The sequence below is a fragment of the Natator depressus genome, chromosome 4 (genome assembly GCF_965152275.1).
Source record: "Natator depressus isolate rNatDep1 chromosome 4, rNatDep2.hap1, whole genome shotgun sequence".
NCBI classification, from domain to species: domain Eukaryota; kingdom Metazoa; phylum Chordata; order Testudines; family Cheloniidae; genus Natator; species Natator depressus.
Window position 1 is genome coordinate 50,391,726 of NC_134237.1, and position 144,179 is coordinate 50,535,904.

At 40.3% G+C, this 144,179-nt stretch overlaps 1 protein-coding gene across 1 annotated transcript; it reads right to left on the reverse strand.

The window, feature by feature from the left end:
• Positions 1–26,221: 26,221 nt before the first annotated feature.
• SLC7A11 (solute carrier family 7 member 11) lies at positions 26,222–97,773 on the reverse strand. Its single transcript, XM_074950028.1, has 12 exons — positions 97,497–97,773; positions 94,365–94,491; positions 89,595–89,710; positions 80,368–80,493; positions 72,359–72,458; positions 66,935–66,979; positions 38,510–38,633; positions 37,155–37,258; positions 36,303–36,399; positions 33,097–33,246; positions 31,095–31,272; positions 26,222–26,421 (listed from the first exon to the last, which is right to left on the reverse strand). The coding sequence occupies exons 1-12, from the start codon at positions 97,771–97,773 to the stop codon at positions 26,354–26,356; spliced, it is 1,512 nt and encodes a 503-aa protein (XP_074806129.1). The 3' UTR covers positions 26,222–26,353.
• Positions 97,774–144,179: the final 46,406 nt, after the last annotated feature.

Sequence of the window (144,179 nt, forward strand, 5' to 3'; positions counted from 1 at the left end):
ATAACTGACTCTTCTTAGAGAGATTAAGGCAGAAAGCAAATGATCTTGCTGTTCGCAACATCTTCCTTACACTTCCAAAGAACCCAGAGCACAAAACTTACAACAATACAGTACTTTTTCCAAGACTGAATACTAAGAAATAGAATGAATAAGAGTATGTGTAACAGTTCCATCTGTTTCAGAGTAGCAGCCGTGTTAGTCTGTATCCGCAAAAAGAAAAGGAGGACTTGTGGCACCTTAGAGACTAACCAATTTATTTGAGCATAAGCTTTCGATGAAGTGAGCTGTAGCTCATGAAAGCTTATGCTCAAATAAATTGGTTAGTCTCTGAGGTGCCACTAGTACTCCTTTTCTTTTTAGTTCCATCTGTGACTCCCACTATAACAACACTGCGGGTGCAACTTTAACTTTTAGGATGTTCTACCTTTTAGAGCGCTTGATTTTTCAATTTTAACACTGCATTAGAGCTTGTTGTTTGTTTGTTTCATTTCTCTTTCTTTTCTTGAATGAAAGGTGTGCTGAGCCTTCATATGGAGGGTACAAAGGCAATATGTATGACATGCTAGCCTTTTGCATTACAGGCTTTTGTGAAACTTCTAACTGCAGTATTTTAACCTGCTTGAGGAAGGCTTTCAAACCAAGATATTGGGTGCATTTCATAGTAGTCACACGTCCTCTCCATTGATAAAAACAAAATTTGTGATTACTGTTGCTACCATTTATACTTCCCACTTCAGTGGTTCTACAGTTACTGTGCCGTTTGTGTCTTGTGGCTATTATAGGAATAAAATAATTCTTATTACTTTAAAAAAGATTAATAATTAATATTGTCATATTTATTGATAGACATTATTAGATGTAATTGACAAGTTAAGCCCCCAATTCAGCAGTCCATCCCTATTCAGCAAAGCACTTAAGTAGGTGTTTAATAGTTAAGCATGTGCTTAAGATGACCTCCTGAGGTCCCTTCCAACCCTGATATTCTATAAAAAAAAGTCTTTGCTGACTAGGGATGATTTTAAGCACACACTTAAATGTTTTTCAGAATTGGAGCCTAACAGAAGAAAACATTCTTACATTCAAAATGATGGGCACAATATATCTGTCCCTCAGAGATTCAGGTGCAACCTTTCACACCTCCAGATCTGAGGGCAGAATTCTGGTTTTTGCTTGCGCAAGACATCATGTTGACACCAGCCAAAAGGATAATGCATCATACTATTGTGTTACAGTTACATTTAAATCTTGCAAACCTGGCATCTTACTTATCAAAAAGGTACAGATTAGAACAACATAACAGAGGAAAAAGCCATTATAAAGCTACACAGAGATAAGCCACACACAGCAGCTGTGGGAGAGGGGAACTCTTGCTGGATTGTCAAAGAAAAAAATCAATAGAAGGTCTAACAGCCACATATTCCCCATATAGGAGAAATTATAGATTGAATGCAAGGATCTCCTTCAGCCTTTACTCTGCAGGAAAGGTATAATTTTCAGCCTCAGTATCATTTAAATATCACTGATCTCTTTAGTCATCTTACTATTATAATTGATACTGCTATGCTATATGCCTGCATTCCAGCTTTTAACTTATCCCCTAGGGAACAGGGATTGGAATTAATGAACTCGTCTAGAGTTGGCTTTTGCTTTGTGAAATTTCATCAGAAATCTAAACACATTTTATGAATGCTGCAAAACATTTTTTCCCCTGGAAGACTTCTTTCAATGTCAGTGAATTTTGCAAAAGGGCCTGAGGACTGAGAGGTCATTTTGCAGGTTTCACAGTCATGTTCATAAAATAATTTGAAACTGCCCATTTTTAAGAAGTGAAAAAACTGAGTATTAGATTCCAAGTGCTTTAGTTTCCTCCCCCCATCTCCTTCCTCCATCTTCCCCCTGCATCTCACAACAAACCCAACAGCATACCTATTGTTTCAATGAAGTCAACCCTAGTTATAAGTCAAAGTATAATAAATAGAGAAAAATATCAAAAACATTTATTAGAAGGTACAAGAAAGATAAATGGAGTTGTTATCACTGTCATGGGAGCAACATTGTAACTAGGGTTGCAAAAAAGTTTCCATAATAATGGCCTATTTTAAATTGCTTATATTTGTCTGAAACTTTCACCTTTGAAGCTGAAATCTTAGGGGCTACAATTTGGAGGTGCTTTATGGCTTGATCCAAAACCCAATGAAGACCATAAGAGTCTTCCAGTTGAATCACTAGGCTTTGAATCAGGCCCCAAGACCAGAACTTCAGTCAAGCAGAAGTTAGCAGTTCTTCATGCCATCATAAATTATTCCCAGTTAAAAAGAAATAAGATGGAGTTAAGAGCTAGCATATGCACAATAAATTAGGGTGTTTATGTGAACATGTCTATGTACACATTATCTTATAATTTGGTGTGCTTTGATTTCCTACATGTTTCCATTTTCTCTCCCTCCCATTGCATTTTCTCCTGCATTACAAGACATTAAAGTTCTGTGTTTAGCTTTAACTTTGGTATTGCCTGACTCTAGGTGCTTATCTTTGCAATTTTAACATTGTTTTAAACCCAAGGGTTTTTATCATTTATTTCTGGGGAGGAGGTGAGAGTATTTGCATTTAATATTTAAATGTAATACATTATTGCAGCGTGAAAATCCCTCGCTAAGAATAACGCCTTTCAAAAGCACATGCTAGCGTTATTGCTAAAATGAAATTGAAATGGAATATTTGGATTTCAAAGATTAACAACAGGAACATAAAACTGAGTTGCAAATAAAATCAAGTCAACCCAATACTTCTTGGCTTGTTTAGAGCCATTCCAGAGATAAATATATTCAACAGTTTGTTTTTATTGAAAAATATGACTCAAGAACTATTAATACACTTAACTCCAACGATCATTAAAATAAGCAATCACAAAATCCTAACTAAAAATATATAAATCTCAACCTTCTGTGTGCTCATCAATAATGGAATGCATATAAATTTTACTGCCAGCTGTTTAAATTTATGGCAGTGAAATAAGGATCAGGTTGGGATATACTAAAATTAATCAGCCATGCGCTCAGTCCTTGTCCCTGAATGCTGTGCCTCAGACTGCAACAGATGACATCTGTGTTCTGTGGATTCCACAAGCTTTTGGTGGAGCCAGAATTATGGCAAAAAGGCTGGAATAGAGCCATGGCCTGGAGCAGAGCACTTCTGAAGATGCCATTTTGCAGGAACAGGGGAGTAGCAGCAAGAGGAGAAGCCAGTTGGTCAGGGAGCACTAAAGCGATAACTATCTAGCACAGTGGTTCTAATCCAGGGGCATGTGTATTCCAGGGGGTATGCAGAGGTCTTCCAGGGAGTACGTCAACCATCTAGATATTTGCCTAGTTTCACAACAAGCTACACAAAAAAACACTAGAGATGAGAATTCACATTCCGACTGCCTAGCCCCTAAAAGTAGGGCCAACTCCCCCAAAACCTCTACAGTAGTGGTGGATCCTCTGAGTAACTGTTTCCCCTTTTGGGGACTACATGACAATGAAAGTAAGGGACACAAAGATATGGCAAATGAATTTCTAAATGAGTCACACTTTACTCACAGACAAAGCACAAGAGATATACAGATCTATGGAAACATAACAAAAATTTGCACGTAAAACCCTCCTTCCAGTGACCCACCATTTAGGTTTTGGACCCTCCTGTCCTCCTGCATGGCCTTGCCTTCTGCTTCTGCTCTCTTCTCTCTCTGTCTCTCAAAAAAAACAGTGAGACAGCGTTCCTTTTAAAAGATTCCCATCCCCCATCTGATGACTCTCCTCAGTGTCTGCAAGTCTCTCACCAGGTGATCCATTGCTTGGTTACATTGGTTGGTCTACCCAGGAGACATACCTTTGGGCTGCAACTAGCATATTGTCCTAGGATGGTTCCTTTTGGTTAATGATTCCTGATTGCTCCTTTGTTAGCTCTCTGCCAACACTTCCAGGAATCCCAGTTCTATTTAGAGATTAAAAGGCAACAGTGAAGGTACAGTACAGTTTTACAATCAAAATAGAGTTCACAAAACAAAATGGAATTTGTAGTTTGATATAGATTATATATATTAATCCATCACATCTGTACCCCAATAGAAAAAAGAACAGAGCAGGGGGAACTTCCCATGTACCCCAGGTATGTTCTTCCCCGCCTTTTTGAGAAAGGTAAACAAAGATGTAGTCAGCAATTTAAACTTCATCCATTCATACAGTAAACATTCCCAATAATTACACCAAAACAGTTTTCATGACAACATAACAGCCCAGTGTCAAATTCATTTTACAAAGTGCCTTCCTGTGGATCCCATGGGAGAGGTACACTTGGGAATATATCTCCCCCCTCCCAAATGCTCTTTTCACCCCAATATTCCTGATTAGTTGGGTGACCAAAGGGTCTTGGCATTATGCAGATCAGCTTTAATCATGCAATGCCTTTGGTAGATGGGGAATACACGTATTTTTGTGGGGTTGAATCCTGGAACCTTCCCTTGAGACATATTTTGTTGGACACCCCACCCTTCCGTAGGCCATTTACATTTTCACTGACCATCATACAGTTATAGATTTGGGGAAGAATTTCCCATCTCTCCTAGCTGCTGCTCTCTCTGCAGTCTTCCAAGAAGTTGCTTTACACTTATCTCGGGCTTTCCCCCCTCCCGCTGGCAGGTATATTATGTTTGTTAATAGTGTTTACCAGCTTCAGGTTCCTTTCTATTGGTAGGGTTTCAATTTACAGCACCGTTCAGTTGTACCTCAGTTTCCCCTCTTCCAGATGGAGTTTTGGTCACAACCACACTCAGCACTGTCTCAGTTTGCCATTGACTCCATTGTTCTGTAAATGTCTTACAATTCAGCTACTGTACACAGACTCATTCGCAATGAACTGAAAAAAAAATCAAGAGTTCAAAATCAAATCACCATCTGGGTTGCTCTGGCCTACATATAATACTCTCTCTCTCACAAACACACAATGCTAAATCACATTTTTCTCATAACTTCAGATTCCAGACAAATGAAATCCCCCAACAAAATAATCAAACCAAGCCAAATTGATCTCTTAAGTGGATCAATAGAAGCTTAACTGAAATGAATTGGGGAGCTTATCAGACTTGATGTAGTAAAACACTGATAAGATGACTTCCAATTCACACGTATAGAACTAAATTTTCAGCACAAATTGATCTGATTACCAAGGATGAATGGTCACCTTTAATAATGGATTAAGGCTGTAAAGCATCCCCTTTCTGTACAAAGAGTATGTTTTCCTCTTTTATTCCTATAGATTGTATGCTTCTTCATGTTATATTCCTTCTGCTACTTTAAATAATGGCATTGTAGAAATGTTTCAGAATGCTGTGATTCTGTAATTTGGTTAGTGAGGGATTTGTATATAAAAATATTCCATGGCATGATTCCCACCCCAATACATTTACTTCAGTAGGTTCAGAAGACAAACTAAGTGCCAGGTTCTGCCCTGCTTTACGATGAGTAGTACCTGACACTGGATGACTGGCACAGCATGGCACTACTTAATGAGCCAGCTCCCCAGCTGCTGTAAATCAGCAGAGCTCCACTGACTTCATGACATAATGAACACAACAAAATAATAATAAATCTTTAAATCCGTAATTTCACCCATTTGCACAGAGGTATAGTTTGGTAAATCGTATATAAAGTGACTGAGATGCCCTTTAAGGAGTTCTAACATTTGCAAGCAGTTGATTGGCATACAAACCTACAGAGGCAAGTCAGTGCAAGACTACACCTGATATTTCCATTTGACAAATAGAGTTCCAGGGATGAAGGTAATATTGTGTACTCTGGGGCTTGTGTACGCTGTAACGCATTGGATCTAAATCCTGTGACTTAGCATTTATGGATTCTGTTATACCTTGACATTTCTCCAGAAAGATTTATTCTCCAGAGGTTTCCTAATGAGATTCCCTAATGCGGGAAGAGGTTCTACCCCACCTCCATTCCCCTGGGATGGAGACAAGAAGCTCCTTAGGCCCTCTTAGGGTTGGACTATATTTTCCATTGTGTGCTGTGGTCATGTGGGTCCACAGTGGTTCAACCAGAGGCAAAACAATTGTGCAAAATGGGAAATGTAATCCGGACAAGGAGCTAAGCGTACAGAGGACAATTGGGACATGACGCATCCATGGGGCATTATGGAAGCTCAAGCAGCCACAGATTTATAAAGAACTGACCTAAAACAAAACATTTCAATTTGGTTCAATAAATCAAAATGTTTTGATTCAAGTCAACCTGACTCAACACAAAATATTTTATTTAGATTTTCACAATGGGAAATTTAACATTTTTACCAAAATAGACATTTTCATGCAGAAAATATTGATTTTGTGGAAGCTGCATTTTTCCTCAAAAAACAATTTGATGGAAAATCCCCAACCATTTCTTCTCAAAAATCAATTCTCCTCTCTATAGCTCACTTCTGAATCTGTAGCATTTTGTGATGACGCTATCAATTTTCCTATATTCCATTCCAGCACAGTGTGGAGAGGGCTAATATTTCTCATACCAAAAAGTTCCTCTTTGTACATTAGAAAGAATAACAAAAGGCAGAAACAGAAATTTTCTTTAGAGGTTACCTTTCAACTGCCCAGCTGATTATATGAATTCCGGTATAATGTTTTAGTTGTATAAAATATTTAGATGGTATAAAAGCTATACAAAATTAGAGGATTGCCAAGCATGACTTGTAGTAGCCAGGTGAGCAAGAATTAAAGCTTGTAAATGGAGAAGAAAATGTCACAAACATTTTTGTGAAAAGTGTGTCCCCTTTTTTTCCCCTAAAAATTTCAAATGTTGATGAAAATTTTCATTCAGCCCCAGTGAATATGTACCAGGAAAAAGATGTATGGTATTAAACTCATAACTGAACATTTCCTGACTTTCTATTATTTAGAACACCTTAAACAAAAACATTTTAATAATATCCTTTTAAATTGTAGTCCATTGTTCAATCTTAACTCTGTCTGCATATATTTTTAATGTGTGATTATAATATTGCCTGTTCCAGACACATTCTACTTTGTGTGCCTAAATTGAAGAGGTCAGAATATCATCTCCCTCCCGCCGTCAATCTGAGGGAGAGACTCTGGGGCAGAAAAGGCTGCAGGAAACATGACCAAAGCTGGTAGATCTATGGGAGGCCAGAATATTGTATATGGAGAGACCCTGTGACTCTACACCAGCTCTGTCCTGTTGGGGCTTCTCCGTTTCTCTGACAGTACAACTCCATCCCATTTCTCCTGGTTGCAGCTATCCCCAGGGCCCTAGCAGTCTGGCTCAAAAGAAAAGATAATATAGCCCAGAGTTGGCAAGAAAGAAAGAAAGAAAGAAAGAAAGAAAGAAAGAAAGAAAGAAAGAAAGAAAGAAAGAAAGAAAGAAAGAAAGAAAGAAAGAAAGAAAAGGGGATTTGCAAAAGCTTTTGCTGTTTTTTCAAGGTTGGGCCTCTTGCCCCTAACAAATTTGAAATATTTCAACCTACTTGTCTGAAACTACGGTATCTTATCCAGGGAGTTGCAGTAATATATGCAGCTCCCTTGGCTCTGCCCCAGCCCATTCACACCACCCTCAGCCAAGAGAAATCCCCACTTCACACCTCCCTCAGCCAAGAGAAATCCCCACTTCTCCACCTCCTCCTCCCCTGTAGATCTCCCCAATCAGGGCCTAAGTGTGAAAAATTGCCTCAAACCAAATATTGGAGTTTTAATCAGGTATGTTATTGCAAGTCCATTTTAAAAGTTTTCTGTAACTAAGTCAGTTGGAAGACAAATGCAAGGTGTAGAGACCAGCATTGGGCTTCCTTTAGTTAAATATACCCAGTGAAGAGATGTTTAAAACTAGATACTCTTTTAAGGAAGCACAGAGCACTGCTACACCTACGGCAGACTCTGTAGTCATGATACACAGCGTATAAAAATATAGCAAGCTTTGAGCAAACAGCTTCCACTCCAAATGAAATCAGGAACCACCCACCCAGATGGCCTCTTTATGCTTAGACATCCATCGAAAGAGTTGTATTTTGCCATACTGAGATGCAAATCTTAGTAAATAGCAAGTTCATGCCAGATCATTAACATGCTATCAATTTTTGTAGTAGTTGACAATGTGTTTCCAAGGTAGTGTACATTGTACTTTGGCTTGTCTCTGACATGTCCCACATTTCCTCGTCACAACAACTTTCATGAAGCTGGTGCACATAGCTGGTGTGTTACTTCTTGGTTTACAGAGACCTATAGTGGCATCCAAAGAAGAGAAAAAATATCTTTATTTTCTTTGCTTTCTTTTTTAAACCTATCCGGGTGGGGGGGACCTAAGTATGTTAACAGATCTGGCATAGCTTCACCTGTTCTCTGTTCCAACTGGCAGTCATACAACGTTGAGAGAAAATGCTAAAGTGATAACTATTAGAATCTTTCAGTCATAAGAAAACATGATACAATACACCATAAAATGGTTTATACCTAGAAATGAAAAAAAAAAAACTATTTAAACTCATCAATATTATGGGATTTTTCTTTATACTGACAAATTCGAATTCATTGCATATAACTTCTCTAGATTTCCTGAACAGGACAGGCTTTCTGTTATAAGCTGTTATGGCACAATGTCAATTAGAATCCACAAATAATTTTGACACCAGTACATTCTGCAGTGAATTGCTATGCTTTTTGCCATAGAAGCCAAAGGATTATATTGTATAGAGACATTCAGATCCAAAGAGATCTATGTATATAAAAATAACAGGGTGGGAAACTTTTAATATTAATGTTAGAGGGCTTTCCCCTCACCCTCTGCCCTGGTTCTTGTCACGCAAACAGAAAGCAGAAGACCAGAAGTCTGAGGTGCTGGCAATGCGATGTTTATTGGGGTTAGTTTCCAGGAAGCATGTCCATAACTCTGACGCTGCAGAGCCTTGTTTCCCAGTGTCCCATTTTCCCCCACTCCTTAGCAGGCATAATTATACCTGAAATGCATGCCCTCAGTCCCATCCCTTACAATGTATGGTCATGTTCCATTTTGAGGGGTTGTGAGTCTGAGGTCTTTGTCCCTCCTCTTTTGTATTCCATGGGAGGGGTAAGGTTGTGCAACGGTCAGGGTCAGGCATTTCTTTGGCCTTTTAGTGTTTTATACCTTCCCCCCCAAAACCCCACTTGCCCCTCCCAACTGGTTGCTTGACCTTGCCATGAGATAGGAGTTGAGGCAGTCTTAAAGTGTGCGCTCATAAATTATCCTCCTACTATGCTCAGTAGAACTTGAACTGTTCTTTTCTGTTCCCATTATACTAACAAAACACATCTGGCTAGGCAGAAGCAACATACACAGTGTCTTTGTCCTTTGTTTACACATATTAGTTAGGATCCCTTTGTCCACACATATCAGTAAGAATATAAGTGTATCAAGAATCAAACAGGCAAACAAGACCTAAATTTCTATCTCAGGTGAAACTACAGGGCTGAATCCTACATTGTCACTAGCACGTCTAACAACTAACATACAATACATTCAACAATATTAAAAGTTCAGATTTTAACAAAGCATGATATCAAGCCCTTTCAAATTGTTAATATAAAATATTATTTTAAGAATAATAATTTGTTAAGTTAAATTTGTGTCAGGGTTAAAAACCAAGCTAGAAGACACAGAAGTTGGATTTCTCAATGAATTTTTTTCCAAAGAAGGAGTTCTTCCACTATATAGCAATACCTAAGAAAAACATGTAGACAATAGGAAAGGAGGATACTTACTAAGCAACTTGGAATGATACTGAGAATATCTGACAGAAAGACAACTGGAAACCACACGCAGGATTTTAAACATTACCAATTGATAAACACGGAGATAATGAAGGCCAGACAAAATTGAAGAGAGATAAAATTTCCTGGACCATCTCAGCTGAATGGGAATTGTTGCTTGGAAAACCCATTAGATGTGGCACAATATAATATATGGCAAAACCAGCTAAAACAGAGTGTGACAAAGTTCCTCCTCTACATTGGTGGGTCTTGTGCACAGTGGCAGATTTGCTCACCTCAGAGATTCAAGACAGCCCTCAGTTTGGCCGTTTTCGTGAACCCGCAGTCCAGGTCAACTTCTCCTGTGTCTGACCAGGAGTTGGGAGGTTTTGGGGGAACCTGGGCCCGCCCTCTACTCCAGGTTGCAGCCCAGGGCCCTGTGGACTGCAGCTGTCTAGAGTGCCTCCTAGAACAGCTGTGCGACAGCTACAACTCCCTGGGCTACTTCCCCATGGCCTCCTCCCAACACCTTCTTTATCCTCACCATAGGACCTTTCTCCTGGTGTCTGATAATGCTTGTACTCCTCAGTCCTCCAACAGTATGCATTCTCACTCTCAGCTTCTAGTGCCTCTTGCTCCCAGCTCCTCACACGCGCACCACAAACTGAAGTGAGCTCCTTTTTAAACCCAGGTGCCCTGATTAGCCTGCCTTAATTGATTCTAGCAGCTTCTTGATTGGCTGCAGGTGTTCTAATCAGCCTGTCTGTCTTAATTGTCTCCAGAAGGTTCCTGATTGTTTTGGAACCTTCCCTGTTACCTTACCCAGGGAAAAGGGACCTACTTAACCTGGGGCTAATATATCTGCCTTCTATTACTCTCCTGTAGCCAACCAGCCTGACCCTGTCACAAGAGTTACAGTAATCAATTCCTGAAACAACAGAAACAAACATTAAAAAAGCAGGAGTATTACGGTAGCAATCAGACCTAAGTTTTATTAATTAAGAGAAAGGAGTTTCTAGTTAATGTAAAATCCATACTTATTGCTATACCTCAGACAACTGTCTCTGTAATTATAACCTTTGGTCTACTGAACATTACCAAGGCATAAATGGTACCCAGTACACTAGTTAGTAAAAGACTAGTCTCATTTTTTTCAGTATCAAACAGAAATACTTTCCACAGATTAAACTTAGAATGACAGAATGCATCGTCAAAACTTTAAAAAGTGCTGTCAGCAGACTCAGCTTTTGAGTGTGCACTTTGAGACCTTAAGCTTCATTTTGAAAAATGAGAATCTAATGCTCCACTTAAAGGTGCTGGTCCTTAGCACCGCTTATAATCAGGGCCAAAATATCTGAAGCTGAACACCGAAAAACAGAAGCAACCAAATTCAATGGCCATTTTTGAAAATGTAGCTTTGTTACTTCATAGTAAAATTTTAAAACTGAGATGTCATGACAAGAGCTGGATGACTCATGCAAAAACTTTGTGAATTCACTTTCTATGACCATTTGAGCAAATGTTTACAAAAAGTGGCTTACACTCATCAACTCATGGAATAGAAACTATATCATGTGACTTATTTGACCAATCACCACTGTTCATATTTAGAATGTTTGCCATCAAATTAAAAAATTCAAAAAGATATTAAATAAATTTGAACAACAGGTAAATTCCAGGCAGCAAAAATATGTTCACAGATATTTTATGAGCAGAAAAAAAGAGATAATTCTATCAAATAATTTATTCTGAGTTATTTGCTTCCATAGTTATGATGAAACATGGCAAGGAATAAATTGGTACCATATACACTAGTACTAGACAGTGTTGCCCAAGGGTCCTTCAAAGAGTGTAGTTTCATCTGCATTCACACTGAACATTTCATATCCTTCAAATGGAAGATCATCAGCTATAATTTGTACTTTGTTAGAGATCCTTGATGACTGGAACCAAGATTACCTCCTCATGACAACTGAGGTAGCCATGAATCTAGGAGCTGTGTCAGCAGCATCAAGGGCTGGAGAGATGTGTGGACTACAATTTAACCTTCAGCAATCAAGGATTTAGACTCTTCTCTGTTATCTTGAAGAGTCCTGCCTGCAAACTTGGATATGGAGTCCCAATTCAGATCATCACAATTTTGCCAACAGGGCCTAGTAATTGGTGATTCTTATTTGAGAACTTGATGTAGAATCATTTTTCCTTCCAAATAAATCTGGTTTCTGGGGTTCCTTGTCTCAAGGTGTTGCTTTCTGTTGGCTTTGCCTAGCTTTAGCTTTAGCCACTGAGACAACCATTGATCCAGGCATGGGATGAATGTAAAATTGCTTGAAGCCCTGGGATATCATTTGGTAGTAACAGTCCTCCCTTATTTTTATGTTGGTGCCAAAGAAGCAGGTGTCTGCCAAAGCAATTTACCTAGATCTTCATGGGCATTGCAAGATGTTCAGGAACAGATGTGTGAAAGATGTTCAGGAGCTTGTGTGATTTTTTTCCTGGACCACCTCCATTTGGATCTCCAGTGTGTCAGCCATTCTTCATAGTAGTGCTGGGACATTTTGTAGTCATCAGGGGTTGAGGTAGATGCTGCAGGTCTCATAACTTCATCAAGAGATGATAAGATGGGTGCTGGGATTCAGTCTTCTTCTGCCTGTGATTCTCATCAGAACCACTGTCTGGTCAGCTGGTAGTGGAGCCAACTGGGCCAGCTGTAATATCCTTTTGTAAGGTTGAAGAGAAGAGGGGGTGGATACCAACGAGTAGTATCCCTTTTCAGGCTCCTGTGTCTAGGGTAATAGGGATAAGCCCTCAACTGCTTCTCTAGGGTGCACTGGTCTGAATATCTAGACCCCAGAAAACAAACTGGTGATACCTTCCCTATTTCACTATTATTGTCATCTGTGTTTGCTAGATTACAGGCAGAGTGTGCCTACCTTTGCTACAATCACACCTTCTCCTGCAGTGTAGACAGACTGTGAGAGACAGTTGTGGTCACCCTGACTTTGTGCCCTCAGCTGGAAGCATGAAGGACTCTCAGGGCCCCCAACAGAATCCGAAAGAATCCAAACTTTAGTGCACTGGGTGCATATGCATCGAGAATGGGATTTTCAAAAGTGTTCAACATTGGCCTACCTTGGCTTTTCTTTGAATCCAACAGTAAGGCTCCCACTGAGAGTTGAGGTAAGCCAACACTGTGCACTTTAGAAATTGCCATCATCTAATGAAAGTAAAGATCTGATCCTGTACTTTCTGAAGTCAATGGATTGATTTCAGTGGGTACAGGACTGCTGTTACTTTACATATATCACGTCCAGTTGCACCCCGTTTGTCAGGATTGAACAATCTACTCTGATTTCACTGCTGTATTAACAGCCTGCTGCTGCCCCTGCACAGATACTCAAGAAGCAGCCCAGCAGTGAAGATGTTAATATCAGAGCCTTCACTCCAAAGTTATGGCAACATAGTTCTCTAGCTGCATTTCATTCACTATTTCCCTGTAGACAGTAGCCTACAGTTCACAATTAGTGTACCGAATGCTGATACTTGTACGTTTCCTCCACCTGTAACTCTCTCCTGTCCCTCCACACACACATCCAATTTTGCTGGAGAACAAGGTTTTATATCAGCCTGGAGAACTGAGTTTTATTTTTAACTGTTTAAAACAGAACTTCAGAAACATGCATGTGATCTGGAAAAAAGAATTGAATACAAAACCCATATTTCAGCTGCCTTCCTAACACTGCTGCTTACCCTACAGAAATTGATTCTGAATATTTGTAAATGAAATAAGTATTCATGAAAGAGCTCAGACTGATAGCCTTAGAGACTGATGGCTTGATTTAGGCCCAGAACACAGTTAGCACAAGCTATGGCAAGGTAAACTCTGCAGTGCTGCCCTGCCAATGTTCCACAAAGCTTTTGTGGAAAGATTGGCTTCAGTTGTAATTTGGTAGGGATTCTGGCTCCGATCTAGCAAAACATTTACTCATGCTTAAAGTTAAGCATGTGAGAATTCCCACTGACTTCAATAAGATTACTCACATGCTTAAGGCTAAGCATATGCTGGATTGGGTCATGTATAGCCAGCCAGTCTCTGTTGCAACTATCATATGGATGCCACTTAGTGCCAATTGTGAAGGTAGTGTAATGACTTTCAGTTGCTGCCAACATAGTCTGGCTTCAAATCAATGATCTAGAGTAAAAAAGCTTCCTCATTATATTATCTGAACAGTTCAGTCCTTGATTTCATCCATTTTAATTTCAACTGTGAAATGAAATAAAGAAATGAGGTGTTAGCAGATGGTTGTCACACAGTATTTGCTAATGTTGAAAAATATGATAAATATTGTACACATACAGCATACAAAACTTATTGCATTGTACTACACTAGAAAAAATGTAGACGAATATGTATATTACTAGGGCCCTCCCAAATTCACAGCCATGAAAATCACGTCACGACAGTAAAATCTGGTCTTTTGTGTGCTTTTTACCTTACACTATACAGATTTCACGGGGGGTGGGAGGGAGACCAGCATTTCTCAAATTGGGGGTCCTAACCCAAAATGGAGTTGCGGGGGGGGGGCGTCAGAAAGTTATTTTGGGGGGGCTGCGGTATTGCCACCCGTACGTCTGTGCTGCCCTCAGACCTGAGCGTCAGCTCTTGGCCAGCTTAGAAGTAAGAGCGCAGAAGCAGCACAGAAGTAAGAGCAGCAATACCACACCACGCCACCCTTACTTCTGCGCTGCTGACTTCAGAGCTGGGCGGCCAGAGAGTGGCCGTTGCTGACTGAGGGCCCAACTCTTCAGGCAGCAGCGCCGAAGTAAGGGTGGCCATACCGTACCATGCCCTCCTTCCTTCTGTGCTGCTGCTAGCAGTGGTGCTGCCTTCAGAGCTGGGCTCCCAGCCAGCAGCCACCGCCCTCCAGCTGCCCAGCTCTAAAGGCAGCGCCGCCGCCAGCAGCAGCGCAGAAGGAAGGAGGGCATGGTATGGCATTGCCACTCTTACTTCGGCTCTGCTGAAGTAAAGGTGGCAATACTGCAACCCCCGCCTCCAATAACCTTGCAACACCCCGACCCCCACACCCCAGCTCCTTTTTGAGTCAGGGTCCCTACAATTACAGATTTAAATAGCAGAAATCATGAAATTTATGATTTTAAAATCCTATGACCATGAAAATGACCAAAAGTGGACCGTGACTTTGGTAGGTCCCTAAGGGCCAAATTTTCAAATGGGCCTCAGAATCTGTGAACATGCATCCACAGCTATATATATATATATATATATATATATATGAAGTAGAGTCAGGATTTCTGCATCCAGTAGTTAGGCTCACAATTACCTGATATGCAAATTAACTTTTTGTGAGTGCCTCCATTTGTATGAATAAAACGCATGTGCACATTTGTGTGGTTTGAAAATTTGGCCCTAGCCATTCACACAAAAACCCACGCAACCTTTACTCCTTTTTTTCTGTAACCTTTTCAATTCTCTCTGCCATCTTGAGTCAGGTTGCACCAAGTTCAGAATCCCAGGCCTACATTTTGTGCATGATTTAGTATATTTGGTAAGTTCACCAGAAGCTGGTACAGTTCATTATCAGTAGAGATAAACAGGTGCAAACAATACCCATCACCAACTGGTGTTTGTAGTATCACGAAAACTATCCACAGCCAGTGTGAACCTTCCTATGCTGTATTGTCATTGCTGGATGCTTCACTTAAAGTTAAACAAAATCATTTAGTGGAACTAAGCATAAAGTTGTTTAATCAGTTTTATTAAATATTACTGAAGAGGTAAAAGGTAGGTTTACCTGCAGGCCTTTGAACATGTACTCACCGTTGTTTTGGCTCTTTACTAGTATTTCCCTTTTATTAAAATTATCAGTACAAAGGTTGATGGGCCATTATTGCTTGCTAATTTAAGATTATAACAAGCATCCTTATGTCTAGCCATGGCCATTTTTTCCTGCAAAAACAATGGCATATTCAGTGTGGCAAAACTGGTTTAACATGGATATTTCAGTGAAAATGATCCAGTCAACCACCAACTGGATTACAAAGTCAAACCGCACAGCTGGATGGAAGATGTTAGCAAATCAATTCATTCTGCAGTGCAATATTGTGTACCTTGAATTCCTCTTCTAATGGACGAAAGTATCACAAGCCACTGATGGCCAAGAAGTACCCTTTTCTAGGGGCATCTCATTATTAACACTATTATTATTATTAACACAGAAAAAGGAAAGGCATTTATTTTTATGATCCTTCTAGTCATGTATGAGAAAATTAGGGCCCATCTTATTTTGCCCATTTACTTTGGGGAATAGGGGATATTTAAAAAGGTATTGAGAGAAAGATTGAAGGGGGCTATCAGTGCTTTATTGTGCTCTGTTTTATAATGTCATTGTTAAAAGCATTTAAGTGTTTGTCTGGATTATAAATCAGTTGCAATATGCCACTGCCAACTAGGTTTATGTCTGCTTTGTGTTGCTGGAGTGGGGCACAGAGCTTTCCAGTGATTCGGGCCTAATGCCTTTTCCCCATTTTTTTTTTTTTAAGTGGCTGGTGGTTATATGCTTTCTGCTTGTCTTTTCCTGCATATCAGGGATGGAAACTTGGATAGCGCATCAACAATGCCCCCATTCAAGCTTTGCCTTAGAAATATTATTAAAATAATGAAACCAATGCATTAAAGGATACTTTACTGATTTTTTATTAAACTTCCAACACAGAAATGCATTTCTACATAACTAGCTTTAAACAAATTATAATTTATATATATATATATATACACACATACATACATATACATACACACACACATAAAACCACATATACAGTGTAAGAGGAAGCCAACTAAAAGCATTACAGATTGAGTATACATACATTTCAAATTCTATTACATAGCAAAACATGTGAGAGAGATCATATTGCACCAATCTATCATCTATATGTTGGCACGTACATAACAGTTTCCAATATGAGCACATCTTCCAAATGAGCAACAGTATTACAGTTACACAAGTCACCCATACATAAACACAGGCACGAAGCCTGACACCATAGTTCCTGTTCCACCTTCTGTTGAGGGCAGTTGCTTAGCTGCAGAACCTACTATTTCAAGTACTGAAGTTTGGTGCAGACATCATTGTCAGGAGCCCACCAGCAACACAGCAAAACCTAATAATTGGGACAGCGTTGTCTAAGATATTTACTCACCGAGAAAAGTATCTCTAAATAACAGGTAGAAGGAGTGCTGGGCTTCCACCTCACTATGTAGCCAGTGGGTAATGCCATTCCATTTCTAAAAGTAGTGACATAGGTGAACATGGGTAATGGGCATTTTATCACCCACATGTCCACGTTAGATAAAGCTTTATATTTCCCACCTACTGGATTGCTCTAAAAATTATTTTAGATTTTGGAAAAAAACTTGAAAACTGTTTTTTGTTTAAAATATGGGTTAAGGAATTAAAATGGGTTCAGGCAGATTCATTGTAATATGTAATAGTTATCATGAGATACAACCTGAAGCACTTCCGAGTTCACATATCGCCACATAAATATGGCACCAGTACAGTACTGCAAGCTACCCTGCTTTTCACCATCCAGAGTGCCTTTGCGTGATGTGAAGCAGAAGCCAAGCTGTATGAGGTTTTCAGTCAAATCCAGCCTTGTCAGAAAGGTAAGATAAATCATCTCTGCCAAGCTGACAGTACAGGAACTGATTTATCCTGCCTTTTTCTAATTCATATTTATTATAAAATCCCAGGTAGCTAGACTTTAGCATCAATAAAAACTGCTGCAGTTTTGTTCATTGGTGTGCTGTTGTATGTAGAACAAACATCAAATCTCATGGCATTTAATGATTTATTTTTATATATCTTGCACATAAATTAGCAAACAGAGCTATGAAATATGAACAGCAACCAAGGTAATTTATGAATATTGAGTTTCACTGTGCAGTATGTCACCTAAAAATATAGTGAGAACTCCCTAGAAACGTCTTTCCCTGCCCCAAGCAGCCAATAGTCAGAATACCTGAAAGATTCAAAAATACTGAATGCAATGCCCCAAGTCTCAAAAAATTCTAAACCTTTTTCCTTAAAAATGAAGGGAAAATGTCTCCAATGCAGCCCATGATATTTGAAAACATGCCTGAGTCAATGCACCAAACCCTACATTTTCACATGCAAATGGTTAGCTCGGTCTAAAAGCAAGGCTGAGCCAGCTAATTGGATGTTATGCACACAGCTGCCCATTTTGCATGGGCAAATGTAATGGTATCCATGCCCAGATTAGGAAGCTAATTTTAAAAATGTGACCATAACTATAGTTTTAGCATTTACTAATTTCCTAATGCACTTTTAAAAATGAGTGTGTGTAAGTGGCAAAAACTAGGCTGGGGTCTATCCTTGTCCTTATATCTTTCATAAGTGAAATGGGCTAGCGTTGGTCATGAATTAGAAGTGTAGCAACACATGCAAGATACTCTTCAGAGGCTTGGAAGCCTCTGTTTGCAGTATCTGGGGAAGAGTTGTTATGGAAGTGCTTGAAATCATGTCGTTATGTGAAAGTCAGGAATATTTTAGTTTGGGAAGAAACACTATTTCAGCTGGTATCCGTTATCTGCCGCAAAATGTTTAAAACCTATAGGACGTGGGTGCACAGGTTTAAACTAAAGGCAGATCTCATAAAATGTTCATTTGCAGTAGAGCCACTAAAAGGAGATGCTTTCCCTGGATAGATACTTGTAATCTCCAAGTGAAGTCAGGGTGCATCTTGAGAATGTAGGAGAAAGAAACAGACCACCACAGGATGTAAACAATGTAGCCTGATGCAAAGGCTCGATTTGAAAAAAATCACATAGTTTTCCAATAAAACAGCTGCTGAGATTCTTACAGCAAGCCTGTAAATGAGTAAATAATGCCCATGACAGTCAACAAAATTCATTGCTTCTACCTGGCTTTGCTCTAAATATTGAAGTGTTTCCCCCAATAAAATGATTCCATATTTACAGGAGTGGGAAAATTCTGAGTAAAATGTTTGCTGCATATTCAATGGATATCACACCCATAAAAACTTTACATATTTTTTCTTACAACAGCTGTCTCAGGTATAAAATAAGAAACACATACAAAAATCCACAGTCTAAAGAACCTCACTTTGTCTATACATAGAGCACAGTTTCCAGTGCTATGTCAATCTGGCACCTTTTATAAACACTGTGCTCACTTTAAATCCAAGATCTTTTTTTGATACTTTTATAACCATTAAATGTGCTGAGATTGAGAAAGAGAAAGTTCACTTCAAGACTTATTCACTCATCCATACAGTTCTCCGTCCACTGTGCTATGCATATGCATTGATTAGTATCCCTAGAAGTCAGCTGGATACCACAATTAGGCAAGCAAATCTTGCTACTAGTAAATTATACAATGTACTTTAGATCCAATTACACAGTAATGACTGAGTAGCAGATAGTTACTGGCAGCTAAAACTGCCTCAAATGGCTTTCCCTGAGGCAAAGCCAATGGCATCAGAAAAAAATAAAAATTGTCCCAGAACATTTAAACCCATACTTCCCATCCCTGAGGGCGTAATACTCAAATCAATAATTTGATGGAAAAAAGTTCATCACACAAATCTGTACAGAACTTTTAAAATGCAATTATAACTGTTAGTTTTAAAAACCAATTGCATCTTAGAACTCAGGAATCTAATCCATTTTAATAGAGTTCACCGTGGGCTCAGAGATGTGTTATGGGTATTGTTACTTCAGGTTCATTTACTCTACATACACCTCCAGATGTATTCATTCTAAATGATGAGACAGGGTTCTGGAACTAAGGGTGCTGGGAGAGCGATAGCTCCCCCTGGCTTGAAGTGGTTTCCATCATATATAGGGTTTATAGTTTTGTCTCAGCACCCACACTCTAAAAAGTGTTCCAACGCCACTGTGGTGAGATCCTGGCTACATTAAGCAATGGGGTTGGGCGGAAAGGGTTTTTTCCTACTTCAAAGATCTAGCTGAATTCTTGGGAGTGGAAAAAGCTCTGAAGAAATGCCTGCCAGCTGGAAAATTTTGTAGCTCTCCATGTGAGAGAGAGAATACACAAGAAGAATGTGTTATAGGCACAGAGCACTGGCTAGTTACAGATGTTTTTGTAGCAACTTTAGATCCTCAGACTGAAAATATTAAAGACCAGTTTTTGAACATAATATTGTCAGCATTCATAAAGTGTTTAAAGTGAATTGAAACTCCCTACTCTTTTGCAATACAAGCCTTTATTGAGAACTATATTTCAGCTCTTTGGGACATTTAAAAGAACCAAAAGAACCCCCACCCCATTGTGCTTGAAGGAAAAAATAACTTAAAATATTTTAGGTTAAATTCCTTTCAATAAAAAACAAGACCAAAAAATGTAAACAGGAATTGGCAAGTCAACTGTAGTTATACTTTCCTGGAGTTCCTTGCCAAAAAAGAAACATACAAGCAAAATCCAGTCTTGGACTAGCAAAGTTTGGTAACAAGAGTGTCCATTGATCAATGCAAAAATTTATAATCAAAGTCAGCATGCTACTAAATTGCACTTTAACAAAAACTAGGTGAACAGAAAATACATTCAATTATGACCCAATGTCTGCAGAGGGCTGAACCCTAACTCCGAACCACAAAACAAAGTCAAATGACATTATCATTCATGTTTTTCAGCTTCATGACACAATTGTCATGCCAGATATGACAGCTAAGATATCCTGTGCCAAAAGATATCCCAACATTTGAAAGAAAAAAAAAATCACAGTCCTGAACGTAAGTCAGAAATACCAATGTCAGTTCATTAAGTCCTATCTTAACATCAGTAACAAGGTATTTAAGGCAAGGCCAGCCATTACAAAGACACCGTCACTACAAAAAGCTGAGAGAGAGAACACAGGGAAGTCTTCCAATAAACATAAAAAGCAGAAGTGACCTTTCATTGCCCAGTGCCCAGCTCTAGCTCTCAGTTAGCTGTCCTACCCACTTCTAATCACAAGAACTGAACAAGATCAAATGTCTTCTACCTACCTCTTAAGTCCATTCCTACCCTATGTAATACTCAAATCAGTAAGTAAAGATCATTGAATACAATGTTTGACATGGACTTTTCACAAACCATGACATATTTTAGTTGGAATGTCTGCTTCGTAAATACATACCACCTTATTGACCAAAGCTAGACTATATCCTAATAAAATGGCTGTGTTTGCATTGGAAATTATGAAGCCATAAGATAATATGCAAAGTCCCTTTCATCTCACTGCATGTTATGAAAATTAACTACCCATCATACTAACACAAATAACTTAAAATCTTTTCCCTTAAAAAATAATACTAGAAACTTCATGGTTAAAATTAGGGATGATTTGCATTTGGAAATAAAAACAAACAAGCACATACAACCACCCAGAAGAGCTATATTTCTTTGCCTCTTTCTGAAGTTAAAAGAAATCAGAAGCTTTTTAAAAGGTGTGGCGTTTGAGGGGGAGGGAATCACTGTTTAAAACATATTTTTCCTTTTCTAAATTCAAAACTCCAATTTTTTTCAAAATGCAAAATTTCAACATTTTTAAAATGTGAACTTGCTCCATAGTTGGTGACCAAAAAAAAAAAAAAAAAAAAACAGGAGAAAGTTTTCAGGAAAAGTTCATTTAAGTTTGTATTCATTTAAAAAAAAAAAAAAAGAAAGAAGAAAAAAAAAGAAATTTCATTGAAGTTACAGGTTTCAGAGTAGCAGCCGTGTTAGTCTATATTCGCAAAAAGAAAAGGAGGACTTGTGGCACCTTAAATTGGTTAGTCTCTAAGGTGCCACTAGTACTCCTTTTTTTTTTATTGAAGTCACAAAATTCAAAAAATTTAACTGGTTCCAGTTAAAATAAACTTATGCCACATTTTGTATACAAAAATATCTACAGACTAATTACAGCCCTCAAGATTAAATATATCATGTGACGTGTAAGGCCAAAATGGAGTTTATAATGGAAATGCTTTCAAATCCTTTATTATACTGTCTGTAATTATATAGTGCCTTGTTTTGAAGTTATTTCTCAGGCACAACTCCTGCTAATATCAGCTGGACCCTTAATTGATTATGTCAAATCAGATATGTATTTATATCAGATCATTGTAAATGGGTTTTGTGACTATGTATTAGTAAAAGATATTACTTGATCTGCACAAATCAAAGTAAAATATTTGGAAATCTCTGTCTATAAAGTAAATTATCTCTACGTATTTACAAAAATATAGCACAGACATTTTCATTTGTCTAGTAGCACCATTGTTAGTATTTAAAAGTTTGTTCATTGAATACATGAATTATGGAAATATACAGACATATACAGTTTATACTATATGCTTTTGGAACTGAACATATCCATAAGCTGTGTTGCGGTCAAGATTTTGGTTGCATAAGAAGTGTTAGGTATTTGGAAAATATATAGAAATACGTTTTTACATTTATTTCAGAAAAATGCTACAATGTTGCATGTTTATATAGATAAAAATTTATCTTAACATCTTGTCAACATTTATAAACATTCACAGTCCTGTAGTAACAATATTTAGATGTGAATGAGGGATTCCATATACACATGCAAACTGATTATAAAAATATGGAAAGAATCTGTTTTTTCATTTCAAATATGGACTTACTATTTTCTGTAAAACTAGCTAATAAAAAACAATCTTTCCTGAGCCTATTCTCTCTATTCTGTATTAGAAGTTATAACTACTCATAGATGGTGGCAGTAGCTACATAATCTCTTTAGGAATTTATTTGGCCCTTATCTTAGAATTGTAGCACCAGTCACATACATCTCTGTACTCAAACTGTAAGTTGTTTGGGGTAGGCACCATCTTATAGTTGTGTGTTTGAACAATGCTTAGTACAATGAGACCCTGATCCTTGACTGGGGACTTTCGGCACCTCATTATCCGGAAACAATGCCGTAACAAATAACATGCAGATATTTATAATTGACATTAACCTTCACATACTTCCTCTTCTGGTTAGTGCATCCTAAGTGATCATAAAAATGTAGGGTTGAAAGCGACCTCAGGAGGTCACCTAATCCAGCCCCCTGCACTGAGGTAGTATCAAAGAGCAGATTAAGATTTTGCAGCTGCTAATCACAGCTTGCAATATAAGGTGATTCTTCATTGCCTGTATCCATGTAATCATTTACATCTGTGCAAAGCACTGCTGTTCTGATCTGGTAGTGATTTATACAGACTTTGCATCGGTGTAAACAAAAACACATGGTGCTCAGGCCCTAATGTTCTATTCTTGAAGGGTGAGATTGTCACAACCAGTCCAGCTCCTGCATGCTGGGTGAAGGAACAGCATAAAAGGGGCTCTACAAGCCCTGGATCTGAACAGGAGAGAATATCTCCAGTGCATGAATGTAGTAAGACAGTCTCAGGCTGTTATATGAGAGCCCCTTCACAGGGTCAGGTACAGACGGTGGGAGGCTAGGGATGGGACAGACATGTCAGAGGTGGACCTGCAGCATGGAGCACTGCAGAAATTCTGGATGACACTGGTGCCCATAGGCAGCTCTGGGCAGGCTGCTGTATCTTAAACATGCCTCCAGGGCCATTTCTGCCCCCAGAAAAATCTGGAATAGAGTGGGTGCAAAGGTGGCTTACCATCACCATGGTCCCCCCTCTCCCTAGGCTGTGAGCTATATGCTGTGCCTCTATATCTCCCATGAAGTCCTCTATGCTGAAAAAACTTTCATTCTCATTGACTTCAGTGGGAGGTCTGCCTGCATAGGGAATACCAGACAGAGCCTGAAAAGACCAACACTAGAAAGAAAAAACACATCCCATATTCCCAGCAAGAGGTGTTTTGACAGTAGCTGGTTGGTAAAGAGGTTTGAGAGTAAAAAAAGGAGGATAAAAGTTGAAGGTCCTGATTCTTATCCACACTAGTAATAGTAGGATGCAAATCCTTACCATAATACTAGTTCCATTGTTTTGAATGGGTGCATAATTGGGCCCTAAATGAGAAAAGTCACAATGTAAGTTTAGCATGCTATTTTAGGGGATCTTGCTTGAAGGACTTGAAGATGACATCTTACAAAGGTCAAAAGCAGCATTCCAAGGATTTCTTTATATTGTCTACTTCCTTTGCTTTGTGCAGTTATACCCATTGCTTCAGGACCCAATACCTGTCCTTCGTTCTGACTTTTTGTAACTCAATGGACATCTGATTAAAATATTTTTGCATTAACATTGTATATATTCATGGAATTGAATCATTAATTAGAATCATAAGCACCTGTGTGCCATTTTAAAAATCATTATGTTATTTCACAAGTTATTTTTCTTTTAAATATACAATTGCAGTAAATTCAACGATTTCTCTTAAGACAAAGTAACTGCTTGTGTGAAACTAATGCTACTGAAAAGTGATGGCTGAAACAGGCTCTCTTAACACTTCTAAATTTCAGTCTCTGTAAGAAGAAAACAAAAATAATACTATAGTAAACTTAAAGGAACCCAGTCAACTTAAAAATCCGTCTGAAAATATTTGTCTATTGTAGTTGCAAACAATACTTAAGGTTACTATAACTGAAAGAGATCAGCGGAAAAATATTGTCCTCTCTATTTACTTTGTTCATTTGACTGCACTTAGAGGAAACAGTAATACTAACTGCACACAATCTAGTCAATTAGTGCATCTTCCCTATTTATGTGGGTCTTTCACACAAACACAGGAGAAAAAAACTGCACAAAAAAACCCAGGAAAATGTGATTGTAAGACCACAAAAACTGGCAGGAGACCTCAGAAGCATGTGCAGTGAACAGACTTTAAACCTCTTCTTTTTAAAAATTGATTACTTCAAGTTGACAGCATCCCTTTAACTGTAGACGTTTAGATAGTTCTAGTGTTTCCCTCAATATATATAAATTAAAAGATTTCTGTCTGTTTCATGAAGGTTTTGAAGAAACAATTTATCTTCTAATAGGCAACAGTTTTAAAAGTAGATATTTAAATATTTAATTACGGGGGTTTTTTCTAACATATTAGCAGTAACAACTTATCCTAAGGCTGGAGTAGTCTTTGAAATATAGAACCACTTTCTTGAGCATTTAAAATATTTCAGTGTTCACCTACTGTGCAAAGTATTATTAATAGGAAAGGGCAAGCTAAGTCACAACTGAGCCAAACCTTAACCCAAACCACAAACTGGAAAAAAAAAAAAACCCACCAAACTGTTTTGATTCTGAACCAAGTTTTGCCTTCAATTTTTGCAACCCAATTTCCTCCCTAATTTCTAGTTTCAGTTGAAACTGGGAACCAGGAAGTAGGTTTTGTAGGAGAACATCATTTGCTGAGATTACAAGGCTGAAGAACTCGGTATGTGTTTCAGAAAACATCCCGCGGTTTGTGTACATATCCAATTCAACATTCCAAACCTTCTCTAATTCACCTTTCACTTAGTATGCTTATTCCAAAACGGCTGTCCTTTCTTGGACAAAATTCCCATTGATTCCATAACTGGTGGTACTTCCAATCACATCTGTTAACCAACTGTTATTGTATTTAATGGGAGCTTTGCCTAAATGAGGACTGCAGATCCACATTTTCCTAGACTACAAATATCCATGTATGTTCAGTGGTTGAATTTCAAATGTCTCAACTGATTTGAAAGTATTTACTGGACTGAGAGATATTTCTCACATATATACCGTGGAATACCGGCAGAACCAATGATAACTTTCAGGCTTGTAGAAACTTTTCAAATGCATCAAATTATTGCCTCAAACCTAAAATTTGCCTTCCCTTTAGCAGAAAATCAATATTAAATATCAGAATCTATTTTCAATTACTCTATTGAAAAAAACTCAGGTAATTTAGCAATCCTACTAGGCCACCACAAAGGTGGGTGAAGCCACCCTGTTTGTATGTGGGGAACTGAGGTGCTGCTTCAGTTGAGACAAGAGAAGTAAGATATGAGTGAAGAATGGAGGGAGAGAAAGAACAATGTTGACCCGAACTTTTAGCTAAGGAGCTTTACCTTGCCCTTCTTTCCGGCGAAGGCTAGGTTCTTCATGAGCAGGGTGCAGGATACACTGTTCACAGTATATCTGATTACAAAAACATTTCCAGAACAAATGTTCATTGACAATGTAGTAAAATCCCCAATTTGAAGAACCTAAGGTTTGCTAAAATATAATATTATAAAAGGGAAATATTAATGAGATTTTTCATTTTTTTCTACTTGTCCCCACTCTCCCAGAGAGACAAGATGGGATTGATGTCCACCTGAGTGCTGTGGCTTCTGTAATTTTACAGCACAGAGCAGATGTACTTTCTACATATCAACTCCTTGTACAAAAGTTTGAGAATGTAAAAAAAAATTACAGCTCTAGTAACCGATTCTTTTCCAGGCTTAATTTTAACTGTGACTTGCTCTTGTAATTCACTGAACTTCCAGGGAGGGGGAAAAACCTCCCTACCCCAATGCCCCAAGCTGAAATGGGGCACTCAGGCAACACCTGCTTCTTCATGATGTAAGTAATCACGATTTCAAGCCATCTTCTGTTGGGACAACCTCCAGGATGATTTGCAATGTTTCAGTTACCCTGTCTGCAAAGATAAAAGTAAAGAAACTGGAGATATGTGGGAAGCAATCAAGGAAGATTTTCCTAGAAGAGCTGTTCAACTCACCAATTATATGTGTTCATAAGTATTTAGATGTACCAGTCATAGCATCATAAAATGTCTCATTTAAAGAGCCCTACCACTGTGTTCCCTTTCTAACCACATTTTGCTCAGCTCTGTGCCAAAAAGGGACAATTACTAGGTATAGAAGGGTTCTTATTTGTTGGAGAGACTTCTATTTAGACATTATCTCTAGAGAGTTGATTCTCTACAGTTGTTCAGCTCAAACCAAACAATGTTAATGTTGCAATAAAGGTCCAAATATGCTGAATGATGCACCCATATTCTGTGTCAGAATCTGCTTGACCAAAATAAAATACTAAATATGTGCATGTAACGCCTCTGCACTGGTTTAAACATGTTACAAGTTAGATACAATTTTATATTTTTCTTTGTGACCTTTGCTATTATTAAAGATAAGAGTCATGGATTAGTGGGATTTGTCCTTTGAGTGGTTTGCCTGTTTACACTGTAGATGTGGGCACCAATCATAAATATTGAATACCAAGGAAAGATTCACTTCTTCTTCAAAGTTCATCTTAAACTAAAAGGCATCCTTGCCACTCAAGGGCCTGATTCTCCACTGCCCAGCACCTTGTGTAGTCATTTACACCAGTGCAAAATGAGGGCACTGGGGGGGTAACACACTACCATTCTGCTTTGTTATTGTTTTACACTCACTCTGCACTGGTAAATGACACAAGGTGCAAGACAATGGAGAATCTCTCTCTGTACAGCTCTTCTTCTCTGCCCTTTTTATTTGGGGCGGGGGGGGCAGAGGTTTAATACAATATTTAAGGTGAGGAGTTTTTTCAGAAGAAATACTTTGCATTGTAGCCTGGATTATGGAAATGAGAAGCTGCAAGCACTGAAACACCCATGGTACTTTTGTGCTTTAAGCAGTGGCTAGAGATATTGGGCCTGATTCTCATTTATACTAAGGCCCTTTATACCACTCTGGCACCACAAGTTATATTTGTATCCATTGTAAAGCCTTTGTGCGCTTCCAGGGCAGTTTAAAGGACCCTGAGCATAAACGAAAGTCAGGCTCATCTGGACCGCCTTCATAGGGGAGCTCGGAGTCGTTATCTATAACCACAGAATAAAGGCTGGGAATGGGAAAGAAACCTCACAGTAACAGCAGTGATTCACTGGACATGTAGATGACAGGACAAGGGGCCTGCTGCTGCTCTCTAGCATAAAGCGGAGATGAATTCCTGTGGAGCCCAACCTCATTAACTCAACAAGGAGAGCAGCACTGAACATATCATGCTACACCTTGAATGGGCACGTGGCACCCTCTAATGTCTGGAAATAGCAGGTAAAGAAAGGGATGGATTTTACAAGTATAGCATATCTCTACCCTGATATGGGCTCAGCCCTCAACATTCAGAGCAATTGCTGAATTTTAAATTCCTCAAAGGTTGGGGGATGCTCAGCCCATTATAAAGAGACATTGATCCAGATTTAGGGCTGTGTAACAAACACCCCCAAATTCATGTGTTTTGGCTCAGGTCCACCTCTGATCTCTGCTACATTCTTTTCATTACTGATCTACTTTTGTAAGGTGCCCCTTTTCTTGGATCTTTGGTTTCAGGTTAATTCTGTCAAAGGTAAGAAAACAGCCAGGTGCAGATATGATTTGTCCAAGCACATTGGGTAAAACTATGTCTCACAGGTGTCTGATACTAGTGAAATATTAACTGCCTGGTGCAAGATTAAAAGCCATTTGGGAGTGAGAGAGAGAGAAAGTGAACTCAAACATCTCTCTAGCTACCTGCATTGGCCAGGCATATTAACTTCACAGTAAGTGAAGTTATTTTTACGAAATACGGTAACTTGATAAGTAAGATGAATGCTCATGTTGCAGTCTCTGTGGGAGATCAGCTAAATGCATTATTCAGATCTCAGAGAAGCATCCTAAATAGACTTATTCTGAAACAGTACATGTGAAAAATGCTCTTTGGTCTCGACAGTGCAGCAGTATCAACTCCTGCAAAGTAATATCATTTTTAAAAAATGACTCCAGGGATATTTCTCACTGCCTACTCTGAAACAAAGCTGTTTATTTAATGAGTGGGTTATCACCTCCTCCCCACCTCAAAACTCTCAGCATCAGTTTTCTCTAACTACTATTGTTACTATAGGAATAACACAGGGAAGCTGAACAAGCTGTTTCACCCATATTGACAGGTGTCTGCTGCTTTCCCCTCTGAGCCAGTACTGTGCGTCTGTATGTGTTACACAGGCATCTGGCTTGATTTCCTGCATGAGGATCCGGTGTTCTCCAAAGGGCTAGAAGAATCAGCCACACTGTCACAGCTGGTAGAAAAAACGTAATGTATATCCAATCTCCCTTAAAGAGAATATTTTCCTTTCACCCGAGTACTGTAGTTCAACACTGGCATCCTGTGGCCACAGAGTTTCAAGTAACTATGTTGCAAAACCTCAGAGCTTCTCACCAGAAAATGCAAACAAATATTGATGGTTAAGAAAATATTTTCTAGTTCCTAAACGTCAAGCCAAAGAAATCATAAACTGATGTGGACATCTCCGACTCAGAATAGGGCTGGTTAATTGCTGCTGGGAGGCACAATCTGGCCTATCACTGGCAGAAGTACATGTTGCATGCACACAAGGCACTTGTGCTACTTTATTAGGACAAGCTCATTTTAAAGGTCCAGTAAAGCCCAGTGGTGTGGAGTTGGGGAGAGCCCTTGATTTTTTATTTTAATAAACTGTAGTGGGGAAACCAACTTCTATTCAAATCTCTAGCTTTCACCAAGTGTCTGCAGCATAAGGCAAGCTTTTCACCCAGTTTTGTTTAACAAATTGCCCACCATTTCTCAAATCTCTTAGGAGATCTTGCCTATATTTCTGTTTGTACTGAAACTGTCTCATGATAAAACCTCACAAAATAGGGATGAGTAACAAAAATTAAAAAGGGAGTGGGACAGCATTTTTTAAAATTAACTGTACTGTTTTTTCGTCTCTAATCAAAAGAGCTTCAGACAGCTCTTCCCCAACACATCAAAAGTTTCACAGGTTTTTGAAAAAATTCCAAAAATAGCATATAAACAATTTTCCTCAATTAGATTCAGATGTAAAAAAAATACAGCTAAGTTACTTCAGGAAAATATGTTGGAAGTCATTCACAGAAAAGATGTAAACAACCATCATGACAATATGTCAAACATAAAGCATTTTATCCCATAACTTTGCTTTTTAATAACCATTAAGAATCAAAAAGAAAAGGAGTACTTGTGGCACCTTAGAGACTAACCAATTTATCTGAGCATAAGCTTTCGTGAGCTACAGCTCACGTCATCGGATGCATACTGTATGCAAAATAACTCACTAAATGCTGTAGCTCACGAAAGCTCATGCTCAAATAAATTGGTTAGTCTCTAAGGTGCCACAAGTACTCCTTTTCTTTTTGTGAATACAGACTAACACGGTGTTACTCTGAAACCTGTCATTAAGAATCACATCACCATCTAGGATCCGTTTTAATGAAGGATTAATTAAAGGATCCAGCACAGTTTACTTGAAACAAAGTCCTACTGCGGCCCATAGGTGTTTGGTTTGAGTAGTGAGTGCAGAATCAGACCTACATTTAGGACAATGCTTTAGTTGTCAGAAGCTGTTGTCCTCTCAAGGAAACATTTAATCTATTAGAACAGACAAATGACTGTAGGAGGAAGGTCAGTAACTTAACTGGGATCAGATACCTGTGTGGTAGGTGCACAGGGGTTCAGTAATCTGAAATGTCTTGTTTAAAAAATGCTTGTCTGTCTGATTGGTTTAAAGAATAAGCATGCTGCAGACGTGGCCGTTTAATTAGCCGGAGTTTAGTTTAATGGTTACAGCATTTGAGTGAAAAGCAAGTGGCTCTGCTGTCCCTGGAACAGAGTGGTGACAAGAATCGAAAGGCCTTTCCAGTTTGGGGCTTATCGCAGTGTGGCTGACCCTTTAAGGGGAGTTGGGTCTCAGCCCCATCTGTGACATACTTAACTTGCCACCCCAGGGGAAAATGGGTCATATGACTCAATCAGGCCTCTGGAATAGATAAGGGAGAAGCCTGGATACTCAGATGCCAGAGGGGAGATGGAAAGAGAAGGGAGGCCTCCAGGAAAGAAGCAAGTCTTGGGAGTTGCTGCTCATTAGAGAGCCATCCCATAGGAGTTCAGGAGGGACTAAGAGGGAGAAACTGGAAACAGCCTGGGAACGGCTGAAAGCTGAGGTGTGTCAAGTTGTATGAGTTATTGAAATTGGACCAGACGCTAAGAAAGAAGGGGCTGGGCACCGTTTGATATTGGCAAGATGACTCTGGCTTTGTGTTTATGTTTGTACTGGTATAGCCTGGAAGGGGTGGTGTTTTTGTTAATTACTTAGCTGGAGGGCCAAATCACTGCAGCAGCCAAACTGGGCTATGGAGTTTTTGAGCAGTATTAACAAGGGGGGTGGGAGGAGTGAGGCCCAGTGATAAGGGCCACCCCATGCTATGAGAGAGTGTTTTGGGGGTGGCAGCCCCATTACAGGGATCGACTGAAAAGTTCTGAGAGAGAAGGAAGAGTCCCACTTTAATGTGGACTTACCTAAGAGCCTTCTGAACCACCTTGGCTTCTTGTCCCATATGATAAAGAGGTAGTAGGCGGGGACACCAGTCAGGGTTATTGCAAAGCCTATTCCTGTATTGACAGGATCAGAGTAAAGTGACAGTGCAACCATGAAGAGGCAGGTGAAGGAAAACAAAGCTGGAATAAATAGCGGCACCTGAAACACAGGCCAAAAAAACCCCACAAAAAACGTTATTACTTTCCACTGACCTTGGTTATTGAATGACACTGGGATTTAATGTTCCATGAAATGTAAATTGGATAAAACACAGCAGCACACTATGGTTCTGCAGAAATACTAGTGTTTTGGAACATGTCTTTGAAATGTGAGTAAGTAAAGAATATAAATTAAATACAGTGTTACGCAGTAAGTTCTACAGCAGTCTCTTAATTACACACTAACACACCACAGCACTTTACATCCTTTAAAATGTAAGAGTCATAAATATGTTATATTACAAAAGTCCTTCCTCTAGTCCTCTCTCAGATAAGCAGCACTAACTATAGTAAAGATTTCCTCTTTGATAATTACCTATTACACTCTATTTTAAAATAAAGCAAAGCGCTCAAGTCACCAGCTGTCTTGTAAAATTATTAAGTACATACTGATATCCTTCCTAAGGTACAAAACAAAATCTGGCTGGAGGAGCGCAAGTTAAATTGTCATTTGACCACGGATAAAAGATATTTGATAGCATTAGGTAACTGACAGTTACTGAAGAAGTATTGTGCTTCTGACAGCATGACTGATTATGTTATCAATGCCATTCTGAAAGCAGAAAAAATAGCAATTAATTCTCTCAACTTTCGAGGGTGATGCTGTAAACTGTCTTTTCACCTCTTTGAAGGAGGTGCATGATGGTGCTGCTAACTAGAAGCCTAGTGTAATGGAGAATTCTCAAGAGATGATCCCCTTGCCTTTAGACATTACCAATTCTCTATTGTACCCTGTCAAAGTGTTGTAAAAAAGAAATCACCGAGAAATGTGCTAAGCTGCTGCCCTTCATTTATACGCCTACAAAAATGCAACAAGGCAAATTATTTTCTAAGTTAAGGTAAGTTTCTTCCTCATATTTAAATAGGGATAGGTTTTTGCTGCTCTTACTCATGCTAAATACTGTCTTGCTATACAAGTAACCTCACTGGGAATATTCACATAGTAAGGTACTACTTAATATAAATAAGTGTGGCAGAATCAAGGCCGAAATAACTAGCAGGCCAGATGGAGCAATTTTTCTGGGTGCAATTTAGTGCTCAAAAGTAACTGCCTGAAATTGTGGGTACAAATACCAGTAATTTAATGTCTAATGACCTGTTTGTACCTGAAATTGGTGATTAATGCCAAATAAGGCTCTGCAGAGAGATTAGGAAAATAAAAATTAAAAAAATACCTTCTTGATGTCTAATTACCAATTTTTGTTCCTGACATTAATTCTGGTTGCAAAATGTAGATGACGTTGTTTGAGCCTGCAAACCAAAGGCCAGACTGAGGCCCAGCTGCAATGCCCCCAAAATACTGGCAGTTTGAAAGATACACAGCTGTGTACAATTAGGAGGCATCTTCAAACAGTTTGTTAGATTACAGAGCAGTCAGAACCTACTACCTTACTTCCTCAACACGGTGTGAGCAAAATTGATCAAACACCTTCACTTTCACACACGAACCTAAATATAAACATACAACTGCTTCTCCCCAAACCCCATCAACAGTGAACAAGAAAGACTTCTTCTCTGGAGAGAAACATGGCTAGATTAATATATTTGCTCTTCATCAGAGATCTTGTAGCGAAACAAGCTGGGAATTCTAAAGTTAAACATTTAAACTACAGTAAAAGAATCAATTCTGTTAACATTGGTTGCCCGCCAGCAGCTAACATTTTACTCCAGAAAATCTGTTCCCTTATCATCCGTCTGTGGACTAGGGGAGGGTTAAGTACAGGGAGAGAGATTTATGTAAAAACAGTCAGATTGCTGAAGTTACCTTGAAAGGACGAGGCATATCAGGACGTTTATATCTGAGATAAATCAGCCCAACAACTACCAGTCCAATAAAAAGCCACCTGGCGAAACTGAGGAAGTTCAGGAGGCTGTACAGATCCCCAGTGAAGAGCATTATCATTGTTAGAGGGTGCTGCAAAAGAAATTCAGAGCATAAGAGAGACTTAATGCACACACTTCTTTTATTTATATCATCTTGTATTTATAGTATGACTTTCGTCCCATAACCAATCACAAACTACACACATACTGCACCTCTGAAATGCAACCACCTCTGGAGTGGAGAACAGCAGCTAAATTGTCACACAGAAGGATGTACACAGCAGGGGAAGGGGAAATTTTGGTCAACACCAGGAAAGCCCCTACCCTTATGAGAAGTGCCCTGAGATCTTTAATGTCTACATAGAGCACACAGGAACTCAGGTTATGTCTAAACTAGACTTTTGCACTTTGGCAGTTAATTAAATTTGCAGTTCCTAATATGTTTGTAAAAACTAGTGTAGAAACTCCCCACACATTTGTTCTAGGCTACAAACTTTTTTTTTTAATCAGAGGGATCAGCCTAGGTTAAAGAATAAACATTTATAGCCTGGATCAAATGGCTGGGGATTGTCCACACTCGCTTTTACAAGCATGTTAAGTATCACAATAACGCAAGGTAAAAATGTCTAGTGAAAACCAGCTCTCTGTTTTTATGGTCTAATTCAAAAGGCACAGCCAATTTATCCTTTTTGGAATGAAGGGCTAGGTCAACCTGGCTATAGGCTATGTGTTGACTGCCAAACAAAAAAGTAAAAAATCCTTAAAAAAAGTGGAGACAGGCTGTATAGTTTTTACTGAGATGTAGTGAGGCAAGGTCAACCCTGGGTGGGAGGTGGAGGCATGTAAGGCTGGCCTTGCCTAGCTAAATTGTGATAAAAACTACCTCTACCTTGTCTCCACTAGGATTTTACAGTGAGATAATTAACTTGTTTGGTTTTTCAGTGAAAAAAACTAACGCACCACACATAGATTTTTGGCAGTAAAGACCTCTTTGGGATTTGGACAGGAAGTGTAAATATTTCAAACACGGGGCTTACCCCACTGAACACCCCCTCTGACTTCCAGCCCATTATCATTTCCACAGTCCCCCAAATGTGCTAGTTTTTTTTACAAATAAAAGGTACAGGATAAAATCCTCACCTCATGAAATCAATGGGAATTCAGCATTTGACTTCAGTGCGGCCAGGATTTCACCCATAGACCGTGCCCCCCTAAAATCTAACTTTAAGCATGATGCTGCAATGCAGGGAAACCAATGGTGGAGGACAGAAATAGGGGTAAGACACAAAAAAGGCTACAAATAGGATCACATGGTTACTTCAGCTTGTTACATGCATATCTTGATATTAAGAGTTCCCCTAGCCACAAATAAGCTGGCATGTAATAAGCAATATCTTCCTTTCTTCACTTTGTGTACTGAGCCTCGAGCACTGAATGTGCTCATTTTCCTCCTCTCCCCAAAACAAGCTCAGCCCTCTACATAACACACAACAGGAAAACGCAGAGATGCTAAGGGTCAGCGCAGAAAATCATCTTTGTAACAACTGCACTTATATCTAGGATGGCATGAACAAGAGGAAAGAGTGTGCATAAAAGCCATCTTCATATAGAAGCATGCTGCTTCTAGAAGGAAAAGTAGTGTGTGTAACTGGTACTAGCACAATAAAAGTGAACTCAGGAAAGCTGCACTGTGCCACGTGCTAAACAGAAATGTAAGTCACAAAAGAGTCAATAAAATATTTAGCAAAACAAATGGAAGATTGCAGGGTAAAACAAATACATTAAAACATTCTCTCCCCCCCCCCCCCGCCCCCACTTAGGGAACCCAATTTTCAAACTTGGGCACCTAAATTTAGATGAATAAATTTAAAATGAAACATTTAGTGTATGGCTCCACTGCAATTGGATGTGTGATTGCAGCACATGGAGACATACCTGAGCTAGCTTTAATCTTGCTAGGGCAGGTACCAATAGCAGTGAAACCATGGCAGCGCGGAAGCCAGCACAATATGTACCCAGCCTCCCTAGCGGGCTTGTAATCAGGTAGCTAGCCCATCCTGCTGAGCTCCGTTGCTATTAGCACTTGCGCTAGCTAGACTAAAGTTAGCTTGGGTGTGTCAGCACATGCTATAACCACACCTGTGTCTGACTGCAGTGTAAACAGACCCTTAAACTGATATGTGCACATCCAAAGTGAGTATTCAGGCACCTATTGTAAGTGTTTATTTAGGCCCAAATCCTGCTATCTGATTGGATCAGCAGACTCCCTACACCAACATGGCGTCCCACTCAGGTCGGTGGGATTGCACATGTATACAAGGGTCAAGCCATCTGAAGCAGGGCCATTGGTTCCTCAGGGCCTGATGCTGACAGGTGCTGCGTACCCACAATCCCCACAGAAGACTGAGTCCTAAATGGAAATTTATTTACAGCCATAACATTAGGCAACTGAGTTTGAAAATTAGGGCCTGAGTTACTGCTCTTCTTTTTTCCTAATGCTTTCCTGTATAAATTAGTCTTCAGTGTGAACACAGAGCCAACTTTTAGCTGTGAGTCTGTCTTAGGAATTGGTAACTGGCCCATCACTATACTACCTTGTGCTTTTCCTTTCTTCTCATAGCCCTTTCACAATTGTTTCTCTGTTCCCCATCTTTTCAGACACATGTTCTCACAAAGATTAAAAAGCAATCACTGCACTGCTCAGGGCTTCCCTCTCCTACATTACCTTTGTGTATCATGGTTTGCATTTTTCACATTACGGTGCTCTCAGACACTACTGTTTAGCTATGCTTCCAATTAAGTGAATTTGAGTTTTATTTCTCTACTTCCTTTTTCTATGAGAATTCATGTCACTGAAAGGGGTCCAATTAATCACTTTCTTTCAACTTTCCAAATCCTTAGAAATAAAGTGTAATGAGACAGGATTTAGGTAGCAGCCACAAAGAGCTAAGTGCTACCATCAGAAACACAGAGGAGGAGGCACTAGAATAGATCACTTCAATGCCTACATTCCTCTGCCCCTCACCAAACCACAAAATATAAATAAATAAATGAGACTCCAGCAGTGCCCCCAAGTTCTGCTTGAATCCTCCTGTGCAAGCTTGTAATACAGAATATTGTGCAGGAACATTTGGTTATATGATTTACCAAAACAATGACAGCTGGCAGAGGAGTGTGCTTGCGGACATGAATCATGGAGAGAATTTCCGGAAGGTGACCCTCACGGGATGCAACGTAGAACATCCTGGTGAGAAGTAAATGTGGACAGACTTTAAATACACTCTATTACAAAGAGAAGTCAAAGCAGCTCACTAGAGATGCAGAACACATTCAGAGTTATCCTCAGCAGCTCTACTTATTTTTATTGAAGACATTCAGATTTTAAAAGATAACAGAAGCCTATACTCAGAAACCAAAGCAAAAGGCTTATAACCATTCCCCATCCCGACATTATCAGTCTTTACCAGCAGTTAATATTAGTGTTTTCTCACATTTACCCTACCCCATAGAAATAAAGCATCAATCCATTAGGTATTACATTAAAAGGATTAATTTTAAAGCAATTCACAGGGCTTTAGCAATGTGATAGTAATGCCAAACATGATAAAAGTCATAAAGACTATTGTAGTCAACCTCTCCTGATAGTTAAAGGAATTAATCCGGGTTTCATTTGCCCTTCTTGGTTTTGAGTCATGCCTTAACTAGTTCAAAAAAGAACAAGGTAAGTTCATGGAGGATAGGTCCATCAGTGGTTATTAGCCAGGATGGGTAGAAATGGTGTCCCTAGCCTGTGTTTGCCAGAAACTGGGAATGAGCGACAGGGAATGGATCACTTGATGATTCCCTGTTCTGTTCATTCCCTCTAGGGCACCTGGCAATTGGCCACTGTCGGAAGACAGGAAACTGGGCTAGATGGACCTTTGGTCTGACCCAGTATGGCTGTTCTTATGTTCTTACCCAGCTCCCCCACACACTCCAATAATACCTGGATCTTCTCACCTGGAAACTGCAAAGACACCACCATTCATAGATCCAAAGCAGGAAAGGGCGACAAATATTGGAACGGCTAATGAAAAATTTCCCATTAATCGTTCAGCAAAGGTCTGGTAAAAGAGAGCAACATGAATTAACAGAAAAAATAGTTTCTACAAGATCCCATTCTATAACTTTCTGTGACATTGTACTGCACATTTGTCATCTTCTCTTCACTGGTGAGATCCAACGTACTGTGGACAAGTGTCTCCCACTCATACTCAGTAGGTAGCACCTTATTCAGACAGCAAAGCCTTATTTCAGTGTGGCTACTTATCAGTTAAGGTACTATTACATGGAAGAGGGGTAGACTCTGCCCCTAATATTTGTTTTAAATACTGTCAGCTGTCAACTATTCATTTACATTCTATGAAGGAGAATCGATGTCTAATCCACATTTGTCATACATATACAAACATGCATAATATTTTGTACAATGATCACCACACTGAGCTTCCAAAAAAAAAAAAAGGAGGACTTGTGGCACCTTAGAGACTAACAAATTTATCTGAGCATAAGCTTTCGTGAGCTACAGCTCACTTCATCGGAATGCATCCGATGAAGTGAGCTGTAGCTCACGAAAGCTTATGCTCAGATAAATTTGTTAGTCTCTAAGGTGCCACAAGTCCTCCTTTTCTTTTTGCGAATACAGATGAACACGGCTGCTACTCTGAATACTTAGCTTCCGTCATCCTACAGTCTATAATAGCCAGTCACATCTCACTCTCCTAGGTCATTACTATAAGAGTTTTGTTTCTTATCCTCGTGGTTTGAAGGATCACACAGATGCTGCCCGTGATTTTCTGTGGTCCCACGAAACATTCTGCTGCTAGATTTTATACATGTTACAGAATTAGTCATTTGAAAACAGGGTGTTCAGATTCTCCTATTGAAAAAACCCTTAGCTGTATCAATATTAGCATGTGGTTTTACACTTGTTCATTGCAAGACAGATGCCAAAAAAATAATTGACATGACCACAGTTCAGCAAAACACTTAAACCCGTACTTGACCTTAAGCATGCACTTAAGTCCCAGCAACTCTAAAAAGTCAGCTGAATAGGGACAGGCTAATGCTATCCACAAGTTTAAATTCATCCCTATGCATCAATAAGGAATCCAATAAAAGTCAATGAGACTTAAGCCCATGTTTAAGTGCTTTGCTAAATTGGGGCCTTGCAAGGGTGTTTTTGTGTAGCTTCATTATAAGTGTCCCACTTTTTTTATTCTTATTTTCAGGGGGAAATGATCATTTTTAACAGCAGCAGATCCATTTTAACTGTAGCCAGATCTATACATTTGTATTTTTCATCCATAACTTACCACTGCCACGGCCTCTGAATTTAGCAATTCCTCAGGGCTGATTGTAGTGAAATAGGCCACATTTGTTAACACATAGCCAACTGTGACAATAACCATTGAAACGCATATTGCGAGTGGTATGTTTCTGGAATACACAAAGAAGCTCATTAGTTGCAATCTGCTAGTCATTCCCTGAAAATGAAGCAAATAAGAACATGAGAAAAAGCCATTTGGTCTTTGTATCCCTATATCTATGATTGGCATGAACAGATGAGCAGTTGGTGATCTAAAAAATTATAACTAGAAGCTACAGGTAAAAATAAATAAATTTATGTTCCATGTCTCTAATTTGAGTCAACTATTCAAATAATACATAGTCAGGCATATTCTGCCCTCAGTCAGGCATATGCAACAGTGCCCTCAAAAGCTCTACCATGTGCCAACTGACATTCACACCGAGGAGTGAAATTTATGAAGATAACTGAAGATTGAGTTTGCCTCAGAAATAGCAGCAATAAGCATGTAAAACCCTGCTATTTTATCAATATGGGAGGAGGAACAACATGTTAATAAACAATAATAAGAGCTTTGTATTATACAACACTTTTGATCAGAAGCTCTCAAAGGAGCAAGTGTCATTATCCTTTTTTTTTTTTTTTTTTTTTTTAATTAAGGGAAACCAAGGTGCAGAGGCAAAATGACATGTCCAAGGTCGTGCCAATGGCTGAGCTGGGAATAGAAACCAGGTCTCCTGAATCCCAGTCCAGTGCTCTACTCAGTAAACAACACTGCCTCCCTTAAAATGACCTCTTCTGGTTCAGACCAAGAAGGGATTCAGCTTTGAGAAATAATTAATCAATCCAAGTTAACAGGAAGCAGCATGGTAGATACAGGATATGCATTGCCTTGAGAAGGGGTTGCTCCTGCTTCTTGGCTATTCCCTTCAGTCAGGAGTAAAGCTAGGTGAAAACAGATTTTTTAAGTTCACTGGCAATTCTAAAAATCTGGGAAGAATTTGTTTTGGGTTAACCTGAAATGGAATATTTTTAAAAATTTTCAGCAAATTGAAGAAAAAAATATAATTGTGTGTCCAATCAACATCTTATTGGGCTCAAAACAAAAACATTTCAGTTTTGAGCATTTTTGATTATTTTGATTTTTTTAAATTTTGAAATAAAAATTTGTTTTGAACCAAAAACACAAACAAAAAACATTCTTTCAAAAATGGCAAAACAAAACATTTTGATCTCAACGCTTTACTTTCGATGTGATTTAAAGGTTGTTACATGTAGCAATCTTCTGTACGAAAAACAATGGACACGGTCAACTATGGGAGGAAAGATCAGGAGTTCTGGATGATCCACAGAACCTGCTAGCACACATCCCAGAAGAAATAAAATCAACTCACTCAAAGAGCGCCTTTGGGATTCAACACACTGACCCATTATGTGTTGGTTTTTGTCATAACTCTTGCAAACTACATTGCCACTCCTAGGTAAGAATTTAATAAGGACCTTCTTTAACATTGTAGGCTGCTGGCCTGTCTTCCACAAAGGCCCTTTTCCTCAGAGCTTAATTTATTATTCAAAACACAAACACACAAAAAAGTTATTCCCAGTCTTCCTATAAGCTATCCTGGAGCCCCCTCTCCAGTGCCTACCACAAGAACCCATAGGTTTGCCAATTTTGCTTGGATGTATTCCTGAAGGTTTCATCACATGACATAATCTTTAATTAAAGATTCATCTTTAATTCCTGGAGACTCCAAGACAATCCTGGAGGGTTGATAACCCTAGGAACCAACATTCTTCATGTGGTGCTGTTCCCTTGGCCCAGGGACTTCCTCCTCCTCCTCCTATCACTACCACTATCACCATCACCACCCAGTTCCTGGCAGCTCTCCCACCATCTGAGCCATTTTCTGGCTCTTATAACTACCTCATGCCCTTCCAGCTGGGTCTAAGAATCCCTTCTACCAGGCCCAAACACATGTCCTTAAAGGGGTCTGCCTGAAAACAGGACTGGCTGGCTCTAGGCCCCCTGGCCTTTAAAGGGGCAGAGCACCTTGTTGCAGATACCTTTACAGACCTTTCAAGTTGAAAGGAGGTTATGGAATGAGATGTTAAAAATGCAGTGGTGGTGTACACTGTTCCCCATCTTAACTACGTTAGAAACCATGGTGATGAGTACTATAGAAACTAGAGAGATAATTAGGATCATGTAGCAATGATTGCAATATGATGTACATTGTGGCATTGCATAAGCCCAATGCTATTACAGGAAGAGGCCCACAGTCTCAGGTAACTATAGAAAAAGGGAACCCATCAGGTTGTATATGTCATTCAATGCAAGACACAATGGCGGCGTGGATAGCACACAATACAGAATTCAAGTACTGGTGGGAAAGCCATGAAATTACTGCATTGTTACCAATATATATGTCCTCTACTTGCTGGTATAATCTCCTATTCTGACTTTCTTGAGTTCAGGCAGCCAAAACCTTCAACTACCTGAGCTAAAACTGTCTGCTCTTCATCTTGAGTACTTATCAACCCTTAAAGAACCTTAGCACTACAAGGTGCCTCTAATTCAGATCTCAATATAATGTCCTCTAAAATAAAATGGCAGTTCAAAACCAAAGAAGTAAAAAGCACTTTAAAACCTGAGAGTATTTAGCACACTGAGTCCTGGCTCATTATGCTGAGTACCGCTAAAAACTCTGCTGATAGCAACAACAACAACAACAAAACATAACTAGTCAGCAAGTGCCATTCATTACATTGCCTGAAGATTGGGAATCATCATGTTCCCAAAAGCCTTGAGCAGAATAAGAGGCTTGGTGACCTCTAAGTTCTTAGTGCTCTTATGTAAAAGTGCTTCATCTATACCTCTTTTTTCTCTCCCAACACGATCAGGCCCTTAGGGGATTGCAATACATTATCATGTAACACCAGTGAGTGCTGCTTGTTAGATGGCTGCTTGCAATGGCAAATTTTGACAAAAGTGACGATCCAGTTTCATGATTTAAGGGATGAGTAATCCAGCCCTGGTTGACCTCTCATTGACGCATCTGTTCAGAATTGTGACTTAATCATTGTATAGCACATCAAGCCAGATTTGAACACTACGTTAAAATACTAAGTAGGAGCTTTAAAAGAGTCTTTTCTACTGGTCAAATTGGAGAGAGAATTCCCAGCCTGCAATAAGATAACTTTATTCACCTCTATCTCATAAATTAATCCTTTCACCATTACGTGAGTAGCTATAATGCCAGAAGAAAAACTGGAGTTACGAAACAAGTGCAAGTGAGCATGCTCAATGAAGTAAATTCACTCCGGATACACTGGATCCATATTAATACTCCATAGTAGTGGGCATTTGTTTACACTGCATTTAACAGGACCCATTATGTACTATTTATCCATAAGGTCATATGAGAGACATAATTGTTATCTATAAGGCATTGAAAGGCTTATGACACTTACATCGACAAAGGAATTTACGCATATAAAATCCAAATTTAGGTACTACTGATATCCACAAAACCCCTGTTCAGCTGCCACCAAATGCTGAAGGCACCTGAATTCATTTGTACCTACATTTGCAGGGTAAATTCCCTTAGGCACCTAAGTTTCTGCTTCTGGGCATGCTGCCTGGCACAGGCACCAGGACACCTATTTCACAACTAAGGCCCAGCATGATCTTCAAACCAGGTGCTTATAGGCAGGGAAACATCTATCTTGCCTATGGGGCCTGAGCCAGTAGGAGTGCTAAGAGCATGCCTGACTCCTTACAAAAGAGCCAGGGGGGGAGGAGGAAGCCTCTGATACAACCTTTAGGCCAATGGTGAGGATACAGCAGACGCTCATTAGTAGCAACATATCGGTGTCCTTTTGCTATGTTGTTCCAAAGTGGCTGTTGCTGTTATGGGTAGTGTCGACAATTCACAGTAGGGAAAGTGTTCCCAGGGGAAATGTTGCTTGTAAGCAGCAGTTGCTCTTACAAGGTGTGGCTGCAAACAAGTATCGATCTCACCTAGGATGTGGTACTCACCTGGTTCAATTCCTTCTCTGCTTCAGGAGTAGGGATTTGAACAGGGCTTCCCCACCTCTCAGGTGATTGCCCTAAATACTGGACTATAGTGTCACTCTCACTCTTTCTGTGGGCCAGTTAATATTTAGGGAACATTCAAACATCTGGGTGCCTATCCCAACCGAACCAAGCCTCTACACTTTTTAAGATTTACCCATGACTAGTTACTATTGAGGGGCAAATCCCACTTTCCTGCCCTACATATGGTGCAGTTCCAATGCAGGAACAGGGAAGTCTGAATTGGGGGTGTGCACACCATGTGCTCCACGGAACACAAGTGAGAGAGGCTCCCTGCATCCCAGAAAAATTAGGGGGTAGGAATGGATTTGGTAAACCTGTAACTGTATAGATGCAAAAGTCATTCATCTGCCCCTACTGTCAGAGCTCCACTACTTAGTTATGGACCGGGAGAGAATTTCTGCCTTCCTGGATTCTGCGGACCTCCCTAGGTCACAGCCCAGTTACTCAGGCTATACACTGGGTTTAGGATTTGATCCTAAGTGTAGCAAAATCATAGCTCATCCAGCAATCTGGTCTGCTACTGCATTACTCACTGTAAATATTTTCAAGAGAAACATACAGGGAAGACACAGTAAGGAAAAGATGAGAACCTGGGGATAGGAAGAGCAACTTCAATAAGTCAGGTTATGAACATTCCCAGAGGTCTACAGCTCATATCCCAGCTTTAATGACAAGCTTTATAACAACAAACTGTCAGTGGTCAGAGCTGAGACCACTGCAGGCTGCTCTTTCCACGAAATGACAGTCATACAGTCAAAATATGCTCAACAGATTGATCTGAGTTCACAGTCATAACGTATGGTGTGTCTCCGCACACCGTATAGCTCCGCGGCCAAGCAAAAAGTCATTTCCTTGTATTCACTTTAAATGTAGATGTCAAGGTTCCTCCCCCACTCTGAACTCTAGGGTACAGATGTGGGGACCTGCATGAAAAACCTCCTAAGCTTATCTTTACCAGCTTAGGTCAAAACTTCCCCAAGGTACAAAATATTCCACCCTTTTGTCCTTGGACTGGCCGCTACCACCACCAAACAAATACTGGTTACTGGGGAAGAGCTGTTTGGACACGTCTTTCCCCCCAAAATACTTCCCAAAAACCTTGCACCCTACTTCCTGGACAAGGTTTGGTAAAAAGCCTCACCAATTTGCCTAGGCGACTACAGACCCAGACCCTTGGATCTTAAGAACAATGAACAATCCTCCCAACACTTGCACCCTCCCTTTCCTGGGAAATGTTGGATAAAAAGCCTCACCAATTTGCATAGGTGACCACAGACCCAAACCCCTGGATCTGAGAACAATGAAAAAGCATTCAGTTTTCTTACAAGAAGACTTTTAATAAAAATAGAATTAGAAATAAGAAATCCCCCCTGTAAAATCAGGATGGTAAATACCTTACAGGGTAATTAGATTCAAAACATAGAGAACCCCTCTAGGCAAAAACCTTAAGTTACAAAAAAGATACACAGACAGAAATAGTTATTCTATTCAGCACAATTCTTTTCTCAGCCATTTAAAGAAATCATAATCTAACACATACCTAGCTAGATTACTTACTAAAAGTTCTAAGGCTTCATTCCTGGTCTATCCCCGGCAAAGACAAAATGTAGACAGACACACAAACCCTTTGTTTCTCTCCCTCCTACCAGCTTTTGAAAGTATCTTGTCTCCTCATTGGTCATTTTGGTCAGGTGCCAGTGAGGTTACCTTTAGCTTCTTAACCCTTTACAGGTCAGAGGAGATTTCCTCTGGCCAGGAGGGATTTTAAAGGGGTTTACCCTTCCCTTTCTATTTATGACAGTAGATTTTACTAAAGCCTTAGCTCAGCCCATTGTCCAGGGAAAAACTCCGTACACAAAAAAGTGAGGCTACAGGCCTGCAAGAAGACGTGAAAAGGGAGCAGTTATAGATTAGCAGCTGGATAAAGGCAAAGGAGCAAATATAAAAAGCAAAGTAAGAGAAAAACTACAGTAAAACAGGCACACACAGAGAAAAAAAGTAAACAGAATATAGGAAATGCAGGATCTTAAGCAATCAATGATTTGCTCATACTCCCTTACATATCTTTGGTGGAATATAATGCCCGGGAAAAGAGAAGAGCTCACTCATGGGCTTATCCAACCTACAGAGTTGTACTAGTTCAATTTCAGGTGTGATTTTAAACCTACTTACTGTATTTAGTTCAATTAGTGCAAAACGCTATGTGAACCCTCTTAGTTTGGCTGAAACCGGATTTATTTCAGTACAGTTTAGATTGATTAGGAGCAAGTTTAAACTGATCTGAAGTATGCCACTCTTAAAACAGAAATAGGAATGTCCACCTCGGGGTGTGCACTGGTTCAGCTAAATCTGTTTAATTTAACTGGTGCAAATTTTAATGTGGATAACATATTTGAAAGCAAAGGCAATTCTGAAATGAGATGGAGGTTTCAGTCTTCAGTAATGCATGTAACAAACAGCCATTATCTGCCAAATTCCTATCTGTCTAATGAGAGTGTATTGCCCTTACACTGCAGCAGTTTCATATTAAATTCATTGATAAAAGGCACAATCTCTCATAGAACTCTGCTCTCCCTTTCACATGATAAGAACATGATAAGTCAAATTTCCTACATAGTCCAGCAAAATTGCAGATTTTTGCTCTTCAAAGCTAATATAAATTATGGGCCTGATCCTATCACTGAAAGCAATTGGATTTGAGTTCTTGATTTTCAATGGAGCCGGATCAGACCCATTGTTTGCAAAACACAATGCAACTAGTCCAGTGTACCAAAATAAACAAAAAACAAAGGAAATTACTTATTATCATTTGGGTAATAAATGTACTATCTTGTAATAATGGTGAAGGCAGTTAATATTACTGCTGAGTAAACCCTAATGAGCAGAAGTCTTAACTTCTTTCACATGGCTACAATGTTACTATGGCAGGAAATGAAGTTTGGTTTTCATTATGCAGTACTGTACATACTGTTTATTTCTTTAGTGTGCTAAAAATTTACCATCATAGGCCTTTCAGGTTCCTTTATAGGAATTACCCTTGTGCAATGATATTTCCTCAGGGAATCACTGAAGTCTTTTAAAAACAATTCTGTAAGTGCATTGCTTCCAGATTTAGACAATTTAAAAATTGTCTATTACATGAGTAATAGCGCCACATTCATGGTGGCAGATGTCCAGAAGACGTTTGTGCTACACGTTTCCCCCAAATAATAGTCATGGAAGAAAATAAATGCAGCACAGAAAGGGAGCAAACATGTGACTAGTGCTTGGAAGGAGCCAGGAGCTCAGAAGAAGCCAGGAACTCAGTGGAAGCACAGATGACGCACAGGCTAGGAGTAACATCTCTGGGGTCTTAGGTCTGTATCCACAGATTTTCAGCCTATGCCTGCATGCATGAATGCATCAAATCCACAGACAGAACAAAAGGATGTGTAACATTTGCAAGTCTGCATCCACAGATCTGTTGGTATTTCCCATGAAGAATGGGGGGCATACAATATAACCCATTATGGTGAAGGAGAAATCAAAATGATTCACACCTGTCCTGTAAAATTTAAAAAGGCTGCCATCTTCATTTTCTGTAACAGGAAAGGGGGTGGGGATGTAAAATGGACACAAAGAACTGAAAAAGAGTACCACCTCCCAGGGCAATCGAGCACAAATGGGCTTGAAGTTGTGAACTTTGTGTACTGTGTGGTTTAGAACCCCAGTTTTCACTGCTTCAGATCCTGAGTGAGCACTTTTGAAAATACTAATGAGAACATGTGCAATAATTTTTAGGCTTGTAGCCTTGAGCCATAAGTGATTATTATTTTGATTATTGTAGGGAACATTGTGTGAAGAAAATCATTGCTCTTTTCCCTTCAATGCCTGTCAATACGTTTCATTCCCAGCATCCATATGTTCTGAACTAGGATTGTTATTTATGGTCTTGCAGCTCAGACAATCTTAAATCAAGTGAGCTCTATTCATCGTCTTTTGATCATGACTTTCTGGGGAGAGAAAGGGTAGGCCATTAAGCCACAATTTCATTTGCACCACCCCATGTGCCAAAGAAGTTATTGCTAGAATGAGAGTTAAAGGACCTGATTCTCTGCTTCACTGTATTAGTTTTATGCTATTGATATCAATGGAGATACACCAGCATGACAGAGCATGACAGGTGTAACAGAGTAGAGAATCAGGCCTTCTCACTTTCTGTCACCTAGCAAGGGAAGCAAAATGCTTTTAATTACTTGCTTTTTGACTCACCTCACTTGGATTATAATTGGTTTCACTTAATAAAGGGCCTGCTGCATGACTAACTGACTCGGACAGGTCAAACAATGTTAAAACAGTGGATTTAATTCACTACTCTGAATTTTTATTTATTTATTTATTTATTTTACAGCAGTGGCTTAAAATGCTCTCACAGCCAGAACTCAGGACCTATAATGGTACCAGCTGTAAGGGCTAAACATTGATCTCCACAGCATATTGTCCAAACCAAACATTTTTAGTCTCAGGACTGAGCAGAAGTAAACATGTCAAAAGCCTTTGGCAGGTTTGGTGCCAAGTGCCCCATTCACACACTGGTTATTTTTAACATGGTTTAAACTTGACTACAGCCATACCATGTTCTAACGCAGTTTGGCTGGCCAGGTTGCACATTAGAACACACGATTCTAAATATGTTCAAGCCCTGGCTGCCATCTAGTTAAGGTGGTATCTTCCATAAAAAAAAATAAAAAAAAATTTACAGAGGAATGGAATGAACTCGTTCAGCTGAAGCTTGGTGTAATCAACTAAAGAGGGTTCACACTTTTTATTGTTTTAGACCATAGAAGGCAGTAATGATAAATTGCTCAACTTTTGACATTTTTGCACATTTACACTTTAATCGGCTTTATATCATGTTCATAATGAAATCCCTCATCTTCCTGCACAGAATGGATAAGCACTCCTGGTATTCTCAAGAAAACATCAGAAGTAAATGATATATTAAAATTTAAGGCCAGGATCCTCAGCTGTGAGTGAACAGCACACAGAACATCTTAGGGAGTGAATGTGTGTAGTGGGGCAAGTGTGTAAAACTGGCTTTGAACCATGTTTGTACTCCCCAGGTCCTGAGCGGACTGTGCAATAGCCTGGTCTTCCAGCCTCAGTTAGACTGTCCTTAAGGCTGCCCTAAATTTCAGTATCTGCCAACAGGTCTAGAGGGAAAGCCTTGGCCATGACCCCTTTGCAATCTGGATTTTACAACCCTAGATCTCAGTTTTACCTTCTCCTCAGCTGCTACAGGAAATGCATAAACACACACATCCCAACAGAAGGCTTAAAAAAATAGAGGGGGGCAATTATATATTAAAAAATGAGAGAGAGAGAGAAATATTTTATTGCACCATGTTCTCATATGACTTCAGAATGATTGAATTTCTGAACACCTGATTTATGAGCAGGACGTACTGCCCCCAGCCAAAATCATTTTTAGTATTAAAAGAAAAAAAAGAAGTCTCCTGAAATTCAAGTCAGATTTAATATCAAACATAGCACATGAGTGCTGGGTGTGCTGCCGCACCCCCTGGCTTGAAATGGTTTCCATCATATACAGGGTTTACAGTTTTGTTCTATGGCTTTCAGCACCCCCCACTATAAAAACTGTTCCAATGCCACTGACATAGCAGCAGCCATATACAAGTGCTTTCCCATAAATCATGAAGACCACACTAGCCAATGAACTGGCAGCCACGGGCATGGAACTTAGAGGTACAGACAAGGGGATCTGAGTTGGGAAAGGAGTTGACTGGGCCTCGCAGCTCTGGATGTCTGAGCCAGTTGAAACCAATTGCCGTACAACTATAATATCATTGCCAGGGAAGAGAGATGGGGCAGGGGATGGGTAAGAGAGGAGTATCCCATTTAGAAATACATTAGCTGTCAAATCATCTGTCTTTGTCATAGTAAGGATTGGGACATCTTAACTGTGAACGGATTTGGGAACTCACAGCACTGATCTGCATGTATATCTATTATCTATATTGAGGACACATGTTTCTGTTTTATGTAATAGCAAATTGCACACTAACACCTCAAGTAATGTAATGGAGCAGACTGGCTAGGCTGCTACCATTCTGAAAACGAACTGCTGAAGTTCAGAGCCTTGTAACAAGCAGAGTGAATACAAAACACTTTGCTCAGATGCTACCGCAGAGGTGGGGGAGAACGGTGCCCTCTGCTTCTTGCATCTGAGCTTTTTAGGAATCATCGTTGTTAGCATTTTAATAACCTCGTTTGGTAACAACAAAGGATGATATCTTAGGTTCACAAGGTAAAAAGAAAAAAGGAATCAGACTTTTCATATTCATTAAATTCTTTGACATTTAATTCTTAACAGGAGAGTTTCAACAATGACAAGGATCATAAAGGAACAATTTGCTGCTGTATGTTACCATTGATATTTCAGCATGAATTGAAATAGCACTATTCAGTGATGAAAAGAGCAGCTACTTGTAACAAAGAGCGCCATGGAAACTGGAATATAATTTACCAACAAAGGCTGTTCTATTATAGGAATTTAAAATGAGAAAAATGGTAACGCAAGTGCCTTGAGGGACATTAATTAGTTAGCACTTTTCAAAAATAAGAGAATTTTAAAGAAAATTAAAGGAAGACATCTTAACAGTATTGCACTGTGACGAATGGGCTTATCTAGCATGTAAATAACTCTCCCCCAAGAGAGCAAGGAAATGAGATCTTGCTAGATATATTGCAGCAAACTTACTATGTGCACTGCATGCTTTATGCAGCACCTAGAAATAGGTACTGTAAGAAATGATCGAGTTCTCACACAGCACACCAAAGCCAGAAAATTCCAAGTGTGGTCTGAAATATGCTCATGCACATATGGTAGGATATGCCGTGCACGCTGCACACTGACTGGAGATCTCTGAAATGAGTTTAACGGGGACTTAAGATTCATCTTTGAATTTCCTTGCTTTGACTTTTGTGTATAGATAACATCAGTTAAATACAACAGGCTAAATTCTGCTCTGTTAAACTTGTACAGCTCCACTTTTCAACTGGAGTTGCATGGGTGTAATACAGAGTAGAATATGCCCATATTTAATGACAGGAGAAAGAGGTAGATACTGGTCTGAATTTTGAAAGGCAACCAGTGATCCTGGGTACCTCAGTTTCTGGGTGACCAAGCTGAGTGATCTTAAAGGGGTTATTTACTCTGCTTTTAACCTTTTATGAATGTCAGGCCCCTTTAATGAATCTCACATATGGCATCCAAAAAGAGAAGACATGCCAAATCAGTAGTCACTTTTGAAAGTCTTGGCCATACTGTCAGTAACAGCCAAATGTGACCTACAGTATTTCTAAACAAAAGTTACAATCTTTTGGGGATTGTCTACTGGTTAACCCATGTCTATGGCAAAACAAAATGATCCACAGCTCTTTCACACCAAAACTTAAACAAAAAAAAGAGTAACTCCTCTTTAAGATCCACAATATGTCATGCTATTCTGCCTCAGAACTAGCATAGATGAACACCAAAAATAAAAACCAAGTCTCTCAAAAATGTGCAAATATTTGTGAAGCCAACATACAAAGTAGTACACGAACATAGCACACATTCTAGTGCTCCATAACAAAACAGCTCTTACTCAGATAGACTTCAGGAAGCACGAGTTGCACATTTGGACTTACTGGAGGGGAATGGGGAAAATGTTAAGCAGATGGAAAAGGATAAACTTTGGCTTTGATCCTACAAGCAATTTAGGTAATTGGAGTAAGTGCAGAGCAGATTGCAGAACTGGGGCCTTGGTGAGGAAAAGTGTTCCCACAGACCAAGGGCCGTTCAATCCAGTATCTTTTCTCCAACAGTGGCCAACACAGAAGTGTCAGAGGATGGTTTAAGAAACCCTATTGTAGACAGTTACAGGATAACTGCTCTTAGAGAAAAAATCCTTCTAGTTCTCAATAGATAGACATTGGCTTAAGCCCTTGAAGCATGAGGATTTATATCCATTCCAAAAACATACAAAATATATTTACTATGACGACTCTGGATATTGTTCATATCCATATGAATATCTAATCGTTTTTAGAATTGTGCTGATATATTGACCTCAGTGATATCATGTAGCAATGAGATCCATGGGCCATTTGTGTGTTGCAAAACTATTTGCTTTCTATCACTTTTGAATCTGACACTATTCAATTTTACACAGTAGCTCTTTGTTCTCATATCTTGACACAGGGTAAATAAAATCACCTTGTCCCCTTTCTCTATACCATTCCTTATTTTATATCCTTTTATTGTGTCTCCTCCCATTTGCCTTGTCTCTAAGATAAGGCAATCCCAGTCAACAGTTCAAGCTCTATTCATTTAAGAGTTTTACATGCCCTAATTATTCTCATTGCCTCTCTTCGAACACCCTCTAATTTCCCACCCCGGTCGCCCTTTTTTTTGTTTCGTTTTTTTGCTATGTCCTTGTCATGATAGGGTAATCAGAACTACTTTTAATACTTCTAAAAGACATGTTAGATACTATTGTAATGCACTCAAAAAATAATGACATCATAAAGATGCAAGTACGAGTAGTACTTAACCCAAAAGTCCCATAAGTTAATGAGAATAGATACAATAGATTACAGCAGCATAACTTGCAAATGCTATATTTATTTAGGCATTTTTGTAAATGCAGATTATTCACTCGATAGCTCTTCTGGAGCTGTTAAGGTCTTATATTAATCCACTTAATTCACAGTTCATGGACACAGACTGTAATGTAAGGTACTGACTTTCAGAGATAAAAATCTTATGTAATGTTACTTAACAATAGCCCTTTGTTTAAAGTGCCTCTATCATTGTTCCTTTCTTTAAGATTCCAAAATATTGAAGTCCAAACTACCAATGTATCAGTCAAACTGTGAACTAAGAGCTTAAAAAAGGTCAGTATACAATGCACATGTATATCTGAAAGCAGTATCTACTAATTCAAATTACATTTGTTTTGATAAGACTACAATGTAACTTAAAAATAACTTAGCTATTGATTAAAGTAGAGTGAATAATGAACGCATCTGTTGTATATTTCATTCAGATAAAAAAAGTGAAATTAATTGATCAAGTTATTCAGCTAGCTTTACTGCTGACCCAGGTAGAATAAGTGCTTCTTTTCTTCTGTATGTGTAGGGAGGCTATCCCTCACATGCAACCAGTAGGAAATATTTCCTCCACAACACACTTTGATACACTAAAATACAGATTCAACTAACACACCACCTTCCCCAACCTAGCTATCAACATACTACCATCAGAAGCAAGCGTTAACCAGGAGATAGGGATGTTTTCAATGAATCCTGGTCAAAACAGCAGCAAGGTGCTTCCCCAAGCAAGGTTCCCTAGTTGTCTGTGTGGAAAGTGTGCACTAGATCTACCCAGCATCATGCTGAACTTGCTGGGTAGACCATGTTGGGTATCACATTGAGAGTTTAATTTTATTTAAAGCCAAAGCATGAACCAACTCCACATACTTCTGTGAATCACTGCAAATCAAAGCCCCCCATTACTGTACAGGTCTGCTAAGAATAGAAACACAAACATTAATGTGAGAGAAAAGAAAAACTACCTTTTTCAGATGGGGCTATTGCAAACTCCCATTGTCTTCAGTGGACACTGGAGAGTGCCCTTTGAATGGAAGTTATGCAAATGTATGTTCTATAAAACCGTTCATAAATATTTGCATTTTATTACAAATAACTAGCCTGGTTCCTAGTTCAGAATGTGATCAGACACAACTGGCAATCAGATGTACACATCTGGAGTTCTTTAATGTTAATATCATACTTGTTGTAGCTGCTCCACTCCACAGAAAACCATGTTGTGTGGTTTCAAAAGGGGCCAAATCTTGCAGTCGTTACTCAGGCAAAACTCCCACTGAGTTGACTGCATATATTACACATCTCTGAACCCATCTTAGTTTAAGTGAATTCAGTGCTTTGAAAGGTACCAAATTGATAGAGCCTTTTGGTCAAACCACATGCTCTGTGACAGATACACAGGACAAGAATGGAGCAGGGCATAAAACACTATAAAGTGTACAGAAGGCTCCAGAGGATTTCCACAGCATCCAAGATACAAGCCATTCATCTAAGATACACTCAACACATTTGATGAAAGAATTTAGCTCCCAGTATTTACATGAGGGTTCACAATGGCCATGTTCTCTCCTATATAAAAAAAAAAAAAATTCTCACAGTTCTGGAGCTTTAACTTTCCACCTGTCCTGCAGGAGATTTCTAGTTTTTCAGTGTAAATCCCAGTAAGAAATTCTGAGTTCCTATAAAAAAGGACACTATCTTCTTGCTCGAATGGTAACAGTATAAAGCTTGAGGACTGTATATCCCTCAGTGAAAGATAAAACTGTTAAAATATACGAACATCATCAACTTGTCACGGGACTTCAGATGTCAAAGAGGCATGAATGGGGCGAGATGTAGGTATATGAAAACCTAGAAAGTTTCACTGTTACATGTGAAGTAAAATAAAGCTAAGATTGAAATCCTGACAAATACCCAGGTGGATTATGGGTAAAAGGTTTTACTTCTCTTAGCAAGGTGGATTTATTGTAACTATGCTTCACATAAATAAACAAAAGAAAAGCAAACACACCACACACTCAGCAGATTAGCACATCAGTAGATGAAACACTCGGGCTTGACACAAAGTAACTGGAGGCGCAGTGATGCACCACATCACAATGCAAACAAAACATGAAATACAGAGATAAGCCAGAACTGTTAGCCACTGACAATTCTGACAATAAATAAAAGCAACATCTCTGAGCCACTAAACCAGCATAAACTGTAAAATTCTATAACCACAAGCCTCGGTGTAAACTTTTCCCCCTCATGTGGTCCCTTTACTTCCAAACCTGGAGTTATTTTGGTCCCCCCCTTTGGAGAAACCTAGAAGTTGTGGAGATGGAGGGATGGGGAAACTGAGTTTCCTTGTATTGCGTTTTTAATAATAGTGTCCCCTCAAGGGGAAGGAGCTTGGGGCTTTATGGATTTGGCAGGGGGAAAAGCCTCCCAACACAGTGGATGTTAGGTCTTACCGCTCAGAACTTCATGGATGGGCACCTGACTCATGTGGACCTGTTGGCCTTACCTTGCTGGAATCACGCCATGATTGTCTTCAAACATTATAAAGCCCCAATGGAACTGTCATATTGAAATCAGAATGGTGTGCAAGGGACAATGCACTTCCCCCTTTCTTGTGGGCAGGGGGGATCATCCCAGAAAATAGCCATTGATTCCTGGTACTCCATCATTATCCTGACCAGAAACAGTAGTTTGGTACCTTATTACAGTGCATGCTCCTGCTTGACAACTTGTATCACTAGCCAACCAGTAGGATCATGCCTTTCTCACCTAATGGAAATTACATTTCTAAGCTTCCATGCATTGTTCTGCAAATGTATCCCTAAATAAACTGCCCTGACCGGATTAGAGTTACTTTCACTTATAATTTTGAAATCTTTACATGGTTTAAATTGTTTTCAGAATCTGCTTCAGAATTTATGTGGCTCCCCGGAAGGTCAATCATTCCCATATCCATCTCAGCTTATGCCATTTACCCTCAGCAGATGAAGATATCTAAACAGAGATGGGAACCAATTCTTGATATCTATCTTAACCACATCTTAACAAAGAGATTGTTCTCACAGCCTGCCTCCTCTCCCAGTGTGATTATACAGATCACTTACCAGCTCGTTCACAATCTCTTAACATCCTTGTGGCAATTACAATAATTACTTCTGTGGGAAAGTAATACTGAAAAAGACTTATCAGCTTCTAATGCAGTAACTGTTGCATCCTCCTTGAAAAAGAGATAATCATGCTCTCTGCTCTTCCCGCCATACCCATTCCATCTTTTGTCTCCACTTGCTCCCCTCTTCAAGCTTCTCGGCTGCCTGGTCCACTTCACCTCTTCTTCCCCTGCACATGTTTCCTCACTTCTTGCTTCCCTTCTGCCCCCAGACATGTTGCCCAACCATCTGATCCTCTTCACTCCTTGCTTCTGTAGTCATAATATCTGGCAGCCTCATTCCTTTCTTCCCTGTATATTCCTCACCAGTGATAGCTGGCAGCTCATTTCCTCTGCTCCTCCTCATCTTACGTAGCAGCAAATATGTAGGACACGCAGTTCCTTCTGCTTAATCCAGATGCTTTTACAAGCATCCACATTCTGCTTTGCAATGAAGACCCTAGACTCCCATAGAAGCATCTGGAAACAAGGACAGCCAACATCATGTGACCAGCCATCTCTGTGTAAACCACCACCACGTGTCATCAGTGGTTGACAGACTATAGACTGGGAGTCACTAATGTAAACAAGAGTACCTGTAACAGGATGGCTCACCTCTTGAAGTCTGGGGCTCATTAACTCTGGTTACAGAATGAGCCACATCTGGGAGAGAGAGAGTAAGGTGATTATCCTATAAAGAGCAGCAGGAGGTTGCAATGAAGGGGAGGGGAGTTGTGGCAGAGTTTTCAGAGTGAGGAAAGGCTCTGTCAGGGATGAACCTGAGACCAGGAGAGTTGTCCCAGGCAGAGAGGCCTGGGACAGACCTTGACCAAGCAGGAGAGAAATTGCAAAGGCGACAGGTGGGAGAGCCTGAAAAGAGGAGGAAGAGAAACCTTGTGTTGTGAGGACCATGCATGGACTTTGGTATTCTGGAGTTTTATTTGCAATTTATGTTATATTAATAAACCTCGTCCTCAAGGAGAGGTATTTTTGACCCAGAAAAAGGCCTAGGCATTCCAAGAGGGGAAGCTGATGCAGGCTGCCTACAACGTGACCCTTGGTCATGAGGGAGCAAAAGGGAAGTGGCTGGGCGTGGTTACTGTACCCCACAAAAACAGAAACACATACCTTGGCCAATGTCAAATACAATATCATGGCCTTCTCCCTAGCAATTCATTTGTCCCTTTCTCCTGTTCTTTTTCCCCCCAGTTACATTTGCCCCATCCCTCTTTTTCATTGGACAACCAACAGCCTTTGTTATTCCCATGCTTATACCCTTTTAAAACATCTGCATTGCTTTCCTAAAATGTGCAAACTCATAAGTCTAACAAGCTGACATGACTTATGATTGGATCCGACATCAGTCAGTTAGGAGAGAGTGAAAAAGTAATAACCAGGCTAGAACTTCTCTTTTTATTAGGATACACATATCTACAGATGTAAATACATGACAGCAACACTGATAAAAGCAACCCTGAGCCTATCACATTTATTTTTGATATCCCTTCATACTCCCTTTGTTCCTCCTTATGTGTCCACACATGGTAGGTGCCTGATGCTAAGTCTTATTGCACAGGAATAATAATTTTAACTATAAAACAATAGTTGTATCAAAACAGTCAGCTAAGGTTAGGTCTTCAAAGCCCAAGGATCCAATCCTACAGTCTTTACTAATGTTTAAATGGAACTATTATGTGTGGATGGATTTCTCACACAAAGGTTGTTTGACATTTTGCCCTATTATAATTGGAGAAGCGATCTAATGTTGCTATTTGATAATGAATTGGTGCATTTAACCTATTTCACTGTAATTTTATGAGGCATCCCTGTTGTTCTACTCCATGTTAAAACATATCTCTGCAACATTTATAGAAGCCACAGATTAGATCAGCCTCGATCCTGACTGATACACTCATGCATTGATTGGCATATCAGCTGAGTCTTTGTCACAAATAGCTCTTACTGGCAGCCAATCTACTAAACAGAGCATCACACTTCTGAATTTTTACATTAAAATAGAGAGACAATGAAGTGGATATAGTAGACAGAAGGCCAGAAAGTCATCTGATTTTAAAGTACTAGTGGGTTGTCTTCTCAGAAAACCAATTCAGAAGTCACATAGGTTTTCGGAAAACAGCCTCCAGTGGCAGAGATTACTAATGCCTTAAGATGCAGCTAGAGGTAATTTCTATTTCCCATGGCATAGGAAATGACTCTCTGTGCATGTTTCTGAACCAGCTGTAAAAATGACTTGGAAAACTGGAGGAAAAGAGAAAAGCCATGCAGAAGCGATTAACCATCACAGATGTTACAGTTTGAACTAATAATTATTGGGCTGATCAGTTTCTAAATGTGCAGTATTTAAATATACACACAAAGGGACAAATCCTGGAAAGCAGTGCACTGACCCAGCAGCTGGGGTTTTTCATGGGGTAAGGAAGAAGAATCATCCTCCACCGAACTGCAGCCTGTACTGTGGCCCTGAGGCTGCCTTTATGCTGCCTGCACTCTACTCGAGGGGAGACAATGACAGGGGCATTCATATAGTGATTCATTGTCCCTGCTCTCTCCCTGCACATCACCTTCAGATGGACTCATATCACTATCATGTGTATGTGTCATAATAGCCGAGGTGGAGGAATTGCTTTCCAAACCGAAAAAACTTTTTTGTACACATGTTCTGGGCCCACAGGAGCTGAACTGCATGACGCAAACTGTGCTCCCCAAATTCTGCCTCTGACCTCTCCCAAACTGGCAACACCTCAGTGCAGTGGGCTCTGCTACAGCCACAGAGCAGAGAGCAGGATTTGTCCCATAATATCAAGGCTTTGCATTAAACAGATAAAAGCAAGGGAATTCAGAGTTAGAGGGCTGAGTTTGCATCCTTAATTTATCATGTTGTAGATAATAGGTATCGTAGCTCACATTATGCCAGGCCACAAAGTGTTCTGAGAACCCTAGTCAGCTGCAATGGACAAACGTTTGTAGCAGGAGGATTAAGATGACCAGGCAGCCCAACTCTGAATATGTCGAAAGGCATTTTTAACTGACTCAACAGAATGGAACAGATACTTTCACCAGAAAATTATTCAACTGCCTAGATGAGCATGGAACCTGAGAAATATTCCACCGATATATATTCAAGCCAGTGGGCAGATAGTTCAGCCAGGACACATAAAATAAAGCCTCAAACTATGGTTCAATTCAAGTCCCTTTCCACTGAGCTGCTTTATTAATACAAAAAGGATACTAAACAAGAACAAAGCAACTTAGAATACAAGGCCATTCCAGCTTTCAGCCTTTTCTGCTCTTTCCTTTAGGTAGCCTCCACTTGCAGCTGCCCTGTTTCCCCACCTCAAATCACCCATGTGAGAGGTAGGGATGTCAAAGGTTCTCCTTAGAACTCCTCACATCTGAGCCATAAGGAGTACCATCAGTCCTTGTCACAATTCATGCATATGGGCCGCAAACTGCAAAACACAATCACTGTTGTTTTTCAGCTGCTTTTTTAAAAAATGCCCCAAAGTCTTAACTGGCCTGCATTTTAAACTAACAACAGTCAGGCCATTTAGTCCAAAAATGAAAGCATTTTGGAGCTTCAGAAGCTATGAAAAGCACCTGAAATGAGTCAGGATTTTTTTTTTTAATTGCACTCTCAATTTTCAAAGAGCTGAACAGATTTCCCGCCCAATCTAGGAATGAAAGGCCAAGTTTCAGAAAGGAATTTATAGGTAATTTAGGAAGACCTAAAAATTGGTCGATATAATGCAAATGCAAACATAATTTTAGCTGTATGGGGCCAGCCAACACTCTCAGCAAATGTGCCAAGGTACAGGAAAGTTCACTTTAGCAAGACAGATTCTCAGACTGGCAAACCAACTCTCCCACCTCAAGCAATCATGATAAATACCTAGTCCATGACTGAATTACATACATGTGTCATTTAGTTGTATGCATTTTCAGAGGCTTTATCAGGAGCAAAACCAATGTTTACTTTCTAGGCAGGAAATTCCACCAGTTAAATTCATCTGCTTTGTTTGCCATGATCAGCAGATTCTCTTACTAGTTAACGAGTTACAGGTACATGAAGATTTGATTGTGAAACCATTACTTCAATTTTCCAGACTCTTCATGGATAAAATAGCATTGTAATCTTAAAGACAACAGCAGACCACCCCTTCAGCTTCTATCTCTGTTAGCAGCAAATGAGGTAGAGGTCCTACCTCTGGATATCATCTGGAGTCAGAAAGGCAGGAAGTATCTGAACCACAATTTAGTATCTCTCTCAGTTCAGAGCTCTTGGTACAGTTTAGCTCAGTATATGATTATTTTGTATCATTTTTGCACAAAAGTGCCCCTTTAATGAAGCTATAGGAAGTGAGTTATGCTGCAGAATATGGATCTGATCCAAAGCTCACTGAAGTAAATTGGAGACTTTCCAGGAATCCAGGTATTTCAATGGGCATCGAATCAGGAGCAGCATCTCAAAGTTCTGCAGAAGTTGATGGGAGTTTAAGGTCCTGATCACCTTGCATTATTTATTCTAGGGCTCTACGTGAAATTTTAGAAATATAATTTCGAGAAAAACATGATGTAGAAATATTTGTTTTTTTCTCAATGATTCTGAGATAAAGAATCATTATCAAAATATCACAAGACACAAAAAAGTATACTGAGGAAAAATGAAGGAAAATATAAAATTGCCCTTCAATTTTTACTGGAGGGTAGCTGGACACCTTATAAATTCACGCCATCCACTGGGCTTTGTAAAGCATTTGAAAGATTAATACAGGTCACCTTTGATTACCCCATGATAAAATATTACAATATAATCCTATAATTTCTGTACCACTTATTTGGCACTTTGGCCGTACATGAACAAATTGACTTGGAGCCAAATGTATCTTTTATGCTTATCTGAAGCAGACTAATGCAAGAAGGATTTTGATCCCAAGGTACAGTAACTGTGTTCCTTTGTGCAGGATATATTAATCTGGGTACAAACTTCCAAAGAGGGGAAAAAATAGAGCTGCCTAACTGCAGTTTGAGAATAGCTCTGCTGTATTTTACTAGAAAAGAAAATTGCATCCATTGCATCCACAGTCCTACAACCTGATCCTGCAAAGATTCACACATGTGGCTACATGGACTATGAGTCACCCAACTTACATCACTGAACACAAGTCTAGGATCAGGGCCTTAAAGTGCATAAAGGAGGAGCCATCTCCTTGTGAATAAACTGTATAAATTATTTGAACACAACTTTTCAAAAACCAAACTTTTCAAACTTAGAAGTAGCAGCTAGTTTATAAATATAATGCTTTGTACTACTATTCATTTTTCATCTGAAGATCTCAAAGCAAACATTACAAACATTACAAACTTTACAAACATTAATGCATTAAGAGATTGATTTGATGGGCTTCAAATCAGGCTCTAAACCTTTTAAAACCTACATGAAGTAAGATATTATCCCCATTTCACAGCTCTATAAACTGAGGAACAAAGAACTTAAAGCCAACATTTTTAAATTGAAAAACTCCATTTTAGGTACCTCATTTTCATAGATGCTGCGCATGAACAACTCACATGGAAGTCAATTGGAATTGTGGGTGCTCCATGTAACCCAGACTTACACAGTGTTGTTGTCTCTCTTTCTCTCTTGTGGTTATGCCACAGAGAGAGGTTAATGGATCTGCTACAGCTTTGCAGTAACAGCTGCATTTTCTAGCTCAAGTAGTAGAGACTCATACTTTTAGATTCAGAACTTCTGGGTTTGAACCCTGCTGCCCACAAGCCACCAAGGGTATTGACTTGTTGGTGACAGCGTGATTCAAGTTATTGACTTACATTGACATTTTGGAGCATCACACTGTGCCATGTCAAATATTAAAAGGCCACAAACCACACGTGTTGTAATTTCACACACACACTTTTGAGACCTCTCTCGTTTCATTCATCTGTGTCCATATCATACTCAGACATTTTTGGAAAATTTCCTGGACAGTTTTTCCCCTTTCAGTTTTCATTGATGCTAGGTGTGACATTCAAGTGTTAATTAATACAAATTGGATGCAGACCATATATTAATTAAACATGACACTCAAATTATTTAAACCCAATACAAACCCAAGATTATACAAAGCATTTTGGTACCCTGCTTTTCCAAAATGACTGATAATATCAAGCCTTGGTAACTTGCTATAAGTCTACTGCTTCTTGGCTCCTTAGAAAAGAAGGAATAAATGAAGTGAAAAGAACACTGGAAAAGTCTAATAGACAAACTGACTAATCTCAGACCCCAAGGTCATAGCAAAGCAATTCATTTCTTGGCTTTTCCACAGCACAAGACATGATTTATCAATCTGAGAGCAGGCTTACAAACACTATACATCTCAATAATACATCCTTTGCACTGTGTAACTTTTTAAACAATGATAGATTGCCTGTGTTGAACCAAAGTTATATTACAAACAGAAACAGAATATTTGCAACAAAATGACCCTTAAAAAAAGAAGTATGCCAAATATAGTTAATCACAATGGCTAATTGTGCCATTTTAGAGCATAGAAGTTTCCTAATATATATGCTTCCAGGGATTTTTACCAACTTCACATATTGTTACACATCAGGACACTAACCAAATGTCTTCTTTTCTTCATCATTTGATGCTGCTAATATTGGATACCATTGCAGTAGATTTGTTTTTTAAAATATAACAATGGTAACAAACAACCACGTATATTTCCAAAGAGAAAGGATGGTTTTGTGGTTAAAACTAGATTGTGACTCAGGAGATCTGGATTTAATTTTCAGCTACATCACAGTCTTCCTGTTTGACCTTGAGCAAACGGTTAATGACTGAGTCAGATTCCCATCTGTAAAATGGGAATAATACTTTCTTCTGTCTTTACCATTTATACTCTAATCTTGCACTGTGATTCGTGCAGGCTCAGCAGTCCACTTACATACATATGTAATGCAGGATTGGGGTTTTAAACTATCAACAATTCTGAACAGGGACCATCTCCCAACCTACTATCTGTTTGTGCAGTACCTGACTGAGTGGGGATCTGATCTTGATTGGGCCCTCAAGGCACAACTCTAATGCAAATACAGACTGATAATTTCTACAACAACATCTTTCATCCCAAGGGCTCCTAAACGTTATTTACAAACTAGGGTTCTGATCCTGAAATCCAATCCTTGCTGAAGAGCGACAATGAAAGGATGGATATCTATAGTTAAGGTCTTGGCCAAAGACTATGAGGCGGTATAAGTTAGCGCAAAGCACAGAATAAACCTAAAGACCATATATGAGATTAATCTGAAGGTTCAATGTGCCCAATTTCCAGTCCTCTACATTTTACTTTCTGATACTGCTTCTTCTGTCATTTTTAAAGTAACAAGCTTGCTTGCTTTCAGAGTACCGGTTGTTAGCTCATTAACCGGTTTTTCAGTCCTGACAAGGCCTGATCCTTATCATGTATGAAAAAATGAAGAGAACACAGCTGCAGATGGCATGGTTGCATGATGTAATTTTTAATGAAGTTTTACTTTTAGGGTTATTCAAATATTTTTATCTTGAATAAGAATCCTTATTGACCCACTACATATATGTAGAAGTTAATTTTACACTGCAGAAAAAGAAAGGATTTCACTGCAATTCCAAATATTCTTGGTTAACAAAATTATTTCAGGTTATTAAAAAAATGCATAGTTAAGCAGCTGAACACTGTGACCTCAGAGTCTGCATGAAGCTGTCATTAACCTCCATGTTACTTCAGGTCCCATTAGTTACACTAGGGGCTTTGCTCTTTACACTTGTGCTTACAACAAATAAAGAATGAAACTCCAGGCTTGAGCATAAGGTAATTAACAGAGTTTCACTAGGAAATAAAAAACACACCTACCCTTAAATCTTTAAATGCACTTTTCAAAGTAAAATAAGGGATATATACCGTGTCTGAAGTGGGACTCAATCCTCCTCCATCCCAAGGCCAATAGTATTTTCAGTTTTAAAAAGTAAAAAAAGGATTATCACGCATTTTCTTTTGGTTTATTTTCTCTTCCACTGTGTCTTCTGTAGCTTCAAGTATCTTTCCCCCCTCCTATTCAGTATCTGTGTATTCTCTATCACTTCTGTCTATCTAGGTTTTTACATCAACTTGGTATCTGAGTGCCTCAGGCTCAGAGGATTTAACCTGTTTAAGGCCCTGATCCTGCAATTTGTTGCCTGAGTGCAGAAAGCTGCCCCCTGCACAAATTCCTGCTGACTTTAAGGGGGTTTGTGTGGGTGCAGTGGGCCTAACCGTGCACAACCAATTGCAGACTGTCTCGTACACACACAGTTCCCAGCTGGAGGAGCTGTGGGGTGGCACGTTTTGGAGTTATTTGTTAATTATTACATAGAATTTTCTAATATATTTGATACACCCCAATAATGTACCTGGTCCTGTACATGACACAGAAGACAAGACAACCTATGCCCTGAAGAGTTTATAATCTAGAAGACAATCAAGCAGCTGTCTGCATCTCCCTGTGCTCTTTAGCATGGACTCTAAAATATTGGTCCCTTCCACTCACTTCATAATGCAGATATGGAGAGGGATTCATAGGATGAGCCAGTGAAAAGGGGACTATGCACCAAATATGGGCATTTGACAGCTTTGTTATAAGGACAGTAGGTGCCCTAACATCTCCCTATTCCTAGTGATGTAATTTGTTAAATTCTCCACAAAACTCTTTAGGCACATTTTGTTGCAGGCTGGCAGAAGGCTGGTTGACACTGTTTGAGAATCAGCTGATCATTCACCCAAGTACCAGCTGCCAGTTATTTTACATGCTCTGCCACACCTAGAAATGCACAACTGTGACTGATTCTGAAGCAAACATTTACCTTGGCACATCACAACACAGAAGGAATCACCGCAAACTTCCTTGCTCCTGAAGTAATTTACATCTACAGCCATTTACAAATATATTACAAATTACACACCTGGAGGAGTCACAAATGTTAACCAGCTCAAGGCACCACCCTTAGTTTTTGTTTAAATCCCATCATGTAATACCACTCCAACACTGACATACTATGTGTGATCTTTAACATAACACTGATGGAAAGGATTCTAAGCAATGTCAGCATCACAGCTCGAAGACTTTATAAATAACAGCATGGCCTGACAAATACCCGTCACCAGCTGCTGTTTAGGGGCCTGAGACTCAATGCTCATTGAATTCAATGGAAACACTCCCATTATTTCAGGGGCTGTTGAGTCAGCCCCTATTAATATTAGTCAAAGCTATCTTCAAAAGCCCCCCCCCCCCCTTTTTTTGCCACAATATCTAGGCAATGGTATCTTTCTACTCTATCTCTGGAGAGAAATTTCAGATGCAGAATTCCTCTCAGTATGCTTAACAGCAAGCAGCATCTTTACAATTCAGCCTTCATGCAGCATGCGAATTTAAAAAAAAAAATCCATTGTTTAATTACTTCTGTTTCAGGACTGTTTAATGGAGTTTAAAAAGCTGCATTCAGCATAGCACGTAATAATTTGTTTAGTCCAATTGTGTTTTGATAGTTATTAAATAATGCATTGGAAACCCTTGTCTTTTTCTTATGTACTTCTACATTCATGTGGAGAATGTGCCATCAGATGCACAGTAAACACAGTAAACCTTCCTTTATCTCCCATGCAAAAAGCACCCTGACTAGGAAGAGTGATAAACTGATGCTTCAGCAGCTTTGTAGCATGGAGGAAGCAACCCTACACATGTAAAGCTGAGCCCCTTTTTCTGAAACTATCTTTTAATGGAACACATCAAATCAGCTGGACTATCAGAGTTCTGAAACAATACAGATCTCCACAATTCTTTGGTCTGCTCCAGCTGTGCAAAGCAGCCACAATACCACCTTAACCAGCTCTCTAAAGATTCTCCATACCTAAGGGGAATCCCGCACTGGATGTTCCCATGAGAAAGGGGGTATACCTGGGGCAGCCTTAAAGCCACCTTCATGCTCCCCTCTTCCCAAGTTGTACTGAGTACACCTCAGCTGCAGATAAGGATCTAGCCCACTATATGTATACTCTGTGGGATGTAATATTATTTTTATTTGTACTTTTAAAGAAAGAATAGTGTCCCTTACGTTCTGACCAGCAGAGCAGCAATATGCTCAGAAATACATAATACCTGATCTCACACTCATTTAACCCAATCGCAAAAAACTTGTGCTGACCTAAACAGAAGCAGGACAGTTCCAAAATTATCCATAACAAAAATAATTAGTAATATTGCTTAATTACAATATATTCTTCAGTGTGCAAGTTCTCAAAGAGATTTAACTGTGTGGAAAGTCTGGTCGGGATTTTGTGTGCGTGCACATGTGCATTTTTAAAATAACACCTCATCTATATTGATAATAGCCATATAACTTACAGAGCCAGGAGAGGAATAGTGTCGAATACAAACCCTTGACCACCTCACCTGCACTCTGCCCACTAATCCATCTCCCCAGGACTTACTGTAGCATTCCAGACACTTGAACATAAGCAATAAGACTAATAACAAATAAACAAAACAAAAAAACTGCTAGAAAAAGGTTCTTTTCCCCCACCAAAAGAAATGTAGAATTCTCTCATTCTCTCTCACAAGATTATACTGTTCTGATGAATATGTGTGTGTGTTGTATGTGTATACACACATACACACACACATGCGCATATGTCAAGGTTCCTTCCCCACGCTGAACTCTAGGGTACAGATGTGGGGACCTGCATGAAAGACCCCCTAAGCTTATTCTTACCAGCTTAGGTTAAAAACTTCCCCAAGGTACAAACTTTGCCTTGTCCTTGAACAGTATGCTGCCACCACCAAGCATTTTTAAACAAAGAACAGGGAAAGAAACCATTTGGAGACATCTTCCCCCAAAATATCCCCCCCCCCCAAGCCCTACACCCCCTTTCTTGGGGAAGACTTGATAATAATCCTCACCAATTGGTACAGGTGAACACAGACCCAAACCCTTGGATCTTAAGAACAATGAAAAATCAATCAGGTTCTTAAAAGATGAATTTTAATTAAAGAAAAGGTAAAAGAATCACCTCTGTAAAATCAGGATGATAAATATTTTACAGGGTAATCAGATTCAAAACAGAGAATCCCTCTAAGCAAAACCGTAAGTTACAAAAAGACACAAAAACAGGAATATACATTCCCTCCAGCACAGCTTATTTTACAAGCCATTAAACAAAAGAAAATCTAATGCATTTTCTAGCTAGATTACTTACTAACTTTCCAGGAGTTGTAAGGCTTGCATTCCTGATCTGTTCCTGGCAAAAGCATCACACAGACAGACAAAACCCTTTGCCCCCCCCCCTCCAGATTTGAAAGCATCTTGTCCTCTCATTGGTTATTTTGGGTCAGGTGCCAGCGAGGTTACCTTTAGCTTCTTAACCCTTTACAGGTGAAAGGGTTTTGCCTCTGACCAGGAGGGATTTTATAGCACTGTATACAGAAAGGTGCTTACCCTTCCCTTTATATTTATGACAGCATACAACCCACAAGAGTCCATTTTACCATCTTTACATAGCTTTTCCCAGGTTTTCACAGCTCAGAAGCCAAATGACTTATTTTCAGAATCTAGCCATTTTTTCTTTAAGGAGCATATTCATTTGTAATTATTAGGGGCAGACAACCAATAAGACTCAAAAGGAGATCCATACAGTTTTTTTTACAGGTGACCAGAGCGACAAGCTCATATTGGTTGTGAAAGACTGACACACACTCACGTTGCTTGTTGTGTTACTCCGTGGATAACATTTACAGAGATAACCCTACGAGTGTCAGATCCTGGGTCTACAAACTCAGGCTTGTGGGGCTCAGACTACAGTGCTAAAAACAGCTGTGTAGAAATTGCAGTTCAAGCTGGAGACTGAAGCCCATCTCCCTCCCTAGTCTTCAGAGCCCAAGCTCCAACCCAAGCCCAAATGTCTACACAGCTATTTGTAGCATCATAACATGAGTCCCACAAGTCCAAATCTGTAGACATGAGCTTTGAGACTCACGGCAGTGGGTTGCTACTTGCTCTGTAGATATACCCTGTGTGACTAAATCAAGTTATTCTTTTGCTGAACTGTAGAATTAGCTGTTTAGATCACTATGTAAACAATAGAAAAATTGCCACATAATATAACATTCAGAAACATTCTTGGACCTGATTCTCCCTAGCAGGACACAAATAACTTCCACTGAATGAAACCATTGGTAGTTATTCGTATCCTGAAGGTGAGATTCAGAACTCTGGAGATCTACTTACTCTTCTGCTTTCTCTGCATATGAAAGCAGAATGCACAATGAGGTCACCAAGGGCCAGAAAGAGCAAATCTTCAAGCAACAGCAATTCAAAGAGATATCAGATCCGCTGGAAAAAGCAACTTGACCAGCATGCAGTTTCCAGGGATCATTGCTTTTTCTACAGCATTTTAATGTTATGATCATTTTTAAAAGGAAAGGGGGGGAAATAAGGTACCTACTTCTCAGGATTTTCTACTTCTTCAGTAACAAAATTGAGGTAAAACCTAGAAAATGAGAGAAAAATTTTACAAAACTTTAGTGCATTTTCATCCTAGATTAATTTTCCAACAGTCATGTAGATGTTCTTAATTCATTAAACAGACCTGCCCATTATCACAGTTTCTTTAGAGACCTACCTTTGCAATTATACCGAGGAAGGAAATCACACCTATTTATCCTTCTGCCTTCCTTCCATTTTGGAAGAAAAGTTGGCTTGCTAGTTATCAAGGAGAACACGACACCAGACAAAATCCTACACAATGCCAATGTGGACTGACATTGCACTTAGGGTTTTTTCCCAAGCTCACATACTGAAAAAAGTGTGGCCAAAAATCCCCCTTAAGCCACATAAATCTCAGTCTTAGGCCCTAGCCTTAAGCTTGCATTTGAGAGAATGTCTTATAAATGTTATATCAGTGACCTTGACCAGGCCTTTGGAGCAACCAGAATAGAAGCAATTTCAAAAGAATCCATCTCAGACTTTAACTACAACTTTCCAGTATTGCCTAATGTCATGTATATAGCCAGTAACCAAGGTCATTAATCCTGCAAGCTATGACACTGACCACTGCATGATCAATGAGGCCTTTGCACTCCAGTGTAAGAGCTAGACAAAGCTGTGTATCTGCATACATAAGGCTATGCAGCGGCCATAGTCCTCGTACACACTGAGCACTAGTAAGTCTCAAACTTCTTGAGTAATTGTTCCCTAACCTGCAAATGCACAGAGTAAAAAAAGGGAGGGGGGAGTAATGTAAGGATGTTGATTTATACCTAGTAAAGCAGTTAGCTACGTGATCATCTCTAAACTCTCATTCCAGCTACTAGACAGAAATAATTTGGTGGCCATGCAGCAGCTCTCTCAGTAATGCAAGATCGTGTTTCCCTACATTCTTTGTCCTGCTTCTCACCCACCACTGATATACACAATACTCCGCTCCTGCTCTATGCAGGATAAAATTCCAGACATAGCCAATAAAACATCCTTGCTCTTCATTTTACTACTACCTCTTAGGGCGCGTATTAAATTCAGCCAGTAACCTGGGTCACAAGCATAGGCGCCAACTTCTCCTGGCGCCGGTGGGTGCTCGTGCCTCCCCGCCCCCAGCCCAAACTCCACTCCTGCCCCACCCCCATTCCAACCCCTTCCCCAGAGTCCCCGCCCCAACTTCACCCCTCCCTGCCCCATTGGACTCCTTCCCCAAATCCCCGTCCCGCCCCCGCCTCTCCCCCACCTTCTCCCCGCTCCTCCTCCCCTCCCTCCCACAGCTTGTTACGTCATGAAACAGCTATTTTGCGGCGGCAAGCACTGGGAGGAGAAGCGGGGAAGTCGTGCTCATGGGGGGAGGCGGAGGTGATCTTGGGTGGGGCAGGGAGCTGCCAGTGGGTGCACAGCACACACCAATTTTTCCCCATGGTGCTCCAGCCACGGAGCACCTACGGAGTCAGCACCTATGGTCACAACACCAAATTTTGCCCTGCTTCTTCACAGTTATTTTATTGAATTAAATTAGCCACATGTGACTAACCCAGCAAGGCTAGTGTGTGACATACCTCTTAGTGCTCTGGTCTGTTCTGCTCTAAAGCTACCAGTTTGAGCTAGTGACAAAGAGAGAGAGGTAGCTTGGAAGAAGCACTGGCAAAAGTTAGATCTGATTCTGTTTACTAATTTTGTAAATGGCAAATAAGGACCTAGGATTAAAAGTCGGTAGCTGGGAAAGGAAAGGCAAAAAGTGATTACTTTTATTTTAAATGTACGTTTTGAGGAGCTCAGTGTTTTGGTTGGGAAAGGGAGGTACCTAGGTCTAAGAGGTATAAAGATAATATTTTTAAAATCTATTTTACAGCCTCAAGGGTGAGTAATGTCCAAATAAGGGATTTTCAAAAGTAGCAATAAAACAAAAGTTATCATTAAGGGGAGTATTTTAAGCCAGAGTCCATTTCACAGGTAAATGAGAGAAAGAAAGAAAGAAAGAAAGGGGGGGGGGAGGGAAGAGAGATTTCATACAATCAGGAAGATTTCTTTCAGCTTTCAAAATGCCAGCTCTATTTCCTGAACCTGTGGATTCTCTAGCGTGCCCCCCACACAATTGAATGCGTTTTGTTCAGTAATTCACTGGGCATGTTTGTAATGCCCTTGTACAAAAGGGGAGTTACAGGCTGGCAAAGAATTCAAATATCTGACTCTACCCATTGCCACCCCTCCCACCTCCAAAAAAAACCAAACCCTTATCATTCAAGCCTCATCCTCTGTATAAGGCAAAGTGTTTTAGTGCCTGTGAGCAGTGCGTAAAGGGGGAAAAAAGGCTTCCAAACAGTTCTCAAAATAAACCCTGTCTGTGCATTGCAGTACTTTTTAAACTCCAGCTGCAACGTATATAGACATTGCACAATGTGGAACACCTATAGAGCATAAATAAATTATAAGGAAGAAGCTAAAAACACCAACCTGTTTCCAGCCTACAATAGTGTCATTAGTGACACGGAGAGAGAGAGAGAACTTGGAGGAAAGTTTTGAGTAAGATATTTTGAGCCAGATTCTGATACCATAGTTCACACCGACTAGTACTTTACTCCCACTAAAATGATGTAAGGTGCTAGTCAACAAGTGCAAAGTGGTCTTATATCACTACTTTGTGACCTAGCTAAAGTTATTAATATACCCTTCTAAGCACTCAGTTTTTACTTGTCTTTTGGGCTACATTTTCTTAAAAGTAGAGACCGAGGTCCACAGGAAACACAATTCCTCTTGCAAATTGTTTAACTGCCCATATAAAACAGTATTTGTGCATGCAATTACCCATATATTTAACAAAGGGAATGTTTTTTCCTGCTTTGCTTTTAATTAAAATAGATTATGAGAATTAAAGTATAGTCCTCCTTGTTCACTTCAGTTCTATCCTGAGGCCAAAAATGTAAATCAATAATTATTTTGAGCCAGACTCGTCCATGCTTACTCACCTTACTCTGCAAAAATACTCTCTTTCCTTGATGGGGCTACCCACAGAGTAACTACTGAACATAAGTAAAACCAGCAGAATCTGTCTCTTAATACATCACTTAATTCAAACTAAGATATACATGAGGTGCTTGAATTCAGGATCCCAACAAAAGGAAGAAAGGAGAGCAGCAGAGAGTCCAGGACCCTGGACTTCAGAAAAGCAGACTTTGACTCCGTCAGGGAACTGATGGGCATGATCCCCTGAGAGGCTAATGTGAGGAGGAAAGGAGTCCAGGAGAGCTGGCTGTATTTTAAAGAAGCCTTATTGAGAGCACAGGTACAAACCATTCTAATGTGCAGAAAGAATAGCAAATATGGCAGGCAACCAGCTTGGCTTAACAGAGGAATCTTCAGTGAGCTTAAACACAAAAAGGAAGCTTACGAGAAGTGGAAACTTGGACAGATGACTAGGGAGGAATATAAAAATGTTGCTCAAGCATGCAGGGGTGTAATCAGGAAGGCCAAAGTACAATTGGAGTTGCAGCTAGCAAGGGATGTGAAGGGTAACAAGAAAGGTTTCCACGGGTATGTTACCAACAAGAAGAAAATCAAGGAAAGTGTGGGACCCTTACTGAATGGGGGAGGCAACCTACTGAAAGATGATGCAGAAAAAGCTGAAGTACTCAATGCTTTTTTTTGCCTCAGTCTTCACAGACAAGGTCAGCTCCCAGACTGCTGCGCTGGGCAGCACAGTGTGGGGAGGAGCTGAGCAGCCTCAGTGGTGAAAGAACAGGTTAAGGACTATTTAGAAAAGCTGGACATGCACAAGTCCATGGGACCAGATGCAATGCATCCTAGAGTGCTGAGGGAGTTGGCTGATGTGATTGCAGAGCCATTGGCCTTTATCTTTGAAATGGCGATCGAGGGAGGTCCCAGACGATTGTAAAAAGGCAAATATAGTGGCCATCTTTAAAAAAGGGAAGAAGGAGAATCCAGGGAACTACAAACTGGTGAGCCTCACCTCAGTCCCCGGAAAAATCATGGAGCAGGTCCTCAAGGAATCCATTTTGAAGCACTTGGAGTAGAGGAAGGTGATTTAGGAACAGTCTACATGGATTCACCAAGGACAAGTCATGCCTGACCAACCTGATTGCCTTCTATGATGAGTTAACTAGCTCTGTGGGATGGGGAAAGTGGTGGATGTGACTTTAGTAAAGCTTTTGATATGGTCTCCCACAGTATTCTTGCCAGCAAAATAAAGATGTATGGATTGGATGAATGATTATAAGGTGGATAGAAAGCTGGCTAGATCGTCGGGGTCAACGGGTAGTGATCAATGGCTCCAGGTCTAGTTGGCAGCCAGTATCCAGTGGAGTGCCCCAGGAGTCGGTCCTGGGACCGGTTTTGTTCAACATCTTCATTAATGATCTGGATGATGGGATGGATTGCACGCTCAGCAAGTTTGCGGATGACACTAAGCTGGGGGGAAGAGGTAGATACACTGGAGGGTAGGAATAGGGTCCAGAGTGACCTAGACAAATTGGAGGATTGGGCCAAAAATAATTTGATGAGGTTCAACAAGGACAAGTGCAGAGTCCTGCACTTAGCATGGAAGAATCCCATGCACTGCTACAAGCTGGGGACTGACTGGGTAAGCGGCAGTTCTGCAGAAAAGGGCCTGGGGATTACAGTGGATGAGAAGTTGGATATGAGTCGACAGTGTGCCCTTGTTGCCAAGAAGGCTAATGGCATATTTGGCTGCATTCGTAGGAGCATTGCCAGCAGACCAAGGGAAGTGATTATTCCCCTCTATTCGGCACTGGTGAGGCCACATCTAGAGTATCGCGTCCAGTATTGGGCCCCCCATTTCAGAAAGGATGTGGACAAATTGGAGAGAGTCCAGCGGAGGGCTATGAAAATTATTAGGGGCAGGGGCACATTACTTATGAAGAACGGCTGAGGGAACTGGGCTAATTTAGTCTGCAGAAGAGAAGAGCGATGGGGATTTGATAGCAGCCTTCAACTACCTGAAGGGGGGTTCCAAAGAGGATGGAGCTAGGCTGTTCTCAGTGTTGGCTGATGACAGAACAAGGAACAAAGGTCTCAAGTTGTCATGGGGGAGGTCTAGGTTGGATATTAGGGAAAACTATTTCACTAGAAGGGTGGTGAAGCACTGGAATGGGTTACCTAGGGAGGTGATGGTATCTCCATATTTAGAGATTTTTAAGGCCTTGCTTGACAAAGCCCTGGCTGAGATGTTTTAATTGGGGTTGGTCCTGCTTTGAGCAGGGGGTTGGACTAGATGGCCTCCTGAGGTCTCTTCCAACCCTAATCTTCTATGATTCTATGATACAGGACATGTCAGTCATTTTTTACACTAAGATACATGGCTTTGTTACAGCATACAATCTATAATACAAGTGGACATCTTTGGACTACTTACCAGCCTGAATAGGCATACATTCCTGAATAAAAAGCAAGAGGTAATCCCATAACACTGGCATCATTCCCTGCAAATGCATCTTTAAAGTGCTGTGTTTCTCCTGCAATAGAAATAGAAATGATGCTTAAATATAACCTCTGAAATATTCACTAGACAATAAAAAAAATTACCCATGACTACTGCATTGTGACCATCTACTCTCCCTTTCCCTCTTCAAAAAAAAAAAATCACATCATGGAGAAGTTACTCACCCAGATAGTTCAATTGACTTCAGATTCTGCTGTTGACATCAATGGGACTATCTGGAAGGAGGCAAGCCTTGGGACCCTATTTTACCCCGGGGCGTTTGCTACTTCCCACCACCCACCACAGATGTAATGAGGTTAAGTGGTGTCCGTATAAAATAAGTAAGAACTACTAATTATTCTTTAAGAAAGGCTTTTAATGATTTTTGACTATAACAACAGCATAAGCAAAACAAGAAAAGGAAAACCAAAGACCAGCACTGAATAAGGATTAATACAAAAGGCAGATTATATTGAAGACAAGCGCAAGTACATGTAATATTGTGGACAATTTGCGAGTTCCTGAACAGTAACTTTACATATGCTGGTCCTGGCAGGTTATAATAAAAGCCCTGAAGACAAGCGTAAGTAAAGCTCTTATTCACCATGTCAAGGTTCCTTCCCCACTCTGAACGCTAGGGTACAGATGTGGGGACCTGCATGAAAACCTCCTAAGCTTACTTTTACCAGCTTAGGTTAAAACTTCCCTAAGGTACAAACTATTTTACCTTTTGCCCTTGGACTTATTGCTGCCACCACCCAACGTCTAACACGGATATAGTTGGGAAAGAGCCTGTTTGGAAACGTCTTTCCCTCCAAAATCCTCCCAAATCTTACACCCCCCTTCCTGGGGAAGGTTTGATAAAAATCCTCACCAATTTGCATAGGTGAACACAGACCCAAACCCTTGGATCTTAAGAACTATGAAAAAGCATTCAGATTCTTAAAAGAAGAATTTTAATAGAAGAAAAAGTAAAAAGAATCACCTCTGTAAAATCAGGATGGTAAATACCTTACAGGGTAGTCAGATTCAAAACATAGAGAATCCCTCTAGGCAAAATCTTAAGTTACAAAAAGACACAAAAACAGGAATCTACATTCCATTCAGCACAGCTTCTTTTCTCAGCCATTTAAAGTAATCAGAATCTAACGCATACCTAGCTAGATTACTTACTAAATTCTAAGACTCCATTCCTGTTCTGTCCCCGGCAAAAGCATCACACAGACAGAGAGAGAGGCTTTGTTTTTCCCTCCCCCCAGCTTTTGAAAGTATCTTGACTCCTCATTGGTCATTTTGGTCAGGTGCCAGTGAGGTTGTCCTAGCTTCTAAACCCTTTACAGGTGAAAGGGTTTTTCCTCTGGCCAGGAGGGATTTTAAAGGTGTTTACCCTTCCGTTTATATTTATGACACACCAGTTTTATATTCCTGGTGACAAAATATTTTAAAGGCAACACAACTATACGTATAAGGAGCTAATGAACGACAGCACTACAGGCATCTGCTTGGGTTACTTAAAAGACAAGCACAAATGCATGCAAAGCTATTAAGCATTAGCCACCTACTATTGATTTTATACTACAGTATTGATACAACTGTGATCAATTTGGCTTGAGCGACCAGACTTCTATTACTCCGTAGGCTTACCCTGCATTCGTCCAAAAATATGTTACCCTTCAGTCGGCCGTTTTCTGCACTGGCCGGGTACAGACAGTTGAGAAGTGCACGTCCCTTCAGTTCAGGGGGTGTGGGTCAGGTTTTCCTTATGACCGAAAACACACACACACACACACACACAGTCCCGTGCCTTCGTCCTTTTTATCTGGTCTGACGGCCGTGTTTTAGAACAGACCAACCAATTAGGGTGGGCCACATTGTTTATGTGGTTGCCCTAGTTGTATAGTTGATGTGTAATTAATTTTTATGTCCAATTGTTAGTTATTTGTATAATTTAGGCCTATTTATTTTCTGTAGCCAATTAGATTTTGAATGTGGGTAATTTGGGGTTGATAAGTACATAGTAAATTGCTATCTGGTTGCAGTTTCCCCCCCCCCTCCTCCCCCCGAGCTGACACTTGGGGGAAAGAGAAGGTTCAAATTCTGGATTTGAAATGTCTGGCTCAGGCCAAATTCTGCCACTGGCTCCAGGAGGCTTTCAGAGGCTTCAATGGGAGGTCCACACAATCATGTAACATCAGAATTTGATCTTCTGTGTTTATTCTATTTTCTTTCTTGGGCTTGATTCTGAGTGCACTCACAGTGCTGTAACTGCACTCACTTCAGTGGAGCTATTCCTGATTTACACTAACACAAATGAGAACAGAATTAGGCTCTTAATTTTTCCTAATTATTCTCTGTAATTATATGTTAAAATTTAAATCACAAAGAACACTGCCAGCATTTCACTTATAAACAGCATTTTTTGGAAAACTGAATTGATAGGTAAAATCTGTCCAGCATTTAAGCTATTAGCATCCAGTAGATTTCTACCACATAATATTCATAACCATGAGTCACATTATACTAAGCAAGAATTATACAGCTATCTATCCAAACACTTGCGGGTAAACATATTGAAAACAGTACCCAGGAGGTGACTACAGACATATTGTAATAGGCTGTGTGCTCATATTTTTCCACAGATTGTTCTAAAGATTTTCCCTACTCAATTTCCTGTACAGATTGTTTTGAATGCACTTCTGCTCATTTTAAGAAGATAATGGGGAAGGGGAGAAATTGACAAAACAAGTTCTTCCCTGTAGGCACATGTACGTTCATATCTCAGGAATGCAGGGTTTTGCTACTCCCCACTTCACAAACATTCACATTTGGAAGATGCAGTGAAGAGTTTGCACACAGAAAGAAAGGTTTGCTTATAGATCCATCGATCCTATCGGGACAGGAATATTGTAACCGAATCTGCTGGGGGAAACTGGCACTGCAAATGTGTGCTGTAACTAATAGCAAGCTTTATGTGTGTATCTGTGCAATTCCCCTCAACGAGAATTACTCTCATTCTCTGCTATAATGTTACCAGGTTCAGTGTAGCTCTAGCGCATTGTTATGTGCTACATTTTCTAGGAAGTTGTAAGCCTACACAGAATTCTGTTCAGTTTCCTAATTATCAAAGGGACAAATCCTGAACTCCTTACTCAGTTTTCACTCTGTCTTTATTCATTTCAAACTCCTCACTTGTCATGTTCCTGTAGCAGATATGGACTGGCTACAGCGCTTGCTTATACACACTAGATGTGTTTATACTTTAATATGGCTGAGGGTAGCTTTAAATAACGTATTTTCTCACACAGCGCCACCTAGTGGCTGAATGGTATAATACAGTACATGGTATAATAATTTAATCATTAGCATTCCATTACATCACTGAAGCTGATGTGAGTTTTGCCTGAGTAATGACTGAAAAAAATTGAAAGCCAGATTCTGCCAGCCTCACTCACAATGAGAAGTACCTTATTCTGTGGATAGCCTAACTAACAGCATATGGAGGGAGAGGGTTGTGGGGCTGTGAGAGGATAGCGTGGACAGAAGGAGTGATTCAGGGGGACACAGTTTAGCATAGCTGGTTTGACACACAAGACAAAAGCACCATGGGAAGCCAATGATGGGGGTGGGTCACACGGGGAAATCAATGGTTCTACTCAACATAAGTAAGGGTAATTGGATCTAGCCCTGAGCGAGGAGCTCAGGATTTGGTCCGCTACAAGGATATTAAGAGATGAGTTTAAAAAAAAAAGAGAGTATTTTTAATGTGAAAGTGAGAGGAAGGAGGAGGAGCAGCTGTGAAGAAGAAAACAAAACACATGAGATCAGGAATCTGTCTAGTGATTAGACAGAGACCCAGAGCGGGAAACTTTTGTTTAAGAGACAGTCACTGGCTAACAAGAATTTTAAAAAAGTGAGCCATCTATGGCCCTGAGAAAATCTGAATCCACTGCTCTGTGAGTGTGTGTGTTTGTGGTGGGGGGGAACAGTGTTGTTGAACTCTTATAGAATGACTCCTTTACAGATGATCCACCAGTTGTGATGAATTGTTCAGATTACATTTGGGCAGGCAATGATTAGAGCACCTTTCCTAGCCCTTTCACTTGCTAGGGTGAGCACTGCTGTCCTGTAAAAGGGCTTCTCATTTACCTGGGGCATTGCTGAACATTTTTGCTGCCCAGGATTCAGGATCAAGTTCTTTATAGAATGACTACTGTGTTGATGACCCTCAACATGTTAAATCTGCTTTGGTGCACCAAGTGGAGGAAACCTCTAGGTCCAACCTCTAAAAAGGCACTGCATCATTGTATTGTGAAATACATAAGTCCTGATAAAGCACAAAAGAGGTCAATGACTATCCCCTGCATCTTATGTAGTTTCCAGTCATCGTGACCTTTAGTGTCACTGTTCTCCAACTTCAGCAGCCCAAAGAGTGTGATTGCCCATATGCAACAGACTTCTCACCTAAAAAACCTCACAAATCATTAAGAAAAAAAGTCTCCAACGATGGGTGAGTGGTGAAGTGTCAGGTGTAGCTGAACACTTGGAGTCACAATCACAAACTTTTACACAGGTGACCTGGGACTTCGGTTGCTCAACCTTGAATCCTGGGGAGCAAGGATGTTCAGTAACATCTCTCTTGTTTTTCCTACAAAACAAGAGCTCTCTCTGTGGTTACATGGAACATACAGACCCTAATGGACAAAGATAGCCCATCAAGATTTGAAAGACGTACAGCATTAGTTGCAAGAAAACCTGCTAGAAATAGTAACAACATAGCTGCCCTCAGCAAAACCAAACCTGAAGATGAAGGCTCCATAATGAACTAGAAGGTGGCTACAGCTTTTTTTGAAAAGGAAAACCAGCAGAAGATGACAATTGATGGTGCTGGTTTTGCCATTAAATATAGCCTCCTGAAATCACCGAGATACTTACCTGTGGGCAAAAACAAACACCTAATTACTCTACAATTTTCTGTTGGAAATTAATGATATTGTGACTCTTATCAGTGCTTGTGCTCCAGCCATGAATAATTAAAAGAACAGTTCTATTCTGATTTGGATGACATAAACAAATTTATATCCAGTGAAGACAAACTCATACGTCTGGTAGACCTTAATGCCAGAGTTGGAAAAGAGAAAAATTAACAGGTGTGGTCTCCTCAGCAAGTGTACTGAACACGAGTTTGTTATTACGGACACAATCTTCAGGCAAGCTGACAAATATGAAACTTTGTTGATGCATCCAAGATCCAAGCACCTGATTGACTATGTCATTACATGGCAGAGTCATCAGGGATATCAAGATCACCACAGCGATGTGAGGAGCAAACTGTTGGACTGACCACAGTATGATCAGAACCATTTTCAATTTACACATTATTGCCCCTCATTGAAACAATACGGAATAGATCAAACCACAACTGAATATAGCAAAGTTGAGACATCCATTTCATCAAGAAAAACTAAGGGAAAACTCAAAGGAAAAAATTGATAGCATTATATCATCAGCTCTCATTTTGCTCCATCAGCTTGTCGAAATAGTGTCAGAGAAGCTTCCATCAGAGACCGAATGAGGATTTAGGTTGGGTCAGTGCACCATAGACATGATTTTTGTTGTGAGATAGATTCAGGAAAAATGCATTCAACAAAACATGGAACTGTATGCTGTCTTCATAGATCTAAAAATAGTGCTTGACAGTGCTTCATAGATCTAAAAATAGTGCTTGACAGTGTGAACAGAAATGGCCTCTGGAAAGTTCTAGAAAAGTTTGACTGCCCAATTCATTAACACCATATGTCAATTCCATGAAGACATGTCTGATCAAGAACTCTCAGATGGTGACCTCTCTAAATCATTCCCAGTATCTAACAGGGTGAAACACAGCTGCATACTGGCACCAGTACTCTGTGGTCTCTTCTTTGAAGCCATTCTGAATTATGCAAATGATAGCTGTCAAAAAGGCATATACATAAGCTACATAACTGATGGAGAACTCTTCAATCTCTGAAGACTTGCTGCAAAGACAAAAGTCCCTGAGGAACTCATTTGTGAAGCTCTCTTTGCAGATGTTTGTGCTCTACTTAGTCACAGTGAAAGTGACCTCCAGCTCATCCTTGAGAGGTTCTCAGAAGCAACTAAACAGTTTGGACACATCATCAGCCTGGAAAAAAATGAAGTCCTCTTCCAACCAGCCCCAGCAACCACTAAGCCAAACATCAGCATCACTGGTACAAAACTAAAGAATGGCAGTAACTTTACATATCTTGGCAGTAGTATCTCAGATGATCGTTCCCTGGGTCAAGAAATATCAAACAGAATACAAAGGCAAGCCAGTCTTTTGGAAGACTTTCCCATAGTGTACTCAACCAGCCTACCTTCAAACTGTTGCCAGAACTGAGACACAATGCTGCAGTGATAGCACCCTTTTATATGGATGTGAAACATGGACAGTTTACTACAGACACATCAAGCAACTTGGAAGCTTTTACATGCATTGTCTTTGTTCTATTCTGTAGTTCTGCTGGCAAGACAAAGTGTCAAATATCAACATCCTTGAGAGAGAAGAAACAAATAGCATCAAAGTAATGATTATGAAAGCTCAGCAAGGATGGGTGGGTCACATTATCAGAATGGGTGGTAACAGATTCCCCCAAAAGAGTTCTTTATGGTGGGCTGGAACTAGGAAAGTATAGGAAAGGCAGTCAACATAAATGCTTCAAAGATGACCTTAAGCAGAATATCAACTCATAGGAAGGTAAATATTGATGACTTCGAAGACACAGCCAACGACAGATCTGAATGGAGAGTACCTATCAAAAAATATTGTAAACATTCTGAGAAAGACAGATGTGAAAAGCGGATTGAAAAAAAGGGCCAAGCATCATGCCAAGTTTTTCAGCAGCATTCCTAGATCTGCTCAAGACCTTGCTCCTCACAAATTGGACTATACAGCCAAAAGAGAATACATGAGATGCCATGACAGATATGATGGACAGACATACTGTGGTTTTGACTCAGGTTTGAGGCTATTGTAAAAGTATCCTCCTGAACTGATAGCATATGAAATTCTTGCCAGATAGGATCTACCAATGAGCTTATTAAAATCAACAGCTCTTCTGTCTCCCCTACTCTGAATGTCTTTTTTGTGCTTTGCTACTGTAACATTTAAACAATGACAATATGGAGAGACTTGTGAACTCTTCAGATTTCCTTCACTGGGTTTGTATTAGCCCTGCTGTCTTGGTTTGATATTTATTCTTTCACTTGGTATCAGTAACGTGCATGTACATGAGCATCAAATACAATCACATATGGGCAGGTCTGCTAGTTTAAATATCTGCAAAGGCCAACATCAGGAACAACATCTTTCTCCCATGCAGATTCAATGAATCATCACCACAATATTTTAACACAAGTATTTTAACATTTGGGAGCTACAGTGCACATTTTGATATGCTCATAACGTTGTGAAAATTATGAACCCTGAACATTCCTGTTGCTAATTCATAACATATAGTAGTGAACAGGGCTAAGCGTTAATGCAGTTAAAAACAAATTATCTAGGCCAGACGATTCTTAATGTCCAATGTATTAAAACATTTAGAGGAACAAGACATGCCCATCTGCCATTAAAACTGATTCTGTCCTTTCTACAGAGAGTTTTCACTTCAAATAAAAGTTTGGATACTGAAAGGAGCAATTCTGTGCTTCTTAATTTAACATGCTGGATCTAGACTCAATACTGTCATTGGCATGATGCTGTAAATACCAGTTCATCCCAGTGTAGTTCCACTTCCAATCAATTGCATGACAGTACAGAGCTCAAGTTAAACAAGCAGAGACTAATTAAGAGATTTTGCTGGTATAGGCACTATTTGGTGGCAGTGAGGGTGGAGGAAGGAAGAGAAAAATAATTTAAAAAGCATTTACTTTTCAGTTCATACCTTTAATTAGCTGCATAACTCCAGGGACTATAATTATCAAAATTGTTATGAGCTTGCAAAAGGTAAGGAAAATCTGGATGCGAGCACTCCAACTGACACTCATGCTATTCAGGACCATTATCACTGCTGCAAGAGAAGAAGAGGGGAAAGTTAAACAGAAGTGCTTATCCCACTGAAGGCATCGTAAACTAGAAACTGAACAATGCTGAACGATGGGTTCTTACACATGAAAGAAAACAGAAACATCCTAATAACTTTTTCCTTCTGTTACCGCCTCACCTTTCCCCTCCCCTTCCTATGCTAAATGCCTCTGCTGAACCCATCTTTCTGTCCCACTGCTCCAACCATCAACCTCTTCACTATCTGCCTAGCTCTTTCCACCTCAAATTATAGCTCGTCACTTACTCAGTGTCAGAATTGTTAACTGTTGGTAATGGATGGGCTGATATAACACTGCTTTTGATTAAAAAATTAATTGCACATCCCATCGCTCTGGGCCTCAGTGTTAATGTTGGCTTGATTGTAGATTTGCATTTTTAAAACATTAATTAATAATAAAATGAAGGCTTCTCACTCTCACTTAGGCCCTGCATAAATTTGCCCCTTGCTTCATCTCTGCCTTTATTTCCACTTACTCTTCTTCTCACTATTTATCCTCTTTTAGGACCATGTTACAACAGACACAAGAGGATTAGGATGCAAGGAACTTCCCAGCCATCTTTGGGAATTCTAGCACTGTTGGTGGTGGTAGGTGCACAGAGGCCTTGCAGTCCTCCAGTGCCAAGTTTGGGCCTGTGTCCACCTCATATGCAAAGACAGAAGAAGGGGAAGGAAGGATCCTTTCATCCTCACCCCCAATTGTGTGCCCTACCCACCATAGAATATCAGGGTTGGAAGAGCCTCAGGAGGCCATCTAGTCCAACCCCCTGCTCAAAGTAGGACCAATCCCCAACTAAATCATCCCAGCCAGGGCTTTGTCAAACCTGACCTTAAAAATATCTAAGGAAGGAGATTCCACCACCTTCCTAGGTAACGCATTCCAGTGTTTCACCAGCCTCCTAGTGAAAAAGTTTTTCCTAATATCCAACCTAAACCTCCCCCACTGCAACTTGAGACCATTACTCCTTGTTCTGTCATCAGCTACCACTGAGAACAGTCTAGATCCATCCTCTTTGGAACCCCCTTTCAGGTAGTTGAAAGCAGCTATCAAATCCCCCCTCAATCTTCTCTTCCGCAGACTAAACAATCCCAGTTCCCTCAGCCTCTCCTCATAACTCATGTGTTCCAGTCCCCTAATCATTTTTGTTGCCCTCCGCTGGACTCTTTCCAATTATTCCACATCCTTCTTGTAGTGTGGGACCCAAAACTGGACTCAGTACTCCAGATGAGGCCTCACCAATGTCGACTAGAGGGAAACGATCACGTCCCTCAATCTGCTGGCAATGCCCCTACTTATACATCCCAAAATGCCATTGGACTTCTTGGCAACAAGGGCACACTGTTGACTCATATCCAGCTTCTCGTCCACTGTCACCCCTAGGTCCTTTTCTGCAGAACTGCTGCCGAGCCATTCGGTCCCTAGTCTATAGCAGTGCATGGGATTCTTCCATCCTAAGTGCAGGACTCTGCACTTGTCCTTGTTGAACCTCATCAGATTTCTTTTGGCCCAATCCTCTAATTTGTCTAGGGCCCTCTGTATCCTATCCCTACCCTCCAGCGTATCTACCTCTCCTCCCAGTTTAGTGTCATCTGCAAACTTGTTGAGGGTGCAATCCACACCATCCTCCAGATCATTTATGAAGATATTGAACAAAACCAGCCCAAGGACCGACCCTTGGGGCACTCCACTTGATATTGGCTGCCAACTAAACATGGAGCCATTGATCACTACCCGTTGAGCCCGACAATCTAGCCAACTTTCTATCCACCTTATAGTCCATTCATCCAGCCCATACTTCATTAACTTTCTGTCAAGAATACTGTGGGAGACCGTGTCAAAAGCTTTGCTAAAGTCAAAGAACAACACATCAGGGCAAGTACATTCCGGTTCTTAATGACTGACACAGAAGATGAACAATGAAGCATCTAATTCTATCCCAGTTATTCTAGCTTATGTAATGATATGCCCATAGGAAGAGAGGAGATAAAGCAGTATTAGTAAATGAATAATTATAGAGTACAAATACTTATTGCTAGCCAAAAGAAGAATACAGTTTTTAATCCCTTGCTGGAGAAAGGGGTTAATGAGACAGTGCAAGCCTATCAATTGATCCTCTCTCTGTTTCCATTTAGAGGGCCTAATGAACCAGCTTTACATCAGAATGCTTCCTTACTTCAAAGCCTTCTTAGGAGCCTTGGTTTATCTGGATTACCAAATATCTCACACACCACTGGATTTATAAAATCACAACTCAGGAGTGCCCATCCAGAGCCTGAAACTTGGAGCTTAGCAAATATTAATGCAGGTGCTGCAGGTCTGGCCCTGTACAGACTCTCCAGATGCTAGAACTGCTGTTTCATCATGTGTCTTTACAAGTCAGCTCTAGGGCTTCGGGTGATGCTTAACCAGCAAAACGGAGCAGGGTTTTACTGTACTTCAGAACTGAGATAGTCTCTTCTGGGTTACCACAAAAACAAAAGTGTCTGACTTCTGCAAAATCTCCTTGTAGTCAGAATATTTTGTGTTTTGCTTTATAATTCTTGTGTGCATACATTGACCTGGCAACACATATAACGTGCTGGGAGACTGATTCACCTCGGTGACACTTGACACTGAGATAACTCAAAAAGAAAAGGAGTACTTGTGGCACCTTAGAGACTAACAAATCCGCAAGTACTCCTTTTCTTTTTGCGGATACAGACTAACACGGCTGCTACTCTGAAACCTGATATAACTCAGTTTAAGTGTTAAAAGTTCCTCCAATTCTAAAGTGGAGTAACAGAGTTCTGAATCAGGCCGTAAATCCTTACATATGTTGGATTGACTTGTTTGTTGATCAAATACTCTTTTATATTGTAAATTTTCGCAGCTACCCTTAAGCATTTAATTGAAAATTCACCAAAATACATTTTAAACAGCTAATATATCTGCACTGTGTAAGTCACTAAGAAATCCAATGCCAGGAGCTATTCAGTGGTTTATTTCATATTTTCTAGAAATTTCAGCTTATATTTGTATTGTGGCTCTTGCACAAGACAAAGCACAGGCAGGGGGCACAATACAAATATAAGATGAAATGTTCAGCTCAGTATTGTAAACCTTACATTCAGCTCATGTAGAGTTCAAGTTCCATGCCAGGAACATTCAGTTACACAACTCAACACAGAGTAAGTAACATTTTTATCAGATAGCAAACAGCTAGTGAGTACTAGAGCTAAGAGAATGATAATTTCAATTCACACGTGTTATGTCTACACTGCAATAAAAGACCCGTGGTATGGCTGTGGCTGGCCCAGGTCAGCTGACTTGGGCTTGCAGGGCTCGGGCCACAGGGATACAAAGTTGCAGTGCAGACATTCACTGGGGGGTCTCAAGCAAGGAGGGGTTCCAAGCCTGGGGTCCAGCCAAAGGCTGAAAATCTACATTGCAACGTTATAGCCCTGTGACACCAGCCCCATGAGCTCAAGTCAGCTGACACAGGGTCTGAGACTCAGTACTGCAGATTTTTTATTGCAGTGTAGACGTATCTCCTGGTTTAGCTCATGCACAAGCCATAAATTCGTAGGTGGGTCGTGTTTTCTTGAACACAATCTCCTCTGTTTGTGGCCACATTCGAAACTCACAGATGTTTCTTGTGATCTCAGCCAAGGCAAAACCAGAAATGGGGTAGTTAGCTACTTTGTGGCTGCTTAGTTGTGGGTTTGCAGTTGAACAGGAAGAGAGAGAGAGAAAAATGCAATTAAAGACTGAACATGCATGATTCCAGTGTTGCAAGCAGATCTGTTCAGGCACAGAAGATACTTATGCTACTGCAGAGCCTGAGTGAAGTCAGTAGCAATCTGCACGAGCCTAACAGTACATCTATACTGCAGTGAGGAGGTGCGATTCTCAGCATGGACAGACAGACTCACACTAGCGTTGCTTGAGCTAGTACACTAAAAGTAGCAGTGTGGACTTGGGTGGCTAGTGCTAGCCAGTGCCTCAAAGTCCACCTGACCCCTGGGTCTGAGCTCAGGTGACCAGTCCAAGCCACTGCCCATGGCACAATGTCCACACTGCTATTTTTAGCACACTAGGTTTAGCAAAGCTAGCACAAGTCTGTCTACCTGTGGTTTTTGTACCTGTGTTTTATAAACAGCAGTGTGATTTTAGAGGAGAGAAGGGAGAAGATAGTGGAGAATAGAAGCCATGAAGGAATACCTGAGCAGGATGTGGAAAAGGATATAACAACTGTGCCAATTATCGAGATAGAAGCTGTATCCAGGGTGATTATGCAGCATCAGAGTGGTTTGCGTCCATGCATTGATCCTGCTGTCATTTGCCACCATGACAATGAATTGTGGCATGGGGGTTCATAGGGCATAGACACCTTGAGAAACACCACCATAAACTGTTTGCGGAGGCTATGCTACAGGATCAAGGTAATGCTAGTGAATGGCAGAAGCAGGCAGTGCCAGCCCAGGTATAGCACGCACCTGTGGCACAGTAGGTGACCATGGAGGGTGAAAAAAATGGCATGAATATACAATCAAATGAGATGGTGACATTTGTCAGCTATCGCTTGCCTCAATCTCATCCTTCACACTGTCATCGCTATAAAAAGTATAATAAAATAATAAAAGCCAACAGGAGAGCAGCAGTAGAGTTAGATCCTGGCCTATTTTCCACTGATAGAGTAGGGAACAAAAGGGAGCCACCTACACCAGCTTGTCAGGCTTTTATGGCCTAAGTGCTTCTGAGAAGAAACAGCCCACATTAGCCTAAATACGTTGCTATTTGCACATCTGTGTGCACCAATTGAAAAGGAGGCAGAGAAGGCCTAAATCTTGATCTGGAATACAAAAGCAGCCCAGCAAAGAAAAGTCTTTATTTAAGCTGCTTATCTGCCAAAGGGACTGATTTAGTCATAACTAAGGCTGCGTGTCTGTCACAGAGATCTCGGAAGTCACAGATTCCATGTCTTTCCGTGACCTCTGCAGCGGCCAGTCCAGCTGGCTCCAGGGCTGCCCAAGTAGATCAGGCAGCCCCTGGGCCAGTCACACCGGCCACTGCTGGGGCAGTTTGGATGTGGATGGGGGCTCAAGGCTTGGGGTTGGGGTGCAGAGCGGTGCTTACCTGAGGCGGGGGGGGAGCTCCCCAAAAGCAGCTGGCATGTCCCTCTAACTCCTAGGCGGAGGTGCCAGGGGCTCTGCGTGCTGTCCCTGCCTTGAGGCACCAGCCCTGCAGCTCCCATTGGCTGCCATTCCCAGAACAATATTACTAGTGTTTAGGAAGGGGTCTATATCTGGAGTATTTGATGATGGGGCAGAACTCAAAGACAAGGGAAATTTGAGTCCTCTCTAGGGTGTCAAATACTAGGAGTAGCCCCAAAATACACATAAGCAAATTAAAAACCCTTAAATCATACATGAGCAATTGATCTGTTCTCAGACTCATAGCTTTCTATATCTGAAGCCTCTTTACCTGCTCATCTGATATGGAGATGAAGTGAAGTGATTGCATATACAGTATAAACTGGGCCATTTCTATTCAGGTTACATAGTAACAATACAGTTCAATACACGTATGTAGTGTAATTTATCCCAAAGAATGCATTATATATATACATACACACACACACACAGACCACTATGCACTGTGTGTATATAGCACTTTCTCGCTCTCTGATTGTGCTAGAATTGAAACTGCATGTAATATAGGCCTTTTGGCCCTGCAAAGTCTGCAGCCAAGGGACCTGTGATTTGGGGGAAATACAAACGTGAAGGAGACTCTCAGCTTTCATTTAAGAAGAAAAAGTATGTTTCTAGCCCTCCTCCTTGCAAAGGTCAACATGAAAAACACAAATTGACATAAAATTATTGCTAAGTTTGAAAGGAAGAGACAGCTGGGTTCCACTTCTGTAGCAGACGACTGGGGTAGAGCCAGAGAAGAATCTAAAGATTATCCCCCATACATTCACTTTTTATGTATACTGAATTGGTTACATTTGTGGTGTACTCCCAAAGAATTGTCTCACTAACATCACTAAAATCCTTAGGCTGGCCCTGCGCATAGAGGCCTGATAATGGTGGGCAGTAATTGATTACGTTGTAGATACAAGTAATTTGCTTCCAAAATATGCCCAAAATTGCTAAGGTTTGGTATGACTACAGGGGGTATTTTGTGTCTAGCATGCTCTTTGGAGCTATAAAATAAATAAATACATAAATAAATAATGGAATTTTAAAATTGATACATTGTCCAGGAGCTCAGCTTTAGCTCTCATCTGAAATATGGCAACTGCAGCAGCACGGTGCCCCAACACAATATAGGAACACAGTTTTAGTACTGCTCTAAAGGGAACTACCTCTGAACCATTAACATAATTGTGGACTTTTCTGGGAATATTCCCATCCAAATACTAATCCAGCCCAACCCTTATCATCTTGTAAATCTTGCTTGCTGAGAAGATCATAGAACAAGATGGTAAGGCTACAGAACAAAATCTCTCTTATTACTAACACATAGTTCCATGATGCTTCCAATTATTTTATTCCCATCTGAGATAATAAAGATAACTTGGGTGAGCCAGAGAGCTGCAAAGAGCAGTCTTATCATTCTGCATAATCAGCCATGGCGGCAGACAGAAAGAAGAGACACAGAAGTGGGTGAGAAGGCAAGAGATAAGGTAGCTGACTTGCAGTTTGACTTTGGCTATATCAAACCCTTGAAAGGAAACAAAGACTCCTGTCTGGATGGGGAACTTTGTATACAACCATACTACTACTAATAATAATAATAAATACACTAGATAATTCTGCTCATATAAGAGTCACAGTCAGACTTTCAGATCCCTGGATATATGTGCACTATCTGATACAATACACAAAATGCTACATCATTACAGAAAAGTAAACACTAAACGCCATCCATCAGTGTTTCCCTTGACATCTTTGTTGGTCATATTTACAAGACTTTCTCCAGGAATCTCTAGTTTCAGTGAGGCAGTAACTCATCCTACCTGCTCTGCACAAACTCTCTTTTGGTCACCATAGCAACAATTTGCTGTTGACTCCAAACTCCCCTCAGGGCATCATTATTTCAGGATAACTCCACCCTCCTGCCACGCTGCTTCTTTGCTTAATTATTTTGTGAAATCCTGGCTTATCAGACAGATTTTCAATTAAATTAAAAGTAATAAAAATACGATTTTAAATTGTTCATTCTTGGTGCTAGAATTACAGGCACTTAACAAAACACTTTAATGGAGTCACCCCATAATGTTCCTTCTGTCTCAGTGACCTTGAAGTTCTTGAACATCTGTCTTACCCTTATCTTGTCCTGAAATATTTTAGGCAGATGTAATTATAAAAGAAGTCATTAACCTCAAAAACTCAAGACCTTAATTTAATTACTCATATGGTTTCTGCATAATTAAAATAGAAGTAAATGTGGTCAGATATTGATTTTTTTTAATACTGGTGGACAAACACTTCTACAAATAACTTGTTTCTTTATACGGGAGACTGGAAGTTCAATGTATCTCCCTATATAAATAAAAAGTCATCGGATTCAATTACCTGTGCAAAACAAAAGTATCTTCCTGTGTGACTTTTTACACTGTTTTGTCTGAACTCCTTTTTCATTCCTTTTATATTGTTTCAAATATATGTGCTGCCCAAATTAAAAAGAGCACTGTTCCTAAGGAACTGCCAACCTCATTCCACCAGAAGTAAACAGAACACTGTAATGTAGGGGCTACCTATGTGCCAGCTGAATAATAGGAAAAAAGACTAAGAGGGGCTGTTCCTATTGTGTTTGTGTCAGTGCTATGCATTAATACCTACACTGCTCTGCACCCACTGTGATAAGAGATGGTTGGGTTCATAGCTTACTGAAATACTGGCTACACCTGAGCAGGAAATGGTTTTCCTGTCCCAAAAACCTTTGAGATTTCAAAAAATGTCCTGTTCCATATTGAAAGGCTTCAGTTTTGTCCCAAAGTTTTTCACCAGGAAAAATGAGTTTGAGAGACCCTCCCCAGAAGAGCCTGTTGGTTAGGGCACTCACCACTGATGAGGCTTCAAGTCCCTGCTCTGTCCTGACTGCCAGGCTACTGGGTATTCTGGGATGAGTCTTTCTCAATCTCTCCTCTTGCAGCTGTTCCAGTTTGTGTAATTAATTAAATATTCAGTGGACAGAGAGAGGGCAGGAGCGGGATCAGGTCTGTGACAGGGGGTTGGGGCACGGAGGGGTGTGGCTCAGGGCTGCAGGCTCGGGGCAGTGCTTACCTCAAGTAGCTCCCAGAAGCAGCAGCAGCAGCAGCAGCAGCAGCATGTCCCCACTCTGGCTCCTACGCAGAGATATGGCCAGGGAGCTCTGCTACACACTGCCCCATCCACAGCTGCCGTCCCTGAAGCTCCCATTGGCCATGGTTCCTGGCCAATGGAAGCTGCTGGGGCGGCGCTTGGGGTGGGGGCACCATGCGGAGTGGAGCCCTCACGCTACCCTCTGCATAGAAGCTGGAGGGGGATATGCCACTGCTTCCAGAAGCCGCGCAGCCACTGACACTGCACCCAGGCTGGAGCGCCAGAGCAGGGCAAGCCCCAGACTTTCCTCGCCAGCAGGAGCTTGAAGGCCGGATTAAAACGGCTGGTGGGGCAGATGTGGCCCGTAGTTTGCCCATCACTGCGATAGCCTGATGGTTAGGGCACTTACCCAAGACCTGAACCTGCATCTCCCATATGTTAATAAATAGACCTGAAGTACAGCTCTGTGTGAGCTCGAAAGTTTGTCTCACTCACCAACAGAAGTTGGTCCAATAAAAGATATTACCTCTTCCACCTTGTCTCTCCAATATCCTGGGACCAACATGGCTACAACACCACTGCATACAATTAATATTTAATTATTTATACAACATGAAACAGTTACAAGAGGAGCGACTGAGAGACCCACCCCCAGAATGCACAGTAATTCTGTAATGGTTCGCATCAAGGCACTACCTATTCAATGTCTGACTTATTTTAATTATTTTCTACTTTAACATCACCTTCACCTTTCTCCAAAACTTAAATTTGATACTTACTGATGCCAACAGCTGTAATAAGCTTAATTGCTAGGTCTGGAATTTCACATTGGATAAAAAATGGTTCCAAAATATAGCGTCCAAATGCCAAGGATATCACTGCTGTGGCAGCAGGGCTAAGGTAAACAGAAAGAATCAAGAAATGATGGTTAATCTACACCAGTGGATAAACAATGTTCACACAGGATCATCTTCATTATCACAAAACTGAGATAAATTTAACTGTGGTGTGTCCTTCATAGCTGTGTAAAACCATAGTGTCTGAATATAGTGGAGGTTCTCAGGAGTACATAATCGTTTATGCTTTGCTCAGGTGCTACTAAACTATCATCATGACTTTTATCAGCATGGGCTGACTTATGACTTACCTGTTGTAGCACAGTCAGAAATGACATGCACTGGAGATTTATGGACACAGTCCTTTATTCATTCTCTTTAAATCAAATTGGATCAGGTACCAGATAATAACTGGTATTTAAATCCAACTTTATAGAAGTTCATGTGGATAGAATTTTAATGTTTGCATGCATCTCATTCTTCACAAGAGAATTTCAAAGTTCAGAGATTCTGCTTTATTCAGATAAGCATCCTAAAAATATCCAACACCTATATCAAAGTCCTAGCGTATTTAATCAGGATGAAGCTGTGTCGCTAAACTGTAATTGTAAATAGGCTTCTGTAAATCATTTCTGCTTCCTGTCCTGGTCAAAAGCTTCAGGTCCCTTTCAACACTGGGGAATATTCCCCAAAGAAAGTGAGAGAGCACTTATTGCACAATGAAATGTGCAGAAAGAAAGTACATATTACAGAGATGGGTGAGGTGATTTCAAGAGCAGGAGATAGCTCACATCAATATACCAGCTTAATAAGGAATATGCCTCCTCTTCTTTTTAAGACAAGGGAGAAAGTTAACCAGAGGCCTTAGCATTAACCCAGGTTTTGACACCAGTTTGCCCTGTTACTCTAGGTTAGATGTAGTCATGTTGCCTGCATAGTGGAGTTCCAGGAATTCTGTTTCTGGAAATATCATTTCTACCTGCTCACACAGCTATTTGTGCTTCCATCACCTAGTTACAAACAATAAGGAGCTAAGGGCCAGGGATACCTTTGATCTGATTCCCCTGGAGTAAGGCCCAGCCCATACAGATTAATATTATAGTATTTTTATTTCTTCTTGTGGTCAAAACCAGGAAGTGCAAAAGTGCTTGCAAATTCAAAGAAAACAAAAAGTTAAGTATACTTTTTATTCAAAGTTCAGTAAATGTCTGGTTCAGTCCAGGGGATAGATGAAAGTTTAGGTAATTCTGTATTTAACCTTGTTCAACAATCCTTACCAGAGTATCTTTACAGAAAGACCTTATAGCATATAACAATGGTGAAACCAACAGAAATTAAACAAGACTGTATTGAAATTGCTGTAAAAATCTCTAGAATTTAAACAGAGAATAATAGTCTGTCTATGGGATTTAAACCATCCTTTAGAATGTAATAGCTATTATCCCTGCCATAAAATTTTATGAGACAATTTAAAAATTCTATTGAGAGGTTATTATTGTCTGTTAAATTCCACAAGGGAGCTGCATCTCTGAAAAGAAAAATATTTTCTCAGTGTTGTGACTCAGACACAATATCATAGATTGTGTTGGATCAAACTGCCAGCAAGCAAATGCCAAAACTATCTTGTTAACAAAGGTTCTGCGCTGTTTAAGGGAGGGTTGCTTCTTGTACACATTTACTGCTCCAGCACCCACCCTCATATATGTGTGTTTAATGGCTTAGCAGACACTCAGGGCCTGATTCTCTTCTCATTTACATGTCACTCTATTAACTTCAACTGAGTTACTTCTAATTTACACAGGAGTAAGTTTGCATCAGGTTGTTTGTACAGCTATAGATCAACCATCAGACCAGATCTTTTGAGTATCCACACACAACTTCCTTCTTCAATTCCAGTGCTCTCTTCCAGAGCCTTACCTAATCTTTTTCACACAGACCTCTTTGTAATTCTCTTAAAGACAGAGTGAATGTTAGCTGCACCACTATAATTTTTACATCCCTGCTTTTCCTAAATTGTGCCTGCAATAAATACCGTGGCTTAATAAGCATTTATATGCTCTCATTTTTCTGTGGATTGTGCTAACAGCTGCAGGCCACAAATAAGAGAGCAGAGGGTCAAAGTAACAATACACTTTGCATTGTATTGCAAATGTGAAGAAAAGTTGGCAAAGTACATACACATACAAGCACTTCTCTTGCTTTCAGTAATAGGTAGAAAGAGAATGTATCCCTTGCAAACAAGGGATAGTAGCTGACTGTGTGCGGATAGAAGTAGGAAAATTACCACCAGCGCATCCCGTAGCTCTAAATACGTTGCAGTATGCCATTGTCCAACCTATGGTTTAAGCCCTGTTAGCAACCACCATGTTTAAACATTGTGGGTGTTACTAGCATGATTTCCCTGACCTGTGCAGAAAGTCGTATTTTTTCCTGACGTGGCTTTATAACACAGGTCTAACATGGTTCTCGGGGTGGGGGGAGGAGGGGAAAATATCGCTGAATGCACTGGTTAGAGAAAGTGCATGTGAAAGTCACATTTAAACATAACCGTTGCTAGCACAGTTTAATCCATATCACACAGAACTGAAATGTCCCTTGGATTTGTAATACTGTGGCTGAAATGATATATGGGAGCAGGAAATGTTTATTCTTTATTGTGGCTGCTCCACTAGTCTGTGGTTTTCACAACCCTGCAGACTTTCAGAGGAAAAAGGGCACAGCTGAGGAATGTGTGTGTAACTTTTCTGACTCCTTAGAAGTCACTCCTTAGAACATAAATACATATTGGGTGGCTAGTTCTTTCTACAATAACAACCAATTCGTTCACAGCCATAGGAGTCAGAAACAAAACTCTACACAGAATTTCAGCAATGTAGTTCTGATAACTACAAGTTATAACAAATAAGCCCCCATAGTTATTTCTGAGAATTCCTGATTCAAGGATGGTTTGACTTTATTCTCATGCACAGTTTACATTTATTTGGGTGTGGGACAGGCTATGACGATAATGAACGTTCTCGTGACATCACCAGGATGTTGACACATTTTAAACAAACTTTGGGTTCAGAGTGACTTAGCATTATTATTGCTTTTAGCCAACTCAGTCTGTACTAGAATTTGGATCCTTGCCCATTTTTATGGAAGTATGGAAGTGAGGTCAAATAAAGCATGTGCACTGTGATTAGCTTGCTGCATGAGAGGAAGTGAGTCTTACTAAAGCCAGGCAGATTTCAAATTACCTACATTTATTTTATGTAGGTGAATTGCATAACTATATAGATAAATTGAGCTACTCACAGAAATAGTTCAAATAGATTTCAAGGGACTAACTTTCTATAATCAATTTGAATATGATAACTGATTTAACTGATTAAAATTGTGGGTTTGGTTTGACATAAAGACACATATATATATTATACTTTAAGGCTCCAACAGCATATACACCTGTAGCAAAAGTCACAAAACAACACAATAAGGCAGATTCTTGGCCCAAGTTAAGTACTTACAGACTTAAAGCTGCTTTACATGGGCAGCTGGGGAATCTCCTGTTTTAGAGTAATATCCAAGTGTTATAAAGCTGCCATAGCCAGCTCTAAATTTCCCACACCTTCACAGGGGGGAAAATGTAGGGGCATGAGCAGAGCACATGGTTCTCTGGTGAGCCATGGCCAGCTGAACAGTACTCTAGTGATATGTTTACATCACAGGGTAAGCCCAGTGGTCAAACTCAGGCTCAAGTCTAATCCCCCTTCCTTCTACACACAAATCATGCTGACCCAGGGCTTGGACCCAGGGTCTCAGGATCCCACAGTGGTGGAACATCCCAGCCTGAGTCAAGCTGGGACCCAGCATTTAGCCCTATTGCTTTGCATTGCAGATGTAGCCCCACTGGACTCATGTTCTAGGAGTCCATCAAAAATATCTCACAATTCTACGTGCTGACTGCCTTTGTCCTCTGAACAGTCAAGTTTGGTGAAGAGTCAAGTTTTCCCAAACTGCACCATGAACAAAGGGCTAGAGTGGACACATTTTGGGATGGTAATTAGACTCGGGTTTGCAAAATGCTGGGTAGGCACTGAAGCCCCATTTTGGGACCCAGGTTTCAATAATTCCTAACCTGGGGTTACAAATGAGTGTAGATGCTCAGCCCCTAGGTTATCAAAACCAGGGTCTGCTACCTCAAATTCTGATAACCCTGGATTACACTGTAGTATAGACATACCCAAGGAGACTATTCCTGTCTCTCCTCAGGGAGGTAGAAAGATAGTTTAGAACTACCTTTGCATCCCTCCTCAATTATTCCAAGACAGAGTTCACTTCCACAAATCTAAGTAGGCAGCCAACACATGATACACTGCAAGTTCAAAAGGTAGGTCCTTTATTTTTAAATATGATGTGTGGGTATCAGCACTATTAGTGACATCAGTGAGCCTGGCAGGCTTTGCAGAAGAATTGAAATCAAGTTGCTGAATTTTTATGAAAACCAGTCCATTTTAAATCATTTTTCTTAAAATATCTTGAAACCAAATAATCAGTGCTGGCAAACGAAATAGAACCAGTAAGTGTCCTGCAGCAGAAATATTTAAAAAAAAAATAACCAAAAAAACCGCACCATACACATTTCTGTCCCCCTCATATCTGAGGTTTCTCTTTGTATTTGAAACTGCATTGACAGTGGACAGAGAAGGTAAATAGAACCCTCAGCACACTTACCGTATTATAAGCAGTTCCACCCAGACTCTAACAAAAGCCGGTAACGGGCCAAACGCCTCCAGGATATAAGTGTAGTGGCCACCAGATTTCTTGATACATGTTCCCAATTCAGCATAGCACAGTGCACCTATGGAAATGTATTTTAAATTGAAATGTTGTATCATAAGACATAATACAAATGTTGTATCATAAGACAATAATGTTTATTCAAAACTTTTGTGATACATGAGCATTAGGAACAGACTAAACAATAGAGCAAGTTATTTACTGAGTAATTATTTCTGACAAGTTTTGACATATTTCTTCAAATAAGTTATTTGTAAATACATTTTGCATTAGTTCAGTTAGCCCTGTAAGTGGCCAAATATTTGTGTGTAATTTATTCAATTACATTTTTCTGTAACCCACTGAATAGGTAATTTGCTAATACAGTTTCTCATTACTCAACCAGCTCTAGCAAACAGACAGATGAAAGTGCTTTGTCATGCTAGCTTGTCTGGCTACCCACCAAACAATGACAAAAGGTGTGTCTACACTTGGAGAGGGGTGGGTGATTCCCAGCTCAAGGACACATACTCGTACTAGGTCTCATCGAGCTAGCACGCTAAAAACAGAGTATAGCCATGGCAGAACAAGCAATGGGAGGGAACGGGATCTTTGACAATGAGCCCCTCCCAGCATTCATTCTGCTGTGGCTACATTTGGTTGTTAGCATTCTAGCTAGTACATCTCTTGGGAATCCCCCCACAGCTTCAAAAGTAGACATATTCAAAGCCCTGTCACTAGGAAATATCATCGGTTTAGTCTCTGCTGAGATTACAAGGGCCTGGAAACTGTACTACACATTCACTGCTAGTTCTGAGGCACATTGATGGAGCAATGTCAGGAAGTGTGCACTGTTGATTCAAGACTTCACTCTCCAGGACTATTGATGTGTTGTGTACTAGTGCCACCCCCACTCCTCAAATTAAGTTGTTCAGTGCTTGCACATTACTGCATTTCTTCCTAGCTCTGGGAAGCTTCATGGGTTTCTGTATTGCCAGATGACTTCACATTTCCCTAGTAAGAGGAATCTTTCATTCTTCAATATGTTTACATTGGATCAAATAAAAAGAAAACCAGTGTTGTGTTATTACTTTAGGAGGTCTGGTCATGCAAAAGTCATTTGGTCCACTGTGGAGGGACTGTACAGCGCAATGATGACCCTCGGAAAGCTCCCTGAGGTAGCCACATACACAATATGCATCCTCAGCCTTATGGAGCAGCATGCTAGAAAAACAATGGACCTGTACTAAATATTCTTAGCCATGTACCATCCCTCCAGTCTTTGTGTCTGCTGGGGTGTTTAATAGGCCATCACACAATTACAAAGCCAATAGATTCTCACCTCCATATATGGACAGCATCAGTCAAGGAGAGATTTACCAGCACTAACAAATGCAGTCAACCCATTCATTAGTGTATGCACAGTGTTTGAGCAACCTTTGGGAATCAATGATAAAGTGATATGGTGTCTAGTGTTATGATCAATAAAATATATGCAGTTATCAATTATGTGTTCCCTAATTAATTTATGCCACTGTAATTATAAGATATAAAGCACATTTGTCAAAAAACCAACATACAGCACCTTAAATGTCCAGGGTTATGCAGAGACATGCATACATCTGCTATAGCTATTGCAATACAAAAACCACTAAATAATACATCATTTAGAGATGGATTTGTAATTCAAAGGGCTTCCATTCTGTTCTTATTCTGAGAGCAGCCCATTAAATCATACGTTTTAATGAAGAATATCAGGCATATCTCATTTCTTTGGTAAATAAAGTTGGATAAATTTTATTTAAGATTATTCAGGGTACCTGATAATCTACTTAGAGTCACATTTAATGAACATTGGCAGATTTTCTCTTGCCAAGTGCATCTGGAGAGATACAATATAGAATCAGTCTGAGGTAACTACTGTAATGTTGCAATACATGTTTCACAGAGACCCTCACTGATCAAATAGGTGAACTTTGTATAAGATTTTATCACAGTATGTAGTGTAGGGGAAATCTCCATAATTTACTACACTTTAATCACTTGCTCATATAACACTCACCTAAATTAAAATGTACAGTGCTATGTTGAGGCGAGTTCTATCTCTAGTTTAATCTAAAACCCAGAGTCTCCTAACTAGGTTCCAAGTTATGTGTCAGCTCTCACTTCACTTGTAGAGGAGGATTTTGGTCAAGGCAGAACCTCCAAAGTTCCACAGTAGATTTTTGTTGTGCATGGGACTTTGGCATCAAAATAAGAAGTTTAGCTTCTGATCAAAATTGATCCTAACTTTCTTCAACTGTACATTTAGCTAGGGCCTTATGTTCCTTCTTAAGAGATGATGCCTCTTAAGTCCACAACCAGTTTACACAGGGTGACATTTACATGGTCTTAAGCAGATGTGTGTTACTCAGTGCTTGCTCTCAAGACCACCTGCCAGAAAACAAGTAGGCTGCCAGAAAATCTACGGCAGCAGTCAAAACTCTCAGTCAAAAGTAACACTCTTAGTAAGTGTTAGCTGCTAAGTTCCATAACTTTTTGCAACATGGTCTTTCATAGTGATATTGTGAATTGGTGAATAAAGTGAAAAAAACTAACAAAGTTTTCTCTCATTCACTCTTGCCAATAAATATTTTGTCCAGCAGAAGCTATTCAATTCAGAGCTTAATCTAGTCAGTGGGGAACTGGATCAAGCTGTCTGTACATTTCACAGGTGTTCAGACTGATTGGCCCATATCCCCAAGAGCCAGCACCTTGCAAGCGTGCTGTAAATGAACCATTACAGCTAGAACAAAAAGTCACAAATGAAACAAAGGATACTTCCTCTCCTATTACTTTAGGGACTCATAAGAAACATTATTTGGTCTTATAATATTTTTAAAAGATACAGTTTTGTGTCACAATGCTTGTGAAAGAGATAATGGCAAATGCATAGTACTGTACCATATACAGACATTATCAAATAACAGAAAATATTGGTAGCCTTATTGGTCCTCACATATCAGATTGGTCTTTGATATCCAATAGCAGGGGGGAAAAATCCACCAGCTGCCCCCCAGGATCAATTATAAACTTTCACCAACTTACCAAACAGTGAGAGGATACCACACACCGTCCAGAGAATCAAGGACATTCCCACACTGCCTGTGTTCTTTAGGATCCCTTTGGGAGAGATGAAGATTCCTGCTCCAATGATAGTGCCAATTATAATGGATACCCCTCTCAAAAAAGTTACTTTCTTCTTCAGCCCCACTTTTTCTTCTTGGGCTGGCTCTTTACTGTCCAGAGAGGGCAACCTGCCAATAGATTGCTCCTGCAAAGAGCTTCCATTAGGGATTGTGGAGAGAGCAGGTTTCCTAAACATGCTACAGTGCCACCACACACTCAAGACAAACGAAATAAAAAACTTTCTGGCAAGCACTCAAAGTTTCTTCTCCTTAATCTTTGTGCTCTCTTTCTAATTGCTCTCACTCTCTTTCTCTGCTTTTTGTTACCTTTCAAGCTGCTCCTGCACACAGGTATAACACTCTGAAGTGTATTTTAATATTCACTGCTGTATAAATACTACTTAGTAACACCTGTCCTTTCACGTTGTTAGCCGGTGCTGCCCTCTCATTGGAAACCAGCTCAGCTTCCTCATGGACTTGTATTTAAGCTCCTGTCATACCAAATTAGTCTGCTGAATGATGATGCAAATTCTCCAGGTTTGCATCAGCCATAAGAAAAGGCTCTGGCATTACTCAGCATTTTCAAATAGTAACAGCATGTTGCACAACTGATTTGAGCTTCTTAGGACGAACAAAGCTCTCACTAGAAAGAAAGTTTAACCAATCAGAAGGTAGTATATTACTGTCAACACACTCCCATATATTTAAAGGAACTCGTAGTGAGGGACACAAAAGCCTGATTTAAAACACAAAGTTCTTTAGCCAGAAAGGAAAAAAAATCAAATAGGATGTGTCACCTTTGGTTCTATTCCAATTTTTTTCCCCAAAAGTCTTTTAAACTAATATAGGTTTTGTGGGTTTAAACATTTCTTTTTTAGTTGGTTGGTTTCTCCCAAATCTATCCCTTACCTGGAAATGTACACAAAGACTACATACCTTTACATAAAGACTACATATAAACCTTTTGCTACCTTGTGTTGCCTACCAACAACCAAATCAGACTAGTGAAAAATCTAGGTTATTTCCACAGTACAGTAATTCTCTCACATGTACAGAGTTTCTGGGATATTTGTAAATAACACACAAATGAAAATACCCCTTCAAGTCGTGTAAGCACTCTTGCTAATATTTACAGCAAATTCTTTTAAGATATGATAGAATGATATCAACATTTCAGAGCACTGAATCGTCACATCACAATGTCTCAGAAACCAGAAACACCATCTGATTTGCATGTCACAATAGTGCAGGCATGCCCAAACCATGGCTCGTGAGCCGCATTTGTCTCTTTTACAGTTAAAGTGCGGCTCACAAAGCCCCTCTCCCCTGCAATCCCTCTATTCTCCACCTAACAGACTCAGCGAGGGGAGCTCGGGGCTTTTGTCTTGCGGTGGGGTGGTGGGACTAGGGACTTCCATACTGCAGAGAGGGGAGTCTAGCCCTCCAGGGAGGGTTGTGGCTGTCAAACTTCTGAAGACTATTATATGCAGCTTGGAGGGTCAGTAAGTTTGGCCACTCCTGCAGTTGTGCTGTCCTGAGCGGATGAACTAATCTGTACTTAGATTTCTTGCTAACTCAGCCTAGTTACTTGATTTCAAACCAAAACAGTAAAGTAAAATAAAATAAAAAAGAAGCTTTCATAAAAAAAATCCATAGTCCTTGAGCACTTACAACCTCATCATGGGACAGCCCGTACAGTATATGCCAAAGGAAAAAAATCCTATGTAGCATAACCACTGCAGCTGCTCATGGCTTTGGGGTCAATCAGCATAATGAGAAGTAGTTATTGCCTTGCATGCTCCCTTTCCTGTTATTGCTTAATTAGCTCCGAATAAGGGGGAAAGATATTAGCTAAACATTTTGTCATTTCAGAAGGCGGCACTGAGCTCTAAGCACAACTTCTGTGCTTTTAAGTGTATTTTGGAAACAGTAAATATTAGAGTATCATAACAGTGCTTAATCATAACAGTGCTGTTTATACTGCAGTAGTAAAAGCTGAGTCAATGCTTTTAAAACCCCATATTTTCAGGGGTTATAACTTGTCTATAATAATTTGCACTGTGATAAAACTAGGCATAAAAGGCCTGACTGCTTTTAATCTACAGAGGAACAAACACAAATAGTTTTTAGCATTTGGATATATATTTGTACAGCTATAATATTTTTAAAGGGCTTATTTCTTCCTCCATACCCTTCCCTGTGTTCAACAGCAGCTCATTTGATTTCTCCTCTGGTTTATGCTTCTCTTCAGCGCACCATTGGATCAGGCCCCATAAGACAGCATAATGTTTCTTTGCCCAAAGAGTATTGCATGCCACTCACATATGAGCTAGAGGAATTGCTACAGAATAATTCAAGGTGTTCCCTCTTCTTGCCGTACCTGCAGTCCTCCCAGCACCTGAAGTGAGTGACCTGATCCACAAACCAAGCCAGGTCAAAGCATTAGCCACAAATCTGTGCTGGTCTGATGAACTTAAAATGAATTTTAAAAGGCTGTGTACTGAACAATCACCAGCAGAGGCGGTCAGGAATTTTTTTACAAAATGGTTTTCAGTCAGAACATGTCAACATGCCAAATCTAAAACTTTTCTAGCGAATGTGCCAATTTCAACAAAACTTTTGTCAAGAATTGGTTTCTTAAGTCCAGGAAGGAATTTCTGATCAAAACAAGAGAGAGTGAAAGAGCACCCTGGATTAGCTAATAGCCTGATGATTAAGGCAGTCACCTAAGATGTGGAAGACTGAGGCTCAAGTCCTTGCTCTGCCAGAGTCAAACAAAGGGCAATATTTATTTGACCCTGGCTCTTCTAGCCAGTAGGAACCTAGCTACTAACATTGACTCCAGCAGTTCATAGACTCCTGCTTAGCTCAAGAGGGGTCGGCAGGGGTGGTCTTTGCACTACCCTGATACAGAGCCCATGTTGAAGGCTGATTTAAATTATATGGGTTGTCAGTAGCCCCAAAAGAGCAATATAACTGCCGGGATTCAATGGTCATAGAAGCATTCTGGCCATGCTCCCATCTCTGACTGTACATCAATAAAGGTTCACGATTCACAGGAGTGATCATCCTGTGGCTGACATGTGTGAGTTAGGGCAGTGGTTTTCAACCTTTTTCATTTGTGGACCCCTAAACAATTTCTAACAGAGGTGCAGAACCCTTTGGAAATTCAACCTGTGATCCGTAGACCCCTACCCTGGAAGAGTTAGACTGAAAACTGAGTGAACAGAATTCAACTATAAATGTTGCACGTGCTCACCATGGAATTTGATGCAGCGTGAGAAAGGGCACTAAATTGTGGGCTTCTATGGTAATGACAACACTTCCAGGTTTTGACCTGTAGGGGGGTATTCACATATTTTTGATTGATCAGAAAAACAGAATGCCTTTTCTGGGATCTGAAACTTTATCATCATAGTCACCTTTTGCAGACCCCTTAGGCATTGTCTGTGAACCCCCCAGGGTTCCATGGACTACAGGTTGACAACCGCTGAGTTAGGGCAATACTATACATAATTACAGCACAAAGTGGCCACATATTCAGTTTTCACCAAAAATATATAGATACTGATTGGTTTGGGTTTATTTTTAATTAAGCTTTCAGGTGATTTTCTATTTTTCTTTACCAAAGCCTTCACTTTTGAAGATTTTCCAGTAACAGCATTTATAACCTGTGTTTAGATTGTGGTTCCCCAAATACTGTATCAGCATTTGGGGAGTTATTAGAGCCAGAGTAATTTAGAGTAGCCTATGGAATGATCTAACTGAATGCCAGTGGACCAGTCTGGTGCACAGTCAGCCCCAGAGTAGAGGAGTATTTCAAGATGTCTTAAAGTCATGTTTGCATGCCCTCCAGAGCAGTATAGTGCACTCCTTAGCTGCAATATTCTATATTCTTATATGTCCATACCACACCTACCACATTTTGAGGGCTCCTGTTATATAAACAGTAACTAACAACAACAGCACCTCAATGAGGACACACAAGGCGAAGTTTGATTTCGAGCCTCTAAATTGGCCCAGGCAGCAAACAACCTGGGGAATCAGGAACAGGCGAACTATTCCTATGCCTATTTCATTCACATACTGTGCTTCTCAAATTTTGAAGTCCAAATTTCATTTTATATTTTTGCAGCCAATAACAAAATATACATGTCTCTTACTGCCCTTACTCTTACAATTACATGATATATCATTGAAGGAAATACCTTTTATATTATACTTCTATTTCATCTTTTATACTGGCCTAGTGGGTGGGGAAAAAGCTGTCAATGTGATATATCTTGATTTTAGTTAGGCTTTTGACTGAGTCCCACTTGATAGTCACATAACCAAACTAAAGAAATATGATCTAGATGAAATTAATATAAGGTTGGTGCAAAATTAGTTGAAAGGTCAGACCCAAGGAGTATGGTTCCCTCTCATACTGGGCGGACGTATCTAGTGGAGTCCTGGGTGTGGTACTGTTCAATATTATCATTAATTACTTGGATAATGGAGTGGAGAGTATGCTTATAAAATGTGCAGATGACACCAAGCTGGAAGGGGTTTCAAGCACTTTGTAGGACAGGATTAGAATTCAAAAGGACCTTGACAAATTAGAGAATTGGTCTGAGATCAAAATGAAGTTCAATAAAAATAAGTGCAAAATACTTCAAGTAGGAAAGAAAAATCAAATGCACAATTGCAAAATGTGGAATAACTGGCTAGATGGTAATACTGAAGAAAAGGATCTGGGGTTATAGTGGATCACAACATGAATATGAATCAACAATGTGATGCAGTTGCAAAAAAGGCTAATATTATTCTGGGGTGTATTAATGGAGTGTTGTAAGTAAGACAAGAAGGGTAATTGTCCTGATCTGCTCAGAGGGAGTGCTCAGAGGGAGTATTATGCTCAGTTCTGGGCACAGCACTATAAGAAAGATAAGGACAAATTGGGGAGAGTCAAAATTATAAAAGGTTAAGAAAACCTGACCTATGAGGAACGATTAAAAAAACTGGACATGTTCAGTCTTGAGAAAAGAAGACCATGGGGGGACCTGATAACAGTCGTCAAATATGTTAAGGATTGTTATAAAGAGGCTGGTGATCAATTGTTCTCTATGTCCACTGAAGGTAGGACAAGCAATAATCATCTTAATCTGCAGTGAGATTTAGGTTAGATATTAGTAAAGATTTTCTAACTATAAGAATAGTTAAACTCTGGAATAGGCTTCTAAGGGAGGTTGTGGAATCCCTGTCATTGGAGATTTTTAAGAATAGGTTAGACAAACACCTGTCAGGAATGGTCTAGGTGTATTTAGTCCTGCCACAGGAGGTCCACTCCAGCCCTATATTTCTATGATTCCCCTGTCTCCTTCCCTGTAACCTCTGATTAACGTTTACTGTTTAGGAGAGAATACACAATCAATTATTACGCTCTTGGCTTCACATTTTTCCACGTATTTGTCTTGCTTATCTTGCATTTGCTTCAGCCAAGATTGTGACTTGTGCACATGCAAAGAAGTGATATTTAGAACCCTCCTTAAACCCTCCATAGGCTGAGAATTATTCCCTCCTGAGATGCTCCAGGGGTAATACAGCAATGTGCCATCCCTCATCATAGGCTATAGCCTGTGAGTTTGGGGCACAATCTAGTCCTTTGACTAATCTGCAGTTTCATTGTTAGATAGCATAGTCAGATAATAAAAATTCTCCTACACACAGGTAAGAGTAAATATCACAGGGGCCCTTTTTAATGCTTAAGTCCTCTGACAACCCAACTATTGAAGCTTGTAAGTATTTCATCTAGTACATGTCACACTTCTTCAAGAATATCTGAAAATCCTGAAACGGAAATAAAGGATTACTGTTGGACACCAATTTTTCTGGAAGTTTGGATGCAGCAAACATCCTTTTCTTAATGTCTGTGCCATTTACAATACTCACATTGGGAGCTATTACATGCCCCACTTCTCACTGCTGTCCGTTATAAAAAGGAAAGAAAGTCAGCAAAATGTAGGAACAATTCTTCTTCACAATTCACACTCTGAGTACTTGAAGCTATTACCTTCATCCACTTTGGCAAACATTTGTTAGTCCTTTTTTGCAAATTTTCTGCCCTCTGAGCATATTTTCAAGGATGGTGTCCCTAGCCTCTGTTTAGGAATGGGCGACAGGGGATGGATCACTTGATGATTTCCTGCTCTGTTCATTCCCCCTGGGGCACCTGGCATTGGCCACTGTCGGAAAGCAGGATACTGGGCTAGATGGACCTTTGGTCTGACCCAGTATGGCCATTCTTATGTTCTTATGATAGCAGGAAACAGTGACAGACACATTACTACTGCCTGTTAGCTCACATTGTTCTCCAGAGCTATCCTGATTCAGATGTGGCCACCTGGAGCATCTTCTGCTGACAGTTTTCATTTGAACTGTTCTAAGTGAACCAAGGATTATGGCATCACTGCACAAACACAACACTATATGCAGCCACATTTTCCAGGGAGCTCATCTCTTCAGACTACATATGGTTTACATTGCTTATCACTCAAAACATTCACACAGCCCCTTAATTCATACAGGGATTTTTTTGTTTATTTGTTTGGGTTTTAGTTTTGTTTTTTTAAGGCAGGATCTTCTTCATCAAGTTGCTGAAATTTTTTTACACCAATGAAACATTCTTCCAAAAGAGACATTCTGAAAATAAGAGTTCACCCCGCGTGGCAATGGGAAAGATGCACCAGCATTTTCACGTTTTCCATCGGTTTATTCCAAATGGCATATTAATTTCACATTCAAAAGTTTTAATATATAAACTAGACCAACAACATACAGTAGTTTCCTTCTGAACCTTACCACGAACATTGAAATATTTATAAATATATCTATTTTTATTCTTTTTCAATGAGTTCTTAATCAACAGGCCTGGCAAATCCTATACACACTTTTGCCTAAAATCTTGATTTTTGAAGATGACTAAATTAGAGTCCAATGTGGTTAGTCCTGCACTGAGCTCCTATTGACTTCAACAGGCCTTCATGAACAGAAAGATTGCATGATTTGTACGGTGCATTGTCAATTCAAACTTTAGAGGATAGTCTGTTTAAACCTGTTTTGCAGATGTACGTGCAAATGAGGCTATATGAGTCACAGGGTTCACAAATAATGGCACTTATAACTACACTTAAGAAACATTTACATGAATGAGACAAGCCACATATCGCAAAATAAATGACCTAAAATTCAAGTCTGGACTTGTGTTTTCCCCTCTGCATGCCTATGAAAGGCAGGAAATCTGCCTAATTCCTAGGTGTAGTAGGCACACCTTGTTCCTCCTACTAGGTGATTTGTGTAACATTTTATTGCATCAAGTGAACAAAAGAGTCACTAGCCCAGCCTTTTAGGCTCAACACTGCAATTGTTACTGATGTAATTCAGACATAAAAGGGAAGCTGAGCACATTTGAAAAGGCAAGGAAATCCCCAGTCTCTTCAATATTGGCGGTGTGGGGATGACTAAGGAAATTTTGTTTAATAAAAGATTTTCCTGTATAATTTAAAGATGTTGCAGGTTTAGATATAGTTCTCTGGGGACATGCTCACTTGATTTAAAAAATCAGAGTAGGCAGGGCCCAATGGCTAAAAAAAATTATTTTTATATTTGTTTCATACTTTGTCACACTTGACAACCTTGGCATTGAAATAGTCAGACTAGGCAAATGTGGGCAGACAAATTTGCTGTTGCTTTTGTCTGTCGGACTGGAACAAGTTTTTAACTTCCAAAAAAACCCTCTGAAAAATCTGAGTCTTCAACGGGAGTTGAGTGTGAATGGCACCTATCAGGAGGTGCACAGCACCTCAAAAGATCAGACCCTTCATTTTTTTTTTAAATGAAAGCTTAAAATTCATCCACAAGCTCTTAGAGTTGTGGGCAGACTCTAGCACAAGAGAATCTGTTCTGTGTCCAGAACACCACAGGTATATCTACACTTCAGTTAAAAAGCTGTGGCTGCCCAGTGCCAGCTGACTCAGATTTGCGGCTCTCAGGCTAAGGGGCTGTGTAATTGCAGTGTACACATGGAGCCGGGACTCTAGCACCCTGCGAGGAGGGAGCATCCAAACAAGTGACTAAATAAGTTCCTGTTTAAGTACAACGTCTCCGGATTAAACTTTTGCAAAAAATTTTAAAAGACAATAATATCTAGTTTTTGATACTAACAAGACAGCAAAATAATCAAGAGAAGAAATGACACACCCTTACGATTCAGAGAAATTAAAGACAGAGACAATTCAAATATTACTGCATATATTTTAAATATTCAATCGAAGTAACTTAATGCTTCAAAAAAATGCATATCCAACCAGCAGATAGAAATGTAACTCAAAGAAGCCTAGACCTCCAAGCTGGGCCACACAAAATTAGTCAACACCTCTGAAAATATGGCTTCATGTGACATTTCAAAGGTTCCAGAGAAAGGCAGTGGCAGAGCCAGGATTAGTACTCAGAAGTTCCTGATTTCTAGTTCAGTAGGCTTGGTTGTTTAATAACTTTTCTGTTTGCTTTTATTGTTCTTCCAGTAAAGAATCACAGGCCAATTTACACAATCAGATATAACCATGGGACATACCTACTTTACCCTCTATTTGACTTGTCCTGTAAAAGCACAGGATCCATGTAAAATATATTATGGCTCAAATTCATCCCTGAAGTAATCCAACTGAAGTAACTGGAGAACAGTTAATAATACTTATTCACCTCATCGACATGCTGGGAGGTTTAATTCATTCACTTTCTCAATTCACTTACTTCTGTTATTAAAATAATCTGTTAAAAATCTGGTGCCTGTGAAAAGGGGAATTGTCAGCAGTTAAGCAACTCCTGAATTAACTGAGTCTCTATGAAGGGCAGCTATACAGATAATTGCTCTGGATCGAAAGATGTCCATTTTCTTTCTTCCCATTCCTCATTACAACTGTTAAGAAAAGGATGCCATTATTTCCCATAAAATCTATCCACCACCTACTATACATAAGTTAGGACAAATATAATATGTTATAAAAGAGGCTTGTTTTCCCTTTCTACATCACCCCTCTGGCTGGGTTACATTCTTAAAAAGCAGAAAACCCCACTGACATCTCAGGTTTCAGAGTAGCAGTAGTGTTAGTCTATACTGACAAAAAGAAAAGGGGGACTTGTGGCACCTTAGAGACTAACCAATTTATTTGAGCATAAGCTTTCATGAGCTACAGCTCACTTCTTCGGATGCATTCAGTGGAAAATACAGTGGGGAGATTTATATACATAGAAAAAATGAAACCATGGGTGTTACCATACACACTATAAGGAGAGTGATCACTTAAGATGAGCTAATACCAGCAGGAGAGCGGGGGAGTCTTCCTTAATGCTTTCTTCTCACACTTCTCTTAGGGTATGTCTACACTACGGAATTAGGTCGAATTTATAGAAGTCGGTTTTTTAGAAATCGGTTTTATATATTAGAGTGTGTGTGTCCCCACAGAAAATGCTCTAAGTGCATTAAGTGTATTAACTCGGTGGAGTGCTTCCACAGTACCGAGGCAAGCGTCGACTTCCGGAGCGTTGCACTGTGGGTAGCTATCCCACAGTTCCTGCAGTCTCCACTGCCCATTGGAATTCTGGGTTGAGATCCCAATGCCTGATGGGGCTAAAACATTGTTGCGGGTGGTTCTGGGTACATATCGTCAGGCCCCCATTCCCTCCCTCCCTCCATGAAAGCAAGGGCAGACAATCGTTTCTCGCCTTTTTTCCTGAGTTACCTGTGCAGACGCCATACCATGGCAAGCATGGAGCCCGCTCAGGTAACCGTCACCCTATGTCTCCTGGGTGCTGGCAGATGTGGTACTGCATTGCTACACAGGAGCAGCAACCCATTGCCTTCTGGCAGCAGACGGTGCAATATGACTGGTAGCCGTCATTGTCATGTCCGAGGTGCTCCTGGCCGCGTCGGCCAGGAGCACCTGGGCAGACATGGGCGCAGGGACTAAATTTGGAGTGACTTGACCAGGTCATTCTCTTTAGTCCTGCAGTCAGTCCTATTGAACCGTCTTATGGTGAGCAGGCAGGCGATACGGATTGCTAGCAGTCGTACTGTACCATCTTCTACCAGGCAGGCAAGAGATGAGGATGGATAGCAGTCATATTGCACCATCTTCTGCCGAGCAGCCATGAGATGTGGATGGCTTGCAGTCCTTCTGCACCGTCTGCTGCCAGCCAAAGATGTAAAAGATAGATGGAGTGGATCAAAACAAGAAATAGACCAGATTTGTTTTGTACTCATTTGCTTCCCCCCGTCCCCTGTCTAGGGGACTCATTCCTCTAGGTCACACTGCAGTCACTCACAGAGAAGGTGCAGCGAGGTAAATCTAGCCATGTATCAATCAGAGGCCAGACTAACCTCCTTGTTCCAATAAGAACAATAACTTAGGTGCACCATTTCTTATTGGAACCCTCCGTGAAGTCCTGCCTGAAATACTCCTTGATGTAAAGCCACCCCCTTTGTTGATTTTAGCTCCCTGAAGCCAACCCTGTAAGCTGTGTCCTCAGTCACCCCTCCCTGCGTCAGAGCAACGGCAAACAATCGTGCATCTGAGTTGAGAGTGCTGTCCAGAGCAGTCACAATGGAGCACTCTGATGGGGCTAAAACAGTGTCGCAGGTGGTTCTGGGTACATATTGTCCGGCCCCCGTTCCCTCCCTCCCTCCGTGAAAGCAAGGGCAGACAATCGTTTCTCGCCTTTTTTCCTCAGTTACCTGTGCAGATGCCATACCACGGCAAGCATGGAGCCCGCTCAGGTAACCGTCACCGTATGTCTCCTGGGTGCTGGCAGATGTGGTACTGCATTGCTACACAGCAGCATCAACCCCTTGCCTTGTGGCAGCAGACGGTGCAGTACGACTGGTAGCCGTCATCGTCATGTCCGAGGTGCTCCTGGCCACGTCGGCCAGGAGCGCCTGGGCAGACATGGGCGCAGGGACTAAATTTGGAGTGACTTGACCAGGTCATTCTCTTTGGTCCTGCAGTCAGTCCTATTGAACCGTCTTATGGTGAGCAGGCAGGCAATATGGATTGCTAGCAGTCCTATTGCATCATCTTCTGCCGAGCAGCCATGAGATGTGGATGGCATGCAGTCCTTCTGCACCGTCTGCTGCCAGCCAAAGATGTAAAAGATAGATGGAGTGGATCAAAACAAGAAATAGACCAGATTTGTTTTGTACTCATTTGCTTCCCCCTCTCCCCTGTCTAGGGGACTCATTCCTCTAGGTCACACTGCAGTCACTCACAGAGAAGGTGCAGCGAGGTAATCTAGCCATGTATCAATCAGAGGCCAGACTAACCTCCTTGTTCCAATAAGAACAATAACTTAGGTGCACCATTTCTTATTGGAACCCTCCATGAAGTCCTGCCTGAAATACTCCTTGATGTAAAGCCACCCCCTTTGTTGATTTTAGCTCCCTGAAGCCAACCCTGTAAGCCATGTAGTCAGTCACCCCTCCCTCCGTCAGAGCAACGGCAGACAATCGTTCCGCGCCTTTTTTCTGTGCGGACGCCATACCAAGGCAAGCATGGAGGCCGCTCAGCTCACTTTGGCAATTAGGAGCACATTAAACACCACACGCATTATCCAGCAGTATATGCAGCACCAGAACCTGGCAGAGCGATACCGGGCGAGGAGGCGACGTCAGCGCGGTCACGTGAGCGATCAGGACATGGACACAGATTTCTCTGAGAGCATGGGCCCTGCCAATGCATGCATCATGGTGCTAATGGGGCAGGTTCATGCTGTGGAACGCTGATTCTGGGCTCGGGAAACAAGCACAGACTGGTGGGACCGCATAGTGTTGCAGGTCTGGGACGATTCCCAGTGGCTGCGAAACTTTCGCATGCGTAAGGGCACTTTCATGGAACTTTGTGACTTGCTTTCCCCTGCCCTGAAGCACATGAATACCAAGATGAGAGCAGCCCTCACAGTTGAGAAGCGAGTGGCGATAGCCCTGTGGAAGCTTGCAACGCCAGACAGCTACGGTCAGTTGGGAATCAATTTGGAGTGGCCAAATCTACTGTTGGGGCTGCTGTGATGCAAGTAGCCCACGCAATCAAAGATCTGCTGATATCAAGGGTAGTGACCCTGGGAAATGTGCAGGGCATAGTGGATGACTTTGCTGAAATGGGATTCCCTAACTGTGCTGGGGCCATAAACGGAACCCATATCCCTATCTTGGCACCGGAGCACCAAGCCGGCGAGTACATAAACCGCAAGGGGTACTTTTCAATAGTGCTGCAAGCTCTGGTGGATCACAAGGGACGTTTCACCAACATCAATGTGGGATGGCCGGGAAAGGTACATGACGCTCGCATCTTCAGGAACTCTGGTCTGTTTCAAAAGCTGCAGGAAGGGACTTTATTCCCAGACCAGAAAATAACTGTTGGGGACGTTGAAATGCCTATATGTATCCTTGGGGACCCAGCCTACCCCTTAAGGCCACGGCTCATGAAGCTGTAAACAGGCAGCCTGGACAGTAGTCAGGAGCTGTTCAACTACAGGCTGAGCAAGTGCAGAATGGTGGTAGAATGTGCATTTGGACGTTTAAAGGCGCGCTGGCGCAGTTTACTGACTCGCTTAGACCTCAGCGAAACCAATATTCCCACTGTTATTACTGCTTGCTGTGTGCTCCACAATATCTGTGAGAGTAAGGGGGAGACGTTTATGGTGGGGTGGGAGGTTGAGGCAAATCGCCTGGCTGCTGGTTACGCGCAGCCAGACACCAGGGCGGTTCGAAGAGCACAGGAGGGCGTGGTACGCATCAGAGAAGCTTTGAAAACCAGTTTCATGACTGGCCAGGCTATGGTGTGAAAGTTCTCTTTGTTTCTCCTTGATGAAACCCCTCGCCCCTTGGTTCACTCTACTTCCCTGCAAGCTAACCACCCTCCCCTCCTCCCTTTAATCATTGCTTGCAGAGGCAATAAAGTCATTGTTGCTTCACATTCATGCATTCTTTATTAATTCATCACACAAATAGGGGGACGACTACCAAGGTAGCCCAGGAGGGGTGGTGGAGGAGGGAAGGAAAATGCCACACAGCACTTTAAAAGTTTACAACTTTAAAATTTATTGAATGCCAGCCTTCTTTTTTTGGGGGGCAATCCTCTGTGGCGGAGTGGCTGGTTGGCCGGTGGCCTCCCCACCGTGTTCTTGGGCATCTGAGTGTGGAGGCTATGGAACTTGGGGAGGAGGGCAGTTGGTTACACAGGGGCTGTAGTGGCAGTCTGTGCTCCAGCTGCCTTTGCTGCAGCTCAACCATACACTGGAGCATACTGGTTTGGTCCTCCAGCAGCCTCAGCATTGAATCCTGCCTCCTCTCATCACGCTGCCACCACATTTGAGCTTCAGCCCTGTCTTCAGCCTGCCACTTACTCTCTTCAGCCGGCTACCTCTCCTCCCGGTCATTTTGTGCTTTCCTGCACTCTGACATTATTTGCCTCCACGCATTCGTCTGTGCTCTGTCAGTGTGGGAGGACAGCATGAGCTCAGAGAACATTTCATCACGAGTGCGTTTTTTTTTCTTTCTAATCTTCACTAGCCTCTGGGAAGGAGAAGATCCTGTGATCATTGAAACACATGCAGCTGGTGGAGAAAAAAAAAGGGACAGCAGTATTTAAAAAGACACATTTATAAAACAGTGGCTACAGTCTTTCAGGGTAAACCTTGCTGTTAACATTACATACATAGCACATGTGCTTTTGTTACAAGGTCGCATTTTGCCTCCCAGCACCGAGTGGCTACCCCCTCAACCCTCCCCCCTCCCAGTGGCTAACAGCGGGGAACATTTCTGTTCAGCCGCAGGCAAACAGCTCAGCAGGAACGGGCTCCTCTGAATGTCCCCTGAAGAAAAGCACCCTATTTCAACCAGGAGACCATGAACGATATCGCACTCTCCTGAGGATAACACAGAGAGATAAAGAATGGATGTTGTTTGAACACCAGCAAACATACACTGCAATGCTTTGTTGTACAACAATTCCCGAGTACGTGTTACTGGCCTGGAGTGGTAAAGTGTCCTACCATGAAGGATGCAATAAGGCTGCCCTCCCCAGAAACCTTTTGCAGAGGCTTTGGGAGTACATCCAGGAGAGCCGCGAATGCCAGGGCAAATTAATCCTTTCACATGCTTGCTTTTAAACCATGTATAGTATTTTAAAAGGTACACTCACCGGAGGTCCCTTCTCCGCCTGCCGGGTCCAGGAGACAGCCTTGGGTGGGTTCGGGGGGTACTGGCTCCAGGTCCAGGGTGAGAAACAGTTCCTGGCTGTCGGGAAAACTGGTTTCTCTGCTTGCTTGCTGTGAGCTATCTACAACCTCATCATCATCATCATCATCCCTGACACAGGGAAGAAAGGTAAGCAGCAGGATACGGACCCTGGACTTCAGGAAAGCAGACTTCGACTCCCTCAGGGAACGGATGGGTAGGATCCCCTGGGGGACTAACATGATGGGGAAAGGAGTCCAGGAGAGCTGGCTGTATTTCAAGGAATCCCTGTTGAGGTTACAGGGACAAACCATTCCGATGAGTCGAAAGAATAGTAAATATGGCAGGCGACCAGCTTGGCTTAACGGTGAAATCCTAGCGGATCTTAAACATAAAAAAGAAGCTTACAAGAAGTGGAAGGTTGGACATATGACCAGGGAAGAGTATAAAAATATTGCTCGGGCATGTAGGAATGAAATCAGGAGGGCCAAATCGCACCTGGAGCTGCAGCTAGCAAGAGATGTCAAGAGTAACAAGAAGGGTTTCTTCAGGTATGTTGGCAACAAGAAGAAAGCCAAGGAAAGTGTGGGCCCCTTATTGAATGAGGGAAGCAACCTAGTGACAGAGGATGTGGAAAAAGCTAATGTGCTCAATGCTTTTTTTGCCTCTGTCTTCACTAACAAGGACAGCTCCCAGACTGCTGCGCTGGGCATCACAACATGGGGAGTAGATGGCCAGCCCTCTGTGGAGAAAGAGGTGGTTAGGGACTATTTAGAAAAGCTGGACGTGCACAAGTCCATGGGGCCGGACGAGTTGCATCCGAGAGTGCTGAAGGAATTGGCGGATGTGATTGCAGAGCCATTGGCCATTATCTTTGAAAACTCGTGGCGAACAGGGGAAGTCCCAGATGACTGGGAAAAGGCTAATGTAGTGCCAATCTTTAAAAAAGGGAAGAAGGAGGATCCTGGGAACTACAGGCCAGTCAGCCTCACCTCAGTCCCCGGAAAAATCATGGAGCAGGTCCTCAAAGAATCAATCCTGAAGCACTTACATGAGAGGAAAGTGATCAGGAACAGTCAGCATGGATTCACCAAGGGTAGGTCATGCCTGACTAATCTAATCGCCTTCTACGATGAGATTACTGGTTCTGTGGATGAAGGGAAAGCAGTGGATGTATTGTTTCTTGACTTTAGCAAAGCTTTTGACACGGTCTCCCACAGTATTCTTGTCAGCAAGTTAAAGAAGTATGGGCTGGATGAATGCACTATAAGGTGGGTAGAAAGTTGGCTAGATTGTCGGGCTCAATGGGTAGTGATCAATGGCTCCATGTATAGTTGGCAGCCGGTGTCAAGTGGAGTGCCCCAGGGGTCGGTCCTGGGGCCGGTTTTGTTCAATATCTTCATAAATGATCTGGAGGATGGTGTGGATTGCACTCTCAGCAAATTTGCGGATGATACTAAACTGGGAGGAGTGGTAGATACGCTGGAGGGCAGGGATGGGATACAGAGGGACCTAGACAAATTGGAGGATTGGGCCAAAAGAAATCTGATGAGGTTCAATAAGGATAAGTGCAGGGTCCTGCACTTAGGACGGAAGACCCTAATGCACAGCTACAGACTAGGGACCGAATGGCTAGGCAGCAGTTCTGCAGAAAAGGACCTAGGGGTGACAGTGGACGAGAAGCTGGCTATGAGTCAGCAGTGTGCCCTTGTTGCCAAGAAGGCCAATGGCATTTTGGGATGTATAAGTAGGGGCATAGCGAGCAGATCGAGGGACGTGATCGTTCCCCTCTATTCGACATTGGTGAGGCCTCATCTGGAGTACTGTGTCCACTTTTGGGCCCCACACTACAAGAAGAATGTGGATAAATTGGAGAGAGTCCAGCGAAGGGCAACAAAAATGATTAGGGGTCTGGAACACATGACTTATGAGGAGAGGCTGAGGGAACTGGGATTGTTTAGTCTGCAGAAGAGAAGAATGAGGGGGGATTTGATAGCTGCTTTCAACTACCTGAGAGGTGGTTCCAGAGAGGATGGTTCTAGACTATTCTCAGTGGTAGAAGAGGACAGGACAAGGAGTAATGGTCTCAAGTTGCAGTGGGGGAGGTTTAGGTTGGATATTAGGAAAAACTTTCTACCGGCCAGTGCATCTGAGTTGAGAGTGCTGTCCAGAGCCGTCACAATGGAGCACTCTGGGATAGCTCCCGGAGGCCAATACCATCGAATTGTGTCCACAGTACCCCTAATTCGACCCGGCAAGGCCGATTTAAGTGCTAATCCACTTGTCAGGGGTGGAGTACGGAAATCGATTTTAAGAGCCCTTTAAGTCGAAATAAAGGGCTTCATCGTGTGGACGGGTGCAGGTTTACATCGATTTAACGCTGCTAAATTCGACCTAAAGTCCTAGTGTAGACCAGGGCTTATTGTCCAAGTGGGGCTTCTCAACACTCAGTTCTTTTTTGGTGCATTTGACATAGCTCCTGTCTGAAGACCATGCGAGTATGGCATCATGCAAGACGCATGCACAATAAATTCATTCTGCAGTCAATGTACTGCTCACCGATCTTCTTTGAAAGACCTTCTAGTATGAGGTTGGCTGCTCTCTAGCATGCCCCTGTATCCGTGGGGATAAATCTAGTCCAATAGCTTTGATTTCTCAGCCTTAAGCAGGTGCATCCAAATATTAAATATCCTAGAGCAAGACAGGTCAATTTATTTAAAAAACCTGTTCTTAGGAGTTTTAAATAAAACTGAATAAGAATTAAACCTGATCTAGTATTCTCTCAGTTTGCCAGTCAGGTCATGCAGTTGTGGGCTCTTATTTATTTTAAATACAAGAAATTGGTATAAACATTCATGTGAACAGCAGTATATAGGCTCAGATGAGATTTCATATTAGTTGTTGAGGGTATTTTTAATAGTAATTCAAATCCATTTATTTCAACAAAACAAATTTTCCTCAAAATGTTTTGGATTTTCATAAACATAAAAAATATTAAACCTCAAAAATTCTAGATGGAAACAAACAATTTTTCACAAAAAAGTTCATTTTGTCAAAAAGCAGGGTTCTGTTGAAAAAACATGTCAGTGTGAAAATTCTGACCAGCTAATTATGATCTCTTCATTCTGTATTCACTTGAAATGTCCAACATTATGCCTTTAAGTAATTGGGTAAATCACTAAAACAGTTGAGAGAAAGTGAAATATTAACTCTTTTTCTTAGCAAAAGAATTATTTACAGATTATTTAAAGCAGTGAATGCTTCTCTACCAACATATTTTTCAAGCATTGTCTAGAAGTTTAGCTAGACAAATCCAGCTGAAACCAATCCTGCTTTAAATCAGGTTGGCATAACTCCATTGATTTTCTGATTTCCCTTAGTGTGATTGAGTGAAGAACTGGGCTATTGACTTTATTCAAATCTGTTGAAATATTTGAAAAATTAAGTAACATAGGATTTATCCTGCAAGGTACTGAGCACTTCTGATGATTCCGAGTAGCCTGGACTCCTATTTAGAAGAGCAGACAGAGTGGTGTTGAGGCTGCTCATCACTTCATAGGATCAACAGGAAACAGTGAGTTGTTTTGTTTTAAATGGAAAGATCTCTTTCTTCCCCTATGAATAAGTAAGCACTGTAGTGATTTAACAGTCAAAATATTTAAAGCATGCCCAATAGATACTGCAGCCAGGTAAGAGAGAGAGTTTTTGATAAGCTGTCCTCTTCCTTTGCTAATTTATGTAGAATGAACAACATGAAACAAAATGCAAAATATTGAAAGGTCAAAGTAGTAGAGAGCTTTACTCTATTTAACAGGATGCATTTGGCATTAACATTCTAATACCTATTCTCATGATAAAGGCTTTACTGAACACAATGCAGGGCACAATATGACCTCTTGACAATGACTCGGTTAAGAACTAAGAAGTGAGAAATGATGCTGTGCTGGAAGCAGAAATGCAAATTGGAATAACCTAAGTAAAAATCTGATTGTGCAGTTAGCATAGTTATATACAGCAGCTTAACTTTAAGTAACAGAGAGGGTTAGAACACCCAGGCTGACCATTGTGTCTGGCTGGGTGTGCGGTGATGAGACTGGGTGACTCGGGGTATTAATAACAGGGTAAAAAGCCTACTGCATTTCAGACTTCTAGTATGGAGGTGAGAAATAGCCCTTTTCAGCATGACAGACACCACCACCCAATGGCTCTGAAAAGCAAAATATATCATTAAAAACGTTGACCCAGATACTCCCTTGGGGCATGGCTATTTTTTATTGAATCACTGGCAGATACTGGACCTAGAACTGGTAGAATGGGCCACCCTCTGGTAGGTGAAGAGCTGGCATAGTGGCTCCTGGGCCTGTCCCACTCCATGTTGGTGATCTACAGGGTCAAGCAATCCCTGGCTGCCCTATTGGCTACTTAATGCTGTTGGCAGCTATCTTTCTTTTTAGGTTCTTAGACCACACCCCGTCACCATGGTATCTGAACACCTCTGTGGTATCGGAACAGGTACAAATTGGTGCAACCCTTAGGCTGCTTTAAATTACACTGGGGAACAGGCCCAGCCCACAGCCAGTCTTGGACTGGGGAGCAAAAGGTGGCCTAAAGTCACCTCTCCACCTTCCCCTTTGAGTTGTCTTGTGCATGCCTCAGCTGTAGCCAAGGATTTGGATCTTTATTTTGAAAAAATGTTTCACTGTGTATTCTTGCTGAAAAGTGCTTCTTAAATGTCAAGAATTATTTGCCAGACTGAACTAAATAGTTGCAGGTTTCCTTTTAACCTAGTAAACCTATGTAATGTTACATCTGATCATATTTATGTGATACTATCTTTTGAATTTGCTGCATCAATTAGAGAGTCAACTGTAATATGAAGAAACAGAACGCAAAAGTAGAGATACTCTTGATTTTCAGCTATGGAATTGCTTTTGCACACTTTGACAGTCTCCTCTAATAAACTATGTAAATGATAGCTGCACTGGCCCACTGCAATGAAAGTAATACAAAACATCCTCATTAAAATAGAGATCCAACCAGCTCAAATATGTAGCCATGTTGATTGGCACAAAGGAAAACCTGATTACTTCCAGCCAGCCTACTAACATAAGATCAATTACCAATTAATACAAATTAGGATGTGGAGTGGATTTTAAATACAAAAACAACAGAACAGAGGAAAAGATCTAAATATGGAGATGTATGAGCTTGTTGAAACAAAATAGACTTGAATTTTGCCTTCAAAGCCGAGAGCCAGGGCTGCTGATGGAGCTTCTTTGGTTATTAGTATTATTATTTGGTGTCACCACTGTGCTCAGCACTGTATGGAACATAAAGGAAGACATGAGAGTTTTGCCACTGACTTCTATGGGGCCAGGATTTCACACCTGGTCTCTAGCCCAAGAAATTTTAAATAGATTAAAACCAGCAGTACAAGTCCAACACAAAGTGGACTGGCTGACCAGATGATGCATTGGATTGTCTGGAGATTTTTAAATTTATTTTCAGTTTGAAAAAGATCAAGTAACTAATTAGGAAATCCTTGAGGTGTACACATATAGATAATAAAAATGCTTTGCAAACACATGGGCGTATGATTAGTTTAGAGTTGATTAGCTCAATAAAATTAAATTCAATTTTGTGAAGCACTAAAAGAAGATTTGGAATACGTTCACTGACAAATAAATAGGATACCCATTGCAAACAACTCCTAAAGCCCCCTTTGTGAGCACACAATACCCAAAATAGTCGCTGTTATATGTTTCTGCTGGGGAGAGTGCTACAGAGCAGGGAGTCCACACAAGAAAACTCTGCATCCCTCCGATGCTGAGGAGTCGCAGAATTGTGAAGAGAGGCTCTGTGCAGAACCAGATCATTTATTAGAGCTGGAGAAATAATTTATTTTTCGATTTGTTGGCAGCTCAGAAAATCAATAATTTGAAATAAAAATCGATTTGGGTCGAACAGAATCCAAACATTACAAAACAATTTGGCACACTGAAAAAAATCCATGTCTGATTGGCTGAAATGTTATGAATGACAATGAATAGTCGTGGGGCCAGGCAAAGGGACCGAGAAAGACTTTGTAGGCTGATGGTTAGGGCACCAAGTTCAAGTTCCTACTCCAGTGACTATTTATTCAAAGTGGAACAGCTTCAACTGGAAAGATTGAGCCAGTCCTACATCAGACTAGCCCTGAGCTATAACACGGGCCTGCAATGTGAGAGCCTCAAGTTCAAATCCCTTCTCCAGATGAGGCAGGCGGAACTGAACCCAGGTCTCCCACACTCTGGGTGAGTGCTCTAACCACCAGGATAAAGGTTAGAAGACAGGCCTCCAGTAAATTTGTGTCAAATTCAGGAATAGTTTGGGGTCAACCATAACTGCATTCTTCAGAGAATAAATGGTTTGTCTGAAAATTTTCATTCAGCTTTGTCCATTATCCCAAACCCTGTGTATAGGAGACTAAATTGATGAGGATGCACTCTTCTTTCACACAGTTTACAATAGTGACCACCGAGCATACATCTACATTGCAATAAGACCCAAGGCATGGTCACAGCTGGCCCAGGTCAGCTGACTCGGGCTTGTGGTATCAGACTGCAGGGCTATAAAATTGCAGTGTAATCATTTGAGCTCAGGCTGGAGCCCAGGGCCCTGAGGCCCACTGTAGAGTGGGGATGGTTCTCAGAGCCTGGGCTCCAGCCACAGGGTTATAAAATTGCAGTGCAGATATTCACTGCAGGGGTCTCAAGTGATGAGTGTCTCAGAGCCTGCGCTCCAGCCCAACCCTGAATGTCTACACTGCAATTTTATAGCCCTGCACAGTCTGAGCCACATAAGCCTGAGTCAGCTGAGCCAGGGTCTGAGACTCAGTGCTGCAGGGTTTTTAATCACTTAATTTGCTGAAGAAATTTAAATTGTTTCCATATACAGTTTATTATCAGGGTTGCTAAATACATTGTTTCTCTTCTCTTTCTATTTATCATAAGAACACTTTCTAAATGAATTCATATTCAAGCCTCTCACTCAGTAATTAAGAACATAACATTAGGAACAGATTACAAACGAGTGCATTTGAATAAATTACATGTTCAAATGCATCAGCTAAATTTGGATGCTCAATTAGACCACTAATTATGGTGAAAATACACTTGTGTTTGTAAGTAGATGACCACACCCAGCCTGCCTAAGTGTTTCTACTATCACTGTCCCCCTTATATGTACAATAGCATTTGTTATTCAAGTTCCACCTGTTGGAATCTGAAGGTGTATGTAAGTGTAATTATACACCTATTTGTAGACATCTATCACTGGAATAAAAAATGCCCATTTCAAATACAGCTAAGAGTTTTTGACAAGAAGTGTTTCATACCATGTAAATGTTCAAGTATTATGAACATTTGTTGGCTCTCCTCTTTTCAGGGCCAGCTCTGTTGATGCATGTTCACCTTTCTGCATATGTTTTTGATCACTGTCATTTGTACAGACATATTTAAAAGTGGAAAATCAAATTCTGCTTCACTTCCAACACAAAGGGATTTTATGAGTAAATGCTATCCTTTGAGTTCACAAGGGATCAGTTGTGCAACCATCAAAAGCAGCCAGATTTATATTTATAAAATGCAGTGTTTAAAATACTGTTATACTCCCCATACTGGCAATGGTGCGGGGATCAGGTATGGATGAATCAAGGAATGTAAGAATCATTACTCAAAATTAGATTCAAGGATAGTACGTTAAGGAAATAATACTCCATCTATGATCCTCCGTTACATCACCCCAAATAATTATGTAGGAAAGACCCGTTCTGATTAACTTTTCTTGTTTCGTTTGTTGGAGAGTTTCACCATCATTCCCATGTCGATATGCAACAAATCCCAAACTCTAATATGCAAATGAAACAAAACCCAAGTTCTAATAACTGATGAGTACCACATAGAGCTAAATGGTTTTCTAGGCATTTCCAGACTTTTTATGTATTCCAAACACAGGAAATGAATCATCAATTAAGTTAATTGATGCCAATGCATTATAAATGTAGGCACAAACAGGTGGCATAATACTCTGAAAGAAAAAATAATAAATCTCGTACGATGAAACAGTGCAGGTTTATTCTTAGTAGCATTTCATACAAAAAGTTGCTGTCTATTTTTCCCTGTCAGTTGGGGTGTTTAAATATGACAGAGAAATTCACCACAGAAAAAAGTCACCTGAACATTGACTTTCCAGGCTAGCTATTAGATCTTCCTTATGAATTGTCTAAGATACAAGCTCCTTTTTAAGATGCAATATCACTGTGACACAGCTTCTGCTTACTGTCAGGCCATACATCATAATTGTTTTATAAAACTGTGTTCATAGAGCCAGTATTTCCTCCATGATCCGTTTAAGAGAACTGTCACGAAAGAAAAACCTGCATCCCCACAAAAGATAGCCACAGAAGTAACCCTCCGTCTCAATCCTTGAACATCTGATTGGAAACACCATTCCTTGAGACCTTTAAAATTAGACTGGATAACCACTAGAAAAGATAATGTCTGGAGCAAGGCAAAGGGATAGACTAAATAAACTACTGTAATAGTTCTTTTCTATTTCTTACTTCTACGACTACAACAGAGAAGGTCTTTAAGATTGTGTCCTACTTTATTCTTTTAAGAACCTGCAGTGGTTTCCTCTGTAATAACACTGCAATCAGAATCAGAGGATTCTAGTGGTGCATTAGAATATACTTCATAAATTTATAAATATGCCCTTAAAATGCAAAACTCAGTGTAGTTTTCTCTTTGCAAATTACATAAAAAATAATTATGTTCAATTTCTGGCATGTCATTTTGAAGTGTTAGTCATGGTATAATAGACTATTTGAAAGATACAATAGCAGGGTTAGCATTTATCATTTACTCTTAGGTCTTCTGAGCAGAGGCAGACAGCTTATTCAGAAGATGAAACAGAGGGGTGTCAGAAAATGCTTTAAAAGTTCTTAAGAGGTTCCAGTGATTTGTCACTAAGCTTGTTTTGCTGCAACAGATTGAAAAATGTGAGAGGTTTTTCAGCTGAAGTCATGTGTGATTAGAAAGAGGATTAACATGAACAGTCTATGAGCTAAATCCAATTTCTTTTTTTCTCCTCCGCTCCCCCTCTCCCTCCTTGTTCTGGAATAAAGTCTTATTTGCACCCCGCTATAGGCATTTTCCCTTTTGGGAGTAATGCATAAAGGAAATGATGTTTTTAATAGATGCAGTTAGCACAATGTAACTGTGCACCACAAGTATGTACCGTGTAGTAAAGACAGTATTAAAGTAAAGAGCTATTGCAACATCTTAAGTCACAGCTGTTCATTTACCCCATTCAGTTGCTGTATGCTTATCTGCACATTCTGCTGACCCCAATACGTCAACAAAACTATTCAGTCAACGGAACAAATTCAGGTTAACATCCAAGGCCATTTCAAACAGAAACAAACCAGAAGTGTCTCAGGGCAATCAAACTAAACTTCAGAATCTTATCTCTACAGAACCAGAACAGGAAAATATAACTTTCTAAGATTTCTAATATACAAAATCACCTACCCAGTGCAGTCAATGGACCAATTTTTGCCTTAATTTACAATTACGCTACTTTAATATCAGCAGAATTTGGCCAAGTTTCTGTAAATATCATTCCGATCAGCTATATCAAATCACTTTTGTATAAAATAGCAACAAAATAGGAGAAATAACTATTGTCACTAGTAGCACTAACCATTTTTTCAAGATTGAATAGTTTCATTAATTAGGTTTGCACTTCATAATATACACACCTTTCATCCAGAAGTTTCTGTCCAATGCAGTCTAAATCCTTTGAAAGATGCTAAAATAAAAATTAAAGAGGTACAAACTTTTTAAAATCACTGAAAGGGGGAAATGAGTGACTAAGGGGGGTTAGTAACCATTCAAATGATTTCCCTCAACTTTCTTTGATCAGAAATGTTCTGTCCATAAGAATATGGTAGAGGACCCAGTCCTGATTTCATTAATAATTGGTGGACTCTGGTTTGAGAACACTGCCCTGGATACATGATATCCTAATCCAGAGTCACTGATAATTTTCCAAAAGAAAGAACCTTTTTGTTCAGTGGTATTGCTAGGAAAGGGTCCATAAGGCTGAATTACATATCCTAAACAAATAACTTCCCAACATGCTTTACTCATGTAGAGTCCACGGTTGAAATTCTGCCTCCCCTGAAATCAATGAGGGTTTTGCCACTGGTTTCAAAACATCCAGGATTTCACCTCCAATCTTTTGACTAATATAGAGGGAAGAAACTGACATAGCAAACAAAGAGCATAGGCTTTTTTAACCAGGACTTTTAGGAGAGAGTCCGTCCTATTCTATTCTACATACTCTCTTTTCCTGCCCTCAGCTTCCAGAAGTGCATTAAGCAATATGACCAACAAGCTGTCATGTGTGGTTCCTTCTTTCTCTCATCCCCTCTCCAGGGGGAGAATTGTGTGTGTAGAGTTTTGTTTTGGGTGCAGAGGAGCATGGGGGAGGGGGGATAGTGTACATGTTGCTAACTGTTTATTTTAGAGAAGACAAGGTTGAAGAAGTGTGCCTTGTATGTGGCACAGAAGGTAATACTCTTTTACTTTGGCACGTACAGGAAGAGAAGTTTCTTTTAGTATTCTTACTCCATCTTTTCTGCTTCTAGTCAGTTATTTAAAAAATATGTTATTATTGTAACTACTTTAAGAAAACAAATGTAATTCTATGGCAGATTCTACGGGTATACTCAAAATCCCCAAACTGCGGGGCCTCTGAAAATCTGCAAAATCTATAAAGCTCCGGGGCATATGAAACTCCAAAAAGATCCAGGGCCTCCAAAAATCCTCAAAGCTCTGGGGCGTCTGAAAAGTTTTGGGACATGGTAGAAAAATTTAAAGACCAAGAGTTTTATTTATTTTTGATTTTAAACAAAACCCCACCATAATATATTTTCACAAAAGTATTTTAACACCTGCATCTGTTTAAACTGTGAACATCTCAGCATTTACCTTTTAATTTCTCCGGTTAAGTAGTGCTCAGATTTAATTGCTGAGCATGGGGGGAATTAATTTCTGAATGGGGCCTGTGAGAAGAGGATTGTATGCCCCATTGTCATCATTACATAATAGTTTCTCCAGATGGAGATAGAGTCAAAGGTAAATGAGACCCATGGGTCTGCTATGTTGTTCATTGAAGAAAGAAGCCTTGGTAAAGCTTACACATTCTAAACTACTTCCCCCATACAACTTCAAACAAGTTTCTATTTACCTTCTTAGTAAAAGCTTCAGGAAGCACCCATTCAATAGAGCCCTAGAAACAAAAACAAACATTAAAAAAAGCTGGAATGTAAAAGTACCATACTAATAATAAGCCAAAGGACTAGAGGTCTGGAGATTGACACAGCAGGTAACAGCATACATTAATACAACTGTTTCACCAGCACATTTAGTAGGTGAAATTCTGCCCTCACATTCATATTGACCCCACTGCTGTGGTGGTATGAGTGTAAAGGCAGAATACCAGGGATTGGTTTATTTGGGTATTTATTGAGGTGTGGGGGGCATTTCTGATAAGTTGTTTTTAGCTCTAATCATGTATTAATTCTCTTTTCGTCATTTGTCATATCGTGGAGTGTAGTCTGGCTATTCCCAGGGGTTCAGAATTTAGCTGTGGGATATAAGATTCTCCAATGGACAGTTGATTTACTGTGCTTAAGGCATTAATTAACTATTCAAATGCAATTCCAATTCTCACAGAAATCCTAAATCTGCATGTGGAAAGACAGCAGTTTGTAGACACAGACACCACTTCACCAGATTACCAGCCCAGAACCTTTCCAACCCGTTCACTGAGAAAATAGTAAAATCACACCCAGCTGTGTCATATGTCAGAAGCATTTAAGGCTGTATATGTGACAGGTTCACATTCTGGAACCAGGTACACTTTGTAAATTGAAAACTACATGCTCTATTGTTGGTCACAGCATTCCAGACAAGGAACTTCGTACAGGAACGGAGAAATCTAATTAGGAACTATAAAACTAAGCTTCATTTTTGCTAAAGGCTACAAAGAGAGATTTCTAGCGTGGCTAGTTACAGACAGATGTTCAAAAGGATGCATCTTGCTTGTGCAACAACCTCAACCATGGGTCATCAGCAGGCATGAACCTGTGACCTTCAGCATCGATAGCACTGACCACCTGAACTGTAGCAGTAACAGGCTCTTATACTGTATGTGGATGAGCCATTGGAAGAGGTACCCCACATTTAGCCAGCATGTTACACTCATACCCCTAAAATCAGGCTGCATGAATGGAAGAGGGAAGCATAGTTGTGCTCATCTGCAGACCAGGGTCCTTGGGCATGTATAAATAAATGCATGATAAATTCAGTACACTCAACTACGTGAATTCTAGAATCATGTCCACACAGATAATCATTGGTTAATCTTAGTGTCTAGCTGTGGAGTTAAGTAGAGTACGAGCCATTATATTTGCACATGGATATCAAGCAATTAGCTGTGCCGTACATAGATAGCAGTCCATCTCATATTGGCTGTTAGATTCAATATACTTCTTTATACATAAATTGCTCTTATTGCTTGGTCCATGTCCTTAAACAATCCTATGGTTATGGCATAATTGTTTGCAGTGGAAATGGTTACAAAACATTCATTTAAAATGAACTTTTACCTATTTAGAGTATAGATCATTTTTCTATAGAGAAATTTTAAAACTGCATTACATTTTTAAGAGTAATTAGGTGGGTGAGGTTATGTCTTTTATTGGACCAACTTCTGTTGGTGAGAGAGAAAGCTTTCGAGCACACAGAGCTCTTCTTCAGGTCACAGAGGTCACCCATCTTGTCTCTTTAACATCCTGGCACCGACATGGCTATGACTACATTACATTTTAAGTCAATGAATAACAAATAAGAATGTCTTTTCCTTTTTATTTTTAAATGAGGAAAATAATATATACCATACTTCAGGTGAATCCGGAACCAGTGGGGCTGCAGAACAGTCCCCAGCAGGGCCTGCGTGACTCTCAATTCCCCTCTATTCTCATTAAAGCCACTGTCAAGGACACCATTGCTGCAGCTGTTTACCAATCCAGCAAAGCACTTGAGCTCATGCTTAACTTTAAGCATATGAGTAGCCCCCTTGATTTTAGTGGGACTTAGACTGTAAGCTCTTTGGATCAGGGACTGACTTTAGTTATACATATGTACGTTGCCTAGTACAATGGAACCCTGATCTATCACTGAGTCTCTAGGCACCAGTACAGTATAAATAATAAAGACAACAACAAAGACTATCACATGCTTAATGTTAGGTGTGTGCTTCACTATCTGTAGCTCCCAGAATGTCTTGATGACCTGAGAACTCCACCAAAGGCCTGAAACTCAGGCTGCTTGCCTAAGGTTAGTCAAGAATGAATGAAAACAATGTAATCCCTTAATATACTTGTGAATGCAAAGATTAATCCAAACCTGACATTACCACTAATTTATGCACATTTACCCATGATGGAGCAGTTTTTTATATTGCTGTGTGTCCTTAACTGTGTCCTGGACACATTTAAATATCTAAGTCTCATGATTAATAACTGGCTCACAGGATCCCATCTTGCTCTAGTTGAAGTCAGTGTCAGGAGTTTGAACCCAGAAAGGACTGAGTCTGGTATGTAAATTCCACTGTTCCTGCAGCCTGGAGTGAAAAGGGGAATGATTCTTCTCCCTAGTGCACCTTTGATGCCGGGAGGAATAAAAGTGCTCCTGTTGAAGTGCTGGTGTACCACTCTCTCAGGCAAGGGTTCATTTCCCAAGAACATGAATTATATAGACTAATGCAAGGACAAAGCTTCAGAATAGTCACCCTGTTCACCCAGCCGCCTGATTCCTGGCCATCCCAAAGCCCTTCTTCATAGATCAAATTATAGAGATCCAGTTGTGGGGAGATGAAAAGTCCCCATGGTGCACGAAGCTGCCTTGTCCAGCTTCAAATACTATTCAGAATAAAGAATCTGCTCCTGTCAGAGGAGGCTTGCAGGATGTACCATCCCAATCCCAGTAAAACTACTGCAGTCATTTAGCAGAGAGTGACATATTATTTGAAGCACTTCCTACTCTCCTCCCACTGCACTCAACTGTAGCTAGATCCATGCTACTCACACTTTTGTGTGTCATGATACGAAATGTATGGAACAAAGTGAATTCTCAGCCAGCACAAGACCCTAGTAATTATCTCCAATCCCTTCATTTCACTCTTTCCCATCAGGAACAGGCATCAAGACTGGAGAAGGAGAATTCACTAAAGTATTTCTTCTTTCAGATACATGTCTTTAAACCATGATTTGAGGACTTCAATAGCTCAGACGTAGGTGAGAGGTTTATCGCAGGAGTGGGTGGGTGAGATTCTGTGGCCTGCATTGTGCAGGAGCTCAGACTAGATGATCATAATGGTCCCTTCTGATCTTAATATCTATGAATCTATGTCATCAGGAGATGACCAGAGGATAGATCAACTTTGTGGACAGATACCAGAGCATGCAGAGTGGCTGTCCAGCAAGAACTGCCTCATTTTCACCACTAGCCCTTTTCGAAGTTAATACAACTATGCATGAGTAATTTTTTTAAAAATTGGAAAAGATGATGCCTGAGGCAGCTGTAATTTACATGCTGACAAGTTACATGTAATGCACTGTAGTTTTGCATGGCAGATAAGCTATGTGGAATTTAATACAGCAATTATCCCCTGTCATTTAAGATGATTACCCTAGCAGCCCTATTTAGTGTACATTTTATATAGCGTGTGTGTGTGTGTGCGCGCGCATGCGCACCCGCGAACAAGAGACATAATAAGTCATATTCATTCAGAATAAAAAAATATTGGATTTTATCTCACTAAGACCCCTTCACACTGCTTGGGCAAGTGAGAACGAATCACATTTACACCCACTCCAAAGCACCTTTACACTGCCCAAATGGTGTAAAGAGGCGGTAGCGTAAATGAGAATCAGGCCCACCAATTCAAATAATGCACTGTACTTTAAAAAAAAAAAAAAACCAAATGGTTTAGTCTGTCAAACAACATCCCAGTGACAATTTTGATGTGAAACAAATGATGAAACAGGTTGACTGCTGTTGCTGGTGGTGGAAGAAAAGTGCTTTGATAGCCCTTCTGCCATAGGAAAAAGTAGGAAACCATTAAGAGCCACAGCATTTTCCTCCCTCCTCTCCTTGTCCTTCTGATCCACCCCTGCACTCCTGCGCCTTTCAGACACATCCACAAATTCCTTCTGGGCCATAAAGGGTGCTCACGACAAAAAGTTGTGTAGACCCCTTTCTTATCAAGAATCAAGCATCCCAGCTTCAAACCCGGTGCAGCCAGATGGAGAGTCAAAGATCATTGGCGGTCACTGGTCATTTTTAAGCTCCATCTTTCTAACAGGAGCTTTTCCCATGGATGTTAAATATCACTGCAAGTAATTGTGTGTACTTTGGTGTGTGTCAAGGCTTTAGCATGCTATTGATGTAAAAACCTGACCCATGGCAAGACTCTCATACTACACAAATGTGCCACTGTGCAATAGAATGGCACCACTGTCTAATACCAAGGGCCAGATTGTAGCAGAAGATAGAAGGGTGCAAGACATTATCTCTCATCCTCGCCTTGCTGCATAATGGCCAGGCACAATTGCTATCCCTGTAATCAGAACTAGCCAACCTTAGGGCACAAGCCATCCAAAAGTGGTTGCAATGGAGGGAAGTCATTGGCTACATCCACACTGGGAGCTGGGGTGTGATTCCCAGCTGGAGACACCATACTCACACTAGCATTCATTGAGCCAGCCCACTAAAAATAGTGGCATGGGCATTCGTGAATGGCAGCACAAGCTGGCCACTCCAAGTACATACCCATGGTACCTGGCGGGGAGGGGTTTACTTGGGGCAGCTAGCACATGTCTACACTACTATTTTTAGTACTCTAGTTCAGTGAGACCTAATACAAGCATACCCACTTGAGCTGGGAATCACAACCCTTAGCTCCAAGTGTAGACAAAGTCATTGTTCTAACTCCCCTCTCCCTACCAGCCAACCGAGTTACAAAAAGCTGCCCCTGCTGCACCAGCTTTTTAATGAGTTAAGTCCATTAGAAAATCCTATCACGGTTGTTTTAGCACAAGCGAGTATCGTGATTTGTAAAAACAGGAGGAGGTAGTGAGAGGCAAGATGTATGATGAGATAATGAAAATAAATTCATCACTGTCAGTCCCCTATGGCAGCAAAGATTTTGTTTTTAAAGGAGGAACGTGGTTATAATGGGTAAACAAAAGTATACTCCTTTTCAATATTTAACTTATAGTGCTATATATCCATATACTGTATATATACAGTGTGAGTCTACTGTACAGTGGTAGTAAAAACAGCCATTGTATATATAAAGCTGCAGGTACTAGAAAATGATTAGAGAGTGTATAAGAAAGATCTCGCTGCAGTTCTCTTTCATCATCCAGACTACAATTATTTGGTTCTAAAGAGAAGAGAGAGGTGGCAGATAGAAAAGATTTAGATTTACAAAAGAATTTTTATGAAGCCTCATTTGAGGCAATTAAGGAGCCTTAATAACCAAGAAGTGAGTCATAAAGTCCTATCATGGATTAAAAACTGATGAAGAGAGCACTTTTCAGCATGGAAAATGGTAAGTAGTGCAGTGGCCAATGGAGTTGTAATAGGCCTGTTGTTGTTCACCATGTGTACTAACGAACGGGGAGAAGGGGCAAACATTTGAACTGGCAAAATTTGTTGATGACAAGTGAGGGGTATGAGGAAATTCCCAAGGACCTAACACTACTAGGAAATGGGGTAACATAATGCTAGATGAAATTCCATGTAAGCAAAGGCCAGCTATAACCAACACAGACAAATTCTAAGCTACTGTAGCTGCGATATATCAGTGTAAACGAGCTCAGCATTACCAATGAGAACTTCTGCTCAACATGTAAAAGTTGCCAGGGCAAATAGGAAGTTCAAGAGTATGCCTATGCAAAGAACATCCTTCCTGAGCAGCTCCAAAAAAACCCACCATCCTCTCCTCTCCTTTTTCAAATCCCTCCTGAATCCCACTTCTGCAACTCCTACAAGAAGCTAAGTGACTAAATCATCTACTCAGTAATGTGATTTATTTATCCTGGGAGCAAACTGCTCCTTTATGTTGAGGGCAGGGGTACAGTATTAGGAGAATAATATGGAAATTACTATAGTGGCAGATTAGATGTATATATAATATTATATTGGTTCCTTTGAGGGTTCAGGGAAGAATTTTTATTTCATGACACAGGCCAACCTAAAATGCATACAGAAGCTGCTACTACTGATTCTGGGCCCCTCCCATGCAGATGCCTTATAGCACCATTCCTAATAGCATGGTGTCATAAAATCTGCAGGAAAATTCAGGAAAACACTTTGGGAATGGGAAAAATTGATACAACACACCATCTGTGTCAAGCAACCAGCATTTGTATAGACCCTGCTTTATTTCCAAGTGACCAATCCACCTCAGACCCTTCTCAGAACTGTAACTTTTTTTTTTTTGGCTGTGTCTGTGACCCTTAACTAAACTGTGGCTCTGCTCTGAAAAGTAACTCTACAAAAATTGCATCATTGAGCTCCAATTTTATTGTTTCTCAGTATTTCCAAATCAAAGTTTACACACAAAAAATACATATTTATTTCCTAATTACCATCCTTGCAAACAGTTCTTGGATCTGAAAATCAAGCAGTGTTCTTCCAACAGTTATTCTTGTGCAACCTTATTGTCCTCATATTGTGCCATCAATTATACTCATCTCCTTCAGTAGAGTTACCCAAGTATACACAGAATTTGAGACAATGGGGTTGTACAGATGGCAAGCTGAACTTTTTTTATAGTTAGGTTGATCACGAGTGACAAAAAAGCTCACTTTGCCAGAGATGTATCGCTTCTGCAAGGCTGGCAGGAGTAAAAAAAATAATAAAATCTTATTTTATTTTTTGTCCGTAAAGATAGCACATATGACTTTGAATACACCCATAAAACTGGTATTCTGAGTAATAAAATGCCACTTTTACCTAGTTGCTTTTCAAAGTAGATCCTCACTTTACACCTTGGTTCCTTCTGTGTTGATGTCTAACTGTTTTGATACCCTACACTGACAATACAGCATAGTGTAGATCAGTTAGAGTGGTCACCACTTTAGGTCTACTGGGCAATGACACACTTCTGTGCTGCTCCTCTGCTGGAAACTCTCTCAATCTCTAATGGATGTGTGGGAAGGAAATCGGTACAAGATCAGTGCATAACATGATACACAACTGTATACTACATTCTCTGTCATCATTTATCTTGTATCTTGTTCTTTTGGTTGGAAACTGCATATGATGGCATTATACACTACTTTGTGCAGTCATACCCACAAAGATCTGAGAGCCAAGATTAACATGGTAAGCTATTTATAACTGCTTTAGAGCTTGCAGTTACCAGCTCCCTGTTTGTCATATATTCAATCATATTTAAAACCAATATCAAAATTTTACTGAATTATTGATAATGATCATGAACTGTATTAATTTAAACAATATTGATCTCTTTTCAGTCTGATTTTCTAGGCTTTCTCCACTTTATCTGTATCATGGCTCTTCTATTTATCAATCAAGGGATAATTAATTACCAACTGCTTCTCTTTCTTTTTCATAGCATCCCCCATTCACAGTTTTGCAGCATAGCAGCTGGTCATTTTTAATACATTTGACAGGAGCATACACATAGTTCTTGAGCTGCCAGGACCCAAGGGTGTGACCCTGACCTTGAAATGTGTGAGAAAGTCTCAGAATGAATGGCAAACAAAAACACAGAAGAGGAAGCCACAAAAGATGATGGATTAATTTCAGTCACTATATTGCAATTTGAGTTTCAAAGTTCAGCAATTCTAATAAGAACATAAGAATGGTCAGACCAAAGGTCCATCTAGCCCAGTATCCTGTCTTCCAACAGTGGCCAGTGCCAGGTCTACAGTAATAATAAAGAAATATCCAGTATGTAAAGGACTAAGGCAAATTGGAGCATACAATGAGTGATAGACCATGCAATCAGACTCAGTTGAATTCCATGGAAGCAGAAGTTTCCTTTCAGAAAGCTATTGAAGCACAACAATTTGTACTCCCTCATGTCAGAAGTACTTCTTACCCTATATATTATGGGTAGCTTTTAACTATAAAGTGTTTAGTACATTTGGTAATTTTCAGGAAATGGTTTTCTTGCTAGATAATGACATCATATAATGCTGCCACTAATACTGGTAGCCCTAGGTTACTGGGAGTCTGTCAACCAGCTTCCATCCTGCTTTGATATAGGACTTGGGTGTATTGTTAGACAGTTGATGGCAGCAGCAGTCTCACTGAGGCAAAATAATTATACAGTAGACTTTCCTTTTAAATTTGTTTCGTGGTCTATACAACTCATGAAGTTCTTCCTGCTGTGTATTTTCAAAAATCAGCGCTGAACAAAACGCATAGTTTCCTTTTAAGTCCAAAGCTTAATTCTAATATTCATCTGGTAACAATGTAAAAAGTAATTTTTCAGATTTGCAGTTGTAATTCCATTCTAACAAGTTTTTCCAACATGGATACAAGGGAAAGGTAGTGCCTCTTTAGGGATTTAACTGAGAAAAAGAAAAAAAACAAGATTCCAAAAATTCCTAGCTGGACATACAACATATTAGTCCATACATGTGTAACTTTATTTATATGAGTATCATGGAAGATACAAAGAACCTCCCCATGAAAATAAATAAGTGAATAAAATTATTATCTAAGGATAGCAAAATCCCAGTGGAGGATGAAAGAAACAGTGCAGCTACAACAAAATGCAAATTCCTGCTATCCTACTCTAAATGAATGTGGCAGTTTGACACGTCCAGAAAAAAGTAACCTTCATGTATGCTCCTTGAACAGCTCATTAAATGATTGAACCCAGAGTTATCATGGTGCCTGGTCACTATAATCTGGGCCCAGCAAGGCTTCTGTTCTTAGTGGGAAAATGGAAGCCTGTTGAAGATGAATGGGTATGTATGCTTTCATTCATTTTGCAAGGTCACAGATATGCTGATTACTGCACAGGAGCAATTTAGGAAGAAATAGTGCCTGCTTACCTGAAGAATGTGGAGAGTCATAAGAAAATCTTACTGAATGCCCACTCACTTGTGTGGTGTTAGCAATGGCACTAGCTCATTACCTCAGTGGCAGTCCCCACATAAAACGGAGAGAAGAAAGCGTGACACATTAAAACAGAAAACTGAAACTGGCCAGCTGGTGATAAGGTCTGTGCCACACAAAGTATCCAGGCTCATCAGATTCCTTAGAAATTCCGAAAATGCCACCGTCTATAATTCAGAAAAGCACACCACAAGCATTACGTACAGTAGCTTATCTTTAAAAGGTGCCATAAATCGAAGTCCTGACCAACTATAGTCTTAAAGATCCAGTGGCATTTTGTTACAGAAGCAATGTTAAACCAGTGTCCTGGCTAAAATCCTATTCAGGTAATTGCAATCCCTCCCTCCCTCTAGTTTCCAGTGGATATAATATTCTTTTTCACTTCCTGTCTGAAACTGCTGTCCAGTGTTGCTGTGCAATCGTAAACAACTACTGCACTCCATTGCAGAGACTGCTGCATTTCAGAGGAGGATAAAATTACCTTTCTAGATCCCTACTTGATACAATGCTCTGAAGCTTAATAAATTAACATTAGTCAAGGAGTTTGAGATTCTCAGATGGAAGACACTAATAATGTTTGAAGTAATATTATTAATTAACCTTAGAACTTAGTGTCCTCAACTCCCATTTGGCGTTAAGGAGTCAGTGGGAGTTGAAGTTACTCAAAGCCTCACAGGAGTGCTCAGAGCCAGAGCTGGTCAAAAAATAGAAGCATGTTTTGCAAATGTTTCATTATTATTTTTCCCATTTTTTCACTGAAAATTATTGCCCAGCTTCACTTAGAACCTTGTGGAATGGAGCCCTTAAAGTTTAATACACTGCCACATTTAGTAACACACAGTTCCCACCGCCCACCCATATGTCCTGCATAGAGAAAGAATGATTTTGTATCTAGGAGGAGGAGGAGGAGAACATTTACACTTTGGCATAAATATTAATCAATTTGAAAATAGATGTAATTTTACAAATAATTTTTTCTCTAACTGTCCCCATTAGAAATCAATTTGAATATTTGACACCTGCTCATTGAGTAAACATAATAGTAAAATTATTTTGCTATACATATTATATATAAAGTATTATAGTTCTACAGATGATAGTCATTCACTGTCTAATTGCACTATACGTACCTATGTAGCTGCTATGACTTTTTCTGTATTGTAACCTTAAATTTTTATCAGCTGTGGCAGCTACCATTTTGTAAGGCAAACTAGATGTAGCATGTTACAAAAAAGGCAACAACTATTGCATCTTATGGCAACTTTATTTTGACTCTTTCTTGTTTGTTCATTTCCCGTCATCTCAAATAAAAGCCATTCAGTAATTTGGAAAGTATATAGTTTCTCTCTGTGTATTGAAAACAATTATAACGTATAATGTTTAAGTGCTAGCAAACAAGTACAGACCTCTTGTTTGTTGAGGACATTATGAGTTGATTTTCCATTTCTGAATATGACTAATATAACTGCAATATTCTCATGCCCCAACCCAACCCTTAGGCACTTCCACTCAAAAAAGCTACACCTAAACTGGGCCTGATAGGCCTTTTATTAAAATGAACGAACAAGTAGATTCAAAGTACAGTTCCTCCAGTTTGTAAAGAGGGGCAGAATATGTTGTATGAAGGTGCTTAATAAAGTGGCCTGTAGACTTCCAGTTAGGAGATCATTGTCTAATTCTCAGCACTTTCCATCTGTTTGTTGTGTCTGTTCCATGCAACATATTACACTGTAAACATATATCAGCTACAGAACAACACTGTCCCTTCCACTGCAGTTATTTTGTTGTGGCCTGTAGACTATTATTTTTAGATAAAGACCAGAATCTTCAAGAGGAACTTTATCCACTATCAGAACTCTTCCACATACCAGCAGTTTCTTCAGCCCTAAGTTTGAACATGCATACTATAGGTCAAATCAAAAGGTGATGTGTAAGGTGTTAATAGTTAGACTTCCTTAGCCCTACTTACATTCACTTATTTATGTGCTGTGAGTGTAAGGGAGTCTAATTTAGTTTCAATTACAAGCCCAGGAGCTCCCAGAAGATGATATTATATAAAGGTGATGAACTACTTCTACTTCGGCGTTCTTTATACCTTCTTGTTACAATGCTCTCTTTTCACCTTTCCATTGAGAGTTACACAAGCTTAGCTTCTCTCTGCACTCACTCAGGAACAGATTCAACCACCCCTACACACATTTAATAGTACCTTCTTCCATAAATTGTCTCACTGAAATTATTGTTCCAGCCCAATTAGTCACAGAGTAAGGTAATATTCAGCCTCACCAAGACTGGCAGAATCTGGCCCTTAATGCACAAGCTGTGACTATGGCAAGTCCGTGACTGTTGAAATTGTTCCATGTAAAGTCAAGTCCATTTTTAGACATAGCTGTCTGATCTGAACAACTTTTTTAATACTAAAATACACATGAAAGAAGAAACATGCAGTAACAAGCTCCAAGTGATCTTATACAGGCTTAGCAGACATCACTCCATGGAGGCTGGTCACAACAAGAAAGTTGGTTGAATTTTTTTTCCCCAGATCTATCATTTCAGTAGAGACCCTCATTCTGATGTTATCTGCAAAATCATTGCAAAGATCAGTCTTGCAATAGTTATGGTTAGCTATTGATTACAAAAACAGTAGCTTTTTCAATTCATTATTTCAGAGAAGTTCTATGTGTGTAACTGACTTGAATAGGATTTCTTCTTAATGCTTACAGAAGTTCCAGTTCTGCTTCCTCTAGGGTGGCGGAATCTGACTGAGAATTTTAAGTGATGTAAAGGACATATAGTTACCAATTCCACAAATAAATACCAGACTCATGGCCAAATTCTGTTCTCATTTACACCAGTGTAAATGAAGTAACTATGCTGACTTCAGTGGAGTTACTGTGGATTTTCACCTGTGCAAGAGACAGAAAATTTGGCCCACTTGGTACAGAAATCTCAAAAATTGCTTGGATGAAATATCTTTCACAATATACATGTCATTTTTCATTAGAATGGTCAATATTTAATCCTGCACTTGTTTCTCTCTGATATAGCACTAGAGCCCTGAATTGGGATTTGAATGAAAACACAGTTAAACATAAAAAAGAAAGGAAATCTCATGATTTCAAAGTTTCACTGCATAGCACATAAAACTTTGTTCCTATTCACCAGATTTCAGCTAATGTCAGAAAAGTCAAAACAGTTTGGAATTTGTTTGGCTTGGTTAAAATAAGAATCTTCTTTGAACTATCTGAAACTTTTGGGCCAGATTCTGATCTCAGTTTTATACTTCTGAATAGTCTATATCCAGAGTAATTTCAGTGAGTTCAAGTGCCTCCTCTGTCCCCATCATTGGAGTTACTCCCGATTTATAAACAGACATCTAAATCCATCCCCTTGAGTCTACACAACTGGTTGGGAAATTGATATTTTGAAACTGTCACTTCAAGCCAAACAGAAAGACAGAGGTGCACACTAATGGGAGATAAATTAGCCAGACTTTTTTTGATTTAATGGGGTTTGAGTTATGGACACAAGGACAGGTTGGTTCTTATTATATCAAAACTGGCTAGCCCATCTCTTATTTTACTCAGTTATCAGCAGGACCCACCACTTAGATACATGAACTACAAGAAAGGGCCACAATAACACTCACCATCCAAATTAATTTAGATTTTTAAATTAACCTACACGTAAACCATGAAACTTTAGTAGCAAAAAGCAGAGATCAGGATTCTGAAACAAAAAGAATTATGCAGCTAAACTATATGGGTGTCAGGGGACAATGGCATCTGTACTAATTACCAGCAAAGAAAGAAAAGAATTCCTCTGAATTACAAAGAGAGACAGACACAGACTTGTTAAACCATAATGTGTTTAATTCCATTTACACCACAGAAATCACATACAGTGCTCAACACTTCTAATTTTCAATCACATCTAACCAACCTTGGTCCCATGGTCTCTTCTAATTTTTTTTCTCATGATCTCAAGCACTTACGTCAGTTCACCGTTTAAACATGTTTTCATCCAATTTAAATTCCAAACGCCAAACTATGAGCTTTTATTGTAGCTTTATGCATTTCTTAAATTAGATGAAAGGCATCACAAGTATTCATGCTGACTGGTCGATTAGCACTGGCATGCATTGAATATGTGTTTGAGGATGCCTCCGGTTGTTTTCCATTCAACAGGTAATCTATGTGTCTATACAGGGGGGGTTAATATGAAGCTTTTTGATATGCATAACATAACGCAGAGTATGCAAGTAACAATAGCATGCATACAGAATGCCTGTTCCATTTTCAATTTGCATTGTGTGAACCCACAGTGGCAGTTTGCTGAGAACTGAGGGACTCACATTCTCTAGGGGTAACATTCCTTTGCTTTGCAGTTGAGCAGCGTGCACTGTGGGATTGTTTTTGCTGTGAATTATGGAAATTCCATGTTTCCGCTGTCTCCACCACATACTTCCTTTTCAGGCTGACTCTCACCATTTTCAAATTGCTGTCAACCTGTGGGACCTAACAGTGCTCTCTACACCACTCTATGACAAGCACAAATATGCACAGCCTGTCTTGGGCTATATTACAGCACTCACAGCCTGACGAATTTGGCATTAGGCTTTGCCTATAACATCACCTAACAAATGATGAGGGAGCAGCAGTTTCTCGGGCCGCACAAGGATACTCTGCAGCAGTGACAGCAGGATAAGATAGAAGAACAGGAGAAAACTTAGCTGTTGGATCAAGAGCTTTGGGTCCTAGATCCCTACACAGCTTTCAGCACCATTTCTGGGCCGGGAAACCAGCATGGATTGTGGGAGAGAATAATTCTGTGGAGCTGGGATGACAAGCAGTAGCTAGAGAACTTTAGGATGGGGAGGACTACCTTCTTTGAGACCTGTGCAGAAATGACCCCAGACCTTCAGCAACAAGCATACCAACATGTAGTGCCCATACCCATGGAGAAATGGGTCACTGTTGTATTTGGAAGCTGGGCACCCCAGAATGTTTCCAGTCTGTAGCCAACCAATTTGGCCTAGGGAGATAAACTGTTGGGGTCATTCTCATGCAGATCTGCTATGCCACTGATAAGGTGCTGTCTAACCAGGTCATAAAGCTGGGTAATGCTCAGGAGATTATTGATAGCTTTGCAGGCACAGGGTTCCCAAATTGTTTTGGGGAAACTACATATCATTTGCTCCTCCATCCCAGGGCACAGAATTTATAAACAGAAAAAGGTATTTCTCCCTACAAGGAGTGGTGAACAGGTTTTACAGATATAAATGCAGGGTGGTCTCGGAGGGTCCATGGTGCAAGAATGTTTCAGAACTCAGTACTATTTAAATCACTGGAGAAAAGACTGTTCGCCCCCAGGAGCACTGTGGACACTAATAACTGTTGGTCCAGTTATTCTGGGAATGGCTTATCTCCTGATGCCTTAGTTAATGAAATCATATGCTGGCCTCTTGGACAAAAGAAAGGAACATTTTAACTATCACCTTAGAAGCTGCAGAATAGTAGTCAAGTGTGCATGTGGCCATTAGAAAGGTAGATGTCACTGTTTATGGAATAGGTTGGAAGCAGTAGGAAAAAAAAAGTTCCATTAATTATAACTGCATGTTGCATTTTGCATAGTATTTGAGAGAGCAGAGGAGAAGCCTTACTGATTGGTGGGAGACTGAGGTCCAAACGCTTGCTTGGAGGTTCAAGCAGCCAGTAAGGCATCCCACAGAGGACATAAACTCACAAGGGATGCTGTCAGGGATGCCTACTGTTGGTATGTTGAGTCTCATGCCTGAGTATGTTAGCCCATGGGAGGAGAGGAGGCAGACATTGCAAGCACTGGGATATCATGTTGAGGTGGTTAAAGTTTAATGTTCCTATGTGCTTTTGTGAAACCCTTTGAATTACTTCAGCTTTATTTAAAAGATTACCTGAATTTCGTGCAGTGATGACTCATAATGGGTGAATACGCCTTACCTCTGGCTCTTCTTGTCCACCTGGGTTCCTGGGATGGCGTGCCATAGCACAAAATTCTCAGTGCATACAAGCACAAGCATTCCCAATACCCAAAGCCTGGATTTGAGAGGTGAATGGGAGCCATTAGGAGCACTGTTGTGGGGATGTAGCAGTTGGGGGTTGCTGCTGGTCCAAGTATCCAGCACTGTCCGTGAGCTGAAGGACATGACTGGGTCCCAAATTATGGCCTACCAGGAGCATGTTTTGCAGGCGGGCATTCTGGCTCAGGATAGAGTCCATGAGTTGCCTCTGCATCTCTTTTTCCATGCTCTCCTTTATCATGGTGATGCTGTCCTTGGCCACAGCTACACTTTCCCTGGCCACTAAAACATTGTCCTTCTCCTGAGAGAACTGCATTTGTTTCTTCCCTTTGGTCCTCATATACCCTCTCAGCCAGCTTGGTTTACCTTTGTGACTCTTCTATGGGTTCTGCAAACTTCTCTCCCCCTCAGGTTGGCCACCCTGTCAGCAATAGATAGAGGCCTTGACCTTGATTATCTATTGCAGGTGCTGTGGGGTAAGGGGAAAAAAACAACAGTCCTTTATTGTTCATATCCTAGTTAAGCCATAATAGCTTTGTTTAGTTAGACAGAGGAGAGAAAGAGAAAGAGAGAGGTAATTGGGCTGGGTGCATTAAGATTTCAGTCGACTACATCTGCTTTCACGCCTCCTGCTACAGCTTGCAAGCCCCTCCCACTCCTGCAGTGCTTCTTGGGGATCATCCTGGTGAATGACTTCACAGCATGTCTTACTGGTCTGCCCTTTGCTTTTGAATAGGATCATTCTCTGTCTCCTAGTCACCCACTTCATTTTAATGAAATTGAGAGTCAAAAAGGGGGGTCTAGAGGGGATTATTATTTAGCTCATCCCCCAGATCTCCCATAACCATCACTTTACTTTTCAATGCCATAGAAGCACCTCCAGTGCAACCCCCCCTCCCCGACCTCCTCCAGCAAAAACAAACTTAGAATACTCATAGATTCATAGATACTAAGGTCGGAAGGGACCTTATATATATAGCTCCAACCACCCCATTCCTAGCAGATGTAGTCGATTGAAATCTATTGAAAACTTCAAAACTGATTTATTACCACAAAAGACAAATTACATCATGTTTATCTTTCTCAATTTTTTTTAGGGAATACATTTATAATGCTATCATAATTTAGGTTCCTTTCAAGATCGTGCTTTGTTGACAGCCTCACTATGGCCAATAATGCAGTCTTGGCCAATAGTAAATTGGAGGCTGGGCTTTTTTTGAGTTTTTGTTTGTTTGCTTTTTAATCAGGGTTTAGTTACTAAAGGGAATTGGTATCAAGACAAAAATCCTTAGAGTGACGCAAGTCTATGTGAAAACATTCTGCAGCCCTTTTTCAGAAATCTTGTTTAGCAACTTAATTGAAGTCACTTTTCAAATAGTGTCATTCTCAGCTTATTTAAAAGAAGGGTCCCTTCAGTAAAATCCTCTTCTATCAAATCTCTTGGTGGCATTTTGACAATTCTAACACTTTTGTGATCCTGGAATTGGTATCATGTGTGTTGGATTCCAAATAAATTAGAACATGCTGCTGATTTTTTCAGCTGCTTCAGATCTTCTTGTAATTTCGCAGATACGGGTGTCTAGAGCAATGTAAAGCTTTGAACTCTGTTTCTTGGTTTTCATAGTCTTACACAGTTATCCTGTCTTCATGATGGAATGTTGTCCTCGATCTTCCTCTTTTCTTCTTCAAATCTTGCCCAAGGCCCAGACCAACTGCTAAAAGTTTGATTCATCAACAGAGGCTAAGATTTTCAAAAGCACTCAGGTTCAGTTAGAAGTGATTTCATCAGCCTTATTTCTTCATCCAGTGTAAGCTCAGAGTCCTGAAATAAATTATTTAAGTTATCAGTGGCTTGTAGTTTTAAAGCAGGAAGTGGCTGGTAAAATGAATTCAAAAGACTTTAACCATTTAGGCAAACAGTCCATTTCATTTCAGAAGTCCACAGGCAGGTTGAGTTCTTCCTTCAGTTTCTCTAAAGCATGTAGAATTTCCCTCAGAATCTTTGCTTGTGATTTCACTGCTTAAATTCTTGAACTTTACCAAGTATTTGCAGCTTCCTCTAGATTTTCCCTTCAGGCAGGACTGGAACTGAACAAGTTGAGAATTTTTAATGTTTCCAAAGAAACTCTTCATCGCCATGCTAGACTCTGCATGCATACCATAAAAATTCAGAGCCTGTGTACACTACTCAGTGAACAGATTGTCTGAGGATTCTTCTGTAAAATTACAGCTTGCACTCCTTTAAAAGCCCAGGCCTATTTGACTGGGCCTCTACCATTTTGGAGCTTGATACCACTCTCTTGTAATACTCTGCATATCAGCTCTGAAATTCCTCTCTTTTTAATTCTTGCTATCCTCAAATGTCAAAAAACCTTTTCTAATTTCCCATAAGTTATATTGATTTTGACGAGCATATCACAAAACTAAAATAATTCACTCCGTATAAGAAGCATCAGGTGTTCCATCAATAACATTTGTTGTTATGAATGGTACCATATTGACAGCCCTAGAGATTGAAGTTCACTAGCCAAAGGACTATAAAAGCATAAGCAATGAATAGAACAGGAGTACTTGTGGCACCTTAGAGACTAACAAATTTATTGGAGCATAAGCATTCGTAGGCTCAAACCCACTTCATCGGATGCATGCAGTGGAAAATACAGTAGGAAGATAGATAGATAGATAGATATAATGTATCTATATATATATACACACACAGAGAATGTGAAACAATGTGTGTTACCATACACACTATAACGAGAATGATCAGTTAAGGTGAGCTATTACCAGCAGGAGAGAAAAACAAACAAACAACCTTTTGTAGTGATAATCAAGATGGGCCATTTCCAGCAGTTGACAAGAACGTGTGAGAAACAGTAGGGGGGAAAAATAAACATGGGGAAATAGTTTTACTTTGTGTAATGACCCATCCACTCCCAGTTTTTAGCTGGGGGCTGAAGGTGATGGCTAGTGGCATTCTGTTATTTTCTTTGTTGGGCTGTCCTGTAATAGGTGACTTCTGGGTACTCTTCTGGCTCTGTCATTCTGTTTCTTCACTTCAGCAGGTGGGTGCACACATTCTTGTCAACTGCTGGACATGGCCCATCTTGATTATCGCTACAAAAGGTTGTTTGTTTGTTTTTCTCTCCTGCTGGTAATAGCTCCCCTTAACTGATCACTCTCGTTATAGTGTGTATGGTAACACACATTGTTTCATGTTCTCTGTGTATATATATATATATATATATATATTCCTACTGTATTTTCCACTGCATGCATCCGATGAAGCGGGTTTTAGCCCACGAAAGCTTATGCTCAAATAAATTTCTTAGTCTCTAAGGTGCCACAAGTATTCCTGTTCCTTTTGCGGATACAGACTAACATGGCTGCTACTCTGAAAACTAAGAAGTGAATGTTCAAGATTCTTCACTGTCCACCCTGTGTGACCCAACTCTAGTCTCTGAGAACCACCTCTAACAATCCTACATTCAGATTCAGTCTTTGGCCTTTCTGCCAATACTGTGGTTTCAGTGGTGATTTTATTATGTGGACTGCTGTCCACCAGAAACTGAAATGAAACTATACAAATACTGAGGGACAAGAACTGAGTCAGCTTTGGAAAGATAGCCTGGGGCTGTAACACACCATATTCCACCATCACTGGATCTCTTCAGGATTGAATTCACTGCAAACTCCGGACACTTTCAGGTATACTCTTGTGATGAAACTGGCTCATGGCAATTTTGTAATAGAAGAGCTGCACTGAGCAATACATTAGTTCCTCCTGACCAAATAAGACAAATCCTGTCTGCTCTTCTCAAAGATAACATTAGATTCCAAGTACAGTGTGGTACAGACCTGGAGCTTTACACTTTCACATGTCCTGCAGAGGAATTCCTGGCCTGTGAGGTGAATTCCATGGACTAACACTGAGTTCTGGTAATAAAGACATGGACAGGAGGAATTTTAAGGCCCCCAGACTCTATAATCTCAGGTACAAGACAAAAAGAATGTCTGATTTTCTTAAATTTCTAGAGCTTTATTCTTCTCCTACTTACACTAGTGTAAATCAAGCGTAGTTCCACTGAAATCTATAGAGTTACATAACACTGGAGTAGTGAGAGGAGAATCAGACCCACTATCTTTTATAAACTATACCCAATGGGAAGGACTTAGGTAACCATTCAATAAACAAAAGCCTATAATCTGTTAACCAGGAAAAGACTCTGCCCTGCATAATAAAGAAAGAGTGGTTCGTTTTACACCGTCTTAGCATTTGTGCAAATGAGTACAGAAATCAAGCTCTGAGATGTTATGAAGGAATTACAGGATAAAAACTGTCCATTTTTGTCTTATTTTTTTGTAAATGGATTTATATTATACATGTTTGGAGGTGAGTCTTATGGAATATACATCTGCCTCTGTGCGAGTGTTCATGCCTGCGTGTTTGCATGAGAGAGAAAGAGAAAGAGCATGTGCATGTAGCTGTAAATCCTGTGCTATAAAAAGTGTGTGATATAAAACTCAAGCTGCAGGGTTTGCTCTTGCACATCATCAACAGAAGAAGACTGCTTATATTTATTATAGGCGTACAAGCAGCATATCAGTTAGTTGCAGCATATTTAAATATATATTCAATGTACTAAAACATACACTCTAGGAAACAATCCTACACTTGCAGAAGGATAGACTAGATAACTTGATAGGTCTTTTACATCTCAAATTACTAGGAGTATCCTGTAAAAATTAACACACACATGACAAAGCACGTTATCCAAAATGTCTGTGCTTTGCAAAACATTTTGGACTAGGAAAATTATAAGGTGTTAGTAATAGATCATAAATTGTACCAATAAAACTGCTATAGGACTACATCTTTATTTCAAAGTCAGGCTATTAGTTACTTGTTTTGTTATTTTTAATATGAAGCTATTTAGCCATGCAGTAGATTCCTAACTAGGCCTCAAATGAAATAAATAACTAGGCAGCCAGTGTTACAAACTTTTAGGGCTCCTTATTTCCCAAGGAGACAATTTCTGCTCAGGAATCAAAGCCATAATTTTCACATAGCCACATATGGCAGTTTGAACTTCTATCTCTAGCATACTTCCCTCTCTCCAGTCTTCTACAGGAAAATGAAAATACTCCTTCCAAGGCACAGATTATATGAGCTAGAGACCAGGGCAATAAAATCCATAAGTATCTGCGGAACACAGATTTTCATGAATTTGTTCACAATTCATAATTTTTCAACTAATGCTTTGTGAGAACAAATTTCAGCCTATTGATTGCTAGCAAATTGTTTACTGTGACTTATTCCTGAAGAATTCAATATTTGCAATTGTGTGATTTATCACCTAAGTCATATGGTATTGTTGCTGTTCTCCGATTGGATAACCTAATCTTTATAGATAAGAGGAATGCCGAAACAACCCTATCTGTGACAAAAGTACTGGGAAAAAGAAAGACAGGAGAAGATAATCTGGGCTAGAGAATTTTCTTTTTTCTTCTTCTTTCTTTATCCTCCTGCCCTGTCAGGGGTATAGGATGTCTACCAGTTTCAGCTATTTATTTTGATCTTGTGCTGGTCTATTCAAGCTTCTCCGTGTCATGTGGTTATATTTGGCTTATTTCACTGTTATTCTCTGTAATGTTTCTCTCACCGCCATCTTTTTCTCTTCCCAGATGCAATCTATTATAGCACTTGATGTGGAAGTCGTGTTGATGGCATCCTTAAAGCCTAAATATAGAATCATAGAATCATAGGACTGGAAGAGACCTCGAGAGGTCATCTACTCCAGTCCCCTGCACTCAAGGCAGGACTAAGTATTATCTAGACCATCCCTGACAGGTGATTGTCCAACCTTTTCTTGAAAACCTCCAATGACACAGACTTCACAACTTCCCTAGGTAATTTATTCCAGTGCTTAACCACCCTCACAGTTCGGAAATTTTTCCTAATGTCCAACCTCAAACTCCCTTGCTGCAATTTAAACCCAT

Coding starts and splice junctions, on each gene's coding strand:
- SLC7A11 (XM_074950028.1), bottom strand. CDS start 97,773: ATGTTTAGGAAACCTGCTCTCTCCACAATCCCTAATGGAAGCTCTTTG. Junction 72,459..80,367: donor AGTTATGCAGCTAATTAAAG/GTATGAACTGAA, acceptor TTTCTATTGCAG/GAGAAACACAGCACTTTAAA. Junction 31,273..33,096: donor ATATGCCTCGTCCTTTCAAG/GTAACTTCAGCA, acceptor CCTGTGTTTCAG/GTGCCGCTATTTATTCCAGC.